We start from the raw sequence: 144179 nt of genomic DNA on the forward strand, positions 1-144179 counted from the left end.
AGCCAAGAGGAGGATTATGCATCCTCTGACTAGGTTTCTCTCTCCTCAGAGTCTTCTGAAATACAGGATTACACTTTTCCACCTTATGAGGATTCTGATGCTGAAGACTCTATTCCCTCAGTATCTCCCCCTGAAGTCTACTTCTTTGGGGAAACATTGCATACCATGAGGGAACATTTCCACTGGGAAGGCCAGGATTACTCAGATTCTAAGAAAAGGCTCCGAGAGTTCCTTTTATTACCCCAGCACAGACCTCTTGCTATCCCTCCTGTTTTAGATATTGTGGATGATGTCTGCTTGGAGTCTAGTTTAAATCCAGACTCTCTACCTCCTGCTCCAGCCAAACCAGACAGATACTACAGAGTACCTGACTCACACAAATTCCTTTATAAAAGCCCTGTAGCTGACCCATAAACTATTTCCCAGGGTCCTAAGGGAGTAAAAGCTTCTACGGCTAAAAATCCTGTGCCCTCTGAAAGAGATTCCAGAGCCCTAGATAGATGGGGAAAGAAAATATACACCTCAGCAACTCTGGCTATGAGAGCATTAAATTACCAGTTTCACATGTTGCAATATCAACAATTCCTGATGTCTCAGTTAAAAGAAAAAATGAGCACGCATTCAGAACAACCTGAATTCAAGGAAATGCAGGCTCTGTTGCATGCAGCTGAACAGGTGGGCAAGCATACTTTACAATGCGGATTTGATTCATTGGAAGCTTCCTGTAGAGCAGCTGTTACTGGCTCTGTCATACGTAGACAGGCTTGGTTAAAAGAGCAAACCCTCCCTGACCATGTTAAAGCAAAGTTATTAGATGCACCTTTACAACAGGATGTATTATTTGGTGTCAAAGCAGAAGAGGTTTTAAAGAAAATGGAGGATAAGGCAAAATCTATGCAAACGGTCAAGGATTTCTTGCAGGTACAACCCCCTCGCTTCAGCAGAAATTGGCCAACAAAAAACTGGTCCTTTCCAGCTTCAGACAGATCACAGAGGGGCAAATACAGACACCCAATGGGCAGAGGTCAGCACAGGGCCTTTACAAACCTCGCCAATGGGGTTCTGCTACCCAGAAAGGAGGAGAAGACAGGCCCCAAGCTAGCAGAAGGCAGACACAATGACTCTATCCTCAAACTACCAAGAAAATCTCTCCTGGCAACACCCTTGGGAGGAAAACTAGCATTTTTTGCAGACAACTGGCACATCATTACAAAAGACAAATGGGTCCTAAACATTGTCTCTCAAGGATACAGATTCCACTTTCATACCTTACCAAGGATCAAAGGAATGCCAAACCTGCTACCAAATCAATGGGCAGAGGCACAAAAACAAATTACAGCTCTCATGAACATGAGAGCCATTCAACAGGTACCTACACAAGAGCAAGGACAAGGATTTTACTCAAGACTCTTCCTAGTCCCAAGAAAGGACAAAGCATGGAGACCCATTCTGGATCTTTCAATTCTGAACACCTATCTGCAAGTACCAAAATTCAAGATGCTAACACTACAGCAGCTTCTTCCCATGCTGGGCAAGAATGCTTGGCTAGTCACTTTGGACCTCAAGGAGGCATACCTGCATGTCCCTATCAGACAAAATTGCAGAAGATAACTCTGCTTCATTGCAGGTTCAATGCATTATCAATTCTCTGCACTGCCCTTTGGATTATCTACTGCGCCCAGGGTCTTCACAAAATGCCTGGCACCAGTAATTGCATACTGCAGACAAAGAGGAATTCAAATATACCCATACATGGACGACTGTCTTATTCAAGCAGAAAGCAAGGACATTCTTTTACAGCATCTGGCATTAAGTTGCCTAGGGTACACAGTAAACGAAAAGAAATCAAAACTAGTGCCCTCACAAAACATAATATTCCTGGGTGCCAGCTTGAATACAATGGCCCAGATGGCTTACCTCATGCCAGACAAAAAACAACAGCTGTTTCAATATTTCAAAATAGTGGCAACAAAGACCCAACTCCCTGCAAGAAAAATTCTGCAGGCCTTGGGATTCATGGCATCTTGCATACTACTAATACCATTTGCAAAACTGCATATGAGGAAATTACAATAGTACCTGAAAAGTGTATGGACTCAGCACAGCCACAGCTTGGAAACAATGATACCACTCATTCCCTGCCTTCAACAGGAGTTTCTGTGGTGGGCACAGGCATGTCACCTCAACAAGGGTCAGCCTTTCACCTTACCCACAGCCAGGCAAACTATGACAACAGATGCATCAGACTATGCCTGGGGAGCACACATGGCAGGACAGTGCATTCAGGGCAAATGGACTACAGATCAGAGACACCGGCATATCAATCAAAAAGAAATCCTAGCAGTGCAGAATGCCCTAACAGCTTTCAAGGACCTTATACACCCAGGACAACTATAATAAGGACAGACAACACCACAGTTATGTGGTACATAAACAAGCAAGGGGGCACACATTCCTACCCTCTATGCAGGCAAGCAATGACTTTGTGGAACACTGCACTGTCTTACCAGGTTCAATTACAAGCACAATTCCTGCCAGGAAAGAAAAACACATTGGCAGACGACCTAAGCAGAAACATCATGGATCCACACAAATGGAAATTAGATCCACGAGTATTTGCAATGATAGCTCAAAAATGGGGACGCCCAGACATAGATCTGTTTGCAAGCCCCCACAACCACCAACTTCAAAAATTTTGCATAAGGACCTTCCATCCACTAGCTTGGAAAGTGGATGCCCTCTCATTCAGTTGGAAAACATTAACAGTGTATGCCTTCCCTCCACTGCCTCTTCTAGCAAAGGTAATGCTGAAGGTCAGATTAGAGAGGCCACAAATGATTCTCGTTGCACCAGGCTGGCCACGCCAGCATTGGTATCCAATTTTAAGGAACATGGCTCAGGGCCCACCAAGGATTTTGACACAAATTCCTCACCTGCTCACCCAGCGAGACAATCTGATTCTACACAGCCAGCTCAAGACTTTAAACCTGGCTGCATGGCAAATTACCTAAACAACCAGCCAACACCTTTATCCAAAGCTGTTATGGATGTCATTCTGGAGGCCAGGAGGCCCAGCACCAGGAAAACCTATTCAGACAAATGGAAAAGATTTTGCTAAAGGCCTAAATCCCCTGAAGCCGAACATCCCTCAGATTCTACAATATTTAACTGAGATGTTACACAGAGGACTTTCCTTTTCATCTGTTAAGATCCACGCTTCAGCAATTTCAGCACGGATACTCCTTTATTTTCACATCCACTCCTAAGACAGTACCTCAGAGGGGCAAAGAATTTAAGACCACCAAGGAGAGCTCCAACACCTACTTGGGATTTTAACTTTGTCCTGGAAAAGCTTACACTGCCGTCCTTTGAACCAGCTTTTTCAGCTGATTTAAAATTTCTTTCATGGAAAACTGTCGTACTACTAGCAATAACCTCAGCCAGAAGAGTCTCAGAGCTACAGGCACTAATGGCAGTGGAGCCTTTCCTCATTTTTCATCAAGACAGAGTTTCTCTACGAACTAATCCTTCCTTTATGCCAAAGGTGGTATCCAGTGTAGCCCTAAACCAAACCATTCACTTGCCTACCTTCTTCCCAAATCCCCAGAACAAAGGAGAAAGACTCCTGCACTCTTTGGACATTCACAGGCAATTACGTTACTACTTGGATAAAACTAAGGCTTTCAGAAAAACTGACCAGCTCTTTGTAGCCTATGCTACAGGATCACAAGGGAAAGCTATCTCAAAACAGACCATTTCTAAATGGACAGGACATTGCATACGTTTCTGCTACACACATCATGGGAAACCAGTACCTGCTAACATTAGGTCCCACTCCAACAGGGCTACAGCTACATCAGCAGCCTTTCTCAGGGGAGTGCCAACTAAGGATATTCTGGAAGCTGCTACTTGGAGTTCAGTGCACACCTTCACCAAACACTATCACTTACCTGTTTACTCTAAGACTAGAGCTGGTTTTGCCACTACAGTTTTGCAGGGCCTACTAGCTTCTTCTAACCCTGTTTGTCTCCACCTCCCCTCCTTAGCTTTGGGATTCAACCCAAGTGTGATGACTGCAGCAGGGTAACACGATGAACGTAGTACAGTTTTGTACCTACCATAAATGTCAATGTTCGAGTGTTCACCCTGCTGCAGTCCAGGTTACCCTCCCTCCATCCCCTCTGAACTAGCTGAACTTATCTCTTCCACTTTATCCTATACTATCTCTTTGGTGTATTTGCTTGTACCTAAGGGTTTTGCTTTATTTTTTATATAGCCATATGTGTGTGTGTGTGTGTATATATATATATTTTTTTTTTTGGCCTACTTATTGGGGGCACCTGACATCTGGGGTAAGAAAAACTGAAGAAAATGGCGTTGGATGCCTCTTGTATACCCCTGGCGCACTGACGTCAGGGAAGAAGTGACAGCAACCGACGCCAGACCAAGACTTTGGAATTCGGGCTGACTGCGGGACCGCCTGATGGCAGGATAACCCAAGTGTGATGACTGCAGCAGGGTGAACACTCGAACATCTACATTTATGGTAGGTACAAAACTGTACTTTTTTACTATCTGCTGCAATTCTGTTTTTATAGCTAGCTTTAAAGGATTTGATGAGGGATCTCAACTTTTTGTTGAGGCTGATAAGGGAATTTTTCCAGTCTTGGGACTTTACCTTATTCTTCCTTCTGTTGTATAATTTGTTTATGGCAGAGGACCACCAGATTGTCCTCCCTTTTTTTGGAGGAGAGCATCTTGGTTCTATTGAGTATGGCGAGATCTATACATTTGTGTATGTGTTCGTACAGTGCATTAGTGTATGATTCGGTGGTCATGCCACTATTCTCCATTTGCATGGGTGCCATGAAGTTAGCCACCTCTATTTTTAGGAGCCCAAAGTTGGCTTTAGTTCTTTTACACCACACACACACACACAACAATGATACATGGTTAATGTGGAGAAATCTGTTTGTTCAATGTCACCAAACTTTTCTGCAAACCCAGTTTTATGACACCTGCTACCAATCCACTTGTCAGTCTGCAGCTGCAAATCTTGCTGTCCAGTCAATTTCTTCTTTTCCTTGGTTTTGTTTCTCTTGTAATGTCGCTTTTACTCATTTTTCTTCCATCTCCCATATCTACCCTACTTATTTCTTCTAACAAATACTTTTTCTTAGGTTTTGGATTGTTCTTAGTATATTTATTGATTTTCTTAGTGTATTGATGTGATTGATATTGTATTTATCTTGATGTTCTTCGTGTTTCACTGTTGCAGTCATCATACTTGGGTTATCTGCCTGCAGGTAGCCCTCAGTCGTCCCAAATACCAGAGTCTTGGGATTTCTGCATTGGGTGCTGTCAACTCTTCCATGACATCAGGCCGTCAGGGGTATAAAACATGCAGCCGATGCCATTACTTCAGCTTTTCTTGCCGCGTAGGAGCCAGAAGCAGTTCGCAAGTGCTGGTCGGCCGCAACCTGAAATTTTCGTTTTTTCAAGTTTCAAGCCTGAAGTCTTCTAAAGCTAAGTACCCCGTTGGGGATCCTTTTTTCTTGCTCTAACCGATGTCAGAAAAAGTTAACAATTGTCTTGCCTGTGGAAAGCAAATACCTCACAGAGATTTTCATTCTTACTACATCACCTGTTTAGGCCCAGACCCATGACATCCCTCACTGTCGGTTTGTGCCTTATTTAACACCCAAACTATTCATCGTCTGGCTATCTTTGTCACTAAATTCTTTCACTTTCATTCCCCATATTCTGAAATGGCTTTGATAAGCCATCCGACTACCAATCTTCCGAAAAAACATAAGGATAAAGACAGAGACAGACTGCATAGGTCCAAAACTGCCGACAATGCTTCCATTAAGCTAGTCACCAGTCCACCAGTACTCAGTGAGGTGCTTTCGCAGCCCGTGATACCCACTTCTGCAGATTTGCAGGCCTCTGCTGAGACCCATTCGGAGTCCGGTATGCCGCAAGATGCTTCTTCGACTATGGAATCTGCGGATGTCTCTACCTTGGATGGGTCCAGAGCCGCTATACAGGCACTGGCTTCTGAGGGTGTATTCTGACCTTCTGATGTTCATATTAAACTGACAACTTTGTTTTTGACTAAAACTACCGAATTTCTTAGGTCCAGAGTTTGCACTACGTCTAGAAAACTGATGACCAAAGTGAACACTCAAGCTCCCATGCCACAGAAACAAATTCTTAAAATGGCTGAAGACCTTATTACTCTATTTAGGGGAAGCCAGCCTTCCCCCGCCAAAAGACAAACAATGGAATTCCCTTCTGATTCTACAGACCATTGACTGAGATCCCTCTGATTACCAGGACATACCTTTATCTACATATGAGGATTCTGATGCAGAGGATTCCATTCCCTATACCTCCCCTTCAGAAGATTTTTCTTTTGGTGAAATCTTGCATACCCTAAGAGAGCATTTCCATTAGGAATGCCAAGACTATCCTCAGTCCAAAAAGAGACTCAGAGAATTTTTAGACTTACCCCAGCACAGGCCTCTAGCTATCCCCCCTGTCCTGGATATTGTGGATGATGCCTTCATGGAATCCAGTCTTACTCCTGACACCTTACCACCAGCTCCTAGAAAACCTGACAGGTAATACAGAGTACCTGACTCTCTCAAACTTATTTTTAAGAATCCTACTGCAGATCCAAAGACCATTTCCCAGGGACCTAAAGGCATAAAGGCTACTACAGCCAAAAACCCTACCCCTTTGGACAAAAAGTCTAGAGCTTTAGACAGATGGGGTAAGAAGGTATATACCTCTGCAACTCTTGCCATCAGGGCTTTGGATTGCCAGTTTCACATGTTCGGACAGAGATTCTAGGGTTTTACACAGATGGGGTAAGAAGGTATATACCTTTACAACTCTTGCCATCAGGGCTTTGAATTGCCGGTTTCACATGTTGAAGTACCAGCAACATATTATGGAACTAATTAAACAAAAAATGTTGTCACTTCCAGATTGTGCAGAAAATAAAGATTTACAAGAGTTGATGCATTCTGCAAACCAAATTAGTAAACATACTTTGCAGTGTGGGTTTGATGCCTTAGAAGCATCTTGCAGGGCTGCTGTCACTAGGTCTGTACTGAGAAGGCACGCTAGGCTGAAGGAACAAATCTTGCCAAACCACGTCAAAGCAAAATTACTAGATGTTCCATTAAGTCAAGATTGTTTGTTTGGCACAAAAGCAAAAGAAGTTCTTAAAAAGATGGAGGAAAAAGCTAAACCTATTACAGTCTCATGCTATGAACAGATCCAAACAATGGAGATCTCCCACCTCAAAAACAGGGAGTGATAAGCCACCCCCTATGGAAAAAGTTCATAATGACTTTTCAGTCATCCTTCCCAGCCATGCCCAAGTACTCGCACTCCTAGGAGGAAAACTTGCCCTTCATGCAAAAAACTGGATGTCCATTACTCAGGACCAATGGGTTCTAAACATTGTATCCCAGGGATACAGATTCTACTTCCAATCTCTGCCAACACCAAGTGGGTTGCCAGACCTTCCTCCAAAACAGTGGGCAGAGGATGAAAAACAAGTACTTTCCCTTCTCAATATCACAGCTATTCAACCTGTCCCACTAGAACAGAGGGGACAGGGTTTTTACTCCAGACTGTTCCTGGTGCCCAGAAAAGAGGACTCTTGGTGCCCTATCCTGGATCTTTCTATTCTCAACACCTTTCTGGTGGTACCAAAATTCAAAATGCTTACACTGCAACAGCTCCTTCCTATGTTAACCAAGGATGCCTGGTTAGTCACCCTAGACTTAAAAGAAGCTTATCTGCACATCCCCATAAGGGAGTCTTGCAGGAAATATCTATGTTTCAAAGCAGGCTCTATGTGCTATCAGTTCTCTGCACTTCCCTTTGGCTTATCTACTGTGCCCAGAGTATTCACAAAGTGCCTGGCTCCAGCCATTGCATTCTGCAGGCAGAGAAGTATTCAAATTTACCCATATTTGGATGATTGCCTATTCAGGCGGACAGTCAGGAATTGTTACTTCAGCACCTGGCATTTGTAAAGAGACTCCTAACTTCTCTGGGGTACACCATCAACAAAAGGAAATCACATCTGGTGTCCAGTCAAAAGATTGTATTCCTGGGAGCAAGCTTCAACACAACTTCCCAGATGGCATTCCTTACTCCAGAAAAACAGGTCTATTTGACAAACTATTTCAAACTACTGGCCACCAAAACCCAGCTATCTGCAAGGCAAATACTGCAAGCCCTAGGGTTCATGGCCTCATGCATTCTGTTAATTCCATATGCAAGGCTGCATGTGAGGAAACTTCAATGGTACTTAAAAAGTCTCCGGTGCCAACATTCTCAGGACCTGGAAACAATGATTCCTAACATACCTTGTCTAGGGGCAGAGTTCCTGTGGTGGGCAGAGGCATGCAACCACAACAAGGGACTTCCTTTCACTCAACTCCCCAAACCCTGACAACAGACGCATCAGACTATGCATGGGGGGCTCACATGGCAGGCAAATGCATTCAAGGCAAATGGAGCCCTAGACAAATCCCCCTGCATATCAGTCAAAAAGAGATGCTAGCTGTACAGAATGCTCTGACAGCTTTCAAGTACCTTATCCTTCCAGAACAGCTTCTGATAAAGACAGACAACACCACAGTCATGTGGTACACAAACAAGTAGGGGGGACATCATTCATACCCACTCTGCAGGTTAGCCATGGCCCTGGTGAACAGGCCTTGAGCAACCAAGTGGACCTGCAAGCTCAATTCCTGCCAGGCAAACAGAAATTCACTGGTAGAGAACAAGCAGAAATCTACTAGACCCACACGAGTGGAAACTGGAAACCATCTCCTTCAGACTTCTAATCCAGAGGTGGGGACACCAGAGATGGACCTCTTTGCCTCCCCCCAAAACCATCAATTGAGCAAATTTTGTACCAGAAATCCTCACAGCAGAGCGTGGAAGGTGGATGCCCTATCCTTTTCATGGAAAAGCCTCTCAATTTATGCCTTTCCTTCTCTGTCTCTCCTCTCAAAAGTACTACTCAAGATCAAACAGGACAGGCAAAGGACAATCCTTATTGCCCCAGACTGGCCACGCCAGCACTGGTACCCACTCCGCAGTCTGATGGCAGTGCCTCCCTGGCATCTACATCAGACCCCTTACCTGCTGTCCCAGCCGGAGGGACAGATCGTGCATCCACAGCTGCAAACCCTAAACCTTGCAGCCTGGCTTATCCCATGAGTACACCACCTGCAACCCTCAGCAAACAGGTGTTAGATGTCATCCTTGAAGCCAGAAGGCCTAGTACTAGGAAATCCTATTCTGAAAAGTGGAAAAGATATTGTTCCTTGAGTCAGTCTCAAGGAAAAAACACAGCCATGCCCACCTTACCTCATATCCTGGATTACCTAGCAGAGCTGCTCCACAGAGGCCTGTCCTTCTCATCCATTAAGATTATGCCTCTGCCATCTCAGCTCATTATAATACTGAGCCTCCTCTCTTTTATCACCCTCTCATCAAACATTTCCTGAGAGGAGCCAACAGTTTAAGGCCCCCTAGGAGAGCGTCCACCCCAACCTGGGACCTTAACTTTGTACTGGAGAAACTCACGCTTCCCCCTTTTGAACCTGCTGCTTCAGCAGAATTAAAATTCCTCTCTTGGAAAACAGCCTTACTTCTAGCCATCACTTCAGCAAGAAGAGTGTCTTGAGTTACTGGCAGAAATGGCTGTGGAACCCTTCACTGTTTTCCAAGCTGACAGGGTTTCCCTCAGGACTAATCCATCATTTATGCCAAAGGTGGTATCCAGTGTGGCTTTAAACCAATCCATTCATTTGCCAACCTTTTTCCCTAATCCTCAGAATAAAGGGGAAAGGATCCTGCACTCCTTGGATGTGCACAGACAGCTTAGGTTCTACCTTGACAGGACAAAATCTTTCAGAAAATCTGACCAGCTGCTACTCAGCTTTGCTACAGGGGCAGAGGGCAAGGCCATCATTTCCAAATGGATAGCACATTGCATCCATTTCTGCTACAAACACCATGGAAAACCTCCCCCACAGGGGATCATAACTCATTCCACTAGGGCTACTTCAGCCTCTGCAGCATTTCTCAGGAAAGTCTCTACCAGGGACATCTTGGAAGCTGCAACCTGGAGTTCAGTACACACCTTCAGCAAACATTAACACTTACCTATCTTTTCTAAATCCCGAGCTAGATTTGTTACAGCAGTCTTACAAGGCCTGCTAGCCAGTCCTGACATTTCTTGACTGCCTCGACCCTTCCTCAGCTTTGGGAATCAACCCAAGTGTGATGACTGCAACAGTGAAACACGAAGAACATAGTACAGTTGTGTACACTTACCATAAATGTAGACCCTAGCCCTGAGTAGCATCCTGCCTTTGCTCAGAATGATACCACAATATAAGGACAAAATGATTGACTTCAACAATTGGCTAAACTTCTGGCGTTATTCAAAGGGGATCCAGTATCTGTCTGCCTGGGACGACATGATCGAAAGACTATGATGCTTTGCCAAAGATGGTCTGCACCTGTCACCCCTGGGATTCAGGTTACTGGCTAAGGCTCTTGCCACCCCTATAGTGCCTTTTTTAGGCAAAGCTCAAAGGAGAAAACCACCACCATAACAGGTACAAGCATGCAAATTCTGAAGGTAATGCTACTCAATGCTGGAGGTCAAAACCTCAAAATGCACTCTCTCGAGGCACTCCTAAAAATGGAGAACATCGATATATGTGCAGTAACTGACACCTGGTTCAAGGCTGCAGATAGCACCCCTGCAATACCAGGCTACAACTCTTATCACACTTTTCGGCCTCCAAACCAGGACCGAAACACTAAAGGTGGAGGAGTGTCCATATTCACCAAGGATATTCACACCACCAGGCTAGTTGACAAACACAATGCGTCTGAAATTCTCCAGGTGCAACTATCACTAGGTAAGACTGCAATCCAAATTGTTACTTGCTACAGATCCCCCTCCATGCCCCAAGATTCTCACTACACCTTTCTAAACATACTGGGAAATATTAAGATACAACTTATCACCCTAATACTGGGTGATTTCAACTACCTTACCATTAACTGGGAAAACTACTTGGGTACCAACACCTTTTCCCAATGGTTCTTGGAATTCATAAATTCCAACGCCCTGGATCAACCAGTCTATAGTCCCACTAGGGGCTCCAATATCCTAGACCTGGTCATTACCAATATGGGAAATCGATGCTCCACACCTGTGGTCACTCCTTCATTGGTCAGGTCTAACCATAAGCTAATCACACTTAACAGCCACATACCACCCCCACCCCCAGTAAGGAAACCTCCATAAAAAACTTCTCCAAAGCCAACTTCATGCTACACAAGTCAGAAGTGACAAACTTCATGACACCCATGCAGATGGGAACTGAAAGTCCGACTGCTGAATCCTGCACTAAGGCACTGTATGAGCACATCCACTCATGCATGAATCATGCCTTCCCAAATAGAACCAAGATGCTCTCCTCCAAAGAAAGGAAGCCAAACTGGTGGCCCCCTGCCATAAACTAACTTTACAACAAAAGGAAGAAACTGTTGCAGAAAAGAGGAAAATCCCAGGATGCAAAATACTCCCTTACCAGCCTCAGTAAGAAGCTGAGATCCCTCATAAAATCCTCCAAAGCTAGTTATGAAAATAAAATTGCTAAAGATTCCGAAGACAACCAGAAGGCATTCTATAACTATGTCAAGAATCTAAATGGCAATGTTCAGATCTGCTCTGAGCTACAACAGAATGGCATTAACTATGCTGATCCCAAGGATATTGCCAATATCCTGGCAGATCAATTTAGTGCCAACTTCACCCACTCTCACCCCCTAAAGAGCCCATCTCAATACCTGAAGATTGCCAAATTCCAGTAATAACAGCCACACAGGTAAAAAATGCACACTCCAAAGCTAAGAATACAGCATCCACTGGACCAGATGACATCCCGGGCTGTGTATTACATGAACTACAAAATGAACTGGCACCTCACCTAAGTGTCATGCTTAATCATCATCAGTGTCATGCTTAATCATAGCCTCACCTCAGGCTTCATGCCCATTGAGTGGCACACATCTACAGTTATCCCACTCCACAAGGGGAGATCCACCTTGGATCCCGGGAACTGCTGCCCCATCAGTCTGATGACCCTGATCTGCAAGGCCATGGAACATATTATCATGGAACCTATAAACAAAGACATTGGCAACCTTCAAACACTGGACCCCACCCAGTTTGGGTTCGTGAAGGGCCGATCTTGTCTCCTGAACCTGATAGACTTCTTCTAATCAGTCTCCAGAGCCGTGGATGAGAGTAAAGCAGTCCACACAGCCTATCTGGACCTTGCCAAGGCCTTTGACACCATCCCCCACTCTGGAGTCATAGATAGACTTACTAAGCTGGGCATTAATCCCTACATCACTCGAGGGGTTGCCAACTGGCTTACTGACAGAACCCACACTGTAAAAGTAGCCAACTCCAAATCCAGCCCCAGAAAAGTGACAAGTGGAGTACCTCAGGGTTCAGTCCTGGGACCACTCTTGTTTGCCATGTACTTCTCTGAAGTACAGGCCAACACTAAAGATGACTGCAAACTGGGTACCATTATTGAATCCCCAAATGATGTGGATACTCTACAAAAGGGCCTTACAGAAACAGATGCTTGGTGCCAGAGCCATGGGCTCAAGCTCAATGCCAAGAAATGTATAGTTATCCCCTTTGGGAAAAAACATGTACCCATGAATTACCACATAGGTGGCAGTACACTAAACACCAAAAGTGTGATAAGAGACTTAGGGACACAGGTGGACAGTGGTCTCACCTTTGATAACCACACTGCCACAACAGTCAGGAAATCCTTCTGTGTGGCACACTTCATCACTAAGGGCTTTTCATACAGAAAAAAGGAGGTCATTGTCCCACTGTACTCATCCCTCTTTAGACCCATTATAGAATACAATGCCCCATTTGGTATGTACATCTCAAGACATCTGCAACAACTGGAATTGCCACAGAAATGCCTCACTAAAAGAATCACAATAAACAAATATTGCTGGAGGGATAGGTTCCTGACCCAGAGACTCCCCAGACTCTGGAATAGACTGCCCATACATGTCAAGCAGAGCGCCTCTTTGGCCCTCTTCAAAAGGAACCTTGACGATTGGATGGGAGAAAGGAAATTCACCCTGGGGATCACGTCAGATCGCCCTGCTAGACAGGGCTCCAGGGAAGTAAATTGTGTGGGAAGAAATAGCCAGGGAATTATGTCTAGGCTTGTATAGGCCCTAGGGCCGATAGCCTAGTACCAACCTATGTTTGAGTGTATTCACTGTTGCAGTCCTGGTTTCCCTCCCTCCAGCCCCCTGGTTCTTTCTATAGTTTCTACCTATCTGTTTTTGACCATATTTTATGTCAGGGGTATTTACTTTTTACTGGAGGTGTTCCACACCATGTAATAGCTTCCTTTTTTGGGGGCTCCTGACATTTGGGGCAATAAAAACTGATGTAATGCCGTCAGCTGCATGTTTTATACCCCTGACAGCTTGACGTCATGGAAGAGGCGACAGCACCCAATGCAGAAATCCCAAGACTCTGGTATTCAGGTCGACTGAGGGCTACCTGCTGGCAGATAACCCGTGTGTGATGACTGCAACAGTGAATACACTCGAACATCTACATTTATGGTAAGTGCACACAACTGTACTTTTTATTGATGGCATATGTGTATTATTGTACATATATGTGCACTGATATTTGTATTTATCTATGTATTTACAGTATATTGAAATATGATGTAAATTTTCACCTGAGTATATGTATTTTATGGGGGGGGGGTGCTCAGTGTAGACCCTAGCAATTTCATCATTGCTTGATTGAGACATATACATTCCCCTGTGTTTGTCAGTATTATGTTTGAATGCCCTGTTTGGAGTGTGGTATCCCTGCTACAGCTGCTGCTACTCTTTCAATACAAGTATCTAATTTGGAAGTTTTCTTCAGGAGTCTATTGCTGAGAGGATGAGAGACATGCAAGTACACAACTAAGACAAACTACATAAAGTAATAGTAACAAAGTACTGGGTCACATCAGAGGCTTGAGAGGTCATTGTTAAGAAACTGAGAATTGTTGTAAAGCTTAGCGTTAAATACCATAAGTTTAGGTTATACTATAGAATAACTGTAAACATAACCATGTCAGCAGCCAGAATGCATTACAAGTTGAATATTTTACTGTGCACATTTTAAGAAATGGATAGATTTGCCTAAACTCTGGACTGATGTGTGTGATTTTGGTTTTTTTTTTATTCCTGGGAAATGCTATTCAGAAGTGAAGAGACGTATGAGAGAACAGTTTTAGTGGCACACCAGGTTGTGATTTGTTTGATGTCTATTGTCGTGCAAAGCTGACTAAATAGTTGAATCTACCCAAGCTGGAAATGTGAGACTGTAGCCCTCTGAAGGGGGGGATGGGAGGAGTAACTTGGCCCGGAATTGAAACTTACAAAACTGCTCCTTTTGAAAAGTCTTTTTTATCTCAGTAATTTGGTGACACTTTTGCAAGCTTCTTTCAGAGAATATGTAATATATCAGTAGGAACATTTGTAAAACTTAGTGCAGACCAGTCAATGACACATGAGCTGCAGACTCTCAAACTTGACGTTTTTTTCAGGTATTCCATTCTAAGAGAATGGAAGTCTAGTCTTGACAACAAATGGTAGGGCTATTTATTCTCACAATCTATGCATTATGGGACAGATTTAGCTTTCCAAAGGAATCACGATGTCTGCCCCCATGAGGGCAGACGAGTGAAAAAAAAATAAAATTAGGAATGAGTCCTTAATTTGCTGCAGGCAGCTTTGGGAGGTGCAGTAAATCATGGCAAGATAAAAAAATGTTTTTTTTATCATTTGCCTGTAGTGATCCTTTAATGAGTTGTCTGTTAATCAGTCTATTCATTTACCCACTTTTTCCCCCGATAAGACTAAAGCTTTTCATAAATGGGAACAGTCTTTCATTTCTTTTCATTTTATGTCTTAAGGTTTTGCTGTTTCCAAGCAAACCATTTCTTCTTGGTTATCTAAAGACATTTCTTTTTGATATTCTTTTCATGGGAAGAGCCTTGCTCCTTCTACTAGAGCTGTGGCTTCTTGTGGTGTTTTTTCAAGGGTTTGGATAATAATTCTATTCTTAAGGTAGCTACCTGTACTTCTGTCCATACTTACCAAGCACTGTAAGTTGGATATGATTTCTATGGCCTGAGCTGGTTTTGTCAGGGCCATTCTCTGACTTCCTAGAGGGCTCTGCTGGCCCTTCTCCTTACAGTCTTCTTTGTGAGCAGTTGCACTCTTCCCATTGTAAAGAATGCTGCAACAGTGATATGGAAGGACGTAGTACAGTTGTTTAAAATCTTGCCACATCAGTAGGTATCCTCATCACCATTGCAGTATTTGCTCCCTCTCTCCACCCCCTGGTCCTTGTTCCTTCTGGATGTGATTGTTACCTATTGGTATCCTTGGACTTTCGTTCCTACCAGACATCATCTTTATTCCCTATGCCATGCGCAGGGAGCATGCGTGTGACGTACATTGTACCCATTACAACCTCAAAGCTTTTGTATACCTGACGGATATCTGGCTATCCTTGGTAGGGGATCCAATTGTAGAGAATACTGCAACAGTGAATAGAAGGACATCTACTGTTATGGTAAGATTTTACACAGCTGTACTTTCTGGCTCAACATCTTCCTGGGCGGTACTATTTATTGATCCACTCTTTTTTTCTTGATGGCTCAGTGGGCATGGACATGTCCCAATGTGGTGGATCCCATATCTAAGAAGACTGTCCAGATTCGAGCAGCACCAACAGACTGGAAACACTGGAGCAAAGGTCAACCAATGGACACAATGGTAGTAGTAGCAGACATGAAGAAAGAACTATCTGAAGAAAGTTCCTACGTCATCCCTCTAATAGAGAGTCTGGGGCTATGGAACCTGTTTGGGATGTGGATGTTCCCTTCAGCGACCTTTGCCCATAGAATGCTGAATTAGTTTGTCCATGTCATCAGATTTTAGAGAGACCAGACCAAGAAGATCTCTAAGTCTCTCTCTGGTATCTTGCCTGTGTCTGTTCAGAAGACAGTGGACTCCAACTTTCTACCTTCCACTCTATCTCTAACATAGCCATGGGATTGCTTTCCATTGTGGCTGATGCCATGGTAAGAGCAGCAGGCACCTGCATTACAATTCATCAGAACACCTGGATGCGTCTTTGTGATTTTACGGAAAGTTTTAAGATGTCTTTTGTGCATGCAACTTTGAGTCTACCCTGTTTGTACTTAAAGATAAATAAACACTAACCAGGAATCAGCACTGCAGTAGGAATCTGCTTCTCCACTTCCCAGAGATCCTACTCTAGGAGTCAGTGAGCTGGGAAGATTATGTGGTTCAGAAAAACAGAGCTCTTATGGAACTCATGGTGACTTGACCTCCTTGTGGCAGAGGAGGAGGAGGAGGAAACAATAATTGATGTCACTCTAGAGGCAGAAGTGTACCACACAACCGGGGCTTTTCAAGGCCCTGTACCTATAAGTCCTTACGAGTTACCCCACTGCTGTACTCTGGAGGCAGTAATGGGAAGCTTGTCTCTGCACCCGCAAGCCTGGCAAAACATAACCACAGATTATTGGGTGTTTCCAGAGGCTACCTTACCATTTTCCCTTCCTGCCATCAGGAAGAAGAAAGTTCTCAATGTTCCACCCAATCAGTGGGAGCTCACAGCCACAGAGATCTCCAAACTGCTAGAAAAGTGTCACCCAACTGGTCCCCAAAGACCAGTTAGAATCCAGAGTTTGTTCTTATTTAGTAACCAAGAAAACAGTGCACCGTAGATCCAGTCTAGATCTGAGCCTTTTAAATCAGTATGTCAAGTAGACAAAGTTGTGGATGGCCATACACAGTCCATTTTGCCTCTGATGAGGAAGGACAATTGGATGTGCTACATGGATCTCAAGGATGTTTATTACCTGTAAAAATGGAGAAGCATTCAAGGAGATTTCTCCATTTCTAGCTGGGAGCCAATCATTATGAAATCAGATTCCTGCCATTCAGTCTCACCATATCCCCCAGAGTGTTCATCAACATGATGGAAGCAGTGTTAGTATGTCTTCGCCTGGTAGGGATCCAGGTTTTTCCCATACCTTGACAGTTGGCTCCTGACTGCTGCTTCCAGCAACCTTTTATCACACCATCAAGACTTTCTGCTTCAGCTGATGCTGGCCCTGAGGATCGCAATTGCTCTAATCAAGTCATCTCATGTTTTCTCAATGGATAGACTTAATTGGATGCTACCTGTACCCAAGTTCCCAGATTGGCCATCTTCTCAAGTCCAGGGTGCTCTTCTTGTACCTCACAGCCACTCAAGTTCAACATCACCCGTGCTCACCAGCAAGGCTAGATGTACACCTTTTGGGACTAATGGCTTTTACATTTCTCATGGTTCCTTTGGTCAGATTTTAGACGAGAGTGCTTCAGTGGACTCTAGCAGTGCAATCTCAATTATGTCATCTACTTCATGCAAAGATTTGCCCAACTCAAATTTGTAGGCACCACATATCTGGTATATAACATTCTTTTCAGTGATAGGTGTACATTCCTTACAGAACCCCCTGTCAGTAGTGATGATGGATGTATTCCTTTGGGTGGGGGCATTTCAAAGGAAAGACAGTCCAGGGCACTTCCTCCCTTTCAGAGATCCACCTTCACATCAATGTGGAGATGAGGGCAGTCCTCCTAGAATTGCAGGCCTTTCAGGACATCCTCCCCAGGAGTGTGATATCAGTACAGACTAACAATATGTGTGTGGTTTGATATGTGAACAAACGGAGGAACACGCTCTTACCCATGGTATTCAGAAGGGGTCCTGATGCAGAGATGAAAGGTCAGCAAGCAAAGGAGAGTAGTAGTGCTGAAATTGAATTCATCCTCAGGTTTTGGTGAGTACCTTCATGAGGTGGACCCTGTTTTTCACAAAATCTCACCAAGGCGACACTGATATATAGACTGTACTTACATAGCATATATCATGGACAGAAGTAAATCAAAAATACAAAAAGATAGCTGGGTGCACAAGACCCAGGATTAAAAAGTGCCCAATCCTGGTAGCGCACTGGAGCCAGGACTGGAAAAAATGACAGTGTAGAATCCTCAAAATACGGAAACATTCCTACAATGGGCAAGGCCAGGCTCAGGGGGAAGATGACCCCCCATTCTAGAAGGAAGTAGCAGTCCACAAAAATGACAAAAAATGATTGGCCAAAGAATAGCCATAAAGACAATAGAGTGGACTATTGAGGATAAGAAATGAGTTCTGTATTGTTGCTATTATGTAAAATGCCCAGAATTTCCAGACATAAGATATTACAACATGATTAAGAGAGAAATTAGAGGAAAGAAAAATACTTCAGCAGGAAAAACTGTCAGAAGCCTCAAATAAAAAATTGCGTTCATTAATACAACATATTTTGAAAAACAGTATATAGATCAATAAATTTTGATCTGTTTGGAAAAAGAAACATCTGAAGAAGTGAGAAAATATAAACAACAAAACCTAGGGATATTCGAAAATATAAAAAAGAAATATGGACATGGGAAAGAGAGAGAGATTTGACATGGTGCAATATTTATGCAAAGGAGAAAGCCAAGTTAACTAATATAGAGAAGGCAGTCTCAAAGATATTCAAAGAGAAATGCAGGCAGAGGCATCCAGATATGGAAAATTTCACAATAAAAAGATTAATAGCACAAAGATGTAATGTAGAAAAGATGATTAGTAAAGCAGAAGTTAAAGAAATAGAAGTTGAAGTTATGGAGCCTGCGAAGTGAAGGATTTAATGTTGAAGGTCTAAAACAGACTACACCACAGCATGATGGCTCGAGTCCCCAGAATAAGGAAAAGCAAGAAGATCGGGAGACATGTGAAGAAGAAATATGGACAGGGGAAAGGAAAAGAGATTTAATACGGTGTAATATTTATGCAAAGGAGAAAGCAAAACTAACCCATACAAAAAGAGCAGCACCAAAGATATATGAAGAAAACTACAGGGAAAGGAATCCAGATATGGAAAACTTTACAATACAAAAAATAAGACTAAGAGGAAAAGTAGAAAAAGAGATTAGTAATGGAGAAGTCAAAGAAATAGAAACTGAGGATGTTATGTGATCCTATCTCGCCTACATTCTGACTGATGGGTTCGGAGCCGATCCTCGGCTCGACTGGCACGCTTATGCCAAAGAGCGAAGTCTCTTATTGGCTGAGCTTACTATATCCCAGGATGCACCACTACCAGTCCCCCAGATCTCGTTTGCCGCTAACTAGCAAAGACGTGGTCTCGAGCTGGCTGAGCTAAGTAGTGTTTTTCACTAACTTTTTCTGTCAGGAATTTCCTATTTCTATAACAAAAAGCTGTTTTAACAGCTACTCCGTACTTTTTGTGTGTGACTGGTATTTTTGTGGAGAATTTTGTGTGTGATTGTGTGTTTGTTCTGACTAGAGGCCCCTTGAACTGAAGGGCCTTCCTGTCAGTCAATTTCTTGTCAAATCCTTAGGGGTTTTTTTAGGATCCCCTTTAGTTATTGTTTCTGTAGTTGTCGATTGTCAATCTTAATCGCAACCTTAAGTTAATCATTGTAGTGACAGTCTTTTAAAAAAAAACAGAACAGTGTGTTTTTCTGTATAGAGTTTCTGAATTTGTTGCTATAATGTCTCAGCCTACTAGGCCTTCGGCTTTAAGAAGTGCACTAAGTGCAGTTTTAAAATGTCGATCACAGATGACCACTCTCTCTGTGTATATTGTTTGGGCCAAACATTTGCAGGAGTCCTGCAGCGTGTGTCACGCTTTTCCTCGAGGGTCCTCCAAGAGAGGAAAAATAAACTTATTTTGAAAGGCCTTATAAACCCTCCTTTGAAGAAGCTTTAGCGTCCTCTCCTTCTCCTGCTAAAAGAAAGGCGCCGGCTCACCAGTCCGGCCGGACCCGACCTCCAAAAGACATAGGCAGGCTTCTCCTTCGGCTCCACGGACTTCGGAGCCGAGGGCGAACGGTCTGCCTCGATGCCTCCAGTCTCGACTCCTCTGGGTTCGGAGCCGACGGCTGGGGCATCGAGAGGCGGGTCACCTTCATCGGCTCCACTGGTCTCCGGGCCGGTGAAGGTTGTCCGCTCCGACACTTCCTCCTCGCCGCCAAGTCCTCTTCGCACCGATGGAAATTGGTTGTGCATTCCTTCGGCGCCGATAGTTATCGAGTCGCCTCGGAGCCGGTCCCCTAGTCCCTTGGAGCCGCTGGAGAGACCTACTCGAACCCGTTCGGTCTCCTCCAGGTCATCGAGGATGTCAGATTCGGACATAGACAGGGTGCTCCAAAGACTGTTCCAGTCCCCAGTCTTTCAAAAATTTGTTTCGCTCAACCCAATTGGCTTCGGAGCCGATAGCCCACTCCATTGCCATTCCTCCTCCAACCGCCTGCCCGTCGGAGCAGGTGCTGGAGCAGCCGGTGGAGATCCTAGGGTCTGATCCGACGCTTACTACAACCCCTCCCTTCCGGTCCGAGTATAGCACACGGACTTCTTCGGCCGGACTCGGGGTGACGTTTGGGACCAATGCTGTCTGTTCGAGCCTCCCTCTCGGTGCTTCGGCCGCTGGACTTACGTCTGCTATCAAGGCTCCGGGCACCGGAGACTCTCAGGATTCTGGGGGTCAGGCTTTCAGAGCTATGAGGAGTGCCTTGGCCAAGTCTTCTTCGGCCATCTCTACGGCTTTACCGGCACCTTCCCTGGGCATGGAGACTGGGTCTTTGGCAGTTCCCTGTCTCTAGGCAGCGGAGCCCCGGGGCCTGAGGTTACCCCCACTGGGGTTCCCTCCTCCTGAGGGTTCTTCGAGTTGTCTTCGAAGAGCCCCAAGGAAGAGATCGTGCAAGAGGAAGCACGTGGACTCCCGACGAGTCTCTTACATCGGACACTGCTCTTGATGATGCGGAGGGGTCCCCAAAGTCGCCCTCGGATGATGTCTCATTTGCAGACATTCTAGAAATCCTAGCAACGAGGCGGCTGGAATTCCAAACCCTCCGCTGATGAGTCAGTGTTTCTCAAGGCCTGGCTCAGCCCTCCGCCTCCTGGGTGTCTCCGCCTCGACGAGCTCCTGGATTTGGTTTGTCGGAGGGCGTGGGAACATCCAGATACTGTGGAACCAGTGCCTTCTCGCCCTAACAAATTTTTGTCTGCCCCACCCGAGAAGGAGTTCTTGAAGAAAGGCGTGGCTGTAGATGCCATGGTGGTGGCATCTGCTACCCAGCAGGACGTGGCAGAGGCTTCAACGTCCGTCCATCCTCCTAATAAGGAGTCTAGGAGCATGGACCAGTACGGGAAGCGCACCCTGACTTCAGCGGCCTTTACTCTGAGGTCCCTGAATTATTTGGCACATTTCACCAGACTACAGAGGGATCTGGTCAAGGAGCTCTCAGACTCCCTCTCAGGTAACCTACCTGAGCAGCTAGCCCAGTCGGTTAGCTCTCAGTTGGCTATCCTTACCTCGATTTCTAACTCGTCCATGAGGCTCATTTCATATGCGGCCGAAGGGGCGGCAGGCACAGGCGTGGCTCACGGAGACAAGCCTGGCTCCGTTGTGTCATTTCAGAGGCCTTCAAGTCTTCCTTTGCCGACGCTCCTTTGATGGGTCCTCTTTGTTTGGACCCAAGGTAAAAGACACTCTTACCCACTGTGAGCAAGAGGGAAAGACTTTATCTGCCGTAGGAGCACGTTATTCCACTCCCTTCGGCCTTATCCCAAGGCTAAAGAGGAGGGAAGATGTGGTTCCGCAAATCACAGAAATTCTTTTCCCAACAGCAGGAAGATTCCCCTTCCAGAGGCAGAGGACGGGGAAATTATTCTGGGAGACGCCGTCCCAGAGGCGGCAGAGGCCCCGCAACAATGGAGACCGCGAGTCCTTTCGTGGCTCTTCAGCCTCCCACACTCCATGAGGGATTGCCCGGCTGTGCTGCTCGGAGCCAGTCGGGTGCCGCTTGCCAAGCACCTAAAAGCCTGGGAGTCTATTACTCAGGACAGATGGGTGCTTTGGATTATTGCCGGAGGTTACACCATCCCTTCACACACTCACCCCCACCGTCCAAAAATCCCGGACCCACCACCCAGTCAAAGGGAAATTGCAGCCGTAGAAGCTTCAAAGCTGCTAGAAAAGGATTCATCCAACCGGTCCCCACAGACCAGATCGGATCCGGAAACTACTCAAGGTTCTTTTTAGTGCCAAAAGATAGGGGACCTGAGACCCATTTGGATCTCAGCAAACTAAACCAGTCCGTCATGAAGTCCAAATTCAATGGTCACTTTACAATCCATTCTCCCATTGTTGGAGAAAGATGTTTGGATGTGCTCCATAGATCTCAAGGACGCCTATTATCACATACCGATACATCAGGCGTCCAGGAGGTATCTGCGCTTCAGCCTGGGAGACCGTCATTTCCAATTTTGTGCTCTGCCCTTTGGTCTCACCACAGCCCCCAGGGTGTTCACCAAGTGTTTGGCAGTAGTGACTGCTCACCTGAGGAGTCTCGGATTCCAAGTGTTTCCCTATCTGGACAACTGGCTCCTGACTGCCACCACCAGGCATCTACTACTAGAGAACCTACAAGCCACCATCTCCCTGGGTGCTTCCCTGGGAATTACATTCAACTGGTCAAAGTCTGTCTTGCTGCCCTCTCAGCGCATAAGATTCATAGGAGCAGAGATAGACTCAAAATTGATGCAAATTTTCCTTCCTACCGAAAGGATACAAACATTACAAGGTCAAGTCCGAGCCCTGCTTCTAAGATCCAAAGCCCCAGCCAGGTTGGTCCTGCAACTTTTAGGTTCAATGTCTGCCACGGTTCTCCTAGTTCCTCTGGCAAGATTGCACATGAGGATTCTTCAGTGGCTGTTATCGACACAATGGTCCTTTCAGGATCTCCCCCTCAATCATCACATACTGATTACAGAAACGTGCAAACGGGACCTCCGCTGGTGGCTTCTGCCATCCAATCTGAATCAGGGAAGACCTTTGTTATGCCCTCCGGTAGCCACCTTGACGACGGATGCCTCCCAGACGGGGTGGGGGGGGCATTGTCTGGGCAGGTCAGTTCAGGGATCTTGGCTTCCAAACGAAACCTTTCTCCATATCAATGTGTTGGAAATGAGGGCTGTACTTCTGTCCCTACAAGCCCTCCACAACTTTCTCCTTCAAGGCAGTATCGCTATCCACACAGACAACATGTCGGTGGTCTGGTATCTAAACAAACAAGGAGGGACCAGATCTTACCCCCTTTGCAGAGAGGCCATGAGGGTGTGGGAATGGGCAGTGGCTACCAACCGCTTCCTGGTAGCGACCCACATCCCAGGAAAATCCAATGTATTGGCAGACAGACTGAGCAGGACTATTCTTTCTCCACACGAGTGGACCCTGAACAAGCTGTAGCAGCTCAGATTTTCAAAGATGGGGGACCGTGCTGCGACATGTTTGCAACACCACAGAACACGAAGTGCAAGAGGTTCTTTTCCTTGACCCCGCGTCAAGGGGAAGCAGCTACGGATGCTCTAGTCCAACCTTGGCCAACAGGACTGCTTTATGCTTTCCCTCCGGTTCCACTCCTTCCCAAAGTCATCCAGAAAGCTTCCCAATTGGGATCCACAATGATTCTAATTGCTCCGTACTGGCCTCGTCAGGTATGGTTCCCCTACCTACAGAAATATGCTCTGGACGGTCCTTGGTTTTTGGATCTAACTCCGGACCTTCTGATTCATCAGTCGGGACAACAGCACCAGTCCCTTCACACTTTGAAGTTAGCAGCTTGGCTCCTCCACTTCCGACTTTAGTCAGAAATCACACCTTGGACCCTGAAGTTATTCACATTTTATCTTCAGCTCACAAACCCACCACTAAAAAATTGTATCACAGTAAGTGGAAGAGGTTTGCTATCTGGGCTCAACTCAGAGGCTTAGACCCTATTACTGCCCCGATACCAGAGGTCTTGAAATTTTTAACATCCTTGTTTAATCAAGGATCTTCAGTCTCTACTATTAAGGTCCAACTAGCAGCTATCTCCAAATTTCATGAATCCATAGACCCACCGTTGATGAGTAGCAGATTATGTAAAACTTTCATAAAAGGTGCTGTGCTTTTAAGACCCCCAGTTTTTCATCCTGCGCCTCCGTGGGATCTTGATTTGGTACTTAGTGCCTTAACATCTCCTCCTTTTGAACCGGCTGCTACATGTGAGTTGAAATATCTGTCTTGGAAAACCGCCTTCTTAATTGCAATTACCTCTGCAAGAAGAGTTTCAGAACTTCAAGCCCTATCTATCAAACCACCGTACTTGATTTTTCACAAGAATAGAGTATCACTTAGGCCTAACCCATCCTTTGTTCCAAAAGTTTGTTCTAATCTCTGTCAATCTATCTCTAGAACTACCAGTTTTCTTTCCAAAATTTTCAAACAAAGCGGAATACACCTTGCATTAGTTGGATGTTCACAGGCAATTGCGCTTCTATCTAGACAGGACTCAACAGATTCGAAAAACAGACCAATTGTTTGTGTCCTTTTCAGATAATAAACTGGGTAAAACCATCACTAAAGCGACTATTGCCAAATGGATTAGAGATTGCATAACTCAGGCTTACTCCTCTTCAAATAAGCAACTTACAACATCTGTCAAAGCTCACTCTACTAGAGCTATGGCTACCTCTATTGCATTTCATTCCAAGCTCGCTATTTCTGAGATTTGTGCTGTGGCTACTTGGTCCAACCCGCACACTTTCATTTCCCACTATAAATTGGATGTGGCATCTAAAGGGCGAGCATCATTTGGTTCCACGGTACTCAGGAGTGTTTTCCAGTGAGCCACCCAGGATTCAGGTGCTAGGGACGCTGTCCCATCAGTCAGAATGTAGGCGAGATAGGATCACATAACATCTTTTAGTTATGTACTCACCATAACTTCAGATGTTTGGGATCCATCTCGCACATTCCTAATACCCACCCTCCTTCTCCCTGCCTTGGAGATCAGAAGAGATTGAACGGTTTTGAGTTCTACTGTTTTTATCTTGTTTCATCTGACGATGTTATATAAGCAGTGCGTGCATGTGTGCATGTATGCGGACAAACTAGATCTGGGGGGACTGGTAGTGGTGCATCCTGGGATATAGTAAGCTCAGCCAATAAGAGACTTCGCTCTTTGGCATAAGCGTGCCGAGTCGGAGCCGAGGGATCGGCTCCAAACCCATCAGTCAGAATGTAGGCGAGATGGATCCCAAACATCTGAAGTTATGGTGAGTACATAACTAAAAGTTATGGAACAGCTGCAAAGAGAAGGATTCAGTGTAGTAAATCGAATACAGAAAGCAGCCACTCAAATCTGTTTCTTTGAGCTCAGCACTTGTTCAGAACTCACTGTAAGCACTAAATAAGCTACACATTACTACAGCACTCAACTTTCCTCGCTTGTCTAGAGGAAAACAGTTTTTAGTACTTAATAAATAAGCACCTATCCAGGCTAAGGGTCAGCTCCTGGTGTTTTCTTCTGTCTACCTGATGAATTTGGGCATGTTGGAGCAATGCAGCAATTGCCTCATACACAGACAACCCTCTCCTCCTGCCACCCAACACTACAGCCTGTGAGAGATGCACTTATATAGCCAAACTGGAAGCAAAGCTCTCTTCACCCAAGACTGGACTAGATAGTCAAGAGTAGAAGGTAAACACTTGCACCACACTACACTCATCACATAGTCCCTTAAAACCTACACCACCAAAACACACATATAGCAACACAGAACACACACCTACATTCGCGGAGGCTCTCAATAAAAATCTGCTCAAGCAACAGAGACCTCCAAAGCAGAAACGCATGCAACCTCCATCCCCCCAACACAACCCAAATGACACGCAACCCACAAACTCAGTGTGCCACTCAGCCACAGCCCATTAGGCATAACAACGTACCCAACACTGTAGTCATAGGTGACCCTGTAGTCAGACACACTGATGTCCCACTCACCAGGCTAAACAAGGATAAAGTTACTGTCAGCTGTCTGTCGGGTGCCAGGATCCGCCACATAACTCACGCACTCAAGTACAAACAAGTACAAATATGACTATGTCATTGTCCATGTTGGTGTGAATGACCTGAGACATACCTTCCTGGACTACATGAAAAGAGACATGGAGGAGCTCTCTGATCTTGTAGGCCAGGCAGGTATGACCCTAGTCCTGAGTAGCATCCTACCATCACCCAGAATGATACCACAGTACAAGGACAAAATGATTGACTTCAACTTTTGGCTAAGCTTCTGGTGTCATTCTAAAGGGGATCCAGTATCTGTCTGCCTGAGATGATATGATCGACAGACCATGATGCGTTGCCAGAGATGGCCTGCACCTGTCGCCCTTGGGATTCCGGATACTGGCTAAGGCTCTTGCCACCCCTATAAAGCCATTTTTAGGCAAGGTTCAAATGACAAATTCACCACCATAACAGGTACAAGCAAGCAAAATCTGAGGGTAATGCTACTCACTCCTAGATGTCTAAATCTCGAAATGCATTCACTCGAGACATTCCTTAAAATGGAGAACATCGACATCTGTGCAGTGACAGAGACCAGGTTCAAGGCTCTAGAGAGCACACCTGCATTGCCAGGCTATAATTCACACCACACCGTTTGACCACCTAACCTAGACCAAAACACTAAAGATGGAGATGTGTCCATATTTATTAAGGATATCCACACCTCCAGGCTAGTTGCTCAGCATAATGCATCCGAGATTATCCAAGTGCAACTAACTCTGGGCAAGACCACAATCCAAATTATAACTTGCTATAGATCCCTAACCATGCTCCAGCATTCCCACTCCTCATTTTTTGATACACTGTAAAATATTAGGGTACAACCCAACACCCTAATAATGGGCGATTTCAACTACCCCACCATTAACTGGGAAAACTACTCATGTACCAACTCTTTTGCTCAACGTTTTCTGGAATTCATAAATTCCAATGCCTTGGATCAACCTATCCACACCCTGCCAGGGCCAGCAATATCCTAGACCTGGTCATTACCAACATGGGCGACCGGTGTTCCACGCCAGAGGGCAATTCCTTGTTGGTCAGATCCGACCACAAGCTAATCAGCCTAGACATCCACATCCTGCCCCCACCCCCCATTAGGGAAACCACCGTAAAAAATTTCTGCAAAGCCAACTTCACACTTTTTAAGACAGAAGTGTCAAACTTCATGACACCCATGTAGACGGACAATAGAGGTACAACTGCTGAATCCTACACAAATGCACTTTATAAGCACTTACACGAGTGCATGGATCGGGCTATCCTTAACGGAACCAAGATGCTGTCCTCCAAAACAAATGAAGCCAGTCTGGTGGTCCCCTGCCATAAACAAACTCTACAACAGAAGAGTGAAACTGTTGCAAAAAAGAGTAAAATCCCATGACTGGAAGAACTCTCTGGTCAGCCTCAGTAAGAAGCTGAGATCCCTCATAAAATCCTCCAAAACTAGTTATGAAAACAAAATTGCCACTTATTCTAAAGACAGCCACAAAGCATCCTATAGCTGTGTCAAGAATCTCAATGGCAACACTCAGATCTGCTCTGAGTTACAGCACAATGGCACTAAATATACAGAACCAACTGATATTGCCAACATCCTGGCAGGTAGGTTCAGTACTAACTTTACCTCCCCCTCACCCCCTAAAAGGCCCATGTCAATACCGGAAGAATGCAAAGTTCCTGTAGTCACGGCTGCACAGGCAAAAACCACACTCTCCAAAGCCAATAACACTGCATCCATGGGCCCTGACATCCCAGGCTGCGTTCTACGTGAACTACAGAATGAGCTGGCACCCACCTAAGCACCATGTTCAATCATAGCCTCACCTCAGGCTTTGTGCCCACTGAATGGTGCACAACAACGGTTATCCCACTCCACAAAGGAGGAGCCACCATGAACCCCGGGAACTACCACCTCCTTAGCCTAACTAGCCTGGTCTGCAAGGCCATGGAGTGCATCATCATGGAACTTATAAACAAAGACATTGGTAATCTCCAAACTCTGGACATCACCCAGTTCAGGTTTGTAAAAGGCAGATCATGTCTCTGAACCTGATTGACTTCTTTGAAGCAATCACCAAAGCTGTAGAAGAGGGTAAGGTGGTTCACACTGCCTATCTAGATCTCTGCAAGGCTTTTGACACCACCCCCCACTCTGGAATTATAGATAAACTCACTAAACTAGGTATAAATCCCAAACTAGGTATAAATCCCTATGTCACAAGATGGGTTGCCAACTGGCTCACTGACAGAACCCACATTGTGAAAGTAGCAGACTCCAAATCTGACTTCAGACCATTGAGAAGTGGAGTATCACAGGGTTCAATCCTGGGTCCTCTCCTGTTTGTATCTACTTTTCTGAAGTACACTCTAACACAGAAGGTCTTTGGCTAATGAAGTTCGCAGATGACTGCAAATTAGAAGCCAATTGAAACTCCTAATGATGTGGAATTCCTACAAAAGGGCCTCACTGAGACAGATGCCTGGTGTCAAAGCCATGGCCTCAAGCTCAATGCCAAAAGGTGCATTGTCATCCCCTTTGGTAAAAACTCTGCACCCATGAGCTGCCAAATAGGTAGTAGTCTACTTAACACTGAAAGTGTGATGAGACCTTGGGACACAGGTGGACAGTAGTCTCTCCTTTGATCACATCGCCACAGTAGTCAGGAAATCCTTCTAACTGGCACACCTCATCAAAAAAGGTTTCTCATCCAGGAAAAAAGAGGTCATTGTTCACCTCTACTCATCACTCATTAGACTCATTATAGAGTACAATGCCCCTTTCGGTATGTACCTCACAAGACATCTACAACAACTGGAAAGGCCGCAGAAATACCTCACAAAGAGGATTACCGGCCTCAAACATATGCCCTATGCAAACCATCTAAAAAAACTCCAGCTTTACTCCATTGCATATCACCCACTCAGAGGTGATCTCTGCGTAACATTCAAAGCTATGTCAAACCCAGAGCTGTTGGACATGCTCCACTTAAAGAAATCCCAATCCCTCTGAGCTACATTCTCTAGGGACCTAAGCCTTGTCACCACAGTAAACAGAACTTGCTAGAGGGATAGATTCTTGTCCCAGAGACTTCCCGTACTCTGGAACAAACTACCTGTGTATATCAAACAAAGCTCCTCATTAGCACTCTTCAAGAAAAATCTTGATGATTGGATGGGAAATAGGAAATTCACCCCCCGGGGATCACCTCTGTGGATCTGGTCGACGGGCACAGGAAAATAATTTTCTTGGCTGGTGAAAGCCAGGGTACCTTTTTGGCTAGGCTTGTATAGGCCCTAGGGTCAATAGCCTAGTACCTACATATGAACCGCAACAGGATAGAGCACTGGATATCCAAATTAAGGGGAAAACAGTGGAACAGGAAGCAATTGGTAAGGTGCCATATCAAGATATTTTGGAGCTTTACACAGAAAACCAGTATAAATGTTCATGTGAAGCTAGACAGCAAGGAAAGGAACAGGAAACTATGTAAACTCTGATGCAGTCAGTGTTGAGGTTGAGTGATAGGCCAGTGAGTTCCCATATGACAGAACAACAGATGACACAAGATGAAATTGAAAAGAATGTGCCACAGGAAGATGCTGTAGAACTTTCTATAGAATGCCCACAAAAAAATAAAACAAGGGATGTGCCCTCAGTATGGAAGAAAATGAGTTGAAAAGAGTTCCTTAATTTAATAGACAAAGACAGATATATCAAGATCAATGAGAGAACTAGACTACAGAAGGTTAATAAAACCCCAGAAGTCAGAAGCTTGATAAAACAAATGGAACACAGTAATCAGGACTGTCCATACAGATCCATGCGACATAACAGAAGTAAACAGAATATATTACTGTGCTGCTAAATTAATAACTGATAAGGTTCTACCACAGGAACACAAGGTAGTGAGGGAAAAGAGAGGGTGAAAGCGAATACCATCATGGAAATATAGAATAGAGAAAACTATAAAGAGCTAAGACAAGAAGTGGCATTGTTAGAAGATTATAGAAGATGGAATAGATCAACAAAAATACTAAGAAAGATAGATGTGTAAAAGCAATGTGCAGTATTAGAACAGACCAGGATCTGTTATGCATTATTGGAGATAATAAACTAAAAATTTCAAAACAGGCAGAAAGACTTAGAAGATACAAAGATAAATATAAGGGAAAAGCACTAAATAAGCAATTTATTGATTACCCAAAATAGTTTTATAGAGAATTGGGAAATAAGGTAAAAGGAATTGAAAGACCGCCAAAAAAAAGAGGAAGTAGATACATTTTGGAGAAGTATCTATGAAGATCCAAAGATGCTAAATGGATAGAAGAAGTAAAAGAAAGAATAAGAAGTTTAAGGGTACAGGATATGAAATGAGATGAAATAATAGCCAGATAGATTGAAACAAAGTTGAGAAAAGTCTTTCAACTGGAAAACTCCAGGCCCAGATGCAGTACCTAATTTTTGGCTTAAAGTTTTAACTTCTTTGCCTGAGGATTTAGCCATGAGTAAGAACTATTGGGTTCCTATTACATGATCAAAAGATCACAATTTAGAACGCTCAGAGTGAAAATGCCGCATATCGACACTATTATTGTGGGGAGCTGCACCCCCCACACCCCCTGCTAAATATATATACCAACTCCGAAATCACACTACAGTGAGGAAAGGGCAAATATTCCAATCTGCATTGTATTGCAGTCCCACAATACGAACTTCAGTATGCAACATCTTCGCTCTGAGCATTCGAAATTGTGATCTTTCGATCACATAATAGGAACCCAAACTATTTATATATGCACCCTGAACACACACTGCACTGGTTAACAACAGGAAAAACAATGCTCTTACTTGAGTGAATCTGCAAGCTACCCTAAAAATTATAGACCAATAACTTGTCTTCCAACGACGTATAAACTATACACAGGAGTTGACGCCGACAGAGTTTATGGTCATTTAGAAGAAAACTCAATTATGGCAGTAGAACAAAAAGGGCAGTAAAAGAAAGTCATATGGAACAAAGGATCATTTGTTGTTAAACAAAGTTAGAGTGGACAACTGTAAGAAGGGGAAGAATCTAAGTATGGCATGGACTGACTACAAAAAAACATTTGATAGTATCCCACATTCATGGATAAAAGAGTGCTTAAAAGTGTATAAGATACACACCCTACACTGATTGACTGCATTACAGTAACCATGAAACAGTGGCAAACCACTTTGCAGTTAAGCCATGATAAAGGACAGATTATTATCCCAGGGATAAAAATTCAAAGGGGGATATTCCAGGGTGACTCTCTGTCACTATTGCTATTCTGCCTTGCCATTAATCCAGTAAGCTGTTTACTTAACAGCTTAGGCCATGGCTACAATTTAGCTTCTAGAAAACAACAGTCTAGTGACTTCTCATCTTCTCTTTGTCATTGATTTAAAACTGTATAGCTTATCAGATGAACTGAAAGCACAGCTACAGGTTGTCAAAACTTTTTCAGATGATATTGGAATGTCATTTGGTCTTGATAAATGTGCAAAAGCAACCTTTAAAATAGGAAAACTGCAGCACCAGGAAAACATCAGTTTGGGACAAGAATGTGATATAAAAGAACTTGATCAAGAGGAAGTGTATAAATACTTGATAATTGATGAAGGATCAGCAATAAAACATGAACAAATGTGAATAAAGCTCAGTAAAGAGTACTTTAGAAGACTTAAATTAATTCTGAAAACAGCATCGACATCTAGGAACAAGATCCAAGCCATAAATCAGTTTGCTCTTCCTGTCCTAACTTATAGTTTTGGAGTGATTGACTGGCCCCAAAAAGTGTTGAATAGCTTGGATATTAAAACAAGAAGGATACTTCATGCTCACCAAATGAGTTATAAAAAAAAGTGTATACCAAAATTATTTATTCCCTGTTCTGAAGGCGGGATGGGCCTCCTTGAAATCAATTGCATGTATAGATCTGCAATCGTGGGACTTCACACATATCTACTGACCTTACAAGATCCAAATGTAGTGAAAGTTTTGAGACATGAGGAAAATAAATCTAAGGTGGCATCTCTGCTTAATTTAGCAGAAGCATATCGATGTCAAGCAGGAATGGAAATCAAATCAGAAGTAGATATAAACCAGGCAGCAACTGAATGTGCTAAAAAACAAAATAAATAATACAAGGTAAAGGACCAGATGAGAAGGCAAGAAATACAGAAAAAACATTAATGTAGTTGCAAGTATAGAAATCTTCTGGAAGAGCCTCATGTTGATCAAGAGTGAACGCAGGAATGGTTAAGGAGAGGTGAATTCACATCAAGAAATGAAAGGTTAATATTGGCAGCCCAAGATAGTAGGCTACGTACATGCTGGTTTGCAAAATCCATTGAAGATGTGGGAGAAACAGACATATCTAGGTTTTGTAAAACTGAATTGGAAACCGTCACACACCTTGTTGCTGGTTGCGATGCACTAATGGAAGAGGGACTGTATAAATCTGGCGCGAATGGTACACTGGAGATTGTGCAAACATTATTTATCGAAGTGGCTAAACACTGGAAACATGAGCTGCAAAGAATCCTAGAAAATGATGAAGTTTCCATCACATGGTATCACCCAATACCAACAGTTCAAAAGATAGATGCTAGAAAACCGGATGTAGTGGTCCAAGAAAAGAAGACAAAAGTAGCATTGATCATTGAAATCGCCACACCCAGTGACTACAGTGTCTTGCGTTCAGAGAGAGACAGTCATAAAATACCTTGATCTGCAGGCAAAAATGAGTGCCATGTGGAAGAAAGATACCCAGGCAGTTCCAATAGTAGTAGGAGCAATGGGTCTTATAAAAAAGAATTTACAATTTTATTTAGATATGTTACCAATTCATGTGACACCATACGAATTGCAGAAGGAGTCATTACTGGGCACATTGTGGATGCTGTGAAGAGCACTTTTGGCTGACATCAAAGAGTGAAACAATATTAATTTCATGAACGTTAATCATACTTTGACTTAGGAATGGGGTCCAGTCCCATCATGGTATTAGAAACCCAGAAAACTTGGAGAAATTAAAAACTTCAGAAGCCATGAGAGTCTAGCAATGATATATTTTCCCCACTTTCTTATAGCAGCACACACCCTGGGGTTATCCATTGTACTGGCAGACAAGTTGAGCAGATCTATTTTGATGCCTTATGAGTGTTGACTGAATCCAACAGTGGAAACTTTAATTTTGGTCTCAGATCTCCTCTATGCCTTTTCTCATTGCCTTTGATAAATACATTCATACAGAAGGCAAGAATGTGCAAGGCCAAGATGATCCTCATTCCCCCTTTCTGGCCTCAACAAACATGGTTTCCCTTCCTGTGGCCTCTTCTAGTATATCCTCCATGGAAGCTGGATCATTATCTAGATCTACTAACACATCCATCGAGGCTGCCTCTTCCAGCACAGAAGTCCATGAAGTTAACTGCACCCAGCCTGCGACTAAAGCGGAAAACAGTATCACCATGTCCTTAAGTTTAAAAGACTGAAAAAAGGTTAATCTGCACAAATTTCTTTTATGTGAACTTTGCAAACTACTTTTACTGGGTCCTTGCAGTGGTAAACAGCCCCTTAAAAGCTAACAAATTATCCTAAAATTGGCCTAAATACAGTCACTAGTATAGGCTTTATCTGGTGACAATAATACAACTTATTACCTCCCCCTAAACTATATTTTTAAACTGGCTTTGTATCCCTAAAAGAAAGAAATATTTTAAACTCAAGTAAATACTTACAGTGCATGCTCTGAGCACAGGCAACTTGTGATTTGGTTCTGCCCAGCTTGTGATTTAATTAATGATTAATGATTAAGTTAATGACTTTAAAGATGTTGCACATTATTCTACTGATGTTATGGATTTATTTATGTGTGATGAATTTGATTTTGACAACATAGAGCATAATATTCAAGGTAATGAAAGGCGTTTGAGTAGTACAAATAATCCTTTGAAAGAAATGATTTTTAATTTAGGTAAAAAATTATTACAGATTAAGAGTACTAAGATAGATAATGCTTATTTAGCAAAATGTATAAATATACAAATAGTGCCAAAAGGGCTTAGATTTTTCAAATTACCTATAGGTGTTGATTATAACAATGGTGTGATTAATGAATTTAATAATTTGTTTGATGGGTTTGGGTATATGTATATGAAATTATTAATCAAATTAAATGATGGTAAACTATCTACCTTAGTTAGAGAGGTGGAAGGTTTAAATGAAAGTATTTTAAAGCATAGTGATTTTGAATTATGGAGGGATCTTTATAATAAGCAATTTCAAACGGCTGAAAATAAAGCTTACATTATTTATCAGAGGAAAAATAAGAAGATACAGCGTGACATTGAACAATATCAGGGGAAAAGAGCATATGTATGGCCACAGGATAGAAAAAATATGCATAATGTTAGACATAGTAGTTATAGATATGCATCAAGGAATGTGGAAAATGATGAGAATTTTCAAGGGGGCAGATTTTTCCCAGCACCGAAGAGGCAGTTTACCCAATGGAACAAAAAAGTAAGATAAACAGGAAAAAGGTAGATCAGAATAGTAATAGTACATTAGATAATACCTGTTCTCATTCCGTTATGGAAAATCCAGAGTATCAGTTTATATATAATGGACAATATTTAAAGGAAAACACAGATGAAGCTTATGATAATTTAGATGTATTTTAAGGACTTACAATGGGTTTAATGTATTTAATTATACCGATTTAATAATTGGTCATGAATTCATACAATTATTGAGTAAAGGGATGAAATTCATCTCTAATGTTAGATTCAATTTAGTAGACACTATAAAAGAATTTAAGTTATATTGTAGAAGGTTAAATTTAGCCGTACAATTTGAGGATAGAGCGGACCATGAGGAAGTTTGTAGAATGGAAGAACTTAAGAAAAAAAGCTCATATATTCCTGTGCCGTGTACACAGATAACTAATTTTGAAAGAATGGTTTGCAAAGACATTTATTGGTTAAATAGTAACATTAGAAAAGGAAAATCTCATTATATTAATTTTCAGGATAACTTAACTATAAAGGAACGTGAATGTTTGAATCAATTAGTTCACAACAATGAAATTAGAATTATGAAACCGGATAAAGGGGGGGGGTGTAGTTGTTTATAATACCTTCGACTACAATACACAAATACATAATTTATTGTATGAGTCCGGTAATTATGAGGCGGTATCTATTAATCAAATTAATATTGGTCATAAAAGAATAGATTTAGCCTTAGAGGAGTATCTATTAGATAATAGAATTACCCAGGAAATTTATACATTTTTGAAGGTTGATTATCCTATTTTGGCCCACATCATAGGCATACCCAAAGTCCACAAATCTATTAATAACCCCCCATTTAGACCTATTATTTCTGGTTCCAAATCAAAAACATACAATTTAGGGGTAGCAATCGATAGATGGACCAAACATATATATGGGAATATACCACATCTAATGAAAGATTCTTGGAATTTTTTGGGTAAATTGACTACTGAATTGTGGAAAGAAGATCTGATTTTTGTTACCATTGATGTTACAGATTTATATTCTAGTATACCGAAAGATATTGGACTGGAATTCTTCAGTAATAGCTTGAGGAAATGTTCGAACATGAGCTGGGATCGTATTTGCCTTATAGTAGATATGATGGCATTATTCCTAGACCACAATTACATCATATTCCAAGGTGAATATTTCAGACAGTGCAAAGGGGTAGCTATGGGTGCGTCTTGTGCCTCCATTTTTGCCAATCTGGTGATGCTTGAATGGGAGTCCGAACATTTGTTTAAAAGTAGGTTTTATTCGGACATCGCATTCTATGCCAGATATTTAGATGATTTATTCATTTTTATGGAAGGGTAATAAAGAAGCTATTACTGAATTTATAGAGTACCTTAATGGGACAACACAATTTTTAAGATTTACACATAATACTAATGAAAAAGGTACTGCATACCTGGATACTTATATTAGTCATATGAACGGTGGTTTTGCATCCAGGATATATAGAAAAACAACTTTTTCTAATGACTATATTGTATACAATAGTAATCATCCACCATATATGTTTAAAAATGTTGTTAAGGGACAATGTATAAGAGCAGCACGAATGTCATCTACTAAGGAAATTATGGAAAAGGAAATGGAATTCATCTTTAATATGTTCAGAAATAGAGGATACCCTGAAAAAATGTTGAAAGATATTGTTATATATGTCAAACAATGGGGTATCAAATATACACCATTGTTGGGAAGATCTTTGGTGACGGTGGAAATATAGTTAAACAAACTAATAAAGGGGTTAATAAGCGGGTATGTGTTTTGATACCCATCCCCTATGTTAGTTTTATAAAAGATATAATATTAAGACATTGGGATTTCATAACTGTGTCGGACAACATAGGTATGAAATTAGGGAGTTTTCCAATCTTTGTGTATAAGACAGCCCCGAATATCAAAAAGTTATTAGAAAAAGCCAGTAATCATGTAAGCATTAAGATTGCTTATAAAGGGTCTAAGAAATGTGGAAATTGTAGACAATGTGGACGTATTAATGAAGAATTGCATATTAAGCTTCAAGATATGAATCATACATACGTCAGGTGCAGGGCAGGCAATTGTAACTCCAAGCAGGTGGTATATCTTGCCACCTGTATTGCCTGCCCTGCATTTTATATAGGTAAAACAGAAAGGCAGTTAAAAAAGCGTATTTATGAACATTATTATAGGATACAAGTGAAGGATATGAACAATGCATTATATAGGCACCTGTGTGATAAAGGGGAACAACATACATTTAAATTTGCTATCATTGACCAAGTATTATGCCAACCATATGGTGGGAATTGGAAGATGTTATTGGCATTAAAAGAAAGTAATTGGCAAATACTTACGGATGCAACCAGGCATCCTGGTATCAATGACAGCATTAGTATAAAACCCTTTTTGGTATTAGGGTAGTCATTTTTCTTTACTTTGTTTTTTCATGCAGTCCCCATACTATATAGTATATGTTTACAGTATTTAATTATGTTAAACACATGATCAATTATTTATATGTTGGACATCAATCTATAGTTCTTATTATATTATTATATTCTTATTATATATTTATTGTTTTTAATGAGATGTTTTTAAAGTTGGATATATCACAAATATAGATTTTATTCATTAATTTGGTTTTATAGGATGATGGTTCTTTAAATTTGCGTATTAATTGGCGCCTTTTTTGCTATATAAACTTTTGAAAAATCAGAGTTTATTTGTTCTGAGGAAGTCTGTATGTTTGCAGATGAAAGCGCTTAACTCGTGGATGTTTATTACTTGGAATTAAAGATTTGTCACTTTTCGAGCTGTGCCGTGGTTTATCCAGCTTTGCACCAGGTTTCTTATTGTTTTGTCGTATTCAGAGGTTCTATAGTTGTTTGTGGAGCAGCTTGTGATTTGGTTTAACCTATCAGTTGCTGGATTCCCTCCCCTCTCCAGCCACAGAACCGAGGTTACATATCCCTCTCACTCTGACCGCAATTTTCAAACTTCCAGTGCCCCAGCACCCAGCCAAATACTTCTTTTAATTCGTGGTATGTAAGTATACTGCTTAATGGTTTATTAAACAACTGTATGGAATCATTCATACCAGAATTGCTATTGTTTGTATATACCTGCTAGCTAAAGACAGTGCATGAGCATTTTATTTGGTTATGTTGATGTTTTAATGCGTCTGAGATCTGTTTTGCACTAATTGTAAGACTAGCATCAAGTATATTGGCATTTAACTAAAATTACTTGGGCTAACTGCTTCTACTCTAGGGCGAAGTACAGTGCGGCTTATTAGTTGATGATATACAACCTGTCTAAATTTTAATGTTAACATGTGTTTTAAATAAAATGATAGACTGATGTACTGCAATAAGTAATGGTCAGTCTGTCTAAGTAGGTACAGCTCACAGTGTACTTGATTTATGAAAATCTTGTATGTTGAATCTATATGGTCGCTAACTGAGTTCAAAAAAGTAAAATTAATATATCATTTTAGGTTCTCTCCCCTACTGCTATTTCTGAAAGGCTCACAACATTAAAAGAAAAAACACCCAGCCTGTGACTAAAGCGGAAAACAATATCACCCTATCCTTAAATTTAAATGACTGAAAATAGATTAATTTGCACAAATTTCTTTTATGTGAACTTTGTAAGCTACTGTTACTGGGTCCTTGCACTGGTAAACAGCCCCTGAGCCCCTTAAAAGCTAACAAATTATCCTAAAATTGGCCTAAATGCAGTCACTAGTATAGGCTTTATCTGGTGATAGTATGCAACTTATTACCTCCCCTAAACTATATTTTTAAACTGGCTTTGTATCCCTAAAAAATAAATATTTTAAACTCAAGTAAATACTTACCGTGTGCACTCTGACCACAAGCAACTTGTGATTTGTTTCTGCCCTACTCTGCACACCCTCGCATAGCTTGGGTTCGGTCTGCACACTGCCCTGCCCCCAAATCTCACCCGCCCCTAGTGCTACTAACTTTATAGTACTCAACCACACCCTCATCAGTAACAACCTGTTAATCAACCGCATCATCCTCAACCAGCTACTACCTGTCGACTTTCCTTACTATTTCTTTGCTGTAGTTTAATATTTCCATCAGTAGCAATGTTATCACCCAGAATACTCCTGTTAATCCCACTACTATACCTGTTGCTCATCCCATATCTCCTCACTCTCTATGAAAATCGGTCACTTGGGTTTCCACTACCCTAAATTCCAACTTCAATCCCAATATCAAATAAAATGTACACTTCATCTTTCCCCTTATAACTAATCCCTTAATCCACAAAAGCTACCAACTTACATTAGCACTAAAACCAAATACTATCAAAAAAATTCCATACAAAATTCTGAAACTTATACTCAGCCTACACTATAATCTCACAATGGATGGTGACATCCACCCAAACCCCGGCCCATCTCCACCTGTTGACCCTAATTCCCTTACAAAATCCCCTGCCAACATAGCTCCTTCAAATAGGCCCCCCAATTCATTGCTGGCCTACCCTCTAAACATAAGCTTAAATAATAAACTCCAGCACCTTCATGCCCTCTTCCTCACAGAAACGTGGCTAAAACCTGCTACCAATAACAATGAGGTACTGCCACCAGGGTATAATATGATTAGACCATACTACTAGAAAGGGTGGCGGAGTAGCTGTACTTTACAAGTCCACCCTAACTGTCACCACAGACACCCAACAACCACTCCAGGTCAGTAATGCAGAAATTCTTATTGCAAAATTACAAATTAACAAAAACAAAAGTATAAACATTGTTTCTGTCTACATTCCCACAGGGAAGAACAAAGATACCCTAGAAGACTTCTTATATTGGTTATCCAGTAACCACCCCCAAGAAACCATTGTTCTTGGGGATTTCAACACTGACTGCAGCACCTGTTCCACTGAATCCCCTACAACTCATGTAAACCTCTATGGGTTTACACAGACCATATCCTTCCCCACCAGTATTGGTAAACCCAATAACAAAGTACCCTAGACTGGATACTTATCAATAGCCATCTCCAAACTTGCATTATCAGGTACTTTACCTGATGACCTAAGTGACCACTGTCTCACCTATATAATCAAGCTCAAAGTAGACTACTCCCACCAACCCATCTATAAAATAGTAAGAAACAACAAGAACTTTAATCTTACCGAGTTTCTAAATTAACTTAATGTATGCAATTGGTCATCCCTAACCCACATCCCACTAGATGAAGCGGTAGATTACTTTAACACCAAAATCCTTGCTATCCTTGACTCTCATGCCCCCCTCCGCTCCATTAGAACCAAAGTAAACATTGCAATTTGGCTTTCTAAAAGTACCAAATCTAAAATTCCACTTAGAAACAAGGCATGGGCAACTTACCAGACAACAAGAGCCCCACTTGACCAACTCAGGTTTAGACAGCTAAGGAACGATACTAAAAAGTCTATAACTTTAGATAAAAAGAACTACTACTGCCTGTGAAGATTGGGTGAAGATAGGTGAAGGCTGCAAGCCTAGCCAGATAGAATTTTGGAGATAATTCTGTCATCTGTGAATATTAATGTAAACTACAGGCTTGTTGTCTTAAATGGTAAAAATAGTGTTACATGTGGAACTAGAAAAAATGTAACAGTGCACTCTACTGACCAAGTAAAGCATGTTGTGACCCTTTGATGTTAAAACTCAGAGCCAGTAAGTCTAGAGTGAGGCATCCTGCCTATTGTTTTAAGGCCACCGTTAATGGCCAGAATTTGCATGCATAAATGTCCTTTATTGCTCTGGTTTCTGCCCAGTGGTAAAGAATGTAAATGTAGTTTCTGTTAGCCGGAGAAACCAGGGAAGTGTGAAGAATGATGTAATGTGAACCAGGAATGTGATTTTAAAAACATTAAGCATTTTTGTCGTGACAATCCAACTCATCAGCACTGTCTTGCTCTATATGTAAGTTATCTTGGACTTGTTTTCTCTTAGAAATAGTTAGAAACTAGAAAGATTAGACTAAGTGTTTTTATGTGATGTCAGAACTGTACTACTGAATTATTTTAAGTATTTCTCTGTGATTCATAGGTAGATACCAGGCTATCTGCCCTAGGGCATTTATAAGCCTAGCCAGAGTGTATTTGGCTTCCGCCTCCCTATTAGATTAGCCTACTGTGCCTCTGTAAAGTAGGTCACAGAAAGTACCCTTTTAAGATTAGTTTACTGTGCCTCTGTCTAACAGTGAATTTGCGATTTCCCATCCACGCGTCCAGATTTCGCTTGAAGAGGGTCACCGAGGGGCTATGTCTAACATGAATTGGGATTCTATTCCAGAGTGAGGGGAGCCTCTTGGAAATGAATCTGTCCCTCCAGCATGTCCTATTTAATTTTGTGCTGAGGTTTAGGTCACTGGAGCGTGTAGCTCTAAGGGACTTGGATTTTTTGAGGTGGAGCATGTCCATTAATTCTGGGTTTGACATGGCTTTATACGTCAGGCATAGATCGCCTCTGAGTAGGCGGTAAGCAACTGAGTAGAGCTGGAGTTTCTTTAGTCGAGCTGCATAGGAAATCTGTTTGTAGCCCATGATCCTCTTGGTGAGGTACTTTTGGGGTCTCCAGTTGCTGCAGGTGTCGGGTAAGGTACATCCCAAAAGGGGCATTGTATTAAATTATGGGCCTGATGAGTGACGAGTAGAGGGGCACAATGACCTCTCTTGATCTAGATGCGAACCCTTTCATGATAAGGTGGGCTATATAGAAGGTCTTTCTAACCACTTTGGCAACATGATTATCAAAGGAGAGATTACTATCTACGTTGGTCCCCAAATCTCTAATTACTTCTTCCATACTTAATGGATTACCACCTATGTGGTAATTTGTGGGCACCTTGTTTTTCCCAAAGGGGATGACTATGCACTTTTTAGCATTTAGCTTGAGGCCGTGGCTCTGGCACCAAGCATCCATCTCTGTGAGACCCTTTTGGAGGATGCTTGTGTCAGCTGGAGATTCGATTATGGCCGCCAGTTTGCAGTCATCTGCGAACTTTGTCAGCCATAATCCCCCCGTGTTAGCATGAACCTCAGAGAAGTATATACCGAACAAGAGAGGTCCCAGAACTGAGCCCTGTGGGACGCCACTTGTAACTGGTTTGGATTCAGACATGGCACCTGCGATTCTGACCATGTGGGTTCTATCTCTGAGCCAATTTGCAACCCATCTTGTGATATAAGGGTTGATATTTAAGCTGGTAAGCTTATTTATGATGCCCGAGTGGGGTATTGTGTCGAAGGCTTTTAAGAGGTCCAGGTAGGCTGTGTGGACTAACTTGCCCTCATCTATGGCTTTGGTAACTGTTTCAAAGAAATCAACTAGGTTTAAGAGGCAAGATCTGCCCTTAACAAAGTCGAATTGGGTAGGGTCCAGTGTCTGGAGGCTCCCAATGTCTTTGTTTATGAGTTCCATGATAATATGCTCCATAGCTTTACAGACCAGACTAGTCAGGCTTATGGGGCGATAGTTTCCGGGGTCTGTTGTGGCACCACCTTTGTGGAGTGGGACCACTGTAGCTGTATGCCATTCTTTGGGTACATATCCTGTAGTAAGGCTAAGTTTGAACAGTGACTTAATGTGAGGGTTCAGTTCTTCTTGGAGGTCGTGTAAGACACAGCCTGGGACACCGTCCAGTCCCATAGATGCTGTGTTTTTTGCTTTGGAGAGGGCAGCTTTCACCTGTGCATCTGTGATGTCAGGGAGGTTACATTCAGTTGGGATAGGCATTTGCTCCTTTGGGGGGTTTGCTGAATCTGTCTGCCAGGATGTTGGCTATGTCTGTAGGTTCGGTATATTTTGTACCGTTATGCAACAGTTCAGAGCATATCTGTGAGTTTCCGCCCATGTTCCTGACATAACTAAAGAAGGCCTTGTGATTATCTTTATTGTCTAGGGCAATTTTTCTTTTGAAACTGGCCTTTGATGATTTTATGAGGGATCGAAGTTTCTTACTAATACTGATCAGAGATGCCTTCCCTTTTTGGGATTTTGCTCTGTCATGTGGTAGCTTCCTCCTTCTGTTGTGTAGCTTATTTATGGCCAGGATCCACCAGACTGGTCTCCTGTTTTTGGAGGAGTGAGTCTTGGTTTTATTTGGGATAGCACGATCCATGCATTCCTGCAGGTGCTCATAGAATGCATTTGTAAAAGATTCTGCAGATTGGGCTGTATTATGCTCTGGCCCAGGGGCTTTGAAGGATTCCACCTCAGTCTTGAGAAGTGCAAAGTTGGCTTTTAAGAAATTCTTTACAGTGATTTCCTTGGCTGGGGGTGGGGATGGGATATGGATGTCCAGGGAAATTTGTTTATGGTCTGATCTTACCAATGAGGGGTTTACCTCTGGTGTGGAACATAGAGTCCCCATGTTGGTGATGACCAGGTCCAATATGTTTCCTCTTGTGGGAGTGGTGACCATTTGTTCCATTGCGTTAGAGTTTATAAATTCAAGGAACCGTTGGGCGAGGGTGTTTGGGCTTGAGTAGTTTTCCCAGTCAATGTTTGGTTAGTTGAAGTCACCCAATAACATAGTGTTTGGAGAGACCTTCATATTCTCCAGTGTTCTCAGGAATGCCAAGTGAGGTTCCTGTAATAGGGAGGGTGTTCTGTAGCAGGCTACAAACTGAAAGGCAGTTTTGCCCGCTGTTAGTTACACATGGATGGTTTCTGATGCTTCGTGCAGTGCCACTAACCTGGAGGTGTAGGTATCTTTGATGAATATAGATACTCCCCCTCCGTTTGTGCTTCGGTCTGAGGTTTGGGGCCGAAACGCATGGTATGAGTTATAACCTGGTAGTGGTGGGGTGCTCTCAGTAGCCTTGAACCAGGTTTCTGTTACTGCACAGACATTGATTTTCTCCATACTGAGTAGAGCTTTGAGTGCGTACATCTTGAGGTTTAGACTTCTGGCATTGAGTAGCATTACCTTTAGTTTTGTTATCCTTGGGTTGTCTATGGAGGTGGGTTTGTCCTTTGAGCCTTGCCTAAAAAAGGCACTATGGGGGTGGCAAGAGCCTTTTCTGAACTCTTGACTAGCACTGTGTAGTAAAAAGTATTGTCTTGTGTTTTGACTTTTTGTTATTACATATTTTTAAAACCCTTTCAATTGTTTCTGTTTTTGTAGAGAGAATTTAAGCTCTCTAAAGTATTTGCATGCCTTTGGTAAAGTTGTATAAAGCCACTCTAATAGCTTTAGCCTTGGGCTATACTACCAATTGGATAATAATATTGCACAGTAATAATTGGACACCCTTTTAAGGGCCTTTTAGTAGCTGATATATTAGTGGGTGGTTGCAGCTGGTACTACCATATAATCTGGGAAAAAGGGGCACAGCTGGAGAACCTGTGCCAGCCTTCTCCAGGAGCGTCTGTGTAATTGTATAAACTCTAAAGTTTGTGTGTGTGTGTGTGTGTGTGTGTGTGTGTGTGTGTGTGTGTGTGTGTGTGTGTGTGAGTGAGCTACTTGGGCAGGGTCATGAAGCACTGCTTGGACAGAAAGGGTGCTGGAGGTTTTAGCTTGCCCACTAGGCTGAGATCTGGACCCTTTAGCTGTGCCAGTGGGGAGTCTTATTGGGGACCTGGAGAGCAAGGGAGCGACCAGCCCCATACTGACTGTGATATCTGTGTGCTGTTAAGGGAAATTGCACTTTACTGTGTGTATTTGTTATCCTTTCCTCCTATATGAGATGCCCCTCACTGGTGTTAGTGGTGAGGATTGAGGCTCCAGGGCATCACACTACCATCTCCAACAGAAACATCAAAATAAACCACAAAAGTTTTGGGCTGGAATAAACAAGCTCCTTCACCCAGGCCAAACCACCACTCCATCCTCTTCAGCTTCTAAACAAAAATCCCCAGAGGACATTGCTAATACCTTCAGTAGCTTCATCACAGAGACTATCCAGTCTCTGGGTAGCCAACTTACCCCCAGCAGCTCTAATTCAAATGTGGCCTCACACAATACCCAGTCGTCCTTCAGCTTTCAACCTGTTCCTACTCAAATTATTTTGGCCATACTCAAGAAACTTAGAACAACCACCCTAGCTGTCGACCTCCTCCCTGCAGACTATCTACAAAAAGTTGCATCTGCCATAGCATACCCTGTCTCTATTTTGATCAACAGAGCTATATCTGAAGCTACCATCCTCACTATCTGGAAAATTTGTCATGATATACCTCTCCATAAAGGAGGCAGGTCCATTGAACTGTCAAACATTAGGCCCATAGCAATTCTGTCACCGCTATCTAAAATTATGGAGAAGTGTTTCCATAAACAGCTCATGCACTATCTCACTCAAAACAATCCATTATCTGACTACCAGCATGGCTTTAGGCCACACCACAGTACTACCTCAGCTTGCCTGTCTTTCTCAAATGTTATAAACCACAACTGAAATAATAAACTATCCTTAGCACTCTTTCTAGAGCTTTCTAAGGCTTTTGACTTGGATGACCATAGACTGCTTATGAATACTCTGAAGGCCATCTCCTTAAAAAGCCATGTGTTCCATTGGTTTCAATCTTACCTAGAGGGCAGACAGCAGGTAGTCCTATGGCATGACACGCTATCTACCCACCCATCACATTAGGAGTCCCGCAGGGTTCTATACTAGAACCCCGTCTTTTCTCTGTCTTTATCAACGACCTCCATACTGTCATCCTAGAAGCAACCTGCATTCAGTATGTGGATGACTCCACTTTAATTTGCTCTGCCACCTCCCCAGCTAATCTACTCACATTAACCCAAAACACCTTTAATACAATGGAAAACTGGCTGTCTAATCAACATCTGATTCTTAACCCTAATAAAACTAAGCTGCTCCTGTTCTCACAACATGCAGGAACTCCCCTCCACTTTTCACCATAGTAGCTAACAGTGGCACTATCATCTCCCCAGAAGCCCAAACTAAACTATTGGGTGTCATAGTAGATAATAATCTTAAGTGTGATATGCATATCAATCAAACTATTAAAACTATGAAGAAAAAACTCCACTAGCTAGAACCGCTGTTGCCCGATCCCACCTTCTCTCTATCCCTCTCTATGCCTCACCTTTATTCTCAAACCTGAACAAAACAGATCTTAATAAACTTTCATCCTGTTATTACCACATAGCCATATTTGCTACTGGTACAGCATACCAGACACACCACTGCCACAACTTAAATCTCCTAGGGTGGCTTGAGCTACGTAGTCTACTGCAGTTCTACCAGCTCATAGTGGCACATAAAGCCCTTTACCATCCAGAAAATAAACCTGCACTTAACAATATCATCAGTCCCTACAGTAACAACCGGCCACTCCCCTCATCCACTAGACTCCTAGTTCAAACATTCAAATCCAACTGCTCAGCTGGGGACTCTCTGTTTGCCAACTCTGTTGGTAAGACATGGAACTTACTGGCTTGACTCTAGAGCCCTCGCTAACCTTATTTAAAAACAAACTCAAGAAATACTTCAAAACACACTGATTATGTCCATGCGCTAATCCTGACTAGTACCTTCTCTGACAGTTTTAAGCGAGACATCTATCTACCCACTCTATTCCAGAATGAGTCGATTGTAGAAACTGCTGCTCAATGTGCCTTTAACTTGAATGAATTTATATGTCTGTAACCTGTATGTAATTAGTATTTACTGTATGTTCCATGTGTATTCTGCTCGTGGAGCTTTTCTCCCCAGGCCTCTGCTAAAAATGGACATGTATCCAGTCAGACTATCCTGGTCAACAAATGTAATAGAAAATAAATGGTTCCTCAAGTTCCCTCTTTGGTTATCATGTCAGCATCCCAGAAATAGACCCCTGCAAAATATAGTTGAAGAGATTCCTTATTTGGATGATATCCAGGAATTTAGATCCCTTTCCCGTCTCCGTTCCTTCTATTTTGAATTTCTGTCTTAACTGTTTCACAATGGTTCCAGTTATTCAGCTATCAAAGTGCAAATGGCAGCTATTTTAAGTCTCTTTATGGGTTAGAATGACAATGTTGTAGCCTGCTTAAGAATCTCAAAGGCCAAAAGGAACCTTTCTTCTACAGCCTGCTGTCAGAGACCCATTACCTCCATGGGATATTACCATCGGGTCTACTTCTTTTGACCTAACTCCCATTTGCCTGACACCCATTTGCCTGAGACCAAATGACTGAAATTTCATTTCCCTGACACTTCATTTGCCCGACACTTCATTTGACTGACAAGTATTATTAGCAAGAAAATGGAATATGCCCCCTTCCCCACTGTAGTGCGACCCTGGAGTTAGAATATATAGTTAGGGTGGGTGTGGGGGGTGAAGCCCCCCCCCCACTTACTTTTCTTTTACTAAGCAATATTACATCGAAAGTTTACAATATCATATGAAATGAAGTGGGGGGCTTTGCCCCACACACACTCCCCTCTGCTTCCACACCCCCAACTATATATTCTAACTCCAGGGTCGCACTACAGTGGGGAAGGGGGCATATTCCATTTTCTTGCTAATAATACTTGTCAGTCAAATGAAGTGTCGGGCAAATGAAGTGTCAGGCAAATGAAATTTCAGTGAAATGGGGTCAGGCAAATGAGTGTCAGGCAAATGAAAGTTAGGTCAAAAGTAGTAGACCCATTACCATCATGTTAAAAGCATTGACTCAACCACCTTTTAAACTGTCAGCATCAGTTGATTTAAAATACCTATCTTGGAAGACCATTTTTCTGGTTGCAGTTACTTCAACCAAAAGGATTTCAGAGATGAAAGCACTGTCCTGCAAACCTTTCTATTTGGTCTTTCACAAAGATGGAGTTCCTTAAGGACTAATGCATATTTCCTTCCTAAGGTGGCATCTGAAACTAATTTAAATTGGTAAATAAACCTACCGGCCTTTTTTCCAAGATTTTCAAACAAAGGTGACTACATGCTATGCATGATGGACATTCATCAGCTGAGATTCTATCTTCATAGGACCAAACTATTCAGAAAATCAGATGTTATTTATGGATTTCCCAAAACCTAAATTGGGCTAAACAGTGGCGAAAGTGACTCTGACTAGATGGTTATATGAATACATTTCCTTTGTTTACAATAAAAAGGGTTTGTCTTTACAATCTAAACTTAAGGCTCATTCCACAGGGGCAGTGGCCACTTTAGCAGCCTTTGCCAGTAGGTTACCTATTGATGTTATCTGTGCTGCAGCTACTTGGTCACAGTTCATACCTTTGTTATCTTATTATAAACTGGATAATCTAGATCACGGTTTTCCTTTGGATATCAACTTGGGCCTATATACTTGGAATCTGTCCCACAGTTGAATCAGACTAAAATAGACAACAGTGGATATGAAAGTTTCCTCCACAGACTATTAACCAGTGGCTTAGGAAAAGTTCGTAACTCTTTAGTTCTTTTCTCCATTAGTATGCATTTCTTCAGTGATGATAGGAATTTCACCATTGTGGGTGCTGCATTAGAGTTCCATCTTCTAGTTATACATTTTCTGGCTATTGCTAACATTGTCCACAACAAATACAGGTCATCTTTCTTCATATTACTATTAACAACATTCAATAAAATTAAAGACTTTGTCAAAACAAATCTATCAGTATAGATATCTTGAAGAAATTTGTTGATCTCATTCCTATATGGTTTAATATCAGTACAGTCATAAAAAATATGAGACCAGTCAGCATTAGTGGACAGATGAAATCTCCAACATAACTTGTTGTTTGAAGGGTTCATTTTTGAGAGTTTCTCAGGTGTCAAAAATGATCTGTATAGAAATTTCCAATGAAAAATCATCCAGAATTGTGAGTAAGAAGTTAGTTTAACTGAAAATAAAATGTTTGTTTTATCTTCCATTGGTAATGATATTGAAACCCTTTAGTTGGGTATTGCCAGTAAGAATCTTTAGGAGCTGTCTTATAGACAAAGTGTTGTATAGATATGATAATTCATTCTTAACATTGATATTATATAGAATTCCAAAAATCCAGTTTATAATTTTCTGTACATATTTGAAGGATGAGTTGCGTATTATTCACACAGATCCTTAATGTATGCTGTGACACTCTGAAGAACCAACCAGTCATTAGGGAATAGGCTATAGGTTGACAATATACTTTGTGTGTTCAAAGCTTGTTGGTTTTCAACACATTGCAACCAACAAAGTAGGTTATTATTTTCCCATAAACCAAAAATCTCTGTGTGTTTTATCAGGGAAATCCCTTGTAATGGTAAATGATATTAAAACATATGCCACAGTTTTATATCTAAATTTGTGTTAATGAATTTTCTAAACAAATCAAAAATATTGTTTATTAGTGTTAGTTAATTTTGTTGTACTATACTGTAAATTTAAACTTAAACAGTGCCATATCTTGTTATATTTGTCAGTTACCAAAGCATTCTTTGATAAACAATTTTCATTCATTAGTATAATGGAGTGTAACTGTTTCCAATTGGAAGAGTATCTAGGATTTATCCAATTCATCACTATTTTAATTATAGATGCCTTTATATAAGTTTCAACCTCTGGGAATTTTACCTCGCTCCCATTTTCTGATATGATGAGAATATGCCACTCTATTTCTTTTGGGGTACCATAGGAATTTCATCAGAGTTGAAGTTATTTCTTTAAGGATTTTCTTTCCTGATGGAAGTATAAGGGCTTGTGCTATATATAAAATTTTAGGTAACAAAAAGTACAGTTTTGTACCTATCATAAATGTAGATGTTCGAGGATCTCCATTGCTGCAGTCCTGACATATGGGTATTCCGCTGTCCACAATCGGCCCGAATACCAAAGGGCTAGAACCGGCGTCGGTCATCAGCGCCCGAGACTGACGTCAGTACGTGTCAGTACAAATGCGCATGACTGACGCCATAACCTCAGTCTTTCTTGCCTCAGACGTCAGAATGCAAAAAAAAAACACCACCCAAACCCCAACCTAAAAAGAAAAGGGGGGAAGGAGGAGGGATTGACTGCAGCATGGAGATCCTCGAACATCTACATTTATGGTAGGTACAAACTGTACTATGTTCTTCGCCTCCCATTGCTGCAGTCCTGACATATGGGTAGAATCCCAGAGCAACGGAAAAGGGAGGCTGGTCAACTAAATAGCATTAGGAGCTGCTGACATGCCCTGTAAGATTGCAGTGGCAAACCCAGCCCTAGACCTAGAATAAAGAGGTAAATGATAATGCTTTGTAAAGGTATGTACAGAACTCCAAGTAGCTGCTTCTAGAATGTCTTTAGTAGCTACCCCTCTCAAAAGCAGTAGAAGTGGTCAGAGCCCTAGTAGAATGAGGCCTGATTCCAACTGGAACATCCTTTCCATGATGAGAGTAACAAAAGCAATACAATGGCCAATCCACTTGGAAATAGTTTGTTTCGAGACAGCTTCCTCGGAAGTCAAAGCAAAAGAAACAAATAACTGTTGAGATCTTCTGAACTCTTTTGGTTCTGCTCAAATAATACCTTTAACTGCCTATGTACATCCAAAGAATGCAAAACTTTTCCCCTTCATTTTGGGGTTAGTATAAAAAGTAGGCAAATGTATAGATTGGTTCAATGCCACATTAGAAATCCCTTTAGGCAGAAAAGTAGGATTAGTAATGTAAGGAAACTCTGTCATTGTGAAAAATCAGAGAAGGTTCCACTGCCATGAGGGCCGGTAATTCAGATAGCCTTCTAGCAGAAGTAACAGCCAATAAAGAAGCAGTCTTCCAAGACAACAACTGCAATTCAGCTGTAGCTGCAGGTTCAAAAGGAGGCAGAGTCAGCTTTTCCAAAACAAAATTAAGATCCCAGGTAGGAGTAGGAGCCTCCGTAGGTCTTATATTCTTTACCCTCTAAGAAACTGTTTAACCAATGGATGTGAAAATAAAGGAGGGTCACAATCATAGTGAGCAGAAATAGCTGCAGCATGCACTTTTACAGAAGAGAAGGACAAACCCTTGTCCAATAAAATAGTCAAATATTGCAATGTACAACTCAAATTAGGCAATTCGACATTAAAGCCTTTAGCTGAACTCCAAAGAAAAAATCTCTTCCATTTACCAGCATAAACTTTTCAAGTACTAGGACGCCTGGCTTCCAAAATAACATCCAAAACTTGTTGAGGGAGCCGAAGGTCCTCCTTCTCTAAAACAGAATGCGCCAGGCTGTCAGGTGTAGGGATTGCACCCTGACATTGAGAAAATGATTGTTTTCCTGAGACAATAAGTGAGGAATCTGTGGTAATGGCCAAGGTGGTACATGAATTAAACTCCTCAACAGAGGGTACCAATGCTGACGAGGCCAATCCGGTGCTATAAGGATCATGCAAGGTTTCTCCCTCCTGACTTTCAACAGCACCTTGGAAGAAGAGGCAAAGGAGGAAAAGCATACACGCGAAGGTTGTCCAACTGAAGGATAGTGCATCTATTTTCCAGGCTTTGGATGAAATAGCCTTGTGCAAAACAGTGGCAGTTGGAAATTCAGAGGAGAAGTGAACAGATCTATGTCCGGAGTTCCCCAAGCCATTGTCAACTGAAGAAATACCTGAGGGTCCACTTCCATTCGTGAGGATCCACAATCTGTCTGCTCAGAACATCTGCTAAAGAATTTTGTGCTCCTGGCAGAAACTGTGCCAAGAGTGATGTGCAGATTCAAAGCAGTTTCCCATAACAGCATTTGCTTGTCTGCAAAGAGGGTAAGAATGAGTTCCCCCTTGCTTGTTGATGTACCACATGACAGTCGTGTTGTCTGTTAGAATCAACACCAGTCCTGGTTGAAGTAGGCTTTGAATCCTTCCAGCAAATTGAACTGCCAGCATCTCTTTCATGTTGATATGCAAGTGAAGTAGCTCTGGGGCCAAAGGTCTTGAATCCATTTTCCTCTGAAATGAGCTCCCAGGCTGACTCGAGGCCTGTCACACATCTGACTTGTCTCTGGTTGGGTCAAGCAGAGAGCCCCTTTGTTTAGGTGACATCTCTGAGCCCACCACAGAAATTCTCTGAATGCAAGGTAGAATCGAATGACAGTGTCCAAATCGTGGCAGTGTTGAGTCCAAACGCTTTTGAGATACCATTGTAGCTTCCTCATATGCAGTTTGGCATTGGGAAGTACTAGAATGCAAGATGCCATGAACCCTAAGGCTTGAAGGACTGTCCTTGCAGTCAGCCTGACATTACTGATAGCTGTTGGAAGTATAGGTGAAGATTTCCTTTGTTTGTCCGGGGTAAGAAATGCCATCTGAGCAGCTGTATTCAGTTTCACACCCAGAAAACACATCTCTTGTGAGGGTACTAGACTGGACTTTATTTCGTTCACAGAATACCCTAGGCATCTTAAAACTGTCATTACATACTGCAGATGTTGAAGAAGTTCGTGCTTGCCTTGAGCCAGAATCAAGCAAAAAAATTCGCTCCGAAAACCAAATTTTTGGGTTTTTTTAAAGGAATTTTTGAAAAATGTTTTTTTTTTTGGGGGCCCTGCTTAAGAATCTCAAAGGCCAAAAGGAACCTTTCTTCTACAGCCTGCTGTCAGAGACCCATTACCTCCATGGGATATTACCATCATGTTAAAAGCATTGACTCAACCACCTTTTAAACTGTCAGCATCAGTTGATTTAAAATACCTATCTTGGGAGACCATTTTTCTGGTTGCAGTTACTTCAACCAAAAGGATGTCAGAGATGAAAGCACTGTCCTGTAAACCTTTCTATTTGGTCTTTCACAAAGATGGAGTTCCTTAAGGACTAATGCATATTTCCTTCCTAAAGTGGCATCTGAAACTAATTTAAATTGGTAAATAAACCTACCGGCCTTTTTTCCAAGATTTTCAAACAAAGGTGACTACATGCTATGCATGATGGACATTCATCAGCTGAGATTCTATCTTCATAGGACCAAACTATTCAGAAAATCAGATGTTATTTATGGATTTCCCAAAACCTAAATTGGGCTAAACAGTGGCGAAAGTGACTCTGACTAGATGGTTATATGAATACATTTCCTTTGTTTACAATAAAAAGGGTTTGTCTTTACAATCTAAACTTAAGGCTCATTCCACAGGGGCAGTGGCCACTTTAGCAGCCTTTGCCAGTAGGTTACCTATTGATGTTATCTGTGCTGCAGCTACTTGGTCACAGTTCATACCTTTGTTATCTCATTATAAACTGGATAATCTAGATCACGGTTTTCCTTTGGATATCAGCTTGGGCCTATATACTTGGAATCTGTCCCACAGTTGAATCAGACTAAAATAGTCAACAGTGGATATGAAAGTTATGCATTTCCCATAATGTTTCATCTTTTTTGACATACCTCCTACCTGCCCCCTTCCATATTGTCACAGTAGGGTTCTGATGGTGACTTTGGCATACCCTGCCATTGAGCAGTCCTTACTGTGAATTTTCTGTAATCCTTCCATTTTTTTCTGTTCTGAAGTCTGGGATTAGTCTTGATCAACATTTATGATTGATATGCAGTTGCATTGGCCTGCTTATGGCTATAACAATAAAAGGAGGGCAAACTCAGTCTGAGGTACTTGGGTGGAGATCAGGGAATTATGGGTAGGGGAGGAATCAGAGTCCTGGAACCAGAAAGCTTCAGAGTCTGTGCCAAGGTCTGATCCAGTCAGATCCGATAACCCATAGTTGAAAAGGACAAAAATCGGGCAAGATGGAACTGTAGTTAATGTTGAGTACATAACTTTCGTTTTTGTCTTGCATCCCAAGATCTGGTTTGTTGCAGGAAGTCTGCTCAAGTATTTTTCTATGTTAGAATAGCAGACACACACAATTCCAGCTTCTTCCCTTCAAAACAGTTTTATTCAAAGGATGTTCTTATGACACAAGTCTGAGCTTTTTTACCTTAAAACACGGTTTTCATTCTGTGAATATAGCAAATGTTCAAGCAGCTCCAGCAGAGATATCCTGCAAGTCTGTCAGCCTTTTGACCCCATCAAGAAAAGTTACATACTTACTGTAATCTCAAATTTGGCTTTGGTAGACATTATTTGTCCTCTTAATTTTTTAGTTTGAGTGCTTTTATCTTGCTAGGTGCTGCACCTCCTAATTTTTGCCATGATCATCTTCCTCCTGTTATACAGCCTGTTGATGCGATTCTACCAGGGTGGCTTTTTTTTTTTTTTTTGTTAGTTTTGCACTTTTTCCTGGTGGGTACATCTGCCTCTATGCAGCTGTTAACATGCTTGTACAGGATATCTTTGAACAGTTCTGCATAGGCAACAATGTTCTCAGAGTTTACAGGGGGCTTGAAATTTTGCCAGGTTATCACAATAGTAGGGAGTTAGCTATAGTAGTTCCTGAATATTTAAGGGTTAGCTGGGGTTCCAGTATTTATTTTTACTTCAGAAGAGACCATTTTGTGGTCTGACCTTACCAGACAAGACATTACACTATGGGGTGTGCAGCACTCTCCCATATTAGTGAGGACCAGATCTAGTATGACTGCACCCCTGGTTGGTATATTGATAATCTGGCCCAGGGAGTTTGTGTTTACAAAATTCAGAAATCTCTGTGCTAGTAGGTTTGATATCCTGTATGATTCTCAGTTAAAAGTGAAGTAATTAAAGTCTTCAATGAATATGGTATTGGATTGGATGGTGAGCATTTCCAATAAGTGTAAATACATGGTATAGGTTTCCTGGGATATGGGGGGGGGCTATAGCTTGCACAGAAGTGGTATTGGATTTTACCTGTTTTTTTTTTTTACTCAAATGATTTTTATTTGGATGAAATAACACAATAATTTAATACATTCATAACATTCAATAACTATTTACAGTATTTACATTCAGCCTGACAAAAATGATTCAGATAAAAACATTTGTAGTTAAATAATAAGTTAATATATAAACTATGATAGGAAGAGTTTGGTTCCAAATGTAGGGTATCAATCAAATTCAAAACTTTCCTCCACGGACTATTAACCAGTGGCTTAGGAAAAGTTCTTAACTCTTTAGTTCTTTTCTCCATTCGTATGCATTTCTTCAGTGATGATAGGAATTTCACCATTGTGGGTGCTGCATTAGAGTTCCATCTTCTAGTTATACATTTTCTGGCTATTGCTAACATTGTCCACAACAAATACAGGTCATCTTTCTTCATATTACTATTAACAACATTCAATAAAATTAAAGACTTTGTCAAAACAAATCTATCAGTAAAGATATCTTGAAGAAATTTGTTAATCTCATTCCTATATGGTTTAATATCAGTACAGTCATAAAAAATATGAGACCAGTCAGCATTAGTGGACAGATGAAATCTCCAACATAACTTGTTGTTTGAAGGGTTCATTTTTGAGAGTTTCTCAGGTGTCAAAAATGATCTGTATAGAAATTTCCAATGAAAAATCGTCAATTGTGAGTAAGAAGTTAGTTTAACTGAAAATAAAATGTTTGTTTTATCTTCCATTGGTAATGATATTGAAACCCTTTAGTTGGGTATTGCCAGTAAGAATCTTTAGGAGCTGTCTTATAGACAAAGTGTTATATAGATATGATAATTCATTCTTAACATTGATATTATATAGAATTCCAAAAATCCAGTTTATAATTTTCTGTACAGATTTGAAGGATGAGTTATGTATTATTCTGCACAGATCCTTAATGTATGCTGTGACACTCTGAAGAACCAACCAGTCATTAGGGAATAGGCTATAGGTTGACAATATACTTTGTGTGTTCAAAGCTTATTGGTTTTCAACACATTGCAACCAACAAAGTAGGTTATTATTTTCCCATAAACCAAAAATCTCTGTGTGTTTTATCAGGGAAATCCCTCGTAATGGTAAATGATATTAAAATATATGCCACAGTTTTATATCTAAATTTGTGTTAATGAATTTTCTAAACAAATCAAAAATATTGTTTATTAGTGTTAGTTAATTTTGTTGTACTATACTGTAAATTTAAACTTAAACAGTGCCATATCTTGTTATATTTGTCAGTTACCAAAGCATTCTTTGATAAACAATTTTCATTCATTAGTATAATGGAGTGTAACTGTTTCCAATTGGAAGAGTATCTAGGATTTATCCAATTCATCACTATTTTAATTATAGATGCCTTTATATAAATTTCAACCTCTGGGAATTTTAACCCCCCCCCCCTTGTTCCCATTTCTGATATGATGAGAATATGCCACTCTATTTCTTTTGGGGTACCATAGGAATTTCATCAGAGTTGAAGTTATTTCTTTAAGGATTTTCTTACCTGATGGAAGTATAAGGGCTTGTGCTATATATAAAATTTTAGGTAACAAAACCATTTTTATCAGTTGTAACCTATCAAATGTTATAAACAAATTATTCCATTTGCTTATTAATGTCTTGATTAAGTCTATGGCTTTAGCATAGTTGAGCTGTAAGGATTCCTCTATATTCTTGCCAAGGACTATTCTTAAATAGTCTAGAGTTGAAACTTGGTTTCCAATAATATGATTAACTGGAACCTGTATGTTCTTTTTTTTATTTAATAATAAATATTTTGATTTAGATTTGTTGCAGGAGAGTCCTGAGATTTTTTTTTTGGAAATTTGTTGTTACTATATCCACTTCACCTAACACTTCCTTAGAGTTCATCAGCAAACATCATTATTTTAGAAATATATTAGTCATATATATTTATATGTCTTGTATTTTGGTTTTAAAACTACTCATGTATCAACTCTTTTGCTCAACGTTTTCTGGAATTCATAAATTCCAATGCCTTGGATCAACTTATCCACACCCCCACCAGTGGGAGCAATATCCAAGACCTGGTCATCACCAACATAGTCGACTGGTGTTCCACACCAGAGGTCAATTCCTCATTGGTCAAATCCGACCACAAGCTAATCACCTTAGACATCCACATCTCGCCCCCACCCCATTAGGGAAACAACCATAAAAAATGTCTCCAAAGCCAACTTCACACTTCTTAAGACAGAAGTGGCAAATTTCACGACACCCATGCAGATGGACAGTAGAGGTACGACTGCTGAATCCTATACAAATGCACTTTATAAGCACTTACACGAGCGCATGGATCGTGCTATCCCTAACAGAACCAAGATGCTATCCTCCAAAAAAGGAAGCCAATCTGGTGGTCTTCTGCCATAAACAAACTCTACAACAGAAGAAAAAAACTGTTGCAAAAAGAATAAAATTCCATGACTGGAGGAACTCCCTGGTCAGCCTCAGTAAGAAGCTGAGATCCCTCATAAAAATCCTCCAAAACTAGTTATGAAAACAAAATCATCACTGATTCTAAAGATGACCACAAAGCGTTCTATAGCTATGTCAAGAATCTCATGGCAACACTCAGCTCTGCTCTGAGTTACAGCTTAATGGCACTAATTGTACAGAACCAACTGGTATTGCCAACATCCTGGCAGATAGGTTCAGTGCTAACGTTTCACCCTTATCCCCTAAAGGGCCCATATCTCTACCGGAAGAATGCAGAGTTCCTTAATCATGGCTGCACAGGTAAAAACCTCACTCTCTGAAGCCAAGAACATAGCTGCCAGGGTACCTTTTTGTCTGGGCTTATATAGGCCCTAGGGCCAATAGCCTTGTACCTACCTATGAGCCTATGAGCCTATAAAATGGCAACTATTTTTATGGCCAGAGCAATTAGGATAGGGGACATGGGACATCCTTGTCTAGTACCTCTAGTGATTTGGATTGCTTTGGAAGTAAAGGGACCTAATTTGACATATGCTAGATTATTTTCATATATTTTCTTCATCATTGTTATAAAAAGGGGGGGATCAAATAACTGTAAGACTTTACATAAATAACCCAAATTTAAAGAGTCAAAGGCCTTTTGAATATCTAGACCTATTATGCTTCATGGTTTCCTCTGTTGAGGTAATATATCAGAGTTAATATTCTTAATATTATCCTTTCTATGCCTGCTATGTATGAAACCAGTTTGGTCTTCATTAATTATTTTAGATATGGGTATTTTCAGTCTGTTGACCATAATTGGCATAAATAGTTTATAATCATTATTCAACAAAGAAATTGGTCTGTATGAATTGCACTGCTTTGGATCCTTATTTTCTTTTAATATAGAGGAAATTAGTGAATATCTCCAAGAAGGAGGAATATTTGCTAATGTTTGAACTTCAAGAAAGGTTTTATGTAGGAGAGAGATTATAGAAGAAGGGAACAATCTATAAATGTTGATAATTAAGCCATCTATTCCAGCTGCTTTATTAGACTTGCTTCATTTAATCCCATCTATAATTTCCTTTTGAGAAATAGGCTTTTTGTAGATCTAACTTAAGTTCCTCAGTAATTCTTGTTATGTTGGAAACTATATTTTCTAACTTCTCACATTCATTTATACGTGTTTTATCTTTATGATGCTCTGCATAATGATAATTAAAAACCTCCAGTATGTCCCCTTGTCTGAGACTTTTTTTCCTTTTCCTTTCATAGATAGGTTATGAAGATGCTTAGGAGAGGTAGTATAAGAATTTAATTTCAATTTTTCCATAGCTAAATTAGTTTTATGGGATAATATTTCATTGCATTTCTTATTTGCTTCTTCTATTTTCCTCTTATTATCTGTATCAATTAAGTTTTTATTAGAGTTAAGAGACAATATTTGATTTTGGAGTTGCTGTAACTCTAAGTCCCATTCCTTAATTTTATTTTTGTACCAGCTAATGGTTTTACCATATAGATAGGCTTTAAGAAAATCCCAAACCATAATTGTGTTTGCTTCAGGTTTATAATTAATCTCTAAGAAAAGCTGAAGTTCAGAAGTTATCCAAGATGTAAAGTCTTAATTTTTTGTGATATAAGAAGGAATCCTTGAAGTAATAACTAATTGGTTGAATTCCAAGTGTATTGTTAACAACGGGGAATTATAATCTGAAAAGAGACAAGGTTGTATTGATGAATGTAAGATTTTAGAATAAAGATCTTGTGAGATATAAATTGTATCTATTCTTGTTTGGGTACCATGTCTATAGTCCTGGTGTGAGAATAGTAAAGAATTTGGTCCCAAAGCATTAAATGTATCTTTTAATTTAAACATTTCTGTCCATTTTTTAACCATTTGGCTGAGGATAATAGTCTAGGAGATTTCCTATTGGTAGTTTCTGTAATATGTGTGATACAATTGAAATCACCTCCTAGTATAATATTACCTTTAGAAGTAGTTGTAATAAAGTCTAAGTGTTTCTTAGCTAGTCCAACCCCCATACCTGGAAACCAGTATAAATTAACCAGGGTCCAAATTCTATTATTAAACTTAAGTATAACTAAGGCCATGAGTCCATCATTATCTACATGTTTGTAAATGATTTGGGGATTTAAGAAAGTCTTTTTCCATAGAATTGTTACTCCGCTGGTCTTATTTTTATAATAAGAATGAGCAAGTATTGTGTATTCCTTAGGGTCCCACATAAATGTGTCATTTATTTTAAAGTGTGTCTCTTGGAGAAAAGCTACTTGAGCCTTGTTGAGTTTAAGATACCTCAGTAGGTTGGCTCTCTTATATGGGTTGTTTAAGCCATTAGTATTTAAGGATATCAAAGTTAAATCCACATCATATGTCTTTAAAGATAAATAATAAAGGAATCTGTATTAATAGAATCCTCTATACATAATACTCTTCCTGAATAGACAACATAATATCAATTGTTTTATTTCTATTTATCTCAATCCAAATAACTTTCTCCATGAAAGATAAAAGTAAAACAATTGTGTCAGGCATTTCAAAACTAGAAAAACAGTTAAATAACAAAAAATTAGCATATTTCACTCTGATATAAATTTTAATACACCCTATACATGGAATGAGATGCATTTCTAGTCTAGCAAACAAAACTAAATATGCTATGGTTCGAGCCCATGAAAACAAAGTAAAAAATGGAGAATATATTATAAATTAAGAGAAAAATAGTGATAAATAACTAATCAGATATTAATTCCAGTTAGGTTTTAGAGATGAGTTACATACACTATTATTAGAAACATTAAACATTTATACAGTAATTATTCAGTAAGGAAGCAAGAGACATATTAAGATATATATATAATCTGAATTTAGTGCTTGATAGACTAACGAAACATTAGCTTTATTAACAATCTAAATGATTACCCAAAATACCTAAGCATGTCATCTGTATTAGTTCTAATAAAAACTTCAAAATGGCAGAACAAACCAAAGAATCATTTAGGATTTGTATTTACTTGCCCTGAGGTGGCCACGGTGGTAAAGCTGTTAGTGTTGTCACCTCACAGCAAGAGGTTCCCTGGTTCGATCCTCAGCTGGAGTGCCTTCTGTGCGGAGTCTGCATGTCCTCCCTGTGGTCGCGTGGGTTTCCTCTGAGTGCTCTGGTTTCCTCCCACATCCCAAAGACTTGCTGTAGGTGGATTGGACACTCTAAATTGGCCATAGGCATGAGTGCCTTTCATGGAAGGTTGAGCACCACGTTGGCAACTGGACATCATAAAACTCTACTGCCAGTCATGAGTGGACGGGTGATCTGCTGTGGCGACCCCTAACCCGGAAAAAGCCGAAAGAAGAAGAAGATTTACTTGCCCTCTGAATAAATGTTATCATGACAGACTCCCACTAAATAAAAACTTCACGAGAATTGGGTGTTAGCACATAGTGAGTGTGTCATTCCCAAAATATGTTAACATAGATTGTTAGAAATATTCCATAAGACATATTTGTCCTTAATTAACTCCTAAACATTTGGAATAACAGATGTTTAAATAACTGACTAAAATCAATAATAATTAACTTGCATCTGTTAAAATGACAAAAAAATAGTAAAAAACATTATTTATATAAAACTTACTATGGATAACAGGTCTTAAAAGTGAATGACTCAAAGACAAAATTAAGATAGAGATAGCTGTAAATATCTACCATAGTAATAGGGTAATGCTGAAACTCATAACTTGTTTGTTGTGTTATCACAAGTCATAGATATTACTGAGCTCTTTCCCTGTCATAAAGTGCTAATATACTAAAATACATGACTTTATAATAACTGAAAACATGACATCTGAAATATAAATAATATCTAAGATACAGTAAGAGAATCAACATATTAAATGCAAAGTAATTATAGTTCAATCAAAATTATTCATACATATATTTGCTAGGATTTAGTATGGTGTTTGAGTATCCTTACAGTTATTACCATTAGTCATAAGCATTTTCTGTAAATGTATAAGTCTATACTAAACACTTGATAACTGCATAGGAAAGTTATTTATAAAGATCTGTTTATAAAAAACTCCAGTATATTCACTAGAAATAGTGGCTATAATTAATTGTTTACAAGAAAAAATAACATTTCTGTATATATTTGATCACAAAATATAGTCACTATTATAAAAGGGAACCATGAATTTGTTTGCAGACAGTGTAGCTCATAATGATTGTAAAATAAGTCTACTATGCTATATTAACCAATCAGACTTGACATTCACAATTAGGCTTGCATATACACATTAGATGTAATGTAATCTTATCTGCATGCATATAATCCATGATGTCATGAGCTAAGTAAGAAAGCTTTACTTCTTAGATTTCAAACTGACATTTCCCATCCAGCACACTACACAGTACAGTTTCCTGAGCTCACTTTAACTGGGTCACAAAGTCTGCTTATTTACAGTAACAAATGCAAAGTTTAACTGTCAGATACTTCAAAACAGTAAAATAACATTCACTGCCAAATGAGAGAGAAAACAATACTTTAACATTCAACTCTACAGGAAACATAACTTGTAACCATTTAAAAACCTTGTGCCATAAAACATACAATCATATAACTGTCAGAGAGACCCAATTTATGTCAAAAGCCGGTAAACAGCTATTTGTTCACACAGGTACCAATATATATTCTGAAATGATCAGAAGTTATAAATATTAAAAAGAACTAGTAAATATATACTAAATCATAGATATGTCCTGTTATCCCATGTATCCAAAACAGATTCGATAAATAATCTAAGCAGTGACTATGCCTGTGTAATAATGTAATAACTCAGAAGAACATTTAGCAGGGCAAAGGGCTATATATTATTTGAAATAAAGCATGTCATCTTAAGGTCATAAAAGCAAAGATAGCTTACTGTTCAGTTATATCACTCAATAAACCAGTAATATTAAACCAATATACTAAAAGTATAAACAGCTATTTAATTTGTATATGAACAAAAAAAAAAGTATAGAAATGAAAAAGCAAAACGAGAAAAGCAATAAGAAAAATATTGTCTTGACATACCTTACTTGATGATTTATCGAGTGTAAAACAAATTAAAGTCCAGTTGCAGTAAATGCTTTGAGAGATTTAATGGAAACAGCAATCTTTGACTCCGTTTTTTGTTTTTTCTTTTTTAATATCAATCCAAGAAGATTTATCAGTAAATCTCTTCAGAGATGCAGATGCCCATTCCACATCTTCAGGTAAGGAAATAATATTATTGTTTTTAATAGAGGCAGTGGCTTTTTCTAGGGCATTAAATTATCTCATTTCATTCTGATATAAAATTTTTATTCTGGCAGGAAAGACAAGCTGAGTTTTGATGTTATTCTGCTTTAACAGTTTTATTAATGGCCAAGCTTTTTTCCTCTGTTCGAATACCCTGGTAGAATAGTCATTATCAAACCTAATTGTGTTTTGATTAAATTTTAATGGCCTTTTCTTCCAGGCAGATTTTAGGACCAACTCCTTGACCAAATAAGATAGAAACTTTATGACTGTTGATCTGGAAGGAGTAGAAGAGGATGTTGATACTGGCTTTCCAAAAGCCCTATGAGCCCGTTCAATACCAAAGGACAGACATTCCTTTAAATCTAAAATCTCTGGAATCCAGGTATTCAGGAAAGAAATGATATCTTCTCCTTCAGCTCTCCCAGGGATGCCAAAAATACTTATATATGACCTTCTCTCCCTGTTTACCAGGTCATCCACTTTATTTAGAAGCCAAATGTTTTGTTTGATGAGAACATTTTTCTGGCTTTCTTCTTCCTTCAGTCTTCCATCAAGATCATTCAGGGATGCTTCTAAGTGTGTTATTCTGGATTGATGCAGCTATATAAGTTCCTTGAGAGAATCTTTTTGTTTCTGACAATTTTCCTTGAGGTTTTGTAAATTCTCCTTAAAATCATCCATTTGTAGTGAGAGTTCTTGTAGAGCAGATGTCACAAGCTGCATTTCTTTTTTTAAAGCCATTTCAGAATGAGAAGTCTTCAAAGTGCTCATCTCCACAAATGATATATTCTCCTTTATAATTTGACAGGAAAACATTTCCTAAGTTCACCAAAGTTACTAATAATATAGTTTATGTTTCATCTATCAATTCTAAGTATTTTTGCTAAAATAAAATAAGTTATTTCCCGTTTTTTATATTAGTTTCATGGAGCTCTGAAAAACTCCTACAATCAATTGGCCATTTTGACTCCACCCCAGATTTTGCCTATGTTGATCTGAATGGGGTCCTCCTTGGAGGTACTGGGTCTCTGATAGGTAGCTGTAGGAGAAATATACTTTTCAAGAGTTCCTTACAGGCTGTCGGGGAAAGTACAGGGTTGTTAGTCTACCCTTTATGGAAACTTGAGATAGTTGCCATTTGCACCTTGATAGTAAAATACCTGGAGCCACTGTGGAAACGTTCTGATAGGAATTATGAAATGGCAGTGATAGGGACAGAGAAGGGAGCCAAACCTCTTGACATAGCCCAGATGGAGAATCTCTTCCATTGGTAATGTAGACCTTCATAGTGGACTGTTTTAGAGAGGCTGATATAATCTGAACAACTGAAGTAGGGGCCTCGCATCTCTGGCTAAGATTAGAATAGGAGGAACCAAGTGGTTAACTTCATGGATTTCTGATCCAGAAGAGGCAGTCCAGATGGGTGTGGAAATAGGTTTGGATAATGATCCAGCATCCATAGGTGGTGGACTAGTAAAGGCCACAGGAAGGAGAAACCACAGTTGGGGCTAGAAAGGAGCAATGAGGATCACCTTGGCACGCCACACATTCTTGCTTTCTGGATGAACTTGTTTATCAATCAGGAGGGGAAAAGCATCAAGGAGTCTTGGACACCAATTGTGGACTTGAACATCCTTCATTGAGTGCCCCTACAGAAGCTGCACTTATTTAGGTAGGATGCAAAATAATGTAAGAAACTTTTCTGTGTGGAAAATATATCTAGTTAATCAATGTATATTAATCAGATCAGATAATGGTAGTAGAAATAGCAAACTTAAACTCGTCCTAAGTAAAAAAAATAAAATAAATATATAATTTGAAATATTCTACCGAATTTCTAAGTATTCAGAAGTAATCCAAGCAGGGTAGATAGTCTGTTTCCAATCAAAAATCCTTTATTAAGTCCTTTATTAAGTACACCGACTCCAGTCGAAAATCCTTTATTAAGTATACTATTTAGGTTGGATGCAGACAGGTTGCAACAAGCTTGGCTCCAGCAACTGAAAATCAGTGTTGTCACTTTTGGATTAAGGGACCACACATGAGGCATTAAGATGATTCTGCTCAAGTTGTTCACCAGTACATTGGATGACCTTGGTATACATGTTGCTATTAGAAAGCTATGAGAAGACATTGCCCATTGCCAAACTCGCATGGCCTCTTGACATAGTGGATAAGAGCACTTTCTTCCCTTTTTGTTGATGCACCAGACTACTGACATATTGTCTGTCTGTGCAGATATCATGTTCCTGGGAAAGACATCCTGAAATTTCTGCAATGGTAGGAAGACTGCCCTCATCTCAAAGACATTTGATGTAAGGTTTATCTCTGCATGTGACCAAGTACCTTGGACTGTCTTCCTTCTGCCACTGAAGATGATGATCTCCACCAGGATATGTGTTGTTTGCAGATTTCAGTGGGTAAAATGGACTGAAAAGTGACGATCTGGAATTTTGTCCATTTGAGATATTGATTTAAGTGACTGGTCCACAATAGGTCTGAGGTCCCCTGTTTTCTTGAGTACTAAAAAGAGCCTCGTGTAGACTCAAAATGGTCTTCAAGGACTTGTTTTCCATCTAGCAGTTTTGAAATTTCTACTGCTACAAGTTCCTATTGACTAGGCGGAACACCAGGAACTTTCTTCTTCATAGGAGGAAGCAGTAGCTGCTGGAAATTGTTTAGCACCAAAAATCTGTAGTTATGCTTTGCCTGACTTGTGGGGGTACAGATAAGCACACCCCCAGACTGCTTCCAGGTGCTGGAAGGACTTTTCAGTAAATACACAGAGAAAACCCTGTTTATGCAGTCTGCCTCTGCCTCTAGGATGATGTTAATTGTTGCTTCCTCCTCTGCCATGCGAGGGACTATCATCAGTGCCATCTTGATAAGAGCTCTGTAATTTTTGGAACCACATCTTCTTTCCAGCGGGCTGATTCCTCGAATATGTTTTCTGAAGGTTGGAAAAACAGATCCCCTCTGCAGAGAGGCTTAACTTCTTGTTGACTCCTGGTTACTGTGTCTTTCAGTTTTGGTCGTAATAAGGTGGAAACCTCAAAAGGGGCATTAGTGAAGAAAGTCTTGAAGCTTTCCTCAGAATTCACACAGATGCATCCAGGCATGGTGATGCTGGTGCCTGCTCCTCTGGCTGTGACATCAGCTGCATTAGAAAGCAGTCATATGGCTACTTTGGAAGTAGACTGGAGGATAGAAAGCTTGGAGTCCACAGTCTTGTGAACATCTGCAGGCAAGGTTACCCAAGAGAGAGACTTGGAAATCTCCTCGGTCTTGTCTCTGTGAAATTTGCTGACATGGGCTAAGTAATTCAGTGCTCTAACACTGAATATCAATTAAGCATACATACGTTTCCCAAATTGGTCCATAGCCGTAGACTCTGTTAGTGGGGTGGACAGAGGAATTTTCCTCTTGATTGTTTCGTGTGTGTGTGTGTGCACTACTACCACCATCACATCCAGTGGTGGACCTTTGCTCCATTCTTTTGAGCCTTTTGGTGCTGTCAAAATCCTGTTAGGTTTTTTGGGAATGTGTTCCATGTCATGGAGCTTTCATGCCCATTTTGCCATAAAATCAATGACTGAGTCAACGGGTGATACCACCCAAGATGAAGTTGAGCTGGAAGCAAAGGCTTCCAGGAACACACTCATCTTGAGAGGGGTTATTGGTGGACCATCCCCCTGTCTGTCATCAATTTTAGGGTCTCACCAAAGCTGACATCTTCAGAGGGAGGATCTAGGGGAATCTTTGCCTTCATCCAAGTCTGTGTCTTCCATGAAAGACTGGAAGAGACTGTAAATGCTTATGAACCAGTTCTAGTTGGGATTGGAAGATTCTAAGTCAGACAGGGAGCTAATGTAACATGTAGCCTGTGAAGTCTGTTGAACTTGACTGTCCCTGTCTGTCAGGGAGATGGGAAGCAGAAGATTTTTCCTGACAAGCTTCAGATGGAACCAAACCGGATAGATGCACTTTCTCCCTCTGTATATAAAGAACCCACTCAAAAGCCTCAAAGGTTGAAGATGCCATTGGCTCCGCTGCCCTCAGGCAGAAAGGCAGCCTTGGAACAGAGGGGTCCATGAGGCTGATCTCTGTGCTGAGCTATTGAGTACCAGAGCAGCTAGAGGAAGAGATGCCTCTGATAACTTTGGTGTTGATCCATTACCTCCAGCCCCAGTGCTGAAACTTCGTCTGCAAGTCTTTCCCTGATCAGAACATATCGGAGCCAAAATAGGAATGGAGCCAAAGTAACTCAGACTGTCAGGTCTGGCAAAGGCACTGTCAGACAGATTGGATCCAAGATAGTTGGATGTGAAGGGTGGACCGGGACCAGGTAAGGAAGAGGAGAAATGTAGTTGCCCCAATAGTCAATATGCTTCAAGAATACAGTACCAAGAGAACTCCAAGCTGGATCTGCATTCTAAGGAACTTGATCATCCTGTCGACATCGTGCTTGGTCAAGCTTCTGGATGACAGTTGACAAAGCCAGCAAAGATGGTCTCAAGTACACTTGTTCCTCAAGGATAGGTGAGTGTAGTCTGAGGCTCACTAGGTCCAGAGACAACCACTGAGAAGGTGACAGACTGATCTGAGGACCTGTCTGTTTCAAACATCAGGTACTTTGGTATCCTACCAGGACAACAAAGTTGGATCTAGGGAGTACTTTCTAGATGTATCAATCTGATTTTTCCTTGTCCTTCATCTTTTCCTTCTGTTTCTACTTATCCATAGGCCTCTTGTCTTTGTTTGCTAGAGAGGAGGCAGTGGAAGTACTGTAAACCCTGTCTGAGGGGTGGAGAAGACCCTTCATAATTAGTTTCTCTTGTCTAGTTTGGAGAACCTGGGAACTGAAAGAAGCACATGCCTGACACTGAGTGTCTAGATGGGCAGCTCCCAAACAGTAAATGCAAAGGTAGTGTGGATCTTTTTTGGGGAGAGCTTGTGTCCACACTTGGAAGACTTTTTGAATCCTTGACATCAGCCATCATAACTCCTATGTCTAAGAAACACACACACACACAAAGCAATTATAAGTAAATAATGTAAAGGTATAACTATGAAAACAACACACACTTCAAAGTCTTAACTAACGTAACCAACTAGCCTAATTCTAAATGTGACAAAGTCAAAATTTAAGATTTGAGAGAACAAATCTCTTTGTACAGTTAGTAGGAGTGAATACTGATAGTGACATCCTCTAATATAAAAGTAGAGCGTGCACAAAAAGATACAATAACTGCAGGCCCTTGTCAACACAACCATTGTCAGGCTGCAAATGAGATCTGAGGTACTGAGGTAGAGTCTAGGGGATTATGGGTAGTATAGGAGTCAGAGCCCTGGAACTGAAGAGCTTCAAAGTTGGTGCTGAAGTCAGATCTGGCCAGATCAGACACCCCATAGTTGAATCGTATGAAAATATCAACATTGGATCTTGATTTTCTTTCTGTGACTGCAAGTAGTGATGTACTGTGCTCTTACAGTTCCACCAGAGATCTGTCTGAAGTCCATCAACTTTTTGACTGTCTTAGTTTTCACAGTTCATCCGATATTTAGGTGGCAGTCCTCTACTGGCCTTTTTTTATGTTCAGTAGTCTCATTATTACAGCATTCTTTTTCCATCAAGTTTGGGTTTCAGAAGCCTATTTTTCCAAGCTGGTGTGCTGGATCTTGGAAATGCTTATGTAGTAAACCCCATTCCAACTGTGCACACAATCCTCAGTCTGCACATTTATTTTCCATCCTATTACTGCTTTAGGTTCCCTGCTCCTCTGTTCGTTGTGCATGCGCAGCTATTCCATGGGTTTCTTTCATGCGTGACCCCTACCCCCACTTGGGATTAACTACAAAACACATTTTCCACTTCATCCACTGAAGCTGACTATTGCAACTAAATAAAACTCCAGGAAGCAAGAACCTGACAACCTACAGCTTTTCTGTTGTAATAGTTGCACGGGTTTCTTTCATGCGTGACCCCCACCCTCACTTGGGATTAACTACAAAACACATTTTCCACTTCATCCACTGAAGCTGACTACCACAACTAAATAAAACTCCAGGAAGCAAGAACCTGACACCGTACAGCTTTTCTGTTGTAATAGTTGCATGGGTTTCTTTCATGCGTGACCCCCACCCCCACTTGGGATTAACTACAAAATACATTTTCCACTTCATCCACTGAAGCTGATTATCGCAACTAAATAAAATTCTAGGAAGCAAGAACCTGACACCCTACAGCTTTTCTGTCGTAATAGGTGAATTGCAACTTAGTTTTTGTTATGTTTTAAGGCTTAAAAGGTGTATGCACAACATCAGTGAAGGGTTCCAGCCAACTGACACTAGATTGGGCCAATATCTTGAGTCAGCCTTACACACACACACAGTCCCAAGCCTTTACTGTTTACATTAGTAAATTTTGCTTTTACTTTCAGCATAGTCTCTAGACTAATCACAACTCTCTCTAATTTACACTGCAGGCACATAAACAGTGCTGTTTGGCAGTTTTAAAGTATTCCAGAGCTACTTCAATTAAGCTTTTGTTAGATGCTGATATTTTAAGCTCAGTACTCACCTTTAAACTGATAATTTTTTTCAGGTCTTCTCCCTGTGGGGGTGAACCAGCTCCGTTCGCTACGCTCATTCTGCTCCCCACCCTCCCCCCATAACATCAACCTTATACCTAGCCTGACCCCTCCCATACTTCTCTTCCACCTATCCCATAACCCCCCAAATTATTCCCCTATTATACTTCCTCATTATTGTACTCTACCTCCCCACCCATTTCTAAATAAGACTGTATAGTACTCCATCCTCTAAACTACTTCTATCCTGCTCATATTCTTTATCACACTGCCTTCAACCACCATCATGTCCATCACAACTATTACTTTGATCTTGCGTCTCTCACTTGCACTCTCTCTCCTAACAACAATCACAACTTTCCAGGCACCCAACATACCTCCTGCACATACCTGTACAACCAGCACCCATAATCCACAATTATCAAGTTACTCAGACATCCATCCTAGCTTATTCACAGCTAATACCTCTGTACTATGCAAAGTGAAAATTCTACCTCTCCAAAGACACTCCCCTTATCATACCACCAGCAGCAACTACACCATTTTGGGAAAAAACGAAGAAGTATAACCTACACAATTTGCCAAAGCACTATTTCCCAGTGTGGTGATGTACAAACCAACACAGGACCAGCCGCCCTCAGCTCCAGAAAACCTAGCAAATCTCTTATGCTATCAACCATAAATCTCCAAAGCCTTAGGAACAAGATACCTGAACTCCATGCCTGGATTTCTAAGTACAACCCAGATATTATAGCAGCTACTGAAACCTGGTTGAAATCATATGTAAAAGACACTGAATTTCTCCCCCCAAGCTACTCATGCCTGAGAGTCGATCGACCCAACAAGAGAGGAGGAGTAGCAATACTTTCCCCTAGCAATTACACATTAATCCCCTACTCAAAACCAACACCCAACTTTTCCCCAGCCGAAATACTAATCTCTATGTTAAAACTTAACAACCATAAAAACATTTGCATAATTGCTCTTTATATTCCCCCAGGAAACAACATACCGATATTAGAAAACATACTTGCCTGGACATCCCAAAATATAGATAATGAAACAATCATATAATGAAACGATCAATGTTAAGTTGTCAATCTCACCTTCATTCTTGCTTGATGGGTTCGGAGCCGATCCTCGGCTCCGACTCGGCACTTTGCTAAGCTCGAGAGTCACTTTTACCAGCTCGAGGCAGCCCCATATCCCATGATGCAAGGCGGTAAGTACCCAGATCTCGTTTGCCGCTTCGCTTATGAGGTCCTCCTTTTGCCAGCTCCTGGTAAGTGTTAGTATTTTACTACTTTTTGCCCCTAAAATTTAAAGTTTTCTTTTTTCTTAGAATACCTTCTGTTTTTACTTAGTTTTAAGCCCTTTCTGACTAAAATTATATTTCCTTCCCCTTCTTTTAGTCAGGCCTTCATTCCCTCCCACCCCCCCCCCCCTGTCAGGGTGTGTGTGTGTGAGAGGTTAGTCACTATTTTTTAGATAACTTTAGTTGTCTGATTGGGACTGTGTTGTTGTGTACTGCTTGTGTACAACTATGTCCAAGGAAAGGGTCTCAGGCTTTAAGAAGTGTGACTCGTGCTGTCAGAAGATGTCTCTGACAGACTGTCACACTTCTTGCTTATATTGCCTGGGACCTCTCCACCTGCAGGACTCCTGTGCGATTTGTCATTCTTTCAGCCAGAGAGTCCTGCAGGAGAGGAGAAATAAATTGATTTTAAGGGGTCTTCTTAAGCCGGAGGGCTCTCCGGCTAAGTCGGCTCCGACAAAGACTTCGAAGTCTTCCAAGGCCCAGGCTTCTGTGTCTAAGCCTGCGGCCTGAGTTCCGACTCTTTCTGAGTCGAGATCGGCTCTGGCTGGAGCCGATCCTACCTTGCATAAACCTTCGGCACCGATGGCTATCAGTGCCGATACTGGTTCAGTCACATCGGTGTCGGCTCCGACTGGCTCCGACCACCACGTGGCTCAGGCTTCGGTGTCGGCGCCGACTGGCTCCGACACCGTTACTTTTATGTCTGTATCGGCTCCGGACAGAGCCGATGCATCGAGACCTTCTGTCGGTGCCGAAAAGTCCTCGGCTCCGACTGGTTCGATGGTTTCGTCGGCTCCGATGGTTCCTTCGAGGAAGAGGTCCAGGTCCCCTTCCTTGGAACCGATACTCTCGGCTCCGGCCTCACCTCTCCTCTCGGAACGGAGCCATCGGAGCCGATCTTCCAGGTCATCCAGGCTTTCTGACCATGATTTGGAGAGGGTGGTCAGTAGATTATTGAAGTCACAGGCACTGGCCCAGATGCTACATAGTCCGTCTCAACAGACGACTATTAGTCCACACCCTCTTGTAGTTCCTCCTTCGACTCTACCCCAGAGTTTGGAGCTGGAGTCTTCGGGAATAGTTTCTGCTATGGCTGAGGGGCAGATACCCCCCCTTCTGCTCCCTCAGCATCTACTCTTATCTCCTCTTCGAGACCTTCCTTAGAGGGATTTGGTGGTCGGGCTTCCCTGGTCTCCTCCGAGGGGGTGAGTGGCATCGGACCCTTGTCCGACCCCACTCTTCCTCTTGGAGCCTCGGCCTTGGTGAGCTCGGCTCCGACATCTGCCTCGGAGCCTTCCTTTTCGGTGGGCCCTGGAGTTCCTGCTTCTTCGGAATGGGTTCTCTCGGACCTCCCTGGGAGGGGGGCCTTCGAGGTGATGAAGAGTGTGCTGGCCACTGGACTCAGCCAGCAGTCTGTTCCCTTAGCTCCTCCCTCTATGGTGCCTGTCAATATCTCTGCCATCTCTCTTGCTGCCGGACCCAGAGATCCTCCGCCTCAGGTTTCCCCACTGGGAATAGCCCCCTCTTCCGAGGATTCTCCTGATCAGTCAGGGGATCCTCCGCACAAGAGGATTTGTAAGAGGAAACATATAGACTCCCCTGAGTCTATCACTTCAGATACCGACTTAGATGAGTCGGAGGGATCCCCAAGATCCCCCTCTGAGGATGTCTCCTTTTCAGACATCCTAGAACTCCTAAAACAGAGGGGAAACTGGCCCTCCAATAATCCCTCTGAGGATGAGTCGGTATACCTAGAGGCGTTTGGATGTCGGCCCTCCACCTCCTGGGTGTCTCCGCCTTTCGATCCTCTCATGGAGGTTATTGCTCGAAAGGCTTGGGCTGCTCCTGATTCTATAGAGACAGTTCCTAGGAGGCCATCAAAATTTATTACTGCCCCTTCGGACAAGCTATTCCTTACAAAAGGCGTCCCTGCTGATGCCATGGTGGTGGCGGCTGCCACTAAGAAGGAACTTGCAGATCCTTCCGTACCTGTCCATCCTCCTAATAAGGACTCTAGGACCATGGATAGGTATGGTAAGCGGATGTTCTCTTCAGCGACCTTTGCTATGCGTTCGCTGAATTACTTATGTCACTTCACCAGACTCCAAAGGGACATCCTTAAGGAGCTAGGTGAAGTAGTACAGGATCCTACAGCTGCAGGGGCTCAACAAAAAATTGCTTCGCAGCTAGGAACCCTTAATTCTATTACTAACTCCTCCATGCGACTGTTATCTTATGCAGCAGATGGAGCGAGTAGGGCCGCAGGTACAGGTGTGGCTCTTAGACGCCAAGCCTGGATGCGACTCTGTAATTTTGCAGATCCCTTCAAGGCGTCCTTCACAAACTCTCCCTTTGTTTGGCCCTCAAGTGAAGGATACATTGACCAGGTGTGAGCAGGACGGCAAGACTCTTTCTGCGTGGAGTCCGTTTTCCACTCTTCTAGACCTTACCCAAAGGACAGAAGGGTGGCAAGATGTGGTTCCAAATCCCAAGGAGTCACGCCGGATACACGTGGTCAGTTTACCCCTAGAGGCAGAGGGGTAACAATAACAGACGCCGCTCTAGAGGCAGAGGGGGTCCACAAAACCAGGGAAGCAGAGAGACTCTCTCTGACAAGCCCTTTCAGCATCCCTGAGATGTTGCCCGACTATCCATCCTTGGAGGCAGTCGGGGGAAGACTATCGCTGTACCCAGAAGCCTGGCGTTCCCTCACTCAAGACAGATGGGTACAGTCGATCATATCCGAGGGTTACAAAATTCCTTTCAAGGAAAGTTCTTTCTCTCACTCAAATTCCCTTCCAGATGTACCACCCGGTCTAAGGGAAATTGCAGAGTTAGAAGTTTTAAAACTTCTACAAAAAAGAGCCATTCAGCCAGTTACAATAGACCATTCAGAGCCCGGAATCTACTCAAGATTCTTTTTGGTCCCCAAAAAGACGGGAGACTGGAGACCAATATTGGATCTCAGCAGACTCAACAAGTCTGTGAGAAAGACAAGATTTCGAATGGTCACACTTCAGTCAATTTTGCCCTTCCTAGAGAAGGACAACTGGATGTGCTCAATAGATCTTCAGGATGCGTACTATCACATAAAAATTCACAGACGCTCCAGAAGGTTTCTCCGCTTTTGGCTGGAGTCCAGTCATTTCCAATTCAGAGCCCTGCCCTTTGGTCTCACTACAGCCCCCAGAGTGTTCACCAAATGTATGGCAGTGGTCACGGCTCACCTGAGGCGTCAAGGATTCCAGGTGTTTCCGTATCTCGACGACTGGCTCCTTTCAGCCACCACCAGGCATCAACTTCTTCAAGCCAGGGATTACACAATAAATCGTTGCACTCAATTGGGAATTTCGATCAACTACGAAAAATCCTCCTTATTGCCCTGCCAGTCTATTACTTTCATAGGTGCAAACTTAAACACTGTTCGGATGTCAGCAACCCTCACAGACCAAAGAATCTTAGATATACAAAGTCACGTGAGGATCATCCTAGCCAGCAAGAAAGTACAAGCCAGAATGGTTCTAAAGGTGTTGGGCCTCATGGCTGCGGCCATTACCCTTCTTCCCTTGGCCCGCTTCTATATGCGCCTGCTTCAGTGGATGTTGTTCACTCAATGGTCTTACCAACAACTTCCCGCGTCACCAAATACTGGTGACACAAATTTGCAGGAATCATCTTTCATGGTGGATTACTTCTCCCCAGATTCACCAAGGCAGACCCTTTGTACCCCCGGCCCGGTAGCCACTGTCACTACGGACGCCTCCCTGATCGGGTGGGGGGGTCATTATCACGGCAGGATGGTTCATGGGACGTGGCAACCGTTCGAATACCACCTGCACATAAATGTCCTAGAGATGAGAGCAGTGCTTTTAACGTTGCAAGCCCTCAACGACTTTCTTCCCTTGGGAACAATTGCAGTTCACACAGACAACATGTCTTTAGTATGGTATATCAACAAACAGAGCGGAACCAAGTCCTACCCCTTGTGTCGAGAAGCTCTCAGACTTTGGCAATGGGCGATCTCCTCTCATCGGTTTCTGGTAGCAACACATATCCCTGGGAAAACCAACATTTTAGCGGACAGATTGAGCAGAGCTATTCTCATGCCTCACGAGTGGTCTCTCAAACAATCTATAGTGGAGGAGATATTTCTAGAATGAGGCCGCCCATGTTGCGATCTTTTTGCTACTCCCCAAAACAGCAAATGCCCAGACTTCTCTCTCTTCCCACTGCCAGGCCATCCCCCCAGAGACGCTCTAACCCAGGATTGGCCCCAGGGACTTCTTTATGCCTTTCCTCCTTTTCCGCTGATTCCACAAGTACTCCAGAAAGCCACCGTTTTGAGAGCCAAAATGATTCTCATTGCTCCCTATTGGCCTCGACAGATTTGGTTCCCGTTTCTCTGTCGCCACCTTTTGGTGCAGCCGTGGCATCTGGACCCAGTACCAGACCTTCTGATTCACCAATCGGGTCAGCTGCACCGGTCTATCCCCTCTCTCAACCTCACAGCATGGTTGCTCCACTTCCTTCCTTAGCCAGGCTTCCTATGATCTCTAATCCTGTCAGGGACATTATAGTAGCTTCCCTAAAATCCTCTACTAGAAGGATTTATACCAGCAAGTGGAAGCGCTTTTCTTATTGGGCAAAAGCTAAAAACATTGATCCTTTTACTGCTCCAGTGCAAGCAGTTTTGGATTTCTTAGCGGAAATCTTTCACGCGGGCTCTTCTTCTTCCACGGTCAAAGTTCAGTTGGCTGCTATCTCGAACTTTCATGTCGGGTTCGCAGATCACAACATTATGTCCCACAGGCTTTGTAGAGCCTTCTTAAAAGGAATTTTTCTCCTGAAACCTCCAATCAGGAGTCCTCCTCCTCAATGGGACCTAAATTTAGTGCTGACATCCTTGATTCTTCCTCCCTTCGAGCCAGCTGTTTCATGTTCCCTGAAATTTCTTTCATGGAAAACTTTATTCCTGGTTGCTATTACATCGGCTAGGAGGGTATCTGAACTTCATGCTCTCTCTGTTCGTCCTCCCTATTTGGTTTTCCACAAAGACAGAGTATCATTGAGAACTAATCCAACCTTTTTGCCTAAGGTCGCCTCAAAAAGTAATTTGAATCAGTCTATTGACCTTCCTGTATTTTTCCCAAACTACTCAAACAGATCGGAACAAAAGCTACATTATCTTGATGTTCACCGCCAACTCCGATATTATTTGGACAGAACAAAACAATTCAGGAAATCCGATCAGCTCTTTGTTTCTTATGCTGATAACAAAAAAGGCCTTCCCATCTCAAAGGTGTCCTTATCTAGATGGCTTTCTTCTGTCATCTCTGAAATTTATCAGCTCGGGAAAACAGCTGTGCTCGAAACCTAAAGCGCATTCAACCAGAAGCTTAGCCACTTCCACAGCCTTTCAAGCTAGACTTCCATTAGACACTATTTGTGCAGCAGCCACTTGGGCCACTCCTCATACCTTTGTTTCTCATTACAAATTGGATTTGGCCTCCAGGGACAGAGCCAGTTTTGGCTCTACAGTTCTCAAGAGTCTGTTCCATTGAGCCACCCAGGATAGAGGTGCTAGGGACGCGGTCCCATCAAGCAAGAATGAAGGCGAGATCGACAACTTAACATTGAGAAGTTATGTACCTACCATAACGTTCCATGTTAGTTGTCTTCTCTCGCCTTCTTTCTTGCGACCCTCCCTCCTTCCCCCTGGCCTGGACAGACCTTTTTCTCTCTACATGGAAGTATGTTTATTAAGACCATTCAGTTCTGGTCCTCCATAACCATCCTTCAGGCTTTTTCTCTGCCTTCTTTCTTCCCTGTGGGAAGTTTTTTATGCTAGGTGTTATTGCCTATAGACAACAAACGAGATCTGGGTACTTACCGCCTTGCATCATGGGATACGGGGCTGCCTCGAGCTGGTAAAAGTGACTCTCGAGCTTAGCAAATTGCCGAGTCGGAGCCGAGGATCGGCTCCGAACCCATCAAGCAAGAAAGAAGGCGAGAGAAGACAACTAACATGGAACGTTATGGTAGGTACATAACTTCTCATTCTAGGTGATGTAAAATCGACTGGCTAGATATAGGCCACAACAACCCCTCAAAAAACATAAATCTTTACAACTTCTCCCAACTAATTGAAGACATCACTAGACCTCACAAAAATTACAACTGGGGCTCCACAATAAACTGAATATTAGTATCCCACCCTTTCAATGTCATCAGTGCAGGCATACTACCTAATACTATTAGTGACCACCACCCAGCATATATCATACGCAAAACTACTCCAACCACAGGCCAACACCAATACAAATCTACCAGAAATTTGACTAAGTTCCAATCATCCATATTTAATGAAACCTCTAAAATCCCTACCACTTAATGAGGCTGTTGAATTCTTTAACTCAACATTTCTAGACATCCTAAATAGGCAAGCACCCACCTGCCAAAAATGAATAAAACATAACCATGCATGCTGGCTCTCAAAATCCACCAAAGAAGTAATGTCCGCAAGTGATAAAATCTGGAAATCATGGCAGAAAATCAAAGACCCCTCAACTCTACTACATTACAAGCAACTCCGTAACCAGGCAAAACGTCTAATAACCATTGATAAAAAGGACCACTACTTCCACCTACAAAGCCAACATAAAAATAATCCCCAAAAATTCTGGTCTTCCATCAGCCAGCTATTACACCCAGGCTCTCAAAGCAATCCATCCCCTGACCCACAAAAAACTCCCACTGAACTTGCTACACTCTTCAATTCCTACTTCATTGACACCATAGCTAACCTAACCACCACCTTTCCTACAGTTAACAGCACCACCACCAAGACAGCTGATGACCAAATCATCCCTGAAAACAAGTCTACCCTTAACCCTAACCTAAAATTCTCCCCCATACCCACCAGCACAATAAAAAAACTTTTACTTAAGCTAAAACCCTGTACTCTGGCCCCTGACAATCTACCCCCACACTTCCTGCATCTAGCAGCAAACTCTGTAGCTTATCCCATCAGCATACTCATTAACAGATCAATTGAAGAATCGCTTGTCCCAGACATCTGGAAAAAAAGCATTCATTCTTCCCTTACACAAAGGTGGCACCAACACAGACATCACAAACTTTCGACCCATAGCAATTCTCTCGCCCCTCTCTAAAATACTGGAAAAATGCATCCATGCCCAACTCCTCAACCACCTGCATGAAAATCAAATTTTATCACCCACTCAGTATGGTTTCAGACAAGGACACAGCACCACTACCGCCCTCCTATCCTTCCTTGATACAGTTAACTGGGCACGGGATTCTGGTAAAATAATTGCTTCACTTTTCCTTGACCTCTCCAAAGCTTTTGATACCATTTTCCCACACTATCCTACTCTCTAAACTATCCACCCTCCACATTTCTCCCCCTACCCTACAATGGTACAACAGCTACCTCTCCAATAGGCAGCAATCCACCAAATGGCAACAGTCTTACTCTCCCTTCTACAGTACATCCACAGGGGTACCCCAAGGTTCCATACTTGGTCCTCTCTTATTTAGCATCTTTATTAACAACTTTAACACCACTCTCCCACAATGCTCAGTAATCCAGTATGCTGATGACTCTACAATAATATGCACTGCAAATTCCAGCTCTGAACTCCAGCAAATTACCCAGAATGCCATCACATCTGCTGAATCTCGGATGCTTAACAATCATCTTGCCCTAAATCCAAAAAAAAACTAAACTAGTAATTTTTGCTCCTAAGATAACCACTCCATTTGATAAAAAACTCTTCACTATACAAGTGCAAGGAAGACAACACCACTATAGAAGTTTTCCCACACACTAAATTACTAGGCATTATTATAGATGAAAACCTTAACTTTGACCTACACATAAACAATAACATCAAAAAAACACACCAAAAGCTTGGTATGCTCTACAGGCACCAACACTTTCTTAGCCTCTCTACTAGACAAACCCTTGCAACTACCTTTTTATTACCCTCTCTCCTTTATGGTGCCCCTCTCCTCACTAATATCCAAAATTCTACAAAATCCAAACTTGCTATGTGTTACAACAGAATAGCAAAATTTGCCACCAAGGCCACATTCTCATCCCACCATTGTAAGTCACTGAAACAATTAGGGTGGCTGGAACTCCCTCACCATCTCTCATTCACCCAACTAACTACTGTGCAGAAAATAATTTACAGACCCACAGACTGTCCTGCTCTCTCAACTCTACTTCCCAAATACCATTCCAGCAGGCATCTAAGATCTGAAAATCATCTACTTCTAAAAGTAGATAAGCCCACCTTACCTGCTGGTCAACTCATCTATGCCTTCACCATCGCCAAACTATGGAACTCACTTCCACCTTCTATAAGAAACACAGGCAGCACTACCACCTTCAAACAAATGCTGAAAAATCATCTCAACTCTTACTGGCTATGTTCCTGCTCTATAACCTAACCTCTTCACTCTCCTTGTATGATTACTAAACTCCTATGTCTTTTGCTATTAGTGACTGATGATATTTTCTCCATATTTATTTTTATCTTCACTTGTTGATTCTGGTACCTCTGTTTATACCAATCTGATTGAATTCATTGAATTCCACTTTAATGTATATTTTCTGTATATATTGCTGTAATCAAACAAACTAGATTCCTGCTTTTATGTATATATTCTGTATATGTTACTATATTTACTATTTGTAACACTGTTTCTGCTTCTGTACTAATTAATGTTTATATTTTTTCTGTATCTCGTTGGAGCTTTTCGCCCCGGGCTTCCACTGAAAATGGGCTCTTTTAGGCCCAGTGGACTTATCCCGGTAAACAAATGCAATAAATAAATAAGTATGTCTCTGTCTTATAATGAATGAGTCATTCTGCAGGCCGTTTGTCCAGGAGACATAAATACCTGGGCAGCTGAGCTTGTATGACAGTGCTCTTCATGGGAGGACAGATTTCCTTGGTAAAGGTGTGCAGTACTATTCATTACATAAGAGTATTGGCTACAGGCTGATGTCTGCCTAACAGGCTTGACTCTGAGGTCTACAGGCTGATTTACTCTTGTGTCGTATACATGCCTGTATCCCACATAAAAAGGTGGCAGTGAGAGACATAACTTATGGCATCCTTCCGTATCACTGTTGCAGTATTCATCACCTCTGGGATCTCCTATCAAGGATAGCACAATGTCCGGCCAGTATACAAAAGTTTTTTTTTTACCTAAAATTGTACATCAGATGTATGCTTCCTGCACAAGTGTAAGTCATAAAGATGATATACGTATGCTCCCAACTCAGAACATCATTGTTGCCAGCCCAAATCCCATCATTGTACGTCCGTCTGAACATCATTCACTTTGCTGATTATACCGAGCCAACGTCTGTAGCAAAAGTACCCTATATGGGTTCCTTTTCCTTACATTGTTCGAGTTACATGTCATCCAAGAAGAAGAAATGCCAGTGTAGGAGACAGATTCCCCATAAAGAGCACCACAGTAGATGCCTGTTTTGCTTGGTGAGTCTCATGACCACATTCAATGTTCCATCTATCAGACTTTTGTAGCAAAGACTTTGCATAGCCATCTTTCTTCCCTTTTCATATATCTTGAGAACCAGCATCTCAAGTTTTTGGCCCTAAGGTACCATAGTAGAATCCACTTGCCCCAAGGTACAGACACTGCTCAAAAAGAAGGCCTAGAAGTTTAGGCCCAAGTCTGCTGCTGTCCAGCCTCCACCAGATGTCTCTCTCAAGGTGAGTGAGAATCCAGAGGACAATCTGGCATTGCCAGTGTTTTCTTCTACTGCAACCTTCTCAAAGGTTGGCATGGAATGTGTTTCTCACATGTTCTCTGAGGCCTTGCAAGCATGTACCACTGATGTTGAGGGGGAAACATGGCTGTTTTTTCTAAGTGGCCTAAAGAGATTCCTCATGTCGTTGTTAAGGAAGATGTGTCAGATACCTTGATCAAATCCAGGCAGAGGTCCGAACCACCATGTTTTTATCAGAGCCGACACCCCAGTGAAGAAAAGGGAGAAAAAATGTCTGTCAGCTCCCAGGATCCACAAAGGGAATGCCAGGACTTCACTTATTGTTTTGATGGCATTGAAACTTCTTCAGGGGGCTTCAGTTCCTGTGCCTCCTTGGTCCTCTACTCCTAAGAGGGCAAGGGACCTGGAGTCCTTTAGACTATAGGTCTGAGGAGGAGGAATCTGTAAGTCCTGATTCTCCTATGAAGGAGGTTTCCTTTGGTGAAATATTCCTGCATATGATGGAGCATTTCAAATAGGATTACTCCCAAATATCAGACGTACAGAAAAGGTATTATGAGTTGTTATGTATGGACTCTTATAAACCTTTTGCTGTCTTTCCTGTGTTTGGTGCTCTATTTTTGATACCTTCTCTTCTGCTTCCCTGACACCATATTCTCAATGTACAGCTCCCATGAAACTGAATACGTGATCTGATGTAAATCTTCATTCATTCCTTACTGAGAGCACTTCAGTTCTGTCCTTGGAACTCACACGGCCGTTACTAAGCTCGTGCTAGCCAAAAACTCTCAGCTAAGTCCTACCCACAATGCCCCTCTCATAGTCTTTTCAGATCTCATTTGCCACATTCCTCATCAGACATGCCAAGCCTTTCTCTCAATCTAAGTGTACATTGTTTTTGTAGTTTATCTAATATAATTACCTTCATCTAGTTAGTTTTCCTTAAGCTTATCTCTTCGTTTTTAAATTTATATACTTTCTTACTAAAACCTACCCTCTACTTTTGATGGTTCTTTTCGTACCATCATTGGTACTGTCCCTCTCCCCTATCTTTGGTAGGCCTTTTCTACCACTTTGTGGTATTTCTTAGTACCATTGTTGGTACTCCTCCTTTCTATCTGTAAAAAAAAAAAACTCTTCTACTATAACCTTGCTGTCGTTTTTTTGTTAGTTATAACTGTAGTTTAGGACTGTAGTGTTTGTGTAGTTTCCATGATGTCTGATAAAGTAAAACTAGGGTTTAAGCAATGTGATAAGTGCGGGCGTAAGATCCTTAACTCAGACGGTCACGCCCGGTGTGTTTATTGTTTGGGTGTTGACCATATTAACGTGTCTTGTGATATTTGCTCTGGTTTCAGCAACTGTACGTTAGCTGAACACAAGAACAAACTCATTTTGAAGGGTATGTTGAAAACACCCTTCTCAGAGGCTGTCTCACACCTCCTAGTCAAAAGGATGTTAAAAAACATAAAGAAAAACGGAGTCACTTGGTGCTGACATCTCTGTCCTCTTTGGAACCAAGTCGACAACAGACTTTGTCCGCACTGTCGGTGCGGAGAGTTTCAGCACTGGTGTCTGTCTTCTCCTTTGGTGCCGACCTTAATCATGACACAGGCTCCTACTCCTGTACCAGCATTGGTGCCAACCCCGGCCACGGTACCGATGACTTACTCTGCTTTAACTATGTTGACACCTGCAGTTCCAAACATTGAGCACCTTGCTAGAACAAGGTACTCCCCATCTTATGACCCTTTTTTGGGGCAGCAATTCAGCCCATTTATCGAAAGACCAAAGTCTCCATCGGCAGCGTCCATCAGATCCACCAGGAGTCTCTCAGAACAAGATGTAATGAGGGTTACGGACCAGCTTTTGGCAGCTAAAGGCTTACCGACCCCGACTAGGTCTTCCCTCCCCCTTGGAATGGAAGCTTTCCCATCATATTCACCTGTTTATCCTCCTCCGACCTCCTCCCAGGTATCAGAGATTTCAGTACCGATGTCTCGGCCCCAACAGCAGAGGCTTCCCTGTCGGTTCCAATAACTCTCGGAGCAGTGATTGGGCTGTCAGCACCGTGACACCTAGCTCGGCACCGATTTTTTTTATGCTGCTGTCTGTGGTCCCGGCTCCAGCAGCTACAGGTCCTCTCAAGCTCCTCGCCTGGAGGTGGGCTCATCGGGGCGAGGTGCGACCCCGGTTCCAAGGTTGTCCTTCTCTGTTCTGGGCTCTCATCCCTCTTCTGGCGGGCCTGCTTTCCAAGTGATGGAGAGGGTCCCCGCTTCTACAGGCTCACAGTTGGCACCTTTGGCAAGAACCAGAACCCTTCTCTAGCATGCAGCTATCCCAACCCCCTGCTCTGGGATCTTGGGCATGGGAGCTGCAAGACCTTCCCTTGAAGGGAACCCTTTCTCTGGAGTTCTCCACAGAAGACCCCACTGGGGAGCCACTCCAGAAGAAACTTTGCAAGAGGAAGCATCTCGATTCTCCCGAGGAATCCATCACCGAAGACACCAATTACAATGAAGGAGAAGGGTCTCCACGGTCTCCCCCAGAAGACGTCTCATTTGGAGACATTTTTGAGATCCTCAAGCAGAGGGGAGATTGGAAATCCTCCAACCCTCCTTCAGAGGAATTGATGTTCTTGCAGGCTTTCTGTGCTCGACCATCTACTTCCTGGGTGACCCCACCTGCAGATGAGCTCATTAGGCTTATCATGCAGTGTGCCTGGAAGGCTCCGGACAACATAGAACCTGTCCCCCAGAGGCCCAATAAAATTTTGTCCACGCCTGAAGACCAACGCAAGTAGTCCAGCTAGTAGTAGATTCCATGGTCATAGTGGCAGGCGCTAAGAGAGAACTTTCTACAGATAGTTCCACTGTTCATTCCCCGAACAGGGAGTCTCCACCTTTGGACATACTGGGGAAGTGGACCTTTCCTTCAGCAACCTTTTCCATTCGATAGCTGAATTACCTGGCACACTTTACTCACCTCCAAAGAGACAATTTCAGAAATGTCTGCCTTTTTGGCAGAGGTATTGCCTGAGGAGGTGCATGATACAGTTGCCTCACAGCTGGCTTCCCTAGAATCCATCTCAAACTCCTCAGTGTACTTGATTTCTCACACCACCGAGAGAGCAGCTTGAGCAGCTGCATTGGGCATCGTCATGAGACGGCATGCTTGGATGCATTTGTGTGACTTCGCGGATCCTTTCAAATCTTCCTTTGTCAATGCACCTGTTGAGGAATCTTCCCTCTTTGGTCCAAAAGTAAGAGAGACACACTATCAAGTAGTGAGAAGGATGTAAAGACCTTGTTTGCTGTGGGCATACATTTTCCACCCCCAGAGATCCTACTCCAGGAATCAGAGGGGAGGAAAATTGTGGTTCAAGACATCCCAGGGATCTTTTCATGACACTCGTGATGAGCGTTCCCCCTGGGGCAGAGAGGGAAACACATCCAGAAGACATCCCTTTTGGGGTAGAGGGGGTCTGTGCAACCAGAGTGCCAGGGATTCATTCTCTGGCCCGACCCTTCCAGCGCTTTGGCCCAATTGCTTTCCTCTGGAAGCAGTCGGGGGACGATTCTCTCTGTACCAACAAGCCTGACAACTCATAACAGGTTCATGTGTGCAGAGAATAATATCCAGAGGCTATCATATCCCATTCGATCTCACTCCCAGACCTGTCAAATGAATCCCCAATGTTCCACCTGGTCAGAGGGATGCTGCAGCCTTAGAAATCGAAAAGCTGCTAAGAAAAAGAGTCATCCAACCAGCACCACCAGACCAAATAGGATCCGGGTGTTACTTAATGTTCTTTTTAGTGCAAAAAAAGACAGGGGACTGGAGACCAATACTGGATCATAGCATACTAAACAAATTCATCAAACCTCAAAAATTCTGGGTGATCACGGTGCAGTCCATTCTCCCCTTTCTGGGGAAGGACAACTGGATGTGCTCTATAGACCTTCAGGATGCGTATTACCACATAAAGATGGACAAATGCTCCCAGTGATTTCTTCGCTTCTGGCTGGAATCCAATCACTTCCAGTTCAGGGTACTGCCCTTTGGTCTCTCGACAGCCCCCAGAGTGTTTACCAAATGTATGGTAGTCATAGTAGCTCATCTCTGACTAAAAGGATTCCAGGTGCTTCCATATCTAGATGATTGGCTCCTCACCACCATGACCAGCAACCTTCTCTTTCTCAGTCTGTCTTACACTCAAGGCCTTGCTCTTCGCCTAGGTATCACAATCAATATGGAAAAGTCAAACATGTTTCCAGCAAGTATACTGGACTTCATTGGAGCGATCTTCAACACACCGTCCCGTCAAGCTTCTCTTCCTTCTCACAGGCTTTCAAAAATAAGAAATCAGATTCAAGTTCTTCTTCCACAGACATTTGTACCAGCATGCGTTGTACTACAACTATTCGGCTCTATGGCAGCAACCATTACCCTAATTCCCTTTACGAGGTTGCACATGAGACTATTACAGTGGCTACTTTCATCACAATGGTCGATCTTAACCCACCCACTTGACAACATGATACGCCTTACAAACCTTTGCAAGAAAGAAATGCTATGGTGGATGAAGCCAGAAACAAATCTTTGGTGTCGACCGTTCTGTCACCCCCAGCCCAAGGCCACAGTGACCATGGATGCTTCCCTGTTGGGGGTGGCATTTCCAGGGAAGGACGGTCCAAGGCACTTGGTCTTCCATAGAGGCCAATTTGCACATAAATGGCCTGGAATTGAGGGCAGTTCTCGTAGTGTTGCAAGCGTTCCACACATCCCTTCCTTTAGGACCATTGCAATTCAATCGGACACCATGTCAGTCATCTGGTACATCAACAAACAAAGCAGAACCAGGTCTTACCCCCCCTATGTTGGGAAGCCATGAGAATATGGCATTTGGTGATGGCTTCCAACCGCTTTCTCATAGCGACACACATTCATGGGCACTCCAGTTTCATTGCAGAAAATCTGAGCAGGAACATAGTGATGCCTCACGAGTGGTCCCTCAACCTGATTATAGCAGCTCAAATCTTCCGTTGCTGGGGCAGGCACTGCTGCGACCTGTTTGCTTCACCCCTAAACAACAAATGCAAAAGTTACTTTGCCCTGATCCCCCCTCAGGGGGAGTCAACGAGGGATGCTGTGATGCATGATTGGCCCCCAGGTCTGCTGTATGTCTTTTCCCCATTTCCCCTCATCCCAGAATTTCTACAGAAAGCTCAAAGGTTGAGAAGCAAAGTGATCCTCATTGCCCCTTATTGGCCCTGTCAGTTCTGGTTCCCATCCATATGTCCTCACCTGATCCACAGTCCATGGATCCTGGATCAATCTCAAGGTCTGCTGACTCACCCTCAGGGATTGATTCACCCCAGTCTCCACAGCCTCAAGCTCACAGCTTGGTTTCTCCACTTTCGATGATCGCCAGGCTACCTGATATTGCATCCCCTGTTCATGATCCTCCTGGCTTCGCACAAACCAACCTCCAGAAAAATTTATTTCAGTAAATGGACCAGGTTCTCTATATAGGCCAAAGAACAAAACATGGATCCCTTCTCTGTACCAATTCAGAAGATCCTAGAATATCTCACTACCCTGTTACACGCTGGAGGTTCAGCATCAATGATTACAGTACATTTAACAGCTATTGCAAATTTTCACAATGGAATCAACAATTCATCAGTTATGTCACGCCGACTGTGCAAAACCTTTGTGAATAGAGTATTACATATTAAACCTCCTGTCAAGCCCCCTACAGAGCATTGGGACTTGACGTTGGTGCTTCAGTCATTAACAAGTCCTCCTTTTGAGCTTTCTAATTCATGCAATATAAAATTTATGTCCTAGAAAACCCGACTCCTAGTAGCCCTTACTTCAGCAAAAGAGTTTCTGAGTTGCAGGCCTTGAGTGTCAAGAGACCGTATTTGATTTTTCACAAGGATAGAGTTTCTCTCTGTACTAATTCCTCCTTTTTGCCGAAGGTCATTTCTGGTTTTTCCATCAACCAATCTATTGACCTACCCATTTTCTTTCCCCATCATTCCAGTAATGGGGAGTACCTTCTATATACCCTTGATGTTCATCGGCAACTTTGTTTTTACTTGGACAGAACAAAATCTCTTAGGAAATTCGAAGATAAGGATGGGTAAGTCTGTTTCAAAAATGACCTTATTTTCTTGGCTTAGAAACACCATTACTTTCATCTACCAACAGAACAATATGTCCTTGCCTTCCAAAATAAAGGCTCACTCAACTAGATCGATAGCAACCTCAGTGGCCTTTCACTCAAGAGCCTCTGTGGATGACATCTGTGCAGCAGCCACATGGGCAAGTCCAGATACCTTTATCACTCATAACAAATTGGATTTGGCCTCCGGAGGAAGAGTATTGTTTGGTTCTGTGGTGCTCAGGAATATCCTTCCTTAGGGCCACCCAGGACTAGAAGTAGCTGGGGACTCGGTCCTATCAGTAAGGAACGAATGAAGATTTACAACATGAGATAAAGAAGTTATGTCTTACCATAACATTCCATCTGTGTTGTACATCTTCATTCATTCATTGGTTCCTGCCCTCTTTCCCCCTGCCTGGACTCCTGGTGGACTTTTGGATTACATTATTACTTAGGGTATCTGCTCAGACAGAGCCTCCTTCTATTATTATTAACCTCTTTTTAGTATAAGGGCAGGCAAACGCGATCTGAAGAGACTATGAGAGGGGCATTGTGGGTCGGACTTAGCTGAGAGTTTTTGGCTGGCATGAGCTTGGTAACGGTCATGTCGGTTCCAAGGATGGAACTGAAGTCCTATCAGTAATGAATGAATGAAGATTTACAACACAGATGGAATGTTATGGTAAGACATAACTTCTTTTTTTGCACCTTATAGAACCTGCAAGTTCTTGTACAAGTGCCTTTTGTCTGATCCTGTAGTGATTTCTGTATCTAAGCCTTCTTGGCTGTTGCCTTCTTCCTAGTTCCTTCCTTTGGATAAGGACAGTAGAGCCATGGAGAGGATTGGTAAGATGGTCTACACTCTGGCTACTTTAATCTTCAGGGCCATCAAATACCAGACTCAAAAATGCATGTTATCTTTTCTTTCTCAGATTGGGAAGATTGTTTCTGTTATGCCTAACCCTGACTCTGACAGTAAGGCCTCAGCTTTCTCTTCACTAAATTCCACTTCTCAGTCTGTCGTCACTCTAACAAATGAAGCTATGATGCAGCTAATGTATTTTCTAGGGCTGCTGCCTCTGGCTGTATGATGCACTATTCCTGACTTCATCTTCAGGCTTTGCCAGATGATCTCAAAGCAAAACTTCTGGACTTCCTAGATGGCTGCACATTGAGTAACAGCTTGTTTCTAGCTCTCCCAGTGTGAAAACAGAAACTCAGCAGAGAAGGCCAGTAGAGTTGTGTTAATGGGTAAATTTCAGTAACTGGCAAGTAAGTGCACTGCCTGGATGCCAGTAATAAAGAAAGAAATGCAGAAGACCTGGGGAAAAAAAATTAACAACAAAAAGTGAGGAAGAAACACTGACTGGGGAAAGTTCTGCAGCTGTTCAGCAAAAAGTAATGCAACAGGGTTCATATAACACTGAACGCTGAAAACAGTGAACAGTGTTACATCAACACATATTCAGCGAACGCTGAAAATGTCGAAAAAACAGAACAACAATTTCTTTCCTAGGGAAAGAAATCGCTGTTCCAACCCCCCCCCTCCAAAAAAACATTAAACACTTCCAAGCACATGCACACATACCCTAACCCTAATTATACCCCCCCAAAACCAGTAAACATCTAAATACACATATGCACGTAACCCAACCATCCATCTAAGAGCAAAAAAAAACAGTAAACATTTTAAAACATATGCACTTTCCTTAACCTGCACCCTAAACCTAAGATCAGTAACTCTCACACATTTACATAAACAGTTCCAAACGCAAACACACTTACCTTAACCCTAATCCTACCCCCAAAAGAAAAGTAAACAGCTGAAGACACACACACACGTAACTCAACCATACATCTAACTCAAAATAAAACACAGTAAACACTTTCATACATATGCGCTTACCTTAACCCACACCCTAACCCTAAGGTCAGTAACTGTTGCACAATCATGCTCGGGAGCTATACCGGACAAGGGACCACACTACATTCCAGAACAGGCAAAGCAACAAAGTCGTCAAGCGACTTCTTTCCCAGGGAAAGAATTCGCTGAACAGCCACTTCGCTGTTTTGCCTGTTCACCCTACATGTGTCGATGAAAATGCATTCGACAAAATGCGTTTTCGGCATTCTAATATGAACCCATGCAACCCTCTGACATTACTTTGGAAAACCTACAGGAAGATATAAGACAACTGCATACAGACCTGGTTAAAATAAACAAAACACTAATGGAGTTATATCAACACAAACAACAGGAGGCTGGAAAAAATGGATGAGGCTTTAAATAGATAGTCAGATGAAATGATGAAGCTGCAAAAATCAGAAGTCAAAATGAAGAAAAGGCTGGCTGAATATGAAACTGCTCCGGAAGAGATGTTTAAAAAAATAATAGAATTAAAGGACAGAGCACATAGGGAAAATGTGATATTTTCAACTATACGAGAGAAGCTGGAAGGAACAGATTGCATTAATTTTATGAAAGCAAAAGTAAGCAACTGGACTGGTATTCCACAGCAGGAGTTGTTAGTTAAAGGGCACATCAGGTGTATGCGCCAAACCTAGCTATAAGAAAGCAGCCTAGACCTTTAGCAGTAAAGATGTAATCCTACCAGGGGAAGGGCTTGATTCTGACAAAACTGGGTAGAAGGACAAAATACTAAAATGGGAGATGGCAGAGTATTTGTGGATAATGATTACTCATACACCAGGCAGAAGAGGAATAAATTAATTCCATTGTTCAGTGCATGTCAAGAGACAGGTGTGAGATTCAAACTGAGATGCAAACAGATTCTTTTTCTTCTGGGTCCCAAGGCAATATGACCTTTGGGACAAAAGAATATTTCAGGTGGCAAATGAAAAAAAGTGCTGGATGGTAAAAATACTTTGGCCACCTTGAAAGAGAGAAATGTAAGCCCATGACAATAACAATTTAAGCCAACTTGTTACCACTCCCACAAGAGGGGAAAACATACTGGACCTGATCATCACCAACATGGGGACTCTATGCTCCAGACCAGAAGTGTATCCCTCACTGGTAAGATCAGACCATAAACTAATCTCACTGGATATTCACATCCGACCCCACCCCTGCCCAGAAAACCACAGTGAAAACTTCTAAAGCAAATTTCACACTCCTCAAAACTGAGGTGGAATCCTTCAAAGCCCCGGGCCTGTGGAAAATACGGCCCAGACCAGAATCCTTTATAAACACATTCTATGAACACCTTCAGGAATGCATGGATCATGCAATCCCAAATAAAACCAAGACCCAATCCTCCAAAGGCAGACGTCCTGTCTGGTGGACCCCAGCCATAAACAAACTATACAATAGAAGGAGGAAGCTACTAAATGGTAGAGCAAAATCCCCAAAAGCGCAGGCATCACTGCTCAGTATTAGCAAAAACTACGGCACACATAAAATTGTCTAAGGCCAGCTTTGAGAAAAATTGCACAGGACCCTAAGGATAATCACAAGGCTTTCTTTAGTTATGTTAGGAACCTGGGTGGTAATTCCCAGATATGCTCAGAATTAGTCCAAAATGACAAAAAATACACCAAACCCACAGACATTGCCAACATCCTAGCTGACAGGTTCATCGCAAACTTCTCCTCCCCACCAAAAGGGCAAATATCTATCCCAGCAGAGTGCTGCCCCTGACATCTCAGATGCTCAGGTAAGAGCCGCCTCTCCAAAGCAAAAACACAGCATCAATGGGACCAGATGGTGTCCGGGCTCGTCCTACATGAACTCCAAGAAGAGCTAAACCCAAACATAAAACTACTGTTCAATCTCAGCCTTACTACAGGATATGTGCCCAAAGAGTGGCTTACAGCAACAGTGGTCCCTCTCCATAAAGGTGGTGCCTCAAGGGATACTGGAAACTATCGTCCATAAGCCTGACTAGCTTGGTCTGCAAAGCTATGGAAAGGATCATCATGGACCTCATAAATAAAGATATTGGGGACCTACAAACACTGGATCCTACCCAGTTCGGCTTTGTTAAGGGCAGATCCTGCCTTTTAAACCTGGTTGATTTCTTTGAAACAGTCACCAAGGCCATTGACGAGGGAAAGGTGGTCCACACAGCCTACCTGGACCTCGAAAAGCCTTAGATACAATACCCCACTCGGGCATTATAGATAAGCTCACCAGCTTAAATATAAACCCTATGTCACTAGATGGATTGCAAACTGGCTCAAGGACAGAACCCACATGGTTAGAATTGCTGGAGCCATGTCAGACTCCAAACCAGTTACAAGTGGTGTCCCACAAGGCTCAGTCCTGAGACCTCTCTTGTTCGGTATATATTTCTCAGAGGTACAGGCCAACACGGAAGGACTGTGGCTGACCAAGTTCAGATGACTGCAAACTGGGCGCCATAATCGACTCTCCAGCCGACACAAGCATCCTCCAAAAGGGCCTCATAGAAACAGACAACTGGTGCCAGAGCCATGGCCTCAAGCTAAATGCCAAAAGTGTATAGTCATCCCCTTTGGCAAAAACAAAGTGCCCACAAATTACCACATAGGTGGTAATCCATTAAGTACGGAAGAAGTAATTAGGGACCTGGGGACCTAAGTTGATAGCAATCTCTCATTTGACAACCACGTGGCCAAAGTGGTTAGAAAAACATTTTATATAGCCCACCTAATCATGAAGGGATTCACATCTAGATCAGGGAGGTCATCGTCCTCTTTACTCATCCCTCATCAGGCCCATAATTGAGTACAGTGCCCCTTTTGGGATGTACCTTACCAGACACCTGCAGCAACTGGAAAGACCCCAAAGGTACCTCACCAAGAGGATCAAAGGGCTCAAACAGATGCCATATGCTGCCTGGTTAAAGAAACTCCAGCTCTACTCAGTGGCATACCGCCTGTTCAGAGGCGATCTGTGCCTGACGTATAAAGCCATGTCCAACCCGAATTAATGGACATGCTGCACCTCAGAAAATCCAAATCCCATCCAGCTACGCGCTCGAGAGACTTGAACCTCAGCACTGAAATAAATAGGACATGCTGGAGGGACAGATTCATAACCCAGAGGCTCCCTTCACTCTGGAATAAAATCCCAGTCCAGGTTAGGCAGAGTCCCTCATTCACTCTCTTCAAGAGGAATCTTGATGAGTGGATGGGAGATCGTAGGTTTACCCCGGGTATCACTTCTGTGTCACTGTTAGACAGAGGCACAGTATACTAACCTTGAAAAGGGCATAGCAAAATAAATTTAAAATGGGTGGCAAAAGCCAAACACATTCTGGCTAGGCTTATAAATGTCCTAGGGCAGATAGCCTAGTACGAACCTATGAACCTATGACAGTGCCCTTATCCATCCCTGGTATTTGACAGCATCTTTATGGCTTCTTTCCATCTGCATTTCTAACTCCCCACTTGGAAGAAATGGTTTTATAGTGTCCAGAAGATGGACTGTTTCCTTTATAAGAGCATGGTGTTGGACCCAGCAAATAATTTTCTTTGATGTGTCCAAAGACAAGTTAGTCCTGGGTCACAGTGCCTTAACAAACAACCAGACAAGAGGAAGTTTCTAGGCATATTCTTTAAGAAGTTGAATGCCTCAATTACTTCATTGTTCTGGACAATAAACTGTTAAGTGCTAGGCAATATCTTGATGCAGATTGCAGGCTTATGTGCAGAAATTCAGGTTGAGTTGCTAAGTCCCAGTTTCTGAAGTTTTAGGGTATTGGAGGGGATTAAAGTTGAACTTTTAATTGCCCTCCTTATATGGAGATTTGCTAATTGGCCAGTCATTTCTGAGCATTAAAAAAAAAAGATAAAGTCTTGCAGTTTGTTCAGCCTGAAATTCCCCAGTACAGTAGGAGCTACATTTTAGGGACTAATGTTTAGCTGGCAAACTGGAGGGCAAGTGTACCAAGGCTTAGAAATCAAGGAAGAAGCAGGCTTAACACAGGGAAAGGAATTGCAAAATGGAGATGGTGAGTTAGTGAGTACACCACCACTTCTAATCAACTATGGGGCTCTGAATACTTCCCCTTTCCTCACAGCAGCCTGGCTTGGGAGGCTGACTATCACTTTGAAAGGGACAAGGATAGCTGGATTCAGATCATCATTACAGGGTGTTACAAGATGGAATTCAAGTCTGTCCCTTCCTGTATGGAATGTTCACAGTACTGGAGGTGGAGCTGTATTTATGCCTGTCCTCTACTTAACCATTTGCTAGACTTGAGGGTGGGCATTAGCTAGAATGATAAGAAGTGTGTTTTTTTATTTCCACCATTTGGCTTGGTGCTATCCAGTCAGTGTAATACAAGGACTGGTGTGTCTGTTCCTGTTTTCTGAGAAACAAATCTCCCAAGCTTGAGCCCCCCAACCCTTAGGAGATTCACAAGATTCGCTTGCTGCCATTGCAGCTTTGACATGTCGAAGAGCAAGCTGGAGCATTACAGGCTATTTATGTGTGTTTCTTGGTCAAATAAGTGCCTCTTTGTAACTTTACATATGGTGTAATTGAACAATGACTTTAGTGTTCTGTCTGTGTATTTCCTTCTTTACTTTTCCCCCTCCTGATTCCTCCATATTACTCAGTTTTAAACTCTCTTTCCTGAAAACAATAGAAAGTAGAGTTACTTTTGATTGTTAGGTTCTGTTGGATTTTGTGGTGGGTAGTTTGTGTACTTTGCACTTTGATTATGTTACATTTTGAACACTAGATGTTAAGTTGTCAATCTCGCCTTCATTCTTGCTGGATGGGTTCGGAGCCAATCCTCGGCTCCGACTCGGCACTTGCTAAGCTCGAGAGTCACTTTTACCAGCTCGAGGCAAGCCCCATATCCTGTGATGCAAGGCGGTAATTACCCAGATCTCGTTTGCCACTTCGCGAATGAGGTCATCCTTTTTACCAGCTCCTGGTAAGTGATATTTTTCATTGTTATTAGTCAGGTTTAGGTGTCTTAAATCCCTAATTTTTAGCCCTTTAGTCTTTATTTAATACTTCAGTGGACTTTCACTTATCTCCTTACCCTTTTTTCCCCCTAGTTTAATTTTCGGGCCTTAGGCCTTTCCCACCCTCACAGTTCCTGTCAGGATTTCCCTCAGGTGTGTGTGTGTTGTGTCACTGTATTTAATAACTAATTTGTTAGTTATTAATAATTTTTACTTGTTAGTGTCTTGGTTGGACTGATCGGTGTGTGTGTGTGTGTTTTAGAACTGAGACATGTCCAAGGATACTAGGGTCTCAGGTTTCAAGAAGTGTGACTTGTGCTGTCAGAAGATGTCTCTGACAGACGGTCACACTTCTTGTATTTATTGCCTGGGACCCCTACACCTGCAGGACTCCTGTGCTATATGTCATTCTTTCAGCCAGAGGGTCCTGCAGGAACGTAGAAATAAGTTGATCCTGAGGGGTCTTCTTAAACCAGAGAGCTCCCGGCAAAGTCGGCCCGGAAGTCCTCTAAGCCTCCCAAGACCCAGGCTTCGGTGTCCAAGTCTGTGGTCTTGGTTCCGACTCCGCCGGAGTCGACATCGGCTCCGTCTGGAGCCGATCCTTCCTTGATGGAAGTTTTTATGCCGGCACCGATCGGCGCTGATACCTTGGCTTCGGCACCCGTGTCGGCTCCGTCTGGAGCCGACACCCTACCGTCGAAGCATGTCTCGGCTCCGGCTGGAGCCGAGATATCTTTCTCCTCGAGCCGACAGTTGTCGGCTGAACCAACGTTCGGCTCCGATGGCTCCGTCCAAAAAGAGGTCTAGATCTCCTTCTGTGGAATCTATTCATTCGGCTCCAGCCTTTCCCTTGCTTTCGGAGCGGAGCCATCGGAGCCGATCATCGAGGTCTTCCAGGCTTTCAGACCACGACTTAGAGAGAGTGGTAAGTAGGCTATTAAAGTCACAGGCACTAGCCCAGATGCTCCATAGCCCGTCTCATCAGACGTCAGCTATTCTACATCCCCCTGAAATTCCTCCTTCGACTCTCCTATAGAGCTCGGAGCCGGAGATTATCGGTACCGTGACTGTTGCTGCTTCGGAGCCAATGCCACACCTTTTGGCTCCGTCGACTCTATCTCCTTCTTGAGACCTTCCTTGAGGCATCCGGCGTCTGGCTTCCTGGTCGGTTCCGGGGGAGTGGCATCGGACCCTTGTCCGACCCGTTCTCCCTCTCGGGCTTGCCTTGGTTAGCTCGGCCCCGACATCTGCTTCGAGCCTTCCCTTTCGGGGACCGGGATCCCTGTTTCTTCGAGCGGATCTCGGCCCTCCCTGGGAGGAGCCTTGAGGTGATGAGGAGTGTGCTAGCCCCAGAGCTTAGCCAGCAGTCGGTTCCTTTAGCTCCTCCCCACGGTGCCTGTAGATGCTTCTTCCCGTTCTCTTGCTCCCGGACCCAGAGATCCTTCGCCCCAGGTCTCCCCATTGGGAAGAACTTCCTCTTCCGAGGTTTCTCCTGATCCTTCGGGTGAACTCCCGCATAAGAGGACTTGCAAGAGGAAGCATTTAGACTCCTCTGAGTCTACAACCTCGGATACCGATTTAGATGAATCGGAGGGGTCCCCAAGATCCCCCTCTGAGGATGTCTCCTTTTCAGACATCCTTGAACTCCTGAAACAGAGCGGGAACTGGCCCTCCATTAACCCCTCCGAGGATGAATCGGTATACCTGGAGGCGTTTGGATCTCGACCCTCCACCTCCTGGGTGTCTCCGCCTTTCGACCCTCTCATGGAGGTTATAGCTCGAAAGGTGTGGGCATCTCCTGATTCGGTGGAACCAGTCCCTAGGAGACCTTCAAAATTTATTACGGCCCCTGCAGAAAAGCAGTTTCTTACTAAAGGTGTCCTGGTTGATGCCATGGTGGTGGCAGCCGCCACTAAGAAGGAACTTGCAGATCCTTCCGTACCAGTCCATCCTCCTAACAAAGAGTCCAGGACTATGGACAGGTATGGTAAGCGGATGTTTTCCTCAGCGACCTTTGCTATGCGTTCGCTGAATTATTTATGTCACTTCACCAGACTTCAAAGGGACATCCTTAAAGAATTAGGTGAAGTAGTACAGGATCCTTCAGCAGCAGGGGCTCAGGAAAAGATTGCTTCTCAGCTGGGAATCCTTAACTCCATAACCAACTCCTCCATGCGGCTCATTTCTTATGCAGCCGATGGGGAGTAGAGCTGCAGGCACAGGAGTGGCTCTCAGACGCCAGTCCTGGATTTGGCTCTGTAATTTTGCAGACCCTTTAAGGCGTCCTTCACAAACTCTCCTTTGATGGGTCAACTTTGTTTGGCCCTCAGGTGAAGGACACTTGACCAGGTGTGAGCAAGACGGAAGACTCTTTCTGCCGTAGGAGTCCGTTTCTCCACCCCTTCTAGGCCTTATCCCAAAGGTCAGAAGGGGAAGATGTGGTTCAAAATCTCAGGGAGTCATGCGGACGATGTGGTCAGTTTACCCCAGAGGCAGAGGGGTAATAACAATAGACGCCCTAGGGGCAGAGGGTCCGCATAACCAGGGCAGTAGAGAGCCTCTCTCTGACAACCCCTTCCAGCATCCCTGAGGTGTTGCCCGACTGTCCACCCTTGCAGGCACTCGGGAGATTGTCGCTGTACCCAGAAGCCTGGTTTTCCCTCTCTCAAGACAGATGGGTACAGTCGATCCTATCCGAGAGTTACAAGATTCCTCGAGGAAAGCCCCTTCCCTCAGAAAAGTTCCCTTCCAGATGTACCACCCGGTCTAAGGGAAATTGCAAAAATAGAGGTTCCAAAGCTTCTAAAAAAAAGGGCCATCCAGCCAGTTCCAACAGACCATTTAGAGTCCGGAATCTACTCAAGGTTCTTTTTGGTTCCCAAAAAGACGGGAGACTGGAGACCAATATTAGACCTCAGCAGGCTCAGCAAGTCTGTCAAAAAGACGAGATTTCGGATGGTCACACTTCAATCGATTTTGCCCTTTCTCAGCAAAGACAACTGGAATGTGCTCCATAGACCTTCAGGATGCGTACTATCACATAAAAATCCACAGACGCTCCAGAAGGTTTCTCCGCTTTCGGCTGGGGACCAGTCATTTTCAATTCAGAGCCCTGCCCTTTGGTCTCACTACAGCCCCCAGAGTGTTCACCAAATGCATGGCAGTGGTCACGGCTCACCTGAGACGTCAAGGATTCCAGGTGTTTCCATATCTCGACGACTGGCTCCTCTCAGCCACCACCAGGCATCAACTCATCCGAGCCAGGGACTACACCCTATGTCTCTGCAGTCAGTTGGGAATTTCGGTAAACTTCGAAAAGTCCTCCATGTTAAGTTGTCAATCTCGCCTTCATTCTTGCTTGATGGGTTCGGAGCCGATCCCTCGGCTCCATGCACTTGCTTTAGCTCGAGAACTCCTTTTACCAGCTCGAGGCAGCCCCATATCCCATGATGCAAGGCAGGAAGTACCCAGATCTCGTTGCAGCTTGGGAGGTCTTCTCTTTACCAGCTCCTGGTAAGTAATTCACTTTGTGACATTTAAGCCCCTTTTAGTTAAAACTATTTGTTTTGATAGTTTAACTTTAAATTTAACTTTTCTGACAGAAATCCCTGTCTCTTTTAATTTTTAGTCAGTTAATTCCTATCCCATCCCCCTGTTAGGGTGTGTGTGTTGGTATTTTTACTAAATACCTTTTGGTATTAGTTTATTTTAATTGGACTGGTGTGTGTGTGTTTTGTTAGGCACCATGTCTAAAGAGAGGGTTTCAGGTTTTAAGAAGTGTGACTCGTGCTGTCAGAAGATGTCTCTGACAGACGGTTACACTTCTTGCCTGTACTGTTTAGGCCCTCTTCACCTGCAGGACTCCTGTGCTATTTGTCACCCTTCAGCCAGAGAGTCCTGCAGGAGAAGGAATAAGTTGATTCTCAGGGGTCTTCTTAAGCCGGAGGGCTCTCCGGCTAAGTCGGCACAAAATCAACAAAATCTGCCAAGACCCAGGCTTCTGTTTCTAAGCCTGTGGCCTCGGCTCCGACTCGTATAGAGTCGAGATCGGCTCGGCTGGAGCCGATTCTGATCCACTAAGCTTTCGGCACCGATGGCTATCGGTGCCGATCTGCTGACCACTGTGGTGTCGGTTCCCGGCTCCGACCCACGCACGGGCATCGATGTCGGCCCGATCGGCTCCGACACCCATGTGGCAGGCATCGGTGTCGGCTCCGATCGGCTCCGACACCGTTACTTTGGTGGCTGTATCGGCTCGGCTGGAGCCGACACATCGGCGTTCTGCGGCTCCGAAATCGGTGCCGACAGGATCAGTAATATCGGCTCCGATGACCCATTCCAGGAAGAGGTCGAGGTCTCCTTCCTTGGAGCCGATACTTTCGCTCCGCCTCGCCTCTTCTATCGGAACGGAGCCATCGGAGCCGATCTTCAAGGTCATCCAGGTTGTCAGACCATGACCTAGAGAGAGTGGTCAGTAGATTGCTCAAGTCACAGGTACTGGCCCAAATGCTACACAGTCCGTCTCAGCAGACGACTGTTGGTCCACACCCCGTTACAGTTCCTCCTTCAACTCTACCCCAGAGCTTGGAGTTGGAGTCTTCGGGCATGGTTACTGCTACGGCTGGAGGACGGATACCCCTTCTGTTCCTTCAGCCCCTACTCTTATCTCCTCTTCCTTAGAGGGATTCGGTGGTCGGGCTTCCATGGTCTCCTCCGAGGGGTGAGTGGCATCGGACCCTTGTCCGAACCCGCTCTTCCCCTTGGAGCCTCGGCCTTGGTGAGCTCGGCTCCGACATCTGCCTCGAGACTTCCCTTCGGTGGCCCCTGGAGTTCCTAGCTCTTGAGCGGGGTCTCTCGGACCTGCCTGGGAGGGAGCATTCGAGGTGATGAAGAGTGTACTGGCCACTGGTATCAGTCAGCAGTCTCTTCCGTAGCTCCTCCCTCTATTGTACCTGTTGACATCTCTGCCACTTCTCTTGCTACAGGACCCAGAGATCCTCCGCCTCAGGTTTCCCCATTGAATTTCCCCTCTTCCGAGGATTCTCCTGATGTTTCGGGAGATCCTCCTAGGAAGAGGACTTGTAAGAGGAAGCATTTAGACTCCCTGAGTCTGTCACTTGGATACTGACTTTGATGAGTCAGAGGGATCCCTAGATCCCCTCTGAGGATGTCTCCTTCTCAGACATCCTAGAACTTCTGAAACAGAGGGAAACTGGCCCACCAACAATCCCTCTGAGGATGAGTCAGTATACCTAGAGGCGTTTGGATCTCGGCCCTCCACCTCCTGGGTGTCTCCGCCTTCGACCCCTTATGCAGGTTATTGCACGAAGGCGTGGACAGCTCCTGACTCTGTAGAGCCAGTCCCTAGAGGCCTTCTAAATTTATAACTGCCCCTAGTGACAAACAATTCCTTACCAAGGTGTCCCGCTGATGCCATGGTGGTGGCTGCGGCCACCAAAAAGGAACTTGCAGATCCTTCCGTGCCCATCCATCCTCCTAATAAGGACTCTAGGACCATGGATAGGTGGCAAGCGGAAGTTTTCCTCAGCGACCTTTGCTATGCGTCGCTGAATTATCTTTGTCACTTCACCAGACTCCAGAGATATCCTGAAGGAGCTGGGAGAAGTAGTTCAGGATCCTACAGCTGCAGGGGCCCAAGAAAGATTGCTTCAGCTAGGAACCCTCAATTCCATTGCTAACTCCTCCATGCGGCTAATATCTTATGCTGCTGATGGAGCAGTAGAGCAGGCACAGGTGTGGCTCTTAGACGCCAAGCCTGGATGCGGCTATGTGATTTTGCGGATCCCTTTAAGGCCCTTCACAAATTCTCCCTTTGATGGGTCAGCTTTGTTTGGCCCTCAGGTGAAGGAAACCTTGACCAGGTGTGAGCAGGACGGCAAGACTCTTTCTGCTGTTGGAGTCCGTTTTTCCACCCCTTCTAGGCCTTATCCCAAAGGACAGAAGGGTGGGAAGATGTGGTTCCGTAAATCCCAAGGAGTCACGCCGGATTCACGTGGTCAGTTTACCCCTAGAGGCAGAGGGGGTAACAACAACAGACGCTCTAGAGGTAGAGGGGTCCAAGAATCAGGGCAACAGGGAGTCTCTTCCTGAGAAGCCTTTTCAGCATCCCTGAGGTGTTGCCGGCTGTCCCTCCTTGGAGGCAGTCGGGAAGATTATCACTGTACCCAGAAGCCTGGCATTCCCTCACTCAAGACAGATGGGTACAGTCGATCATATCCAAGGGTTACATAATTCCTTTCGAGGAAAGTCCCTTCCCTCAAGTTCCCTTCCAGATGTACCACCCGGTCTAAGGGACATTGCAGAGTTAGAGATCAAAACTACTGCAAAAAGAGCCATTCAGCCAGTTACAATAGACCATTCAGAGCCCGGAATCTACTCAAGGTTCTTTTGGTCCCCAAAAGACGGGAGACTGGAGACCAATATTGGATCTCAGCAGACTCAACAAGTCTGTCAGGAAGACAAGATTCGAATGGTCACTCTTCAGTCAATTCTACCCTTCTTACAGAAGGACAACTGGATGTGCTCAATAGATCTTCAGGATGCGTACTATCACATCAAAATTCACAGACGCCCAGGAGATTTCTCCGCTTCGGCTGGGGTCCAGTCATTTCCAGTTCAGAGCCCTGCCCTTTGGTCTCACTACAGCCCCAGAGTGTTCACCAAATGCATGGCAGTGGTCACGGCTCACCTGAGACGCCAAGGATTCCAGGTGTTTCCGTGATCTCGACGACTGGCTCCTGTCAGCCACCACCAGGCATCAGCTTATACAAGCCAGGGATTACACAATAGACCTTTGTTCTCATTTGGGCATCTCAGTCAACTACGAAAGTCATCCTTATCGCCCTGCCAGTCTATTACCTTCATAGGCAAACTTAAACACTGTGCGGATGTCAGCTACTCTTACAGAACAAAGAGTTTCAGACATTCAGACTCATGTCAGGATCATTCTGGCCAGCAAGAAGGTACAGGCCAGAATGGTTCTAAAGGTGTTAGGTCTTATGGCTGCGGCCATCACTCTTCTTCCCTGGCTCGATTTTACATGCGCCTCCTTCAGTGGATGCTGTTCACACAGTGGTCATACCAGCAACTCCCAATGTGTCACCAGATTCTGGTGACACAAACATGCAAAGAACATCTTGCTTGGTGGATCACATCGTCTCAGGTTCACCAAGGCAGGTGCTTTGTACCTCCGTCCCCGATAGCCACTGTCACCACGGATGCCTCCCTGATCGGGTGGGGGGGTCATTATCAGGGCAGGATGGTTCATGGGGCGTGGCAACCGTTCGAGTACCATCTGCACATAAATGTCCTGGAGATGAGAGCAGTGCTTTTAACGCGTTGCAAGCCCTCAACGACTTTCTTCCCGTAGGGACAATTGCAGTCCACACAGACAACATGTCTGTAGTTTGGTATATCAACAAACAGGGCGGAACCAAGTCCTACCCCTTGTGTCGAAGCGCTCCGACTATGGCAACGGGCGATCTCCTCTCATCGGTTTCTGGTAGCAACGCATATCCCTGGGAAAACCAACATTATAGCGGACAGATTGAGCAGAGCTATTCTCATGCCTCACGAGTGGTCTCTCAAGCAATCCATAGCGGAAGAGATTTTTCTGGAATGGGGTCGTCCATGTTGCGATCTTTTGCTACTCCCCAAAACAGCAAATGTCCAGACTTCTTCAGCCTCTTCCCTCTATCAGGCCATCCCCCAGAGACGCTCTGACCCAGGATTGGCCCCAGGGACTTCTTTATGCCTTCCTCCTTTTCCTCTGATCCCTTAGGTGATCCAGAAAGCTACCGTTTGAGAGCCAAATTGATTCTCATTGCCCCTTACTGGCCTCGACAAGTTTGGTTCCCGTTCCTCCATCATCACCTTTTGGTGCAGCCGTGGCATCTGGACCCAGTGCCAGATCTACTGATTCACCAATCCGGTCAGCTGCACCGGTCAATCCCTTCTCTCAACCTCACAGCATGGTTGCTCCACTTCCTTCCTTAGCCAGGCTTCCTTTGATCTCTAACCCAGTTAGAGATATCATAATAGCTTCACTAAAATCCTCTACCAGGAGGATTTACACAAGCAAATGGAAACGTTTCTCTTATTGGGCTAAGGCCCAAAATATTGATCCTTTACTGCCCTGTTCAGGCAGTTCTGGACTTCTTAGCAGAGATTTTCCATGCAGGCTCCTCTTCTTCCACAGTCAGAGTTCAGTTGGCTGCTATTTCTAATTTTCATGTCGGGATAGCAGATCATAATATTATGTCCCATAGGCTCTGCAGGGCCTTTTTGAAAGGAATTTTCCTACTAAAGCCTCCAATCAGGAATCCTCCTCCTCAGTGGGATTTAAATTTAGTGCTGACATCCTTGATTCTTCCCCCTTCGAGCCAGCTGTTTCTTGTTCCCTGAAATATCTTTCTTGGAAAACTTTATTCCTTGTGGCTATTACATCTGCCAGGAGGGTGTCTGAACTTCATGCTCTTTCGGTTCGACCCCCCTATTTGATTTTTCACAAAGACAGAGTATCTTTGAGAACTAATCCATCCTTTTACCTAAGGTCGCTTGAAAAACAATCTGAATCAATCTATTGATCTCCTGTATTTTTCCTAACTATTCAGATAGAGCTGAACAAAAGCTACATTATCTTGACGTTCACCGTCAGCTTAGATATTATTTGGACAGAACAAAAAAATTTAGAAAATCTGATCAACTTTTTGTTTCCTATGCAGATAATAAAAAGGCCTTCCTGTTTCTAAAGTGACTTTGTCCAGATGGCTTTCTTGGTCATCACTGAAATTTATACGATCAGGGGAAAACAGCTGTGCTCAAAACCTAAAGCACATTCAACTAGGAGTTTAGCTACTTCTACAGCTTTTCAAGCTAGACTGCCTTTAGACACTATTTGTGCAGCGGCCACTTGGGCCACTCCTCACACTTTTGTTTCCCATTACAAATTGGACTTGGCCTCCAGGGACAGAGCCAGTTTTGGCTCTACAGTCCTCAAGAGTTTGTTCCATTGAGCCACCCAGGATAGAGGTGCTAGGGCGGTCCCATCAAGCAAGAATGAAGGCGAGATTGACAACTTAACATTAAGAAGTTATGTACCTACCATAACGTTCCATGTTAGTTGTCTTCTCTGCCTTCTTTCTTCCTCCCTCCTTCCCTGGCCTGGACAGACCTTGTATAAGAAACTATAATGCTAAAGACCATTCAGACCTGGTCCTTTTTCCATTTGTAAGTTTCTTCTTCCTTTGGGAAGTATTGTTTATGCTTGGTGTTATTGCCCTTTTGTCAACAAACGAGATCTGGGTACTTCCTGCCTTGCATCATGGGATATGGGGCTGCCTCGAGCTGGTAAAAGGAGTTCTCGAGCTAAAGCAAGTGCAGTCGGGCCGAGGATCGGCTCCGAACCCATCAAGCAAGAAAGAAGGCGAGAGAAGACAACTAACATGGAACGTTATGGTAGGTACATAACTTCTTATTATCGCCCTGCCAATCTATTACTTTTATAGGCGCAAATCTAGACACTACTCGGATGTCAGCAAACCTAACAAGTCAGAGAATCCTAGATATCCAAAACCACATTCGGATCATCCTTGCCAGCAAAAAGGTACAAGCCAGGTTGGTACTGAATGTGTTGGGCCTCATGGCGGCTGCCATCACACTTCTTCCTCTGGCCCGTTTTTACATGCGCCTCCTACAGTGGATGTTGTTCACACAATGGTCCTTCCAGCAGCTTCCCATGCGTCACAAGATCCTTGTGACACAAACCTGCAAGAGCCATCTATCCTGGTGGATTTCCTCTCCCCTAGTCCATCAGGGCAGACCATTTGTTCCCCCGGCCCCGGTAGCCACGGTCACTTCGGATGCCTCCCTGATCAGGTGGGGGGGCATTATCAGGGCAGGATGGTTCATGGCACGTGGCAACCGTTCGAATACCACCTGCACATAAATGTCCTAGAGATGAGAGCAGTGCTTTTAACGTTGCAAGCCCTCAACGACTTTCTTCCCTTAGGAACTATTGCAGTTCACACGGACAACATGTCCGTGGTGTACATCAACAAGCAGGCGGAACCAAGTCCTATCCCTTGTGTCGAGGCTCTCAGACTTTGGCAATGGGCGATCTCCTCTCATCGGTTTCTGGTAGCAACGCATATCCCTGGGAAAACCAACATATTAGCGGACAGATTGAGCAGAGCTATACTCATGCCTCACGAGTGGTCTCTCAAGCAATCCATAGTGGAGGAGATTTTTCAGAAGTGGGGCCGCCCATGCTGCGATCTTTTTGCTACTCCTCAAAACAGCAAATGCCCAGACTTCTTCTCTCTCTTCCCACTTCCGGGCCACCCCCCAGGGACGCTGTTACCCAAGATTGGCCCCAGGGACTCCTTTATGCTTTTCCTCCCTTTCCATTGATACCTCAGGTACTCCAGAAAGTGGCCGTTCTGAGAGCCAAGATGATTCTCATTGCCCCTTACTGGCCTCGTCAAATTTGGTTCCCGTTCCTTCACCGCCATCTCTTGGTGCAGCCTTGGCATCTGGACCCAGCGCCAGATCTTCTGACCTACCAGTCGGGTCAACTGCACCGGTCCGTTCCTTCCCTCAACCTCACAGCTTGGTTGCTCCACTTCCTTCCTTAGCCAGGCTTCCTATGATATCTAACCCTGTTAGAGACATCATAGTAGCTTCTCTTAAGTCCTGTACCAGGAGGATTTACTTTAGCAAGTGGAAACGCTTCTCCCTTTGGGCGAAAGCTAGGAACATAAATCCCTTTACTGCCCCTGTTCAGTCGGTCCTGGATTTTCTAGCGGAAAAGTTTCACTCAGGTTCTTCCTCTTCCACAGTCAAAGTTCAGTTGGCGGCAATCTCGAACTTTCATGTCGGGTTTGTAGACCACAACATTATGTCCCACAAGCTTTGTAAAGCCTTTCTTAAAGGAGTGTTCCTTCTGAAGCCCCCTGTTAGGGATCCTCCACCACAGTGGGACCCAAATTTAGTGCTGACATCCTTGATACTTCCCCCTTTCGAACCGGCTGCTTCATGTTCATTAAAGCTCCTTTCTTGGAAGACACTCTTTCTTGTCGCCATTACCTCGGCTAGAAGAGTGTCGGAACTTCATGCCCTATCTGTTCGTCCCCCTTATTTGGTCTTCCACAAGGACAGGGTATCCTTGAGAACCAATCCATCCTTTTTACCCAAGGTTGCTTCTAAGACAAATTTAAACCAATCCATTGATCTTCCTGTATTTTTTCCAAATTATTCTAACAGGGCGGAACAAAAATTACATTACCTAGATGTTCATCGCCAACTTAGATATTACTTGGACAGAACAAAACAATTTAGGAAATCTGATCAACTCTTCCTTTCTTATGCTGAAAATAAAAAAGGTCTCCCTGTTTCTAAAGTGACCTTATCCAGATGGCTATCTTCCACCATTTCTGACATTTATCAACTTAGGGGCAAACAATTCAGCTCAAAACCTAAAGCACATTCCACAAGAGGCCTAGCCACTTCTACAGCTTTTCAGGCTAGGCTGCCCTTAGATACTATTTGTGCAGCAGCCACTTGGGCCACTCCTCATACCTTTGTTTCTCATTACAAATTGGATTTGGCCTCCAGGGATAGGGCAAGCTTTGGTTCCACAGTTCTCAAGAGTCTGTTCCATTGAGCCACCCAGGATAGAGGTGCTAGGGACGCGGTCCCATCCAGCAAGAGTGAAGGCGAGATTGGCAACTTAACATTTAGAAGTTATGTACCTACCATAACGTTCCATGTTAGTTGTCTTCTCTCGCCTTCTTTCTTGCGTCCCTCCCTCCTGTCCCCCTTGCCTGGACAGACCTTGATCTCCCTTTTTCTCTGGAAGATTCTTCTTCCTTGGGCACCAGTTAGTTGGCCTTTATTTCCTGGTTTACCTTTACAACCCTTGTAGGCTAGTTGTTCCTCTTTCCTTAGTGGAAAGTTTTTTGGTAGGCAGTTTTTCCTCTAGATACCAAACGAGATCTGGGTAATTACCGCCTTGCATCATGGGATATGGGGCTGCCTCGAGCTGGTAAAAGTGACTCTCGAGCTTAGCAAGTGCCGAGTCAGAGCTGAGGATCGGCTCCGAACCCATCCAGCAAGAAAGAAGGCGAGAGAAGACAACTAACATGGAACGTTATGGTAGGTACATAACTTCTAATTATTGTAGCTTTTCCCCTGGTATAGCCATGGATAAAGACCCAAAACCTAGCTTCAGAAAATGTAAAAAAAAAAAAAAAAAAAAAAGTGAGCATAAGATTCCCTCACAAGACCTACAGGAGATGTGTGTGCCATTTGTAGACTACACTATTTTCAAATATTTTGGCTCAAGGACCCTCTAGGTTTTGAAAGTTCTCTTGCCTTTAGAGTTGGTGCTAATGGACAAATCCAGTGCAGAGGTGTCTGATGGATTATCAGCTGAAGTTTTGAATCCGGAAAGCACAAGGAAAAATGCTGATTTGGATCACTATAATGTAGTTATAGTTGCAGCTCTGGAGAAGCTGTTCCCAGCCAAAGTAACTTGGACTACTTCCCTTCCTAGACCAGGCCTTTGTTCAGTGGCCACCTCTTCTAGAACATATTCTCCCTGTTGATAGGAATCCCCTGGCACTACTGACTCTGTGCCTAGATGTAAGACCAGTAGTGTTCCATCAGAGGAGGAATTTTCCAGGTTGCTTTCCTATGCGCCAGCATCTGCAGCCTCCCTTAGGCCATGCAGGTCCCTTAGGACCTTACTGCAGTTGATTTGGAGCAGATGATATCGGCCTCTGTGAAGGCCCATCTGCATTACAGTGCTCTAGGGTGGCTAGAGAAAAACTTTCACCATTATTCACTGCTCTTCCTCCCTTAGACCTTTTTTTAGACAATAATATCGGAATCCATGCCAGTAAAGGTTGTTACTCCTTTGGCTTTGGAGAATGCTGCTTCCACTGCACCAGGGGTCTCAATATTGGTGACTGCCTAGGTGGTAGCCATGGTTTTGGCATCGAGCACCAGCAGGGCTGAAGGGTTCACTGACAGATTGGTACCAACCTCAACTTGATGGGTTTGGGAGTTCTGTCAATTATGTCTTCATCAAACTGGAGACTACTTCAGCTGCACTGGTGCCTACACAATTTATGGAATGTATTTCAGGCCCAGATGTCTTCTGTTGACATGTCAGTGGAGGGGAGACTATTTTATAGATGTATGCTGCAGCAAACAGGGCATGTCAATTTGTGTCTCTCAGTATCATCATGGTAGGCTCCTTTGAACATATTTCTAAGTTCCCTATGGAAATAGAACTTCTTTGGTCTTTTTTTTTTGCCATCTGGGGCACTTTCTTCCCAGTAAAATTTGGAAGACTCTTCCTCCCCCAGAAAGAATAAGTGCAAGAAGATGCACTAATCTCTGAGTCTCCCTCTGGAGGTACAGATTTTGACAAAAAGGAGATTTCTCGGAAGTTTCAAGATGACTGCACACTGAATAACAGCTTGTTTTTAGCTCTCCCAGTGTGAAAACAGAAACTCAGCAGAGAAGGCCAATAGACTTGTGTTTATGGGTGAATTTCAGTAACTGGGCTAGTAAGTACACTTCCTGGATACCAAGAATAAAGAAATACTGAGGACCTGGAAAAAATCAGCTACAAAAAGTGAGGAAGAAACACTGACTAGGGAGAACTCTGCAGCTGTTCAGCAAAAAGTAATGCAACCTTCAGACATGACTTCCAATAACCTACTGGATGATATAAGAATAAGAAAACTGCATACAGACCTGGTTAAAATAAAGAAAACACTAATACCCAAGTATATTAACACAAATAACAAATGGCTGGAACAAATGGAAGAAGCTGTAAATAGATATTTAGTTATGATAAAGCTGCAAAAATCAGAGGTCAAAATGAAGAAAAGGCTGGCTGAATATGAGACTGCTCAGGAAGAGATGTTTCAAAAAATAATAGAATTAGAGGACAGAGCACATAGGGAAAACTTGAGATTTTCAGCTATACCAGAAAAGCTGGAAGGAACAGACTGCATTAAAGCACAAATAAGCCACTGGACTGGTATTCCAGAGCAGGACTTAGCTGAACGGGCACATCATATGTATACTCCAGATCTAGCTATAAGAAAGCTAGAAACCTAGATCTTTAATAGAATAGTAAGGATGCAATACTACCAGCAGAAGGATACAATACTAAAAGTAGGTGACAGCAGTGTTTGTGGAGAATGATTACTCATTGTACACCAGGCAAAAGAGAAATAAATTCATTCCTGTGTTCAGAGAATGCCGAGATGCAGGTGTAAGATTCAGACTGCTGTATCCAGCTGTCTTCAAGGTATTCTTCCCTGAAGGGACAAAATCATTTTTTGATGAAGTGCATGCTAAGGAGGAAATTCAAAAGTTTGTCCAACAAAAACTGAGCTGTTAAACAGAAGGAGATTCGGCTTCTCACTCCTCTGGTAATAAAGACCACAGAGAGACAGCTCCTTTGAAACCTTTTTCAGTATTTTAATGGAAAATGTTGGAGAGAAGGAAGGGAGCATGAGCGTTGACTAGAAGAATCGAGAATACGTTGGAAATGAAGCAGAGACAGGATTTGGGTGATGAAGAATGGTAAAAAAAAACAGTAACAATGTGGGATTACAGTGCATTAATTATATTTGTGTAATTTGACAGCACAAGAAAATCTGGAAACATTGGACTTCTCCAAAATTTGTTTGCTGAGTGGGGGACTCAAGTATATGCCCTACTTCATGTCATCAATGTTCAGAAAAATGCTTTTAGGAGGGGAAGAGAGGGGAGAACGCTAACTTTAAGTAAATAAAACACTTTCTTTTCTTAATAGTATTGTATCTGTGTTACATGATTTTCTTTGCTTGCTATTTTTAGGTGCAATATGGATTGTAAACAGGTGTTTTTTTTTAGTTTTCTCCCCTCTTCTCTTTTTCTTCCTGTGCAGTTTTGAGAAGCATAGACAATGTAATGATCAACCAAAAAAAAAAAGGAAAAAAGGGAGTCTGGTTAATGGGGGCATGCATGACAGAGTTCAAATTAATATGCTTTTTTCATTCTTACATGGGGAAATGACCAATTAAGGATCTTTGTTTTAAAACAGAGAGTAAGTAAATGAAAAATGAATATTGAATATTATAAGTTTTTTTCTAGCACTTGCAGAAATGTGTACTAAGTAACATTTCTGCAACTGCTGTCATGCCTCCATGGAGACAATCTGAAAAAGAGAAACTGGAGACAGTCTGGTGGAAGGGGATTGGCTGAGGGAAAAGAATAAAAAAGAACAGAAATTGACTAGAACATAATGTTCCCTGAAAACAATCAGGGTTTTTCCAGATGTTGACAGCTTTAAAGATAATAGAAAACCAGTTAGACTTGAAGTAAAGTTCTCAGTTTTTTAAATCCAGTGGAGTACTAATATAAACAGGTGCTGTTTTCTTTTCTTGTTCACCCTTCTCTTTTTCTTTGTTCAGTTTTGAGAAATGTAGGCACTGCGATAAAAAAATGAGGGAAGAGCAGAAGGGTCTAGTTAAGACAGTATGACAAAGGAAAAATCAGTGTGTTTACTCCCATGCTTGCATAGTGAAATGACTGGGTAAAAACCCTAGGCGTTGTCCAGTAACTAGTTTATTACAAAAGCATGTAAATGAAAAAGAATATTGAATATTGTAAGGCTTTTTTTCTGATAAGATACCCTTAGCAGTTTTTTGTCTGGTTTCCATGTCACTAGAAGACAATTTGATAAAGAAAAATGGCTTGGAGAAAATGTTTACTGAACGCATTCAAGTGTTTTCTCAACTGGGAGAGTTATATAGATATAAAAATCAAATGGCACTTAGTAATAGCACAGGCTGTACCATGCATCTTAGCATGACTAACCTTTCTTTTTGGTTAACTTTAGCCTGTCTGTGTAGCTATCAGTTTAGGACTTGTTCTTATTAGGTAGCAAAAACTTCAATATTTGAAGCTGCACATAGGTTTATGTGTTATTGTAGTTCATAGGTTTTAGGAGGGTTTTTTGGGGGTGGTGGTTATTCTGTTTGAGGACTCAGAAAAACAAAAATGTTATGTAAGATGTGACATAGGTGCAAATGGATATGACATGAAAATCAACTGTATAAAATACCAACCTGCCAAACAGTATGTACATGTAACATAAAAGTTGGAACTAGACATTTAGCAAAATAACAGTTATATACAAAAAGTGGTAATAATAACTACATAAGAAATTATGCTTTGTCTAATGTCTTTCAATCTGAATAGTCTTACAGATAAATATAAAAAAGAGAGAGTAGTGAAGTATATTAAAAAAACGTACAGTGCAAATAGCTATGCTACAGGAGACACCTGGAAAGAACTGAACATGTGAATTTGATAAAGAAAGGTTTTCAGGATGGTTATTCAGCAGAATATTTGGGGCAAAAGAAAAGAGGAGTACTTATATTAATTGCAAGAGGAGCTCCAGTAGTGATAGAAGAGGAAAAAAAGATAATGGAAGATACATAGCACTTAGGGGCTATTGGCTGTGGAGGAAGATTACACTGGCATGCATTTACATCCCCCCTAAAACTGCTGTAATGGAACTTAATAAAATTCTGGGAGAAGTAATCATCTTTCAGCAAGAAATATTTATTATAGGTGGAGACTGGAATTTGGTTTGCAACACTGAAGATGTGTCTGGGGGGCTTAGAAGGGAAAATATAACAAGGTAGGGAAGATTTTTGAAGAAATATATGAAAATGTTTGGCATGGAAGATGTGAATTCAGTACTAGGAGTTCAGCGTGAATTTACATGTTACTCACCTAGGTACAAAAACTGGTCTAGGCTAGATAGATTTTATATCTCACAGGAACATGTGCATTTAATTGATGGTCTTGAAATGCACCCAATAACTATTTCAGATCATGCACCAATAACTAAAATAAAAACGCAAGGTAATGAAATGAAAATGAGACACTGGCACTTTCCCACCTGCCGGTTAAAAAGAGAGGAATTTAAGGAATGGGTTGTGGAACTAATTCAGGAGCTACTAGAGAAGATAGATTTATCTTCTGCAACATAGCTAAGGAGTGGGATAAAATTAAAGTGGAGTTTAGAACTAGGTTGGAAATAAAAGAAAGGGAGATATGGCTAAACAGTAACAATAATTATTTAGAGAGATTGACAAAATATTGCAAAATAGGGGGAAAATATCAGAACAAGAAAAGGAGCAACTGCAGAAGGCTAAACAGAAAATAAGGGATTACGTCGATAATAGAAAGACTGCTGTTAAGCAACTGTTTTTTATAATAATTCTAGAGCACAAAAACTTCTAGCACAACAACTCAGGCAACAAAAAGTGGAAAGGGCAGTCACCAAGCTTAGGGGAGCCTACAACAAGGAAGATAACGAGACCCTGTAGAAGTATTAGAAATATTTCAGAAATTTTATGAAAATTTGTATAAAGCAGAGAAATATGGAAATCAAGAAAAGGTACAAATGGAAATGTTTATGGAAGCATTAAATATGCCAAAGTTAGAAGTATACGAGGCTCAGTTACTGACAGGATGGGAAGGGATGAGATAAAAATAGCTATGTCTAACCAATCTACAGGAAAGTCCCCAGGGATAGATGGTATTCCTGTGGAAGTTTGGAGGGAAAAAACTGATAAAGTTCTGGAAGGTTTTGTTTAACAGTATTTTAAGAGAAGAAGTATCAGCATCCTGGACGAAGGCAATGGTAACAGTAATACCTAATGAGGGTAAAGATCCATTGGATCTAGCTTCATGCAGGCCCATTTTAATACTAAACCATGATTATAAAGTGTGTGTGTGTGTGTGTGTGTGTGTGTATGATGGCTAAAAGAATGGCAAAAGTGATACCAAAATTGATAGGTATGGATCAGTGTAGTTTTGTGGAGGGGAGGCAAACATTTGACAATATTATCAGAAGATTGATGATCCAGAGGGAAGCAGAATGTAAGGAAGTACCACTTTTATTGGTGGGTCTTGATGCAGTGAAAGCATTTGACAGAGTAGACTGGGACATCATGAGCAGGGCAATGGAAGAATTTGCTTTCCCTGATGCAATTATAAGTTTGATTAGAAGAATATATGAGGGATTGGAGACATGAATTAAAGTGTGTGGGGTCTTCCGATAATTTCTGCTTGAGTAGAGGAACCAGGCAGGGTTGTCCACTTTCCCCATTGTTATTTGCAGTATATTCAGAACCATTGGCAAAGAAAATAAGGGACTAAAAAATCCAAGGATATAATTGGTCTGGTAGTCAGGAAAAGCTGGCTGTATTTGCAGATGATATTATTTTATGCATGACAAAACCAGAAAGGGAGATTACAGTATTGTGGAACATTTTAAGACAGTTTCAGAGATACAAAGTTATTGAAGCTAAAACAAAGGCTATAACACGTGAAGTGATCCAACAATATCCATATTTATGGGGACATGATAAAATGAAGTATTTAGGAGTATGGATTAGAAATGACTCTGTGGTGGCAGTTAAGGATATGTGGGAAGAGACTAAACAGAAGATAATACAAAAATTGAGAAACTGGAAGTTTTGTTATATGGTCATGGATACTAAGATGCAAGCCATTAAATGTTTTTAGTCCCTTTAGTCTTATACACAGGTCAGTTGTACCTTTCTCAACCGGAGGGGTAGATGTGAATAGCAATTAAAAAAGATTTGAAGGATTTTTGTCTGGGAAGGGAAGACAGCAAGGGTCAAATGAGATAAGCTGATTCTTCCAATAGAACAAGGTGGACTAGGATCACCTAATTTGAGGGGGTATTTTAGAGCAGCACAGTTAAGGCTCTTATACATAGCACAAGCAAAAAACTATATAATTCAAAGTGGAAAGGAATGTTGTTGACACAGGGAGGAAGATCAAGAAATAAGGAGAGATTGGGATTTTGGTTGTCTTAAGGAGAACAACCAAAATCATACAGAGTATTGTATTCATAAAATACCAGGGAGTCTTTTATGAACCAAACCACCACAAGAATGGAGAAAAGAGATTGTGCCGATAGGGTTGACTGTGGTCAGAGATACAGATAATAAGCAAGAGGCAGCTGGAATTTATTAGAGAAATTGGCAAAGGAACCAAGATATTGAGAGCAAATAACTAGAAAGGGAAAGGTAATAGAATGGGAAGAGGCCAATAATTTATTTGGACTACAGATTACAGATTGCCTTCTCTATCAAGGATTGATATCAGAGTATAGGCAAAGAGAAAGAAATAGGGGACTCCTAAATGAAAGACCAGCACTGTTAGAATTTTTAATAGAACCTAGAATAGAAGCTGCCATTAAAAAAGGAATAATTAGTAAAGCACACATAATACTGTATGATAATTATAAGAATCAATCAGAGCATCTTAGAAAGGATTGGTAAGAGAGATTGGATAAGCAATTCACAAAGAGAAAATGGGGGGATATATATACATCTCCCAAATATGCAACAAAGTCTAGAAGATTTAGGATCTTTGCATGGAAGTGTTTACACAGGTATTTTTTTACCCCAAGTAGACTCCAAAGAATTTTTCCTCAGGTGGATAGCAAATGTTTGAGGTGTAACGGGCAAGAACAACGGAACTGGGAACATATTTTTTGGAAGTGTGATGAGTTGGCAGACTTTTGGGATTCCCTGCAGACCGCTCTGTCGGAGATGCTGGGTGAGCAGATTGGACTGACTGGGAAGATGATTTTTTTTGAGTTATGCTACAGAATCAGAATTGCCTAGACATAGTAAAGCCTTGCTGAGTTTAATTGTGGTGGCTGCCAAAAAAGCAATTACTAGAAAATGGAAATCAAGTCCAGACCAACTTTACTAGAAGTAGTGAATATAGTGACAGAGATAAAACAACCAGAAATGGGATATTTAGTAAAGGGAAGGAGCAAACTACATAGGAAAAAATGGGAATTGTGGGAACAATATACGCAAAGCAAGAAAGAGGTTTCAGAGGCAGGATTTGAATAAGCTATATAATGCTTAACTGACAATGACTGGATAGTTTATAAGTGATGAGTTGTTTCAGTGGGGTCTCTGATGTAAACCATTTGCAACTAAAGTGATATAATTTTGTATGTTTTTTTATTTTATTTATTTTTATTTATTTTACATTTGTTAACCGGGCTAGTCTGGCTGGATACATGTCCATTTTCAGCAGAGGCCCGAGGAGAAAAGCTCCATTATCATACTATTAACTTTACAGTACAAAACAAATCAATGAATCAAAAAACAATCAGTCAAAGACAAAAAGCAAACAACAATTAAACAAACAGTGTAAAATATGAAAGCAGATAAAGGAACGGTTATTAAGTAGTTTAGAAAAATGCAGAGGTAGTAAAACAAGAGATAGCAGTGGAGAAGCAATATTAAAAAGAAATAATTGCTAGAGTGAGACTGTCATGGAAAGAAGAGGATTTGAGAAAAATAGTGACATATGGAGAGTTAGTAACAGAAATGAAGTATGCACAAAGTAGAAAAGTACAAGTTGTGCCTGGCACTAGTATTTAGGACATAGATTAGCATAGAAGTAACCAGTAAGTGAGTAAGAGAAGAAAAGATGACAAGAATGTAGTGATATAGCATGAAGCAGGAAGATATAGGAAGTGTGAAAGAAAAGAAAGGAAGAGAAAAAAAGCAGGTTGGTCAGTAGAGGGATCAATCATAAGTTAAGAATAATCAGTAGAAGTGAAAGGGAGGGGACTGGAAAGAAGTAAAATCTTTGGTGAGCTCAGTCAGGATTGGAGCATGGGCATAGCCAGTGGTTTTGTAAATGATTTTCTGATTCTGTTTTCCATTTATGTAAATCTAAGATTGCCTTTCTCATATGTGCAAATTTAATAAAGATATTTGAAAAAAAAAGAGATTTCTCATCTCCTCCAGAGGAAGCCACCTTTTGTAAGGTGCTGGAAATGAGGCAGTGGAGCTGTTAGACCATGGACCCACCTCAGCCAAAGAAGAAATTTTGCAGGAGGCCTTATAAGTTCTTGCCCTTAGTGGTTTGTGTTCCGCCCCCAGACAGGTTGATAGAAATAGTGTGCAGCAAGGCTTGGAAGGAGTCAGACGTTACTGAACCAGTTCCAATGAAGCTTGATAGAGAGCTGCAAACCCTGATGGATAGAAAAAGCAGTGGAGTAAAGGCTCCCTTTTGAACTTCATAACTGTGCCTGCTGCCACAAAGGATAACATCCCAGAAGGTGCATAGGCTCTCAGTCCCTAGAGTAGAGACTCTAGGATGATGAATAGGCTAGGAAACCACATCTGTCTGAATGGACATTCTAAATTAGAGCTCAAAACTACATGACACATGACTGGTTTTCAGAGGGCACTGAAGGAGAAAGCTTCTGATACTCAAAACAGTTGCCTGTGGGCCATCTGAGGCCTTAGAAACCCAAATAGCAGTGATTTCTTCTATATCATCACTTGCTATGTGACTGATTCATAATTTCACAGATGATGCATCTTAAGTGGCTAGATTAGGGACTAGTCAAGAGGAGATGAGTCTGGCTGCATCTAAGAAGAATTTGTGGATCACTGTAAGGTGGAGTCCCTTGATACTCCTTTTAACAGGTCCTTGTTTGGGCAGAAGGTGAGAGAAGGACTTCTGTAGTGTGAACAAGTTGGCAAGATGCTTTCAGCTGTTGGAGTCTAGCTTTCTGTTCCCTAGAGATCCTTTTAAAGGAACCAAAAGTCCTAGGGTAGACAGCAGTATGACAGGGGTTCCCGTGCAAGAGGGGAAATTGTCTAGCTGCTGCCCCTGAGGCTAAGATGGTCCAAACCATCAGGGTTTTAGAAGATCATTTAGAAGCTTCTAGCAATATAGTATGTTCTTCCTTGGGTCATTTTTTTTCAGTATTCCAATACTGTTCATGATTACCTGTGCATGATAACCAGCCAACATAACAAAGCCAAAAACCTTCCATACACTTTTATGTGTGGCATGGGTATAGTGATAAAAAAGTGGATGTAGGGGTATAAAATTGTCTTACTATTTTTGTCTCCAGTACAAACGCAAGACCTTCACTCCCATTGTTCTGCTGTCAACTTTATTTTCTACCATTTGCCTACATTTATTCAGATAAGTAGCCTGTTGGAGAACCTTCTTTTTCTTGTATCTTTCAATTAAATATTTTTGTAATGTCAGATAAGAGATGGAAATGTGACTGGTAGACAGATACCCTATAAGGACCTCCAACCCATTGCTTATTTTGTCTAGGGGTTGAACTAAAACCCTCTGTACTCGACTTTTTTTGTTAAACACATGCTTAGGAACCCAGTGTCTGAAATGTCACATGCAAACCACAATGGAGGAGTCCTCAGCCTTGGTCGTCCCACTCACCAAAAAAGGAAGTTCAAGAAGGCTAAGGCTCAGCCTGACCCTTCCGCTGCCCATTCTGATTCATATGTACCTGCTGAGATATTGCAGGATCCATGGTATATCCGACCACTCAGGCATCCTCTACCATTACCCTGCCAAAAGCCTGTATGGTGTCTGACTCTCACACATCCAACCACTTATACAAGTACGGTTATGAAGGGGGGGTATGACAGGGTGATTATTTCCAAGGGACTGGAGAGCATTCCTGAAATCCTCATGAGGGAAGAGGTGCATGGAACATTGAGGTCCACCAGTGTTTTGACCTGCCGCACTTTGTGCTGTTCAGATGTCTCAGGAAAACGAATTGGATGGAGATCTGTCATGGCTTACATAAGATCTCTGAAACCCCTTTCATTCTTTCTAATCCTTCCCTTAGCTTCCCTTCCCCTCTTAGAAGAGGTGACATGAATCTTCATATTAAGAGGAGGGGAAATCTGATTCAGGTAGCAATCATTTGCATATTTATTGCAAATACATTTTCCTGGTCAGCTTGTTTCTGATATTGAGGGCATCTTGTCCTCTGACTCTCCTTTTGCAAAACTATATTAAAATGATGCAATACTTTGATCCAGACAGGTATCTGATGAACAAATTAGATAACTACAGCTTGCTGTAGGTAGGTGATCTTATGCCTTCTCCTCTCCTTCCAGTCTTGGAGGTCTTCCTGGATGCTCTTGCATACCCTTCTAATTCTCCTTATTCCCAGCACCCAAGAAGCCTGATAGGTTTTATGAAGTACCCAAGGACCATAAGTTTCTTTACATGATATCTTAAAGATAAGTTCTTCTCCTTCCAATCTAATCTCTGAGAAGGTCTTCTCACCCAGGTTACAGTAGAACTGGTGCCAAACCATTATCTAGGAGAAGGCTTTCATTCAAGATTTTTTTCTAGTCCCCTGAAAAGAGGTTACTTTGAGACTTATTATTGACTTGCCTCAACACCTTTCTGGAGGTGTCATATTTTCAGGATGCTTTCACTGCAAATTCTTCTTCTTGTCATCCTTCCTCAGGCCTTTCTTGTTTCCCTAGACTTGAAGGATGCATAAATACCTATCCCTGTTCACGCCACCTGCAAAAAAGTCCTCAAGTTCTCTGTATTTTCATTGCACTTTTTGTTTTCTTATTAACCATTCAGTTTATCTACCACTGCCAGGGTCTTGAGTGCCTCATGCTAGCTATTGCATTTTGTACAACCCAGGGAATACAGATTTTCCCATATCTGTATGTTCTATACAGGCTACTTTCAGGACACCCTGCATCTTCATCTCAGTTTCACAGTCTCATTTCAGGAAAGACTGGTATTCATCCTCTATCTCCAAAAATCTTCTGCAACTCCTCCCAGAATCTAGTCTTACTGGGTTAGATTAGATGTCCGACTGACTGCCTTGCCTTTCTTTCCCAAGAGAGAGTTCAGTCCCTTCTCCTTCAGTTTACTCCTGCAAGGCAGATTCTAGGAACCCTGGGATACATAGCAGAAATCATTCCTATGCTACTATGACATGCTGCATGTGGGAAAGATATAGTGGTACCTGAAATCTCTTTGATCTCAAGCATAGTCATCCACTGACCTTCCAAATCTCTCTCTCTCTAGTGCCCTTTTTGAAGAAAGAGTTATGATGGTGGATTTCTCAAATCCAACTAAATTAGGGCCTTTCCTTCCACCTGCCCACTTCCAGGCAGGAACTGCAGATCGATTCATCAGTTCTGGCTTTGGAAGCCTGAGCAGGTGCTTCATCAGTTTGGGGTCAGTGGTCCCAGAGGAGGGATCACATCAATGTCAAGGAAATGAGGGCACTTATTTTAGCTCTTTAGGTGTTTTTTTCACATATGGACCCAATGCCCTCTCAAGATTTTTCCAAAATACACCGTAGTAATGTGGTAGAGCAACAAACAGGGAGGACCAAGTTCAACCAGCTGTGCAGGCTAGCTGAAGACAAATCTGTCCCTACTGGCCATTTGCATTCCATCCAAAGACCATGTACTTGCATATTCTCTAAGCAGGGCCATGGAAGACCCTCATGGAGGGATTCTAAACAGGGAAGTCTTCCTGGACATAGGCCACAAATGGGGTATTGTTCATGTAGATCTCTTTGCCTCCACTCTGAATGAACAGCTCAAGCTGTTTTACTCCAGATCTTCCTTGTCCCTAGGCTTGAAGGATAGATGCTATACCTTTCAGCTATGAGGGGAAGTATCTCTAAACCCTTCACCCCCAGTCACAAAGGCTGTACTTAAGATCCAATGAGACAGACCAAAAATCTGGCGTGTTGCCTCCCTTCTGAGCCAGGCAACACTTCTTCCCACTTCTTCACCTACCCCAAGGCCGTCACTTGAAAGTTATCCAACAAAGTGGACTTGCACAGAAAAGGGCTCTCTGCTTCATCACAGCTTACATGCTCTCAATATGATACTCTGTAAGATAGATTTTTAATCCATTTCAGGCACCACTTTTCTGAGGACATGCTTCAAGTGCTCCTGGAGGTGAGAACGACTACCACTAGAAAGTCTTAGATCTCCAAATGGAAACGATTTTCTGCCATCTGTCATGAAATGAATGGGAACCCCCTTCATGTAGGGGTCCCTACAGTTTTGTTCTACTTGTGTGAGCTGCTCAGAAATAGACTTGCTTATTCTGTAAAGCCATATGTATTTTGCCATTTCTACCTGCATGCCTCTTAACCTCCCCTTGCTCTCAAGAATCAAAGTTAAGCAATTTCTAACTAGTGTGTTTCATATGAGTCCACCTACGAATGCTATTCCACCCTTGTGGTATCTCAACTTTATTTTGGAGACACTTACCTTGCCACCGTTTGAACTAGCAGTTTCTGCATCCCTAAAGTTGTGTACTTGGAAAGCTATTTTATTGGTGGCCCTTACTTCTGCTAGAAGGGTTTTTGAGCTTCATGCCCTTATAGCTAACCCTCCTTTTCTTATTTCCCATAAGGCTAAAGTTTCTGTTAGGGCAAGAACTTTTCATGCCCAAGGTGGTCACCGAATTTTCTTTCAGTAAGGATATACATTTACGTACCTTCTTTTTAGACCTGCAGAACAGAGGTGAGAGGCTGCTGCAGTCCTTTGATGTGCAGACAGCTAGATTTCTACCTTGGAAAGACTAAAGACATTTATAAAATGAACTAGCTTCTTGTTTTCCTTCCAGGAAAGCAAATTGGGCAATACGGTCAGAAATCAAGTTCCAGCTGGATATCAAAATCTATTTACTTCTATTATTCCTACCATAAATTCTTGTCTTAAACCATGGAAGCACACTCCACCAGAGCACTATCTTCTGGTGCTTTCTCAAAGAACATTGATTCAGGAGCCATTATGGAAGCAGCCTTGTTGTCTTTTGTTCACACCTTCACAAAATGCTACAAAGTTAGACAGCTATTCTAGATTAAGGACTTCTTTCTCCAGGTCTGTACTACATAGATTGGTAGACAGCTGTCCTGTCTCCCATCCATCTACTCTATCCAGCTTCTAAGCTTTGGGAACCACTCATTAATATTGGAATACTGCAACAGTGATCTGAGGAAGGACATAGCACAGTGGTATAAGAACTTAACAGGTGTCCTACTAACTAGTGTTGCATTATTGCATTCTCGCTATCCTTCCGTCCTTGCTATTTTTGTACTTCTCTATACACCCTGTTATCTAAGGAGGGAGTGGTTCCTTCTTCACTCCTTTTAGATAGGCTTGTGTAGTATCTCCTGGCTTAGATGATCTGAGAGTGTTTTGCTCCTGTGTCTGTCAGATGTACAAGCATATGGAAGGCTTCTGGCTTTGGTACACTGGCCAGACATCAGGTTACCTCTGTGGGATGACCCACAGTAGTATTGAAGTACTGCAACACTGATCAGCAGGGCATCTACTGCTATGGTAAGTTCACATAAATGTACTTTCTGAATGGTTGTCTGATTGTCCTGCTCTGGAGAGAGAGTCGAGGGAATATCTTTTCCTCCACCTCTACCCATGGCTAGCAATAGGGCGAAACAGGTGGATAAGCATGTTATATCCAGAGGCTGCTATATTCCTTTTTAAGAGATGGCCAGAAACCTTCCCTCTAATCCCCCACTGTGACACCCTGTCAAAGGAGGGCAGCTATGAAGGAGGTTCCCCCCAAAAAAGGGCCAGGTGGTAAGACCAGAACAGAAAGTATCCAGATTCTACACTAGGTTGTTCTTGGTGCCCAGCAAAACAGAGAATCTCAAACCATTTCTCATCCTGAGTCATTTATTATCAATATGTGAAGGAGTCTTTAGGATGGTTATGGTGCAGTTCATCCTGTGCTGTCTGCAGGCAGGAGACTACCTACTGTCTAGACTTCAAAGATACAAATTTACGTATCAAGATAGCAAAAGCCTTGAAGAACAAAGGTTTATTACTATAACCAAGGAAGTCCAAAGTCATCTGTATGCACAGGTTTCCTCAGCATTTGTAGTTCTCAGAGTACTGGAACTCAACTGGTGTGTTCCAGACCATTCTATTCTCCAGTCTAAACATGAAGATCCTTCAGTGGGCACTCAGGAGTGTAAGTCCAAAGCCTTCATCCTGTGATGTACAAGAACAAGGCATGCATAAAGAGTTTCTTATGGTGGACAAAATATCAGAATCTTTCAGGTGGTGCATCCTTTATTTGCCCATCCCCAACCACCATGGTGACCACAGATGTGTCCATTCTGGGGTGGAGGACTTTAGATTAACAGGGCTACCCAGGGCACATGCACATCAGTGTACTGGAGACGAGAGCAGTTTTCCTAATGTTGTAGGCATCATTGCTGTACTATTGGACAGCATGGCAGTAGTGTGGAATTTAAACAGAGGGACAAGGTTACACCCGTTCTTCAGAGAAGCTGTACATTTATTGGAATGGGCCTTAAAGTCGCACCACTTTCCCATAGCAACGCATATACTGCTTCCTCAGGAATGGTCTGTCAACAAAAAAAATAACTCCAATAATTTTTTAAAGGTGGAGCAGACCTTGCTGCGATCTCTTGATTTTACCTTTAAAAACCAAATGCAGAAACTTTTTCATTATCATCCATCTGTTGGGACAGACTCTCCAGAGAAGCATTTGCCCACTGTTAAGCACTAGATCTCCTTTATGCTTTTCCACCTCTTCCAGTTAGAAAAATTCATACAGAAAGCCAGAGTAATAAGGCAAGGTTGCTATTATAGGATGTTTTGGCAGTAGCAGATTTAGTACCTCTTGTCCTGGCCTCCTTTGCAATGAAGATATTTTCTCACCAAAGCATTGCAGTCTTCTGCACCATCCATCCATGTTTTCTCATCCAGATGTTCATTCCCTTCATCTAGATCGCAGGGTTACTGCACTTCATGATAGCCAGTGATCCATCTTTTCCTTAAGAGGTGGTTATTTTGCTCTTTACCTAGCAGAAACTATCTGCTCAAAAGATGTATAGAGGCAGGTAGAAAAAACGTACCTTGTAGGCCACACAAAGAGGCATTGACCTGTCTGGTTCTGATTTGGAAATTCTTACCTTTTGGGCTCCTATTTTTCAGGAAGGGTCTAGATATTCTATAATCAAGCTCCAATTACTGGCCATTTAATTTCATTTCTGCTTTTCAACATCTTCTCTTGCATCACACAAGACTTGCAAGGCCTTTTTGAAAGGAATATTTTACACTAGGCCTCCCTCGGCCACACTGCTCACCTTGGATTTAAATGTTGCCCAATAGAAAGTAACAAAGCCCCCCCCCCTTTGAAATGTCAGATTCTGTAGATTTAAAATTTGTGGCTTGAAAAACTGCCTTTCTGATAGCCAGTATCTGTGAGAGAACATCAAGGATTCATGCATTCTCCTCTTAGTGGCCATATTTGGCATTCCATCCAGACAGGGTTACACTAAGAATTTAACCCAAATTTATTCCTAAATTGGCTACTCAGACCAACTTGAACCAATCCATTAGTCTGTCATTATTTTTTCCTAGGTATACAAAGAAAAGGGAATACTAGTCACTTTGGGTGTACATAGCTAAGTTTGTGTTTGTACAATACAAGAGTTTAGACTTGACAAACAACTATTTATTTCCTTTTCTTCAACCAAGAAAAGAACAAAATTTGTCTTAAAGCTACAGTAACAAGATGTCTGTATGATTTAATTTCCTATTATTCCTCAGAAGGAAAACCTTGATCACCAGACTGAGAGCATACACTATTGGAGCTCAGGCTACTTCAGTTAGTTTTCTTCAAAAAGTACTTTAGGTAGATATTTCATCAGCAGCTAACTGGGCAACTTTATAAGCATTCACACAGCACAGTAGTTTTTGCACACTTTCATGGAATAGAGCCTCCTTCGGGACCGAAAGTCTTATTGGGGTAGACCCACAAGATTAGGAAGGAGTTGTGTTCTGTTTTACGGTCTCCGGACAGGACCTCTTAAGATCCCAAAGTTGTTGTTCTTCAGGATTCCTTTAATTATGTTTTTAACACATTGTGCACGAATAGTATTGATAACATATAGTGGTTAGTTTTTCTTGTGCACTCTGAAGCATCTCTTCAGGGAATGGGATTGTAGGATACAACTGGAACTCGAGCTTGTCAGGAGATTGTTGCAAAGAAAGCTGGTGCCAAAGGCACCATTCCTTGTGTTCCAGTGTTCAGAGACCAGACAAATCTTTTCTGGTAAGTATATAACTTGTGATGTCTATCTTTGGAGCACTGTTGCAGTATTAACTGATAGGATATCCTGCCAAAGATGGGCATACTTCTGGCCAACATACCAAAGCCTGGGTGCCCTCCCCTTGTACAACCTCATTCCAGTGCATTTTAGAGGTAGATAAAGGATGCGTGGATGTGAAATACTTTAACTTACTTGTCACCAACCAAGTACTGATTTGGTTTGTCAGTCATACGATTCAGCCATTGAGCAGATAAGTATCACAGTTGAGGAGCCTCCTTTAATTTTTGTACTTAAAAGTTTTGTACATGTCATGAAAGATGGAGAAATCTGATTGTGGGAGGCAGATTCCTCACAGATATCACAATACTAAGTATCCATTTTGAGTGAAGAGCATGACTGTAAGGACTGTTCTGTCAGGCATTTGTACCTAATTCCTGCATACCCACTTGACTTCATTTAAGATTTTCTAGGGGCAGTCAAAAACTTTGCTTGCTCAAGATAAAATGGTGTTAGAGTCCTCACCTGAAAACATCCATTTGATGTTGAAGAATTCATCTAAGAAACTCAGGATAGAGATTTCTGCTGTTGAGTCTCTCCATCTGCTGATGTTGCTCCTTCTATCATGACTCCATTGAAATCTGATATGGTGCAGCAGTATCTCATGTCCTTCACGTCCAACCAGTTGCCCACTTTGGGCGAGAAGAGGGAAACCTCTTCTTTTAATTTCGGAGGGACCTGACAGCATATCTCAGATCTTGGGGAAGAAGTTCTTGGCTTCTTCATGAAGGTACTTAATGGCTCAGAGCCATGTTTGCTGTGAGCAGATGTTGCATTTAAGAAGAAGCAGAAAACTAAGTGTAACATTTCATTCCAGTCTTCCACTGATCCTCAGAAAGAATCACAGGACTTTTACCTAGGGTATTTTCAAGACTGCTGTGTCTGAAGCAACTATTTCTTTTCTCTCTCTCTCATTTTTTCTTCCCTTTCTTTATCTTCTCCCCTAAATAGGTTAAGGGAGGAAGAAGAGAAACTCTGCTCTGGATATGACTCCCTAGCTTTTTCTTCCAAAATTCATTCTCCTGTAACCTGTGCTTCAGATGAAGAAGACTCTTCTGGGGGTTTCATAAAGGTTACCACAAAGTGTACAGTATGTGTCAGCTTTCTGAGTGAATATGTAGCAAAAACATTGTAGTTAGGATGTTCCTGAATTCAGAAAAGTTGCCTTAAGGTGGATACATAGTATACCTCTCATGTTAACCTTTACAAATCCCATTTGTCTGAGTTCCCTTTGGAAGAACTTTTCATTTGAGGAGACTATTGTTAAGATGATGCAGCAGTTTAGTGGTTGGGTCTTCATTTGTCTGATGTCCAGAAAAGGTACTATCATGTTAGAAATGGGAGTGCCTAAGCTCTTGGCCATCCTTCTTGATCTGATGTTGTCCTCTTCATTTAATTAATCTGTGGGTCTCAGTTCTGATCTTCAAAACCGATTGGCCGCTTTTCTGCAGTTTGACCTTCCTGACTTGAGCTCCCTATACCCACAATGCCCTACTCCCCAATGTAGTTGTCAGTCTTCAAGTGAAAACAACCAATGCAGAAATACTAAGTCTCTGGTATTCAGGCCAGCCAAGGGCTACCCCAGCTGGGATAACCCAAATGTGATGACTGCAATAGTGAAGACAGTCGAACATCTACATTTATGGTAAGTGTACACAACTGTACTTTCTCTCAGTCATAGCACTGAGGTCAGTTCCGGGAGGGGGGGTGTTATCTCCAAAGCTTTCGGAGCCTTTGCTTCCTCTTGGAGCTTTGGCTTTTGACAGTTTGGCTCCGACTCCCCCTTTGAAACAGGGGGCTCGAGCTCTCCAGAAGTGACAGCTCCGGTGGCTTTGGCTCTGGTGTGACAGCTTTCATTGGTTCAGAGCCCTTTGGCTTTTGAAGTGGTAGAGAGTGTTCTTTCCCAGCCATAGTACCTCCCCCTCCTCCTCCTGGTTTGGTGCCTGAGGCCTCCAGTTTGCCACATGGGCAGCCAGTCACCCAGTGCCTCCACACTCTTCCCACTGTGGAACCCCTAGCATCTTCCGATACCTCCCCAAAGCATCCCACCGAGAGTCCCCCAGAACAGGCTGTGTAAAAGGAATCAGTCAACATGGACACAGATTTTGAGGAAGGAGAAGGGTCCCCCTAAGTCCCTGCCCGACGATGTCTCCTTTGGTGATATTTTAGAAATCCTGCACTAGTGGGGTGGTTGGACAGCCCAAAGCCCAACTTCAGAGGAATAAGTGTTGTGGGAGGCTTTTGGGTCTAGCCCATTTCCTACCTGGGTGCCAGGGTGTCCATCCAGCAGACTGCTGATGTCTTCCAGGGCTTGGAAGGAGCTGGATACAGTAGAGCCAATACCAAAATGAGCGGATAAGATTCTTAGTGCCCCCACAGATATGTTGTTTGGGCCAAGGGTATCCCTTTAGATGCCATGGTTGTTGAAGCAGCCACCACAAAGGAGCTTGCCCAGGAGAGCTCCTATGTCCATCACCTGAATAGGGAACCCTGGACTTTGGACAGACTTGGCAAAAGAGTTTATGCCTCTTCCATGTTCACCTTGAGGGCATTAAGCTATTTATCCCACTTTGAGGCTACAAAAGGACCTTAGTAAAAGAACTTTCTAGCTCAACCCCAGTGTCCATGTCCGCTCAGGATCATAAAACCTTTTCCTCCTGACTGGCCACCATTTAGTTACTAATGAATGTGTCCATGAGGTTTATTTTCCATGCTGCATAGGGTACCTCAAGGGCTGCTGGTTCGGGCATTGCCATGAGGCTTGCAATTTTGCAGAGCCTTTCAAACAAGCCTTTATTAATGCCTCCTTTGATGGCTCCATCTTATTTGGACCAACAGTTTGTGAGACTCTTCTGAGTGAGAAGGATGGAAAGACCTTGTCTGCCATTGGACTAAGTTTCTCTACCCCACAAAGGGTCATCTCCAGGAACCAGCATGGGAGTAAGAAAATGTGGTTTTGAAAGTTGCAGGGTCCTTTTCAGGACACTGTGGGAGAATTTTCTCCCCAGGGCTGAGAGGGGAATATTCAGAATGGAAGACACTGTCCATGGGGTCGAGGGGTTATGCAAAATCAGGGGTTGTGGGAGATCTCTCAAGACAAAGCCCTTCTGGCGATCCTGCACAGTTAGAAGAAGGTTCAAACTCAACAAGTAAATAATGGCTGCAAAAACAGTCCAAACAGTACCCTCTCTGTAGCCTATTTCATATTCGCTTCAATTGGAAATGACAGCTCTTCATGTTGAAAATGTGATAACTGTTTATTAAAAAATAGTTAATGAAGTGAATTCAACTCAATAAAACACGTAAAACAAATAAATATATAAAATAGAATTAAGCGCTTTTCGTCGTCTTAATATGAAGACTTCCTCAGACAAATTGTTTTCGCCTAGTACTCCTCTATAAATAACTTCCTGTTAAATCACATGGTTCATTTAATTAATTTGTACACTGTTTAAAGTTCGTTGCAGATTAAAAACTGCTGACAATTTTTGTGTAGCATTTGCTAGCATATTTATACTTGCGTTTCATTAAAACAGTGTATGCATCCACACCAATTCAAATCATATTACTTTACTTAAAAAGTTTCAAATTACTAACAGTTGTTTGTGTAGCATTAACTTGGCATATTACTTTGTTGTACTTGCATACCCTTGAAGAGGTACATACACTCGCACCTCTTTTAAGCATTTTCAGTCAGCTACACTACATTTAGGACAAATGGCACAATCTATATTCTACCTTAAATTAATTAAAAAAAAACATTCAAAAAACACAGTCCAACAAGCAAAAGTATAAAGTCACAATTATTACTGTATTCATTAATTGTACTTACATACCCTAACAAAGTGTTCTGTACGTTCTCATAGATACTAATCCATTTTTTGTCCTGAACAACACCAGAGCCTAATATTATGTGTTTTGTGTTGTCCTTACATTAATTGCTCCTATTTAAATTCTTTAATCTCAGAATGCATAAAATAGAATAGATTCATTTATGTCTGGGTATACACAGGCTCTGGTGTTGTTAGTGCGAGTGTATGTACCTCTTCAAGGGTATGCAAGTACAACAAAGTAATATGCCAAGTAAACACTACACAAACAACTGTTAGTAATTTGTAACTTTCTAAGTAAAGTGCAGGAGATCAAATATGATTTGAATTGGTGTGGATGCATACACTGTTTTAAAGAAACGCAAGTATAAATATGCTAGCAAATGCTACACAATCGTCAGCAGTTTTTAATCTGCAACAAACTTTAAACAGTGTACGAATTAATTAAATGAACCATGTGATTTAACAGGAAGTTATTTATAGATGAGTACTAGGAGAAAACAGTTTGTCTGAGGAAGTCTTCATATTAAGAAGACGAAAAGCGCTTAATTCTATTTTATATATTTGTTTTACATGTTTTATTGAGTTGGATTCGCTTCACGTGTTTTATTGAGTTGGATTCGCTTCACTAACTATTTTTTAATAAACGGTTATCACATTTTCAACGTGAAGAGCTGTCATTTCCAATTGAAGCAAATACGAAATAGGCTACAGAGAGTGTACTGTTTGGACTGTTTTTGTGGCTATTTACTTGTTGATCCTGCACAGTTGCCCAACTGTCCTCCTTTGGAGACAGTCAGGGGTAGGTGGGTGATTCTCCTTGCACCCAGAAACCTGGGAGGCCATCACAAGTGACAAATGGGTGCTAAGGATCATATTCAGAGGATACTTCATTCCCTTTCTGGAAATTCCCAAGGGAAAATGTTTTTCTCCCTGATGTTCCACCCAATCAGAGAGAGGACGCGGCCCACAAAATAGAAAAACTTTTGCTAAAATGAGTCATCCAAGAGGTCCCCCCAATCAAGTCGGGTTGGGCTTTTACTCCAGATTCTTTTTAGTACCCAAAAAGACAGGGGACCTGAGATCTATTCTGGATCTGACCTGTCTGAAAAAACTGATAAAGCACAAGAAGTTCAGGATGGTCACAATCCAGTCCATCCTGCGTCCCTTGAAAACAGATGAATGGATGATGTTCTTCGTGTTTCATTGTTGCAGTCATCACACTTGGGTTATCTGCCTGCAGGTAGTTCTCATTTGGCCCAAATACCAGAGTCTTAGGATTTCTGCATCAGATGCTGTCGCCTCTTCCATGATGTTGGGTCATCAGGGGTATTAAACATGCAGCCGATACCATTACATCAGCTTTTCTTGCCGCGCAGGAGCCCGAAGCAGAAGCAGTTCACAAGTGCGGTTGGTCGCTACCTGGAATTTTAATTTTTCGAGTTTCAAACCTGAAGTCTTCTAAAGCCAAGTACCCCGTTGGGGATCCTTTTTTCTTGCTCTAACTGATGTCAGAAAAAGTTAACAATTGTCTTGCCTGTGGAAAGCAAATACCTCACAGAGATTTTCATTCTTACTGCGTCGCCTGTTTAGGCCCAGACCACGACGTTCCTCTCTGTCGGTTTTGTGCCTTGTTCAATGCCTGAACTATTCGTCGTCAGACTATCTTTGTCACTAAATTCTTTCGCTCTCGTTCTCCATTTTCCGACATGGCTTTGTTAAGCCATCCGACTGCCGATCTTCCAATAAAAGTAAGGATAAAGACAGAGACAGATAGCATAGGTCCAAAACTGCCGACGATGCTTCCGTTAAGCTAGTTGCCAGTCCGCTGGTACTCATTGAGGCACTTTCTCAGCCCCTGATACCCACTTCTACAGATTGGCAGGCCTCTACTGAGACCCATTCAGAGTCCAGTATGCCGCGAGATGCTTCTTCGACTATGGAACCTGCGGAAGTCTCTACCTTGGATGGGTCCAAAGCTGCTGTGCAGGCACCAGCTTCTGAGGGTGTATTCAGGCCTTCCGATGTTTGTATTAAACCAACTTCTTAATTTTTGACTAAAACTACCGAATTTCTCAGGCCCAGAGTTTGCACTATGCCTAGGAAACTGACGACCAAAATGCATTTTCAAGCTCCCATGCCTGAGAAACAAATGCTTAGAATGGCTGAAGGCCTTATTACTTTAATTAGGGGAAGCCAGCCTTCCCCCTCTAAAAGACAAAGAACTGAATTTCCTTCTGATTCTACAGACCATGATCCCGATGACTGTGACCCCTCTGATTACCAGGACATACCCTTATCCACTTATGAGGATTCAGATGCAGAGGATTTCATTCCCTCTGCCTTTCCTCTAGAGGACTTTTCTTTCGGTGAAACCTTGCATACCCCAAGAGAGCATTTCCACTGGGCATGCCAGGACTACCCTCAGTCAAAAAAGAGACTCAGGGAATTTTTAGACTTGCCTCAGCACAGGCCTCTAGCTGTACCCCCTGTCCTGGATATTGTAGATGATGTCTTCATGGAATCAAGTCTTAACCCTGATACTTTACCTCCAGCTCCTAGAAAGCCTGACAGGTACTACAGAGTACCTGACTCTCACAAATTTCTCTTTAAAAATCCTACTGTGGATCCAGAGACCATTTCCCAGGGACCTAAAGGTATTAAGGCTACTACAGCCAAAAACCCTACCCTTTGGACAGGGATTTTAGGGCTTTAGACAGATGGGGTAAGAAGGTATATACCTCTGCAACTCTTGCCATCAAGGCTTTAAATTGCCAGTTTCAGTTGTTGAAGTACCATTAGCATATTATGGAACTAATTAAACAAAAAAATGTTGTTGATTCCTGACTGTGCAGAAAATAAAGATTTACAAGAGTTAATACATTTTGCTAACCAAGTTGGTAAACATACTTTGCAGTGTGGTTTTGATGCCTTAGAAGCACCTTGCAGGGCTGCGGTCACTGGGTCTGTTCTGAGAAGGCATGCTTGGCTGAAGGAACAAATCTTGCCAGACCATGTCAAAGCAAAATTTCTAGATGCTCCATTAAATCAAGAATGTTTGTTTGGCACTAAAGCAGAAGAAGAAGTTCTTAAAAAGATGGAGGAAAAAGCTAAATCTATGCAAACTGTTAAAAATTTCTTACAGGTACAGCCACCTAGATTCAGTAGGTATTGGCCTTCAGAGAACTGGTCCTTTCCGGTCCCTCCCAGGCCTTCTCAGTCCAAACCCAGGGGCAACAGACCATAAAGACTACAGTCTCAGTATATGCACAGAGCTAAACAATGGAGTGCTCCCACATCAAAAACAGGGAGTGGTAAGCCACCCTCTTATGGAAAAAGTTCACAATGACTTCTCCTGCATCCTTCCCAGCCATGCCCAAGTACTTGCACCCCTAGGAGGAAAACTCACCCTGCATGCAAAAAACTGGGAATACATTACCCAGGACCATTGGGTCTTAAACATTGTATACCAGGGATACAGATTCTACTTCCATTCACTGCCAACCCCAAACAGATTGCCAGACCTTCCCCCAAACCAGTGGGCAGAGGCCCAAAAGCCAGTACTTTCTCTTCTCAGTATCAGGGCTATTCAACCTGTTCCAACAGAGCAAAGGGGACAGGGTTTCTACTCCAGACTGTTTCTGGTGCCCAGAAAAGAAAACTCTTGGCGCCCTATCCTGGATCTGTCAATTTTCAACACTTTCCTGGTGGTACCAAAGTTCAAAATGCTTACACTCCAGCAGCTGCTGCCTATGCTAGCTAAGGACTCCTGGCTGATCACCCTAGACTTAAAAGAAGCTTACCTGCACATCCCCATAAGGAAATCTTGCAGAAAATATCTACGTTTCAGGACAGGCTCTGTGCCCTATCAGTTCTCTGCACTTCCCTTTGGCTTATCTATGCACCCAGGGTATTCACAAAGTGCCTGGTTCCAGCTATTGCATACTGCAGGCAGAGAACCATTCAAATTTATCCATACTTGGATGATTGTCTGATTCAGGCGGACAGTCAGGAATTGCTACTTCAGCACCTGACATTTGTAAAGAGACTCCTAACTTCTCTGGGGTATACCATCAACGAAAAGAAATCACATCTGGTACCCAGCCAAGAAATTGTATTCCTGGGAGCAAGCTTGAACACAACTTCCCAGATGGCATTCCTCACTCCAGAGAAGTAGGTTTAATTGACTTCAAACTACTGGCTACCCAAACTCAGCTATCTGCAAAAAAAATACTGCAAGCCCTAGGGTTCATGGCCTCATGCATTCTCCTAATTCCATATGCAAGACTGCATATGAGGAAACTTCAATGGTACTTAAAAAGTCTCTGGTGACAACATTCTCAGGACCTGGAAACAGTGATTCCGATCATTCCTTGCCTAAGGACAGAGTTCCTTTGGTGTGCAGAGGCCTGCGACCACAACAAGGGACTCCCTTTCACTCAACCCCCTGTCACCTAAACCCTGACAGCAGATGCATCAGACTTTACATGGGGGCTCACATGGAAGGCAAATGGAGCCCAGGACAAATGCACCTGCATGTCAATCAAAAAGAAATGTTAGCTGTACAGAATGCTCTAACAGCCTTCAAATACCTTATCCTTCCAGGACAGTTCTTGATAAAGACAAACAACACCACAGTCATGTGGTACATAAACAAGCAGGGGAGAACTCATCCTACCCACTCTGCAGGTTAGCCATGGCTCTATGGAACACAGCCTTGAGCAACCAAGTGCACCTGCAAGCTCAATTCCTGCTAGGCAAACAAAATTCACTGGCAGACGACTTAAGAAGAAATCTAATGGACCCACACGAGTGGAAACTGGAACCAAATTCATTCAAGCTTCTAATCCACAGATGGGGGAAACCAGAGGTGGACCTTTTTGCTTCCCCCCAGAACCATCAATTGAGCAAATTTTGCACAAGAACTCCCCACAGCCAAGCATGGAAAGTGGATGGTCCTATCCTTTACATGGGAAAACCTCTCAAAATATACCTTTCCCCCCTCTGCCCCTCCTCTTGAAAGTACTACTCAAGATCAAACAGGACAGGCCAAGGACAATCCTTATTGCACCAGACTGTCCATGCCAGCACTGGTACCCACTTTTACGCAGTCTGACAACAGTGCCACCTTGGCACCTGCACAAGACCCCCTCTCTATTGTCCCAGCAGGAGGGCCAGATTTTGCATCCTCGGCTGCAAACCCTGAACCTAGCAGCCTGGCTTATTCCCTGAATACATCACCAGCAACCCTCAGCAAACAGGTGCTGGATGTCATCCTTGAGGCCACAAGGCCTAGTACTAGGAAATTCTATTCAGAAAAGTGGAAAAGGTACTGTTCTTGGAACCAGTCTCAGGCAAAGGACACAGCCGTGCCCACCTTACCTCAAATCCTAGATTATCTAGCAGAGCTGCTCCACAAAAGCCTATCCTTCTCTTCCATTAAGATTCATGCCTCTGCCATCTCAGCTCATTACAATACTAAGCCACCCCTCTTCTCTCACCCTCTGGTCAAACAGTTCCTTAGAGGAGCTAACAATCTAAGACCCCTGAGGAGAGCTCCCACTCCTGCCTGGGACCTTAACTTTGTACTAGAGAAGCTCACCCTTCCCCCTTTTGAGCCTGCTGCTACAGCAGAGTTAAAATTCCTCTCTTGGAAAACAGCCCTACTTCTAGCCATCACCTCAGCAAGAAGAGTGTGTGAATTACAGGCCCTTATAGCTGTGGAACCCTTCATTATCTTCCATGCAGACAGGGTTTCCCTCAGGACTAACCCATCATTTATGCCCAAGGTGGTATCCAGTGTGGCTTTAAACCAATCCATCCATTTACCAGCCTTTTTTCCTAATCCTCAGAATAAAGGGGAAAGGATCCTGCACTCCTTGAACATGCACAGACAACTTAGGTTCTACCTTGACAGGACTAAACCGTTCAGAAAATCTGACCAACTGCTAGTCAGCTTTGCTACAGGGGCAGAGGGCAAGGCCATATCAAAGCAAACCATCTCCAAATGGATAGCACGCTGCATCCATTTCTGCTACAAGTACCATGGAAAACCTACCTCACAGGGGATTAGAATCCATTCTACTAGGGCTCCCTCAATGTCCGCAGCATTTTTCAGGAGAGTCCCTACCAGGGACATCTTGGAAGCTGCTACCTGGAGTTCAGTACACACTTTCACCAAGCATTACCACTTACATATTTTTTCTAAGTCCAAAGCTGAATTTGCTACCGCAGTCTTACAAGGCCTGCTAGTCAACCCTAATCCTTTTTGACTGCCTCCACCCTTCCTCAGCTCTGGGAATCAACCCAAGCATGATGACTGCAACAGTGAAATACGAAGAACATAGTACAGTTGTGTACACTTACCATAAATGTAGATGCTTGAGTGTATTCACTGTTGCAGTCCTGGTTACCCTCCCTCCAGCCCCCTGACTTTACTATACTTTCTACCTATCCTCTTTTTTGGCCATATCTTATGGCAATGGTATTTACTTTTTACTGGAGGTGATCCACACCATGTAATTGCTTCCCATTTTGTGGGCTCCTGACATCTGGGGCAAGAAAAACTGATGTAATGGCGTCGGCTGCATGTTTTATACCCCTGATGACCTGACTTCATGGAAGTGGCGACAGCATCCGACTCAGAAATCCAAAGATTCTGGTATTTGGGCCGACTGAGGGATACCTGCAGGCAGAGATAACCCAAGTTTGACGACTGCAACAGTGAATACACTTGGACATCTACATTTATGGTAAGTGTACACAACTGTACTTTCTTGGTGGACCTGAAGGATGTGTACTACCATATAAAATTAGGCAGACCCTCCAGGCAATTCTTACTTTTCAGGCTGGGAGCCAGTCATTACCAGTTCAGGGCACTCCCGTTTGGTGTCACCACAACCCCCTGGGTGTTCACCAAATGCAGATCAGTAGTGGCAGTGCATCTCAGGTCGCATGGCTACCAGATTTTTCCATATCTGGATGACTGGCTTCTGACTGCTCCAACCAGGCATCTCAAGCCAGAGACTACATACTACAGCTAGCCCCAACTTTATGGATAACTGTCAACAGATAGAAATCCCAGTTGGATCCAGTTCAAGTCATTGATTTCATTGGGGTCAATTGAATACAGTGACATACCGTGCTTGTCTGACGACAGACAGGGTAATGAATATAAGAAGTCGCATCAGACAAATTTGAACCATACGTCAACCTCCAGCCAGTTTACTACTCAGGGAATTGGGTTCTATAGTGGCCACTATAACTGTCCTACCCATGGCTCATTTTCACATGAGAATATTACAGTATTTGTTAGCAGTCCAATGGTCACTACTCAGGAATCCTGTAAGTCTTCCATACAACTTTTGCGAATGTGCAAGGAATCTCTGCTTTGGTGGCTTCACTCCAGGTACTCAAGGACGTCTGTTCATCCTTCCATCCCCAAATGCCACACTGATCACGGATGCCTCCTAGCTATGGTGTGTGGGGGGGCATTGCCTGGGTTGAACAGTGTAAGGCATGTGGACTTCCTAGGAGAGCAATTTGCATATTGATGTAATGGGGGTGAGAGTGGTTCTTCTAGCGTTGCAGGAACTCAACAGCTTTCTTCCTCTAGGGACTATTGCTATCCAAACAGACAACCTGCCAATAGTTTGGTACATCAGCAAACAGGGAGGAACCAGGTCCTTTCCCCTATGTTGAGAGGCAATGAGGGTTTGGAAGTGGTCGATCTCTAGCAACCACTTTCTGGTAGCAAATCACATTCCAGGAGAGTCCAACATATTAGCAGACCGTCTCAGTTGAGTATTACTGATGCTTCACTAGTGGACTCTAAATCAGTCAATGGCAGACATGCTATCCGTTTGCATCCCCTTTCAGCAATAAATGCAGCAGGTACTTTGCCTTGATCCCCTCCTCAGGGACTGCCAACCTGGGGACTCTCTAGTCCAAGCTTGGCCATCCGGTCTTCTGTATGCCTTTCCTCCTATATCTCTGATTCCTAAGCTCTTACAGAAAATTTTCAGGTTGCAGAGCAAAGTAATTCTCATTGCTCCTTTCTGGCCTCCACAAACCTGGTTCACCTTCCTTTGGTCTCATCTGGTTTCTCGTCCGGTGAGGTTGGATCTGGTCTCAGATCTGCGTTTTCTCACTCGTCTGGGCATCCCCATCCAGACTTACAGGGCCTGACGCTAACTGCATGTTTTTTCCACTTCCGATGATAGCAAGATATCCCAGGCTTTCTTCCTCTATTCAAGATATTTTAGTCTCCTCTCACAGGTCTTCGACACACAAGATTTATAAAAGCAAATGGAAAAGATTTTCTATGTGAACAGAGCAAAAATGAATAGACCCTTTTACAGCACCAGTTGCTGCCATTCTCGACTTCTTGGCTTCTTTTTTCAAAGATGGAGCTAGTTATTCCACTGTCAAAGTCCAATTATCAGCTATGTCCAATTTTCACATTGGCTTGGACTCCTTCTCCATTGCTTCTTCTAAGCTGTGCAAAGCATTCCTTAGGGGCACCTTCCTGCTTCGGCCCCCAGTGAAAGATTCTACTCCACCTTGGGATTTGATGATGATTTTGCAAACCTTGGTCCATCCGCTATTTAAGCCTGCAGCTACTGTGGATTTGATATTCCTTTCCTGGAAAACACTCTCTCTAGTAGCTGTTATGTCTGCAAGAAGAGTGTCTGAACTTCAGGCCCTTTCTTCAAAATTTCCATATTTGATTTTCCACAAGGATAGATTTACCCTGTGTATTAATCCTTCTTTTTTTTTTTTTTTTTTACCAAGGGTGGCTAAGGAACATAATAATCAGTCCGTCAATCTTCCAGTCTTTTTTTCCGAATTATCAAAACAAGGGTGAATATACTGTCCATTTACTTGATGTTCATAGACAACTTCATTTTTATTTACACAGAATCAAGCCCTTTAGAAAGTCAGATCAGTTGTTTGTATCTTTTTCAGTGGCAAAGAGCAGTAAATCTATTACCAAAGTCTCACTTGCAAGATGGCTGAAAGACTGTATCACATTTATTTATTCTTCCAAGAACGATCCCTTTGCCAGGACAGATTAAGGCCCACTCCACAAGGTTCATGGCTACTTCTTAGACTTTTTGGTCTAGAGTTTCTATTGAGGACATTTGTGCTGCATCTGCTTGGTCTAAACACCACACGTTTATTACGCATTATAGATTGGATATCCTATCCAGGAGTAGAAGTGCTTTTAGCTTTGTTGTTCTCCAGAATATCCTTCCATAAAGACCACCCTGGATCTTAGTAGCTGGGTACTCTGTCCCACAGATTAATGAAATGAAGCAGATAAAGAAGTTATGTTCATACCATAAAGTTCCATCTGTGTTGTCCATCTTCATTTCCATTAACCTTCCTGCCTTCCATCCCCCTATCCAAGTCTTTGGTAAGCCTGGTTGAATGTTCAAAGGAATTGTTATTCCTTATGTTGAGCTCCTGATATTTAGCTTAGCTTATAGAGTTGTGGATTTTTCTATAGTGTTAATTTTTTTATGTGGTATGCCTTTTTGGCAAACTCGATCTGAGGTACGTTGGGGAGTAGGGCATTGTGGACATAGGGAGAAGCTCAAGTCAGGAAGCACAAGCTGTAGAAAAGTGGCCAGTCAATTTCAAGGATCGGAACCAAGACCCACAGGTTAATGGAAATGAAGATTGACAACACAGATGGAAAGTTATGGTAAGAACACAACTTCTTTTTTAGCAGCTTCGTTGGACACTTTATCTACTGCTTCTCTAAATACCGATTGTTAGTTAACTGCCCCTGAAAAAACATAGGTTCTATAAGGTGCTAGATAAGAACCCTTCTTCTGATCCATCTGTTATTACTATTTCCACTAACAAAGCTTCTTCCTTCTATTTTTTCCCCACTGATGAAGACAGCCGGGCTATTGATGTGGCAGAAAATTCAAACATCTGCCAGTCTACCTTTTCAAACTTTGTTCTCAGACTCATATGATCAGGTATCGTTTGTCTATTCTCAGCAACTTGGGTACAGTGCTATCAGATTTTAAGAACTCTGAAGCTAAGTGTTCTGCTTTATCTCTTAACTCTGTTTCTCAGGTTACGTTCTATTAAGTGAAGCTATGATGCTGCGGATGTTTCTTCCAGAGCATCTGTTACTGGCTCACTCCTTCTCTGGTTTTCCTGGCTTAGACCAGCCTTTGCCTGAGGGTGTCAAAGCAAAGCTAACTGACTCTCCTTTACATAGGCAGTATCTGTTTCATTCTGTGGCTGCAGAGCTTTTCAAAACCTTGCATGAGAAATGTAAGATCATACAGGATTGTAAACAAGTTTTTCCTTCTCCTGTTCCTACGTTTCAGAGAAATTACCCATTCAAGGTTGTTCCCTTTCTTCATAACGTTCATAGGTATAGACTAGGCTAATGACCACCAGGGTCTTTATATGTCCCACCATGCACCCTAACCCATTTGTGAACTCATGTACTTTTGGATGCCTATTAGGAGGTGTATCTTAGCTTGAAGGTAGCTGAGGACTTTGTGTGTGGACATGTGGACCAGACCAGGGTGTGAATTTACGAATTCCCATCAAATGGTCATGACTACTTGTGAATAGAGTCAATGATGAGCTCTGCTTCACATGGATGGAGAGCATATTCCATAGTGTGCGGCGATCCTTTGGGATGCACACACTGATCTCGCCAGCACATTATATTTTTATGTCATGTCACAGGCAAAGTTTAAATCCTTGGATCTTGTGTTTCTAGTGTTAGTCATTTTGCAGAAGTGCAAAAGATTTATCGGGGCTGGTACTGAATGCTTTATGTACCAGGCATAGATCACCTTTCAGTAACCTGTAGAAGACTGAGTATAGAGAGAGGGGCTTAAGGTGATTTGTGTAGGATAATGTGTTAATACCTTCGATTCTCCTGGTGAGGAACCTGTGTGGGCATTTCAGCTGCTGTTAATGCCTGTTGTACATACCGAAGAGGGCATTGTACTCAATGATGGATCTGATTAGGGGTGTTTAAAGTAATACTATAACTTCCTTGTTCCTGGATGCCATCTCCTTGCTTATAAGTTAAACAAATTAAAACACACCTTGGAGCTCTAAAGGCAGTTTTTACCAGTATAAACTACTGTATGTACACAGAATAAAGCTGTGCCACCGTGGTGAGGGTTAAGAGCTAGTTTAATAGACTCGAACAATAAAATCAGTATAAGCTGTAAAAACTCAGAGTGAAAATGTAAGTGCTTTCGTTAGTTGCCTTCTTCAGATCCTATTTTTTTTATTAGAACTTCCTGTTTTTAAAAGATAATGATCTGTCAATCTCACAGTCATCTCAGTAGTCTCAGCCCCTTGAGTAAAGGCTTTAAAGGGACCATCCCATTCAAGCTAAGCAACTTGCCAGCCTGTAAGTCAGCAGTCCATCCAGTCTCAATTTCTGTTGAGTAGATCTCTGCCTCTTAAACTTTCTTCAGTTACCTCCGAAGCCATGAAGGAAAACTTGTGATCAGGGTTTTTGACAGTATGCATATGTTGAAAATAGATCTATTACCACCTCTAACATGATGTTCTTTAACAATATAATAACAGCTATGAATGAAAACTTGTGCTGTGATGTGATTTATATAGATTTAACTTCAGCATTTGACAGGGTCATGCATAAAACACTGATCAGTAAATTAGTACAACTAGGTATTGATGTACTGTTGATAAGATGGATAGCTGCATGGCTTACAGATAGGACATGGCAAGTATCACACACCAACTGGACCAGTGAAATCCTTGGTTACAGTCAAGGTGTCCCACAGGGCTCTGTACTTGGCCCTTACTTGTTTAGATTGTATCTTTCAGACCTTACTTTTTCATTTGAGGTGTTCTACAGTCTATATACTGATGACCTGAAATTGGGTAAACTGATTACAAGTGGTACAGATAAGGCATGTCTGCAAAATAATTTGACTAAATTGACCATTTGGGCACAGGAGAATAATATGTTGTTAAGTACATCAAAAACTAAGCATGTGAGATTTGGGAGACATAAACTGAAAGGTGAATATTTAATACAGCACACAGTCATTGAAATTGTAGACTCATTTAAGGACCTGGGTATGTGGGTAGATCCAGCTATGAGTTTTTTAATCATATCAACCAATTGGCTAATGACAGTTAGAGAACTATAGGTTGTATAAAAAGATTTATAAAGTCTAGGAGATCAAACATAATGAAGTCATTGTTTGTTAGTTACATTAGAACCAAACTTGAGTATGGAATAACAATATGGAAACCCTGTAGGAAAACAAGCATGAATAAACTGGAAAGAGTACAGCGGAAATATACTAAGGGCATCCATGGATGTGAAAAAAGTTATTATGAAAGACTAAAATATCTGAACTTGTACAGTGTCTCTTACAGATATTTAAGAGGAGATCTTATTCAGGTATATAGGGCATTTAGGGACAACTACCTCTGGGAATGTTTGGGGTTATCAAAAAGTACTAGAGAATCGTCACCTATGTAGAAGATTCTATAGGAATGAGAAGTGTACTAATTGGTTCTCTGACAGAGTAGCTGATGCTTGGAACAGACTACCTAATTACATTAAAGCAAGTACTAGTTTAGATATTTTTAAGAACAGCCTGGACATTTATTATTGGAATAAGTGTTTTGGTATATTGGCAAGCTAGAAGGGCTTTAATGCCCGTGCTTGAAACATTTGTATGTATGTATGCATGTATGTTAAGACAAAGCTGTGGTTCTGCTGTGTAATCTAATGTCACTCAAGTAACACAGAATTAATTTCATGAAGGGTTTGTTGGCCTTGCCAACATAAAATCCATTGCATAGACAGTAGTTGGCAACATATACAGTATTTTTAGTGTTCCGGTCTGTAGACACTGTGAGCCTGTACGTTTTCAAGGTAATCGGATGCTTGAATAAATTGCTTGAATTTATGGAAGTGCAAGCTCTGCATTTTCTACAGCAAAATGTACCACATCTTTAAGTAATTGCTCTAACTCCAGATCCATGTTTTTCCTGGTACAACAACCTCTTTTAAGTTCTTCTTATTCTTGAAGCAGAATCTAAGTGTCTCACCAACTATACATCTAATGTTATCATCAGCTGTCAGTATCTTCCAATTCCTCCTGATAACCTCACATACCTGTTGAGCGTCATTACTGAATGTAAGCAGGCATCTCAGCCCCCCAGTTTCACTTTTTTTCTCTGGGGTTCAGTTCATCTTTCTTATGTGTCTCTCTATCCAAAAAATAAGGCTGAGCTCTCGTGTTTTAGACACTTGTTGTCCCGGACTCCTTTCTAGATTTCCCTCTTTTTATATCCACATTTGTGGAAATGTTGCATCAAGCTGTCCGTCTCTTCCTTTTATGTGTCCTCATTGATACAAAGTATGGATGTTCTAAAAATCTGACCTTTAATGACATGTGGATAAACATGTCTAGGGTGCATGCTAGTCCTGTGTAATAAATGATTTTTCCAGCAATCTTTCCTATGTGTTTGAGTGTTGAGATTGCCATCCGTCCATACTGTAGTGTAAGATCTAGAAAATCTATCTTCTGTCTAGAAAAACGAACTTCAAATTCAAGGAAGGATGTAGTATTGCCAAGATATTCAGTAAAATCAGAAAGTTGTTGTTCATTCCCTGTCCATAGGAGGAATATGTCTGCTTTTATTATCTTGGCTACATGTTGATCGAAGGCCAGGTTGCTGTCTGCATATGTTCCCAGATAAACTACTGGGTCAATTCATAGGGGTATTTTATTGATTAATTGGCATGTATGGATGTTTTCTCAAAGGACACTACAATACACTTCTTGGAGTTGAGTTTTATACAGTGGTTTTGGCTCCAGTCATTTCTCTGTTACACTCTCTTGTAGGATGTTGTTTGGGGAGGAGAGTCTATGATAGCTCCCAGTTTAGTCATGTGCAGACTTGGAGAGCCAGAGGCCCTTAAACATTAGCTTTGGCTTCTGAGGAGTAGATCTGAAACATGAGTGACCCCAGCACATATTCGTGAGGTACTTCACTGATGACCTGTCTCTTGGTGGAGGTGGTCTCACCAATCCTGATGTCTTGGGTCCTACCTGTGAGCTAGCTGGAAATCCTGTGACTTGTACAGGGATTTATTCCTAGTTTGAGGAGTTTAACAGTGCCTGAATGGGGGATTGTCTTCAGTGCCTTAACCAGGTTGTCAAGGGGAGGTGATATGTGCAGTCTTCCCCTCATCCATTGCCTTGGTTGACCCTCTTGAAATTTACCAGGTTTAGTAGGCAAGACTTTCCCTTGCCAAAGCGAGATTGGGATGGGTATAGTGTCTAAAGTTTGCCAGTGTCCTTGTTGATCATTTCCATGATAATTTGTTCCATGGCATTGCATATTAGACTTGTCAGGTTGATGGGTCAGTAGTTTCTGGGGTTGTTTGATGGATCACCCCTTGTGAAGAGGGATGACCGTTGCAGTCCTTCATTCACTTGGGACATAACCTGTTTTGAGGCTATAGTTGAAAAGTTCCTCAAGTGGCTCTGAATGGTCATGCTTTAAGCTGTTTAGGAAACAACCTGTAATATTTTCTGGTTCCATTTAGGCAGTGTATTTGGCCTTGGCAAATGCCAAGACCTGCTCTCTGCTAATAGCTGTGAGATTGCTAAAAGGAATTTCACAGCTCTTGGACAGGGAGTTGTGGGGTGAAGTTTGAGCTGAATTTATCAGCCAACAGATTCACTATGTCTCTCCCTGCTCAGTGAAGGTGATGCCATTTACCACCAGTTCATCAACCTAGTGTATAACTGATCTATGCCTGGTACATAAAGCATTCAGATCCAGACTTAGCAGAAAGTGGCCTTGGGGTTGTCCTTAGACTGAGAGGCTATCCTGCCCTTGTAGATGGCCTTGTTGGACCAAATTTATCCTCTTAGTTTTTTGTTTAGTTTATTCAGTGAACTGTTTTCTTATGAAAATAGCTATTTCTTAATTTGGCCATGACTTTTTTTTTTATGTTGGATACCCTGATGTTCATCGTGTTTCACTGTTGCAGTCATTACTCTTGGGTTATCCTGCTGGCAGGCTACCCGCAGTCGGCCAGAATTCAAAAGTCTAGGTCCAGCGTTGGTTGCTGTTACCTCTTCCCTGATGTCAGTGCCCCAGGGGTATAAAAGATGCAGCCAACGCCATTTTCTTCAGTCTTTCTTGCCGTGCGGTGCCTGAAGCAAAAGCAGTTCGCAGGTACCGGTCGGCCGACTCCTGAGATTTTCAAATCTGAATTTCAGAACCGAAGTCTTTATTAAAGCTAAGAACCCCATTGGGGAAACTTTTTTCTTGCTCCAGACCGATGTCAGAAAAAGTTAACAATTGTATTTGTTGTGGGAAGCAAATACCTCATAAGGATTTTCACTCTTACTGTATCCCTTGCCTAGGCCCTGATCACAACGTTGCTAGATGTCTAGTTTTGTACTAGATTCAACCAACGCAGTATCAAGCGTCGGTTCGACTTTGCATTTCATTACTTTGGCCGAAGATTTAATTATATAATGCCGGCGGAACAGCTGACAACCGGAGTTTACAAAAAACGCAAGGACAAGGATAGGCATCCGAGGTCCAAAACTGACTATGAAGCCTCTTCTAGGCCAGTCGCCGGTTCGCCGGTTCTCAGTGACGTGCTTTCGTAGCCCCTGGCGCCTAGTACCTCAGAGCCACAGACCACTACCGACTCCCACGTGGAGCCGACTGGGCCTCTGGATACTCAAGGTATTGGACACTCGGAAATCAATCCCTCAGATGGGTCCGGAGCCGCTGAGCAGGCATCGGCTTCTGAGGGTGTCTTCAGACCTACACAACTATATGTTAAGCCATCTTCAGCTTCAAAGACAAAGACTAAAGCAGCTCTAAAGACAAAGAAACAAGTACAGCATTCTCCTATTCAGACTTCCATGCCTAAAAAAACAGATGCTCAAAATGGCCGAAGACTTAATTACTTTGATCAGGGGCTCCCACCCCCTCCTGATAAGAGGCCTAGGCAAGAGACAGAGTATGATTCTTCTGATCAGGTATCTATTTCCTCTGATTCCTCTTCTGAACAGGATTACTCCATGCTTCCCTTTGAGGATTCTGATGCTGAAGAATCCATTTCTTCAGCCTCTCCTCCTGAGGACTATTCTTTTGGCGAAACACTGCATACTATGAGGGAGCATTTCCACTGGGAGAGCCAAGATTATTCTGAGTCTAAGAAAAGGCTCAGAGACTCTATTCCACCTGTTCTAGACATTGTAGATGTATTTTCAGAGTCCGGATTGTCCCCTGACTCTTTACCCCCTGCACCTGCTAAGCCAGACAGATACTACAGGGTCCCGGATTCTCATAAATTCCTATATAAAAACCCCGCTGCTGACCCTGAAACTATTTCTCAGGGCCCCAAGGGGGTTAAAGCTTCCACTGCAAAAAACTCTGTCCCCTCTAATAGGGATTCTAGGGCTCTAGACAGATGGGGGAAAAAAGTTTACATTTCTGCCACCCTGGCTGTAAGGGCTTTAAATTGTCTATTTCATATGCTTAAATATCAGCAATATTTAATGTCACTACTTAAACATAAAATGTTGACAAATCCTGAATGTTCAGAGAGCAAGGAATTGCAGGATTTATTGCATGCAACTGAACAAGTGGGAAAGCGTACTTTGTAATGTGGTTATGATTCACTGGAGGCCTCTTGCAAGGCCGCTGTTACAGGTTCTGTTATTAGAAGGCATGCTTGGTTAAAGGAACAAAATCTGCCTGATCATGTTAAAGCAAAATTATTAGATGCACCATTACAGCATGATACTTTGTTTGGTACTAAAGCAGAAGAGGTGTTGAAAAAATGGAGGATGAAGCAAAATCCATGCAGACAGTCAAGGATTTTTTACAGGTACAGCCACCCAGGTTTAGCAGGAATTGGCCTTCTAAAAATTGGTCCTTTCCAGTCTCAGACAGACCACAAAGAGGCAGATACAGGCGTCCCAGAGGCAGATCTCAGCCCCAAGGCTCATACAGGCCTAAACAATGGGGTGCTCCTACCTCCAAAAGCGGAGAAGACAAATCACAGCCTTACAGGAAACAATCCCAATGACTTTCCTCTACCAGTTCCAAGCAGTTTTCTTTTGACAGACCCCTTAGGGGGAAAACTAGCACTTTTTTCATCAAATTGGCAAATGGTTACCCAAGACAAATGGGTTCTGAACATAGTGTCCCAAGGCTACAGGTTCCATTTTCACACTCTGCCAAGGTCAAAGGGCATGCCAGACCTGCCACACAATCAATGGGCAGAGGCACAAAAACAAATTACAGCCCTCATGGACATGAGGGCCATTCAGCAAGTACCACAACAAGAGCAGGGGCAAGATTTTTACTCCAGACTTTTCCTAGTACCCAGGAAGGACAAAACCTGGAGACCAATTCTGTACCGGTCTATACTAAATACGTTTCTGGAAGTTCCAAAATTCAAGATGTTGGCTCTTCAGCAAATACTGCCCATGCTGGGCAAGAGGGCTTGGCTCGTAACTTTGGACCGAAAAGAGACATACCTGCATGTCCCAATCAGACAATCTTGCAGAAGATACCTCAGATTCATAGCTGGCTCAATGCATTACCAATTCTCTGCACTGCCCTTTGGCTTATCTACAAAATGCCTGGCACCAGTAATTGCATTTTGCAGACAAAAAGGAATTCAAATATATCCCTACTTGGACAACTGCCTAATTCAAGCAGAAAACAACGACACTCTTCTAAAGCATCTGGCGTAAGATTACTAATTGGCCTAGGGTACACAGTAAACAAAAAGAAATCAAAACTAGTGCCCTCTCAAGAGATAATATTCTTGGGTGCAAGCTTAAATGCAACTGCCCAGATGGCTTATCTCACGCCAGACAAGCAAAAACAACTGACTACTTACTTCAAGAAATTGGCAACAAAAACCCACTTATCTCCAAGGAAAATCCTGCAGGCCTTGGGTTTCATGGCACCCTGCATTCTACTAATTCCATATGCCAGACTGCATATGAGGAAACTACAATGGTATCTGAAAAGTGTTTGGACTCAGCATTGTCACAGCCTGGAGACAGTAATTGCAGTCATTCCCTGCCTACAACAGGAGTTTCGATGGTGGGCAGAGGCCTGTCACCACAACAAGGGTCTGCCAT

Source organism: Protopterus annectens, chromosome 1.part0, assembly GCF_019279795.1.
Source record: "Protopterus annectens isolate FY-2018-M chromosome 1.part0, PAN1.0, whole genome shotgun sequence".
Lineage (NCBI taxonomy): Eukaryota > Metazoa > Chordata > Ceratodontiformes > Protopteridae > Protopterus > Protopterus annectens.